Source organism: Triticum aestivum, chromosome 7A (assembly GCF_018294505.1).
Source record: "Triticum aestivum cultivar Chinese Spring chromosome 7A, IWGSC CS RefSeq v2.1, whole genome shotgun sequence".
Taxonomy (NCBI): Eukaryota; Viridiplantae; Streptophyta; class Magnoliopsida; order Poales; family Poaceae; genus Triticum; species Triticum aestivum.
In genome coordinates this window covers 743,678,932-743,823,110 of record NC_057812.1, presented here as the reverse complement: position 1 = coordinate 743,823,110, position 144,179 = coordinate 743,678,932, and the positions used below count along the sequence as shown (strand labels likewise).

Sequence of the window (144,179 nt, the reverse complement as noted above, 5' to 3'; positions counted from 1 at the left end):
CGGAAGAGACCTGCCGCCGCTCCAGCTGCTCCGGCGCGTCATAGTCCTTCTCCTCCGCCTCTTAAGAAAGTAAAGAAGACAACCGCTACGTCTGCTCGGTCGGCGTCTAGCAGTACAACCAGAGGCGGGAGGACATACAGATTCGGTCCTTCTCTGAAGACTCCAGAGAAGTTACCATACGAGAGGACCCAGGGGGAGAACACCGAGATCGCGCGAGAAGAAGTGAAGAAATTCTTTGAAGGGGTGAAAGCAAAGAAACATCCACCTCCGGAGGAGAAGGTAGATCGGGTGAAAGTGAAACGCACTCTGGCTGCCCTGACAAAACCACCGAAGTCTGATCCGCCGAAAGGAAACTATGACCGCATTATTGGAAAGGAATTTGCCGAAGCGGAGCGGTCGGGAAGTACTGTCAGTGATCAAAGGCTGAAAGAACGACGAGCTGGGAAACAAATTGCCCAGCTCGGCAAACAAGCGAAGCAATCGTGCCCCCCGCTCAAGGTGCCTAGCCACAACGTCGATAATGATCCGAGGATGGTGCCCGGTTATAGCAATCTTGCAGATTACCTGCCCGACGAAGTACATTATGAACCCATGGAGATGCAGATACAAAGATACGAGTACGGGAATCCTCTCGTCAAAGATGAAAGATCTCTATCAACGATGATGCGAAGATTGCATGATTGGTACTTGAAAATCTGCAGAGACTCTGGGGGGAGGAGTACTTTGTATGTGAAAGTTAAAAAGGAGCATGACCTCGTTGGAATTGATCTGTTGCCTGTTCCATTTGAGGAGTTCTATCAGTTTTTCAATCAATTGGCCCTCGATAAAACAACGGTCGCCTGCTACTGTCTGTAAGTAGTACTACTTCTGTCATTAAGTTTCTCTATATAGCTTAGCTCTTTCATTGCATGTATTTATAATCATCCTCACTATATTATGCAGATTGAAGACGTCGAATTGAAGAAAAGACAAGTCGGTGATATTGGGTTCATTAACACATATCTCATAGATGCAACTCAGGTTAAACTTCATGCCGCAGCTACCGAGGCCAACTTGCTACAATCGTTCGTAATAAATCAAAACAAAGATATAATACTCTTTCCTTACAACTTCAAGTGAGTGTTACTGTCTTGTGCGTATTCGGTTTCCCTTATATATTAGTCAAGGTTATAGTAATGTAATTCATGAGTTATGCATGCGTGTGCAGTTTCCACTATATTCTCCTAGAGATTAAGCTTGAGCAGGGACTAGTAACCGTCTTAGACTCAAAACGAAAAGATCCCCAGGACTATGCAGACATGACTGAAATCCTCAAGAAGTAAGTTAAATAGATCATTATCCACCATATCAGCAACTTTGTTCATTTCCTGATATCAAGTAATTGTTTTCTTTGTCCGCCAGGGTTTGGAGAAAATTCACCAAAAAAGTTCCGGGACTGCCGAAGGAGCTGGAATTTAGACACCCGATGGTCTGGAAGGAGAGGGTGAACAAGCTGGCTACGTTGACCTAATGCCGGTGCAAGAAGAAGAACATGAGGACGGCTCCGGTGACCCAATGCCGGTGCAAGAAGGAGACCGTGATGACGGCTCCGGTGACCGAACCGAGTCTGGCCAGGTATATATATTAGTTAAGCCTATGCTGACTAGATGATTGATGCATTCATTGTTTTGGTATGTACACATATTAATTAAGTCTTTGTTCTTTTTTCTAGCCCACCGGATCGAGCACAACTTCGGTAAAGAGACGAGGCCCGAAGAAAAAGTTGAGCTCGGATGAAAAGCTTGAGATCACAGCAATCGCGCCCGACGGCCAACCTATTGAACCCCTCCGGACAAAGAGCGCATTTGTTGCTCAGTGCGGGGTTCTGGTTAGGGACAAAATCCCGATAAGCATCCAGCAATGGTTTAAGCCGGCTACAGAAGACACTGAGGTGTCTTATGTCAATGTTATGCAAAAAAATGATCTTTGGACTGAGCTGAAGTCAAATTTCACCCAACCGCCAGAGGATAATCCAGAGAACCCAATTAAAGAGAAATTAATCAAGTCTTTTGCTCTGAAGAGGATGGCGGAACTATTCAGGAGGTGGAAGAAAGAGCTGAATAATAAGTTTGTCGAAAATAATGAGACACCAGAATTCAAGGGCAGATATGAGAAGATCAGAGATCACTGGCCCGCATTTGTGGCCCACAAGACATCGAAAAAGAGTCAGAAGATGTCGGCGACAAACAAGCAAAATGCTGCGAAGAAGAAGCTTCATCATCGCACGGGGTCAGGTGGCTACCTCGTAGCCCGGCCTAAGTGGTCCAAGGTTGAGAATGATCTGGTTCATAAAGGGATCGAACCAGAGACAAATAACTGGCCAGACCGTTGCCGGACTTGGTTCTTCGGGGCTCGCGGAACCTTGGACCCTGAAATAGGGAAGTGCATTTGGACGAACGAACAGATGGACATACCAGTCAGTAAGCTTAAGCAGTATATCAAAGTAGTGCAGGAAGGGACGTTCTTTCCAGACAGAGAGCACGGCGAGCTCACAATGGCCCTCGGGAATCCTGAGCACCCTAGACGGACACGAGGCACGCCAGGCTCCGTTCCGTGGAAGGTTGGGTTTCCGGACGCAGGCGGTTACAAATCCCATGAGAGGAGGAAAAAAGTGCAGCAGACCGAACTGCAGGCGCTGCACGCAAGGGTACAAGCGATAGAGGAACGAGAAGCAAATCGCAGCAAACGTACTGACGAAGCCTCCCCCGAAGCTACCCCGCCATCTCAGCGCAGAAGCAGCGTGGCTTCCACCGAGCTGCTTCAGCCGGAGCATGCCTTGACGGCTCCTGCCAGCTATCCTGTGGATGCTATAACGGAGTCTCAAAATTGCCACCTTATGACGCAATGGATGAATTTGAAGGTTAAGGCGGTTGTTGGCTCTGTTTATCCTACTGAACCCAGCGCAACTTTTCACTGCCGGCCGATTCCAGAAGGATATGCTAGGGTGATGGTGAATGAGATAACAGAGGGATTTGAGGACCTCCAGCTTGACCACCCTACCGGTGAAGGGGAGACTCGGCTGGGGTCTGCTCTGAAGACTCCATGCCTATGGCGGAAGGAGCTCATCAACCTTCCGAACTGTACGCCTCTGCCTCCTCCTCCTCCGGCGAGTCAGGGCACTCCGCCTCCTCCACCGCCTCCTCCTCCGGCGAGTGACAATCAGGGCCCTCGGCCGGCTCCTTCTCCGGCGCGTGGCGGCACTCCGCCTCCGTCTCCGCCTGCGCCGACGCGCCCGAGCAGCCAGCCTCCTCCTTCTCCGCCTAGTCAGCAAGGGCGGAAGAGACCTACCGCCGCTCCAGCTGCTCCGGCGCGTCGTAGTCCTTCTCCTCCGCCTCTTAAGCAAGTAAAGAAGACAACCGCTTCGTCTGCTCGGTCGGCGTCTAGCAGTACAACCAGAGGCGGGAGGACATACATAGTCGGTCCTTCTCTGAAGACTCCAGAGAAGTTACCATACGAGAGGACCCGGGAGGAGAACGCCGAGATCGCGCGAGAAGAAGTGAGGAAATTCTTTGAAGGGGTGAAAGCAAAGAAACATCCACCACCGGAGGAGAAGGTAGATCGGGTGAAAGTGAAGCGCACTCTGGCTGCGAAGATTGCATGATTGGTACTTGAAAATCTGCAGAGACTCTGGGGGGAGGAGTACTTTGTATGTGAAAGTTAAAAAGGAGCATGACCTCGTTGGAATTGATCTGTTGCATGTTCCATTTGAGGAGTTCTATCAGTTTTTCAATCAATTGGCCCTCGATAAAACAACGGTCGCCTGCTACTGTCTGTAAGTAGTACTACTTCTGTCATTAAGTTTCTCTATATAGCTTAGCTCTTTCATTGCATGTATTTATAATCGTCCTCACTATATTATGCAGATTGAAGATCGTCGAATTGAAGAAAAGACAAGTCGGTGATATTGGGTTCATTAACACATATCTCATAGATGCAACTCAGGTAAAATTTCATGCCGCAGAAACCGAGGCCAGCATGCTAGAATCGTTGATAATAAATCAAAACAAAGATATAATACTCTTTCCTTACAACTTCAAGTGAGTGTTACTGTCTTGTGCGTATTCGGTTTCCCTTATATATTAGTCAAGGTTATAGTAATAAAATTGATGAGTTATGCATGTGTGTGCAGTTTCCACTATATTCTCCTACATATTAAGCTTGAGCAGGGACTAGTAACCGTCTTAGACTCAAGACGAAAAGATCCCAAGGACTATGCAGGCATGACTCAGATACTCGAGAAGTAAGTTAAATCAATCATTATCCACCATATCGGCAACTTTGTTCATTTTCTGATATATCAAGTAATTGTTTTCTTTGTCCGGCAGGGTTTGGAGAAAATTCACCATAAAAGCTCTGGGACTGCCGAAGGAGCTGCAATTTAGACACCCGAAAGTAAGTACTAGCTATAGTAGCATTTTAAGCGCATCTACTAGTCATTCAAGCGCTAGTTTCATCAATACCATTTGGCATTCTTGCTTATCAGTTTGATTAACCTCTATTTCTTGTAAAGTGGTTGTGGCAGGAACAAGGGAATGATTTCTGTGGATACTATGTTTGCGAGTCCATCCGTCACACGACCTATGAGCGGGGCTACACTGACGAACAATATGAAGTACGTAAATAACAACATTCACAATTTTATTTTATTACCATCATTTGTGTTGAGTTTCATTCATTCATATATATTTGTAAGAGATAATTATTGTATATATGTAGCCGGTAGTGTCAGATAGATATACGAGAACTTGTTTTTCGACCAATCTCTCGGAGAAGGAGAGGTGGTCGATATCACTTCTCTCTGTATATATGCATATATGTTCATGACGATTTTCTGTTTCCTTCGTTTGCTTACTAGCTAGCTAGCGTGTCTAGTCCTCTCTATATACGTATGTATAGTACGTAGCGTCGACCAAGCACGGACATAACAGACGACACTTCTCTCTATTAATTATAACTAGCTAACACAATATATGAAACACCTAAATTAACCCCCCAAAACCCCACCCCCCCCCTTTCAAAAAAAACAAAAACCCCAGCCACAGAAGTGCTGACGCGTGGATGCCTATTGGTCCCGATTGGTGCCACCAAACGGGACCAAAGGGTCTCCTGACTGGGCTCTGCGCACTGCCCGCGTGGAGGGCCTTTAGTCCCGGTTCTGGATTGAACCGGGACTAAAGGGGGGAGGTATTAGTACCGACACTTTAGTCCCGGTTCCTGAACCGGGACTAAAGGCCCTTATGAACCGGGACTATAGGCCCTTTTTCTACCAATGGGTACATACAAATACATAAACTCATATAGAAACTGTCATCGTAACTTTAAGCGTGCGGACCCCACGGTTCAAGAACAATGTAGACATGACTGAGACACGTCTTCGGTCAATAACCAATAGCGGGACCTGGATGCCCATATTGGCTCCTACATATTCTACGACATACGTTGTTCCCTTTGTCATCGGTATGTTACTTGCCCGAGATTCAATCGTCGGTATCCAATACCTAGTTCAATCTCGTTACCGGAAAGTCTCTTTACTCGTTCCGTAATACATCATCTCACAACTAACACATTAGTTGTAATGCTTGCAAGGCTTATGTGATGTGCATTACCGAGAGGGCCCAGAGATACCTCTCCGACAATCGGAGTGACAAATCCTAATCTCGAAATACGCCAACCCAACATGTACCTTTGGAGACACCTGTAGAGCTCCTTTATAATCACCCAGTTACGTTGTGACATTTGGTAGCACACAAAGTGTTCCTCCGGTAAACGGGAGTTGCATAATCTCATAGTCATATGAACATGTATAAGTCATGAAGAAAGCAATAGCAACATACTAAACGATCGGGTGCTAAGCTAATGGAATGGGTCATGTCAATCAGATCATTCAACTAATGATGTGATCCCGTTAATCAAATAACAACTCTTTGTCTATGGTCAGGAAATATAACCATCTTTGATTAACGAGCTAGTCAAGTAGAGGCATACTAGTGACACTCTGTTTGTCTATGTATTCACACATGTATTATGTTTCCGGTTGATACAATTCTAGCATGAATAGTAGACATTTATCATGATATAGGGAAATAAATAATAACTTTATTATTGCCTCTAGGGCATATTTCCTTCAGTCTCCCACTTGCACTAGAGTCAATAATCTAGATTACACAGTAATGATTCTAACACCCATGGAGCCTTGGTGCTGATCATGTTTTGCTCGTGGAAGAGGCTTAGTCAACGGGTCTGCTACATTCAGATCCGTATGTATCTTGCAAATCTCTATGTCTCCCACCTGGACTAGATCCCGGATGGAATTGAAGCGTCTCTTGATGTGCTTGGTTCTTTTGTGAAATGTGGATTCCTTTGCCAAGGCAATTGCACCAGTATTGTCACAAAAGATTTTCATTGGACCCGATGCACTAGGTATGACACCAAGATCGGATATGAACTCCTTCATCCAGACTCCTTCGTTTGCTGCTTCCGAAGCAGCTATGTACTCCGCTTCACATGTAGATCCCGCCACGACGCTTTGTTTAGAACTGCACCAACTGACAGCTCCACCGTTTAATGTAAACACGTATCCGGTTTGCGATTTAGAATCATCCGGATCATTGTCAAAGCTTGCATCAACGTAACCGTTTACGATGAGCTCTTTGTCACCTCCATATACGAGAAACATATCCTTAGTCCTTTTCAGGTACTTCAAGATGTTCTTGACCGCTGTCCAGTGATCCACTCCTGGATTACTTTCGTACCTCCCTGCTAAACTTATAGCAAGGCACACATCAGGTCTGATACACAGCATTGCATACATGATAGAGCCTATGGCTGAAGCATAGGGAACATCTTTCATTTTCTCTCTATCTTCTGCAGTGGTCGGGCATTGAGTCTTACTCAACTTCACACCTTGTAACACAGGAAAGAACCCTTTCTTTGCTTGATCCATTTTGAACTTCTTCAAAACTTTGTCAAGGTATGTGCTTTGTGAAAGTCCTATTAAGCATTTTGATCTATCTCTATAGATCTTAATGCCCAATATGTAAGCAGCTTCACCGAGGTCTTTCATTGAAAAACTTTTATTCAAGTATCCCTCTATGCTATCCAGAAATTCTATATCATTTCCGATTAGTAATATGTCATCCACATATAATATCAGAAATGCTACAGAGCTCCCACTCACTTTCTTGTAAATACAGGCTTCTCCAAATGTCTGTACAAACCCAAATGCTTTGATCACACTATCAAAAGTTATTCCAACTCCGAGAGGCTCGCACCAGTCCATAAATGGATCGCTGGAGCTTGCACACTTTGTTAGCTCCCTTTGGATCGACAAAACCTTATGGTTGCATCATATACAACTCTTCTTCCAGAAATCCATTCAGGAATGCAGTTTTTACATCCATCTGCCAAATTTCATAATCATAAAATGCGGCAATTGCTAACATGATTCGGACAGACTTAAGCATCGCTACGGGTGAGAAGGTCTCATCGTAGTCAATCCCTTGAACTTGTCGAAAACCTTTTGCGACAAGTCGAGCTTTGTAGACAGTAATATTACCGTCAGCGTCAGTCTTCTTCTTGAAGATCCATTTATTCTCAATTGCTTGCCGATCATTGGGCAAGTCAACCAAAGTCCACACTTTGTTCTCATACATGGATCCCATCTCGGATTTCATGGCTTCAAGCCATTTTGTGAAATCTGGGCTCACCATCGCTTCTTCATAGTTCGTAGGTTCATCATGATCTAGTAGCATGACTTCCAAACAGGATTACCGTACCACTCTGGTGCGGATCTTACTCTGGTTGATATACGAGGCTCAGTAGTAACTTGATCTGAAATTTCATGATCATCATCATTAACTTCCTCACTAATTGGTGTAGGTGTCGCAGAAACCAGTTTCTGTGATGAACTACTTTCCAATAAGGGAGCAGGTACAGTTACCTCATCAAGTTCTACTTTCCTCCCACTCACTTCTTTCGAGAGAAAATCCTTCTCTAGAAAGTTACCGAATTTAGCAACAAAAGTCTTGCCTTCGGATCTGTGATAGAAGGTGTATCCAATAGTTTCCTTTGGATATCCTATGAAGACACATTTCTCCAATTTGGGTTCAAGCTTATCAGGTTGAAGCTTTTTCACATAAGCATTGCAGCCCCAAACTTTTAGAAACGACAACTTTGGTTTCTTGCCAAACCATAGTTCATAAGGCGTCGTCTCAACGGATTTCGATGGTTCCCTATTTAACGTGAATGCGGCCGTCTCTAAAGCATAACCCCAAAACGATAGTGGTAAATCTGTAAGAGACATCATAGATCGCACCATATCAAGTAAAGTACGATTACAACATTCGGACACACCATTACGTTGTGGTGTTCCAGGTGGCGTGAGCTGCGAAACTATTCCGCATTGTTTCAAATGTACACCAAACTCGTAACTCAAATATTCTCCTCCACGATCAGATCGTAGAAACTTTATTTTCTTGTTACGATGATTTTCAACTTCACTCTGAAATTCTTTGAACTTTTCAAATGTTTCAGACTTATGTTTCATTAAGTAGATATACCCATATCTGCTTAAATCATCTATGAAGGTGAGAAAATAACGATATCCGCCACGAGCCTCAACATTCATCGGACCACATACATCTGTACGTATGATTTCCAACAAATCTGTTGCTCTCTCCATAGTACCGGAGAATGGTGTTTTAGTCATCTTGCCCATGAGGCACGGTTCACAAGTACCAAGTGATTCATAATCAAGTGGTTCCAAAAGTCCATCAGTATGGAGTTTCTTCATGCGCTTTACACCGATATGACCTAAATGGCAGTGCCACAAATAAGTTGTTCTATCATTATCAACTCTGCATCTTTTGGCTTCAACATTATGAATATGTGTATCACTACTATCGAGATTCATCAAAAATAGACCACTCTTCAAGGGTGCATGACCATAAAAGATATTACTCATATAAATAGAACAATCATTATTCTCTGATTTAAATGAATAACCTTCTCGCATCAAACAAGATCTAGATATAAGGTTCATGCTCAACGCTGGCACCAAATAACAATTATTTAGGTCTAATACTAATCCCGAAGGTAGATGTAGAGGTAGCGTGCCGACCGCGATCACATCGACTTTGGAACCATTTCCCACGCGCATCGTCACCTCGTCCTTTGCCAGTGTTCGCTTAATCCGTAGTCCCTGTTTCGAGTTGCAAATATTAGCAACAGAACCAGTATCAAATACCCAGGTGCTACTGCGAGCTCTAGTAAGGTACACATCAATAACATGTATATCACATATACCTTTGTTCACCTTGCCATCCTTCTTATCTGCCAAATACTTGGGGCAGTTCCGCTTCCAGTGACCAGTCTGCTTGCAGTAGAAGCACTCAGTTTCAGGCTTAGGTCCAGACTTGGGTTTCTTCTCCTGAGCAGCAACTTGCTTGGTGTTCTTCTTGAAGTTCCCCTTCTTCTTCCCTTTGCCCTTTTTTCTTGAAACTAGTGGTCTTGTTGACCATCAACACTTGATGCTCCTTCTTGATTTCTACCTCCGCAGCCTTTAGCATTGTGAAGAGCTCGGGAATAGTCTTATCCATCCCTTGCATATTATAGTTCATCACGAAGCTCTTGTAGCTTGGTGGAAGTGATTGGAGAATTCTGTCAATGACGCTATCATCCGGAAGATTAACTCCCAGTTGAATCAAGTGATTACAATACCCAGACATCTTGAGTATATGCTCACTGACAGAACTATTCTCCTCCATCTTGCAGCTATAGAATTTATTGGAGACTTCATATCTCTCAATCCGGGCATTCTGTTGGAATATTAACTTCAAGTCCTGGAACATCTCATATGCCCCATGACGTTCAAAACATCGTTGAAGTCCCGGTTCTAAGCCGTAAAGCATGGCACATTGAACTATCGAGTAGTCATCATCTTTGCTCTGCCAGACGTTCTTAACGTCGTCAGTTGCATCAGCAGCAGGCCTGGCACCCAGTGGTGCTTCCAGGACGTAACTCTTCTGTGCAGCAATGAGGATAATCCTCAAGTTACGGACCCAGTCCGTGTAATTGCTACCATCATCTTTCAACTTTGCTTTCTCAAGGAACGCATTAAAATTCAACGGAACAACAGCACGGGCCATCTATCTACAATCAACATAAACAAGCAAGATACTATCAGGGACTAAGTTCATGATAAATTTAAGTTCAATTAATCACATTACTTAAGAACTCCCATTTAGATAGACATCCCTCCAATCATCTAAGTGATCACGTGATCCAAATCAACTAAACCATAACCGATCATCACGTGAAATGGATTAGTTTTCAATGGTGAACATCTTTATGTTGATCATATCTACTATATGATTCACGCTCGACCTTTCGGTCTCCGCGTTCCGAGGCCATATCTGTATATGCTTGGCTCGTCAAGTATAACCTGAGTATTCCACGTGTGCAACTGTTTTGCACCTGTTGTATTTGAACGTAGATCCTATCACACCCGATCATCACGTGGTGTCTCATCACGAAGAACTTTCGCAACGGTGCATACTCGGGGAGAACACTTCTTGATAATTAGTGAGAGATCATCTTATAATGCTACCGTCAATCAAAGCAAGATAAGATGCATAAAAAGATAAACATCACATGCAATCAATATAAGTGATATGATATGGCCATCATCATCTTGTGCTTGTGATCTCCATCTCCGAAGCACCGTCATGATCACCATCGTCACCGGCGCGACACCTTGATCTCCATCGTAGCATCATTGTCGTCTCGCCAATCTTATGCTTCTACGACTATCGCTACCGCTTAGTGATAAAGTAAAGCATTACAGGGCGATTGCATTGCATACAATAAAGCGACAACCATATGGCTCCTGCCAGTTGCCGATAACTTAGTTACAAAACATGATCATCTCATACAATAAAATTTAGCATCATGTCTTGACCATATCACATCACAACATGCCCTGCAAAAACAAGTTAGACGTCCTCTACTTTGATTGTTGCAAGTTTTACGTGGCTGCTACGGGCTTAAGCAAGAACCAATCTTACCTACGCATCAAAACCACAACGATAGTTTGTCAAGTTGATGCCATTTTAACCTTCGCAAGGACCGGGCGTAGCCACACTCGGTTCAACTAAAGTTGGAGAAACTCACACCCGCCAGCCACCTGTGTGCAAAGCACGGCGGTAGAACCAGTCTCGCATAAGCGTACGCGTAATGTCGGTCCGGGCCGCTTCATCCAACAATCGCCGAACCAAAGTATGACATGCTGGTAGGCAGTATGACTTATATCGCCCACAACTCACTTGTGTTCTACTCGTGCATATAACATCAAACCATAAAACCTAGGCTCGGATGCCACTGTTGGGGAACGTAGTAATTTCAAAAAAAAATCCTACGCACACGCAAGATCATGGTGATGCATAGCAACGAGAGGGGAGAGTGTTGTCTACGTACCCTCGTAGACCGAAGCGGAAGCGTTGACGCAATGTAGAGGAAGTAGTCGTACATCTTCCCGGTCCAACCGATCCAAGCACCGTTACTCCGGCACCTCCGAGTTCTTGACACACGTACAGCTCGATGACGCACCCCGGGCTCCGATCCAGCAAAGCTTCGGGGAGGAGTTCCGTCAGCACGACGGCGTGGTGACGATCTTGATGTTCAACTGTCGCAGGGCTTCGCCTAAGCACCGCTACAATATGACCGAGCTGTAATATCGTGGAGGGGGGCACCGCACACGGCTAAGGAACGATCACGAAGATCAACTTGTGTGTTCTAGGGTGCCCCCCTGCCCCCGTATATAAAGGAGGGAGGGGGAGGTGCGGCCGGCCCCTTTGGGGTGCGCCTGGAGGAGTCCTACTCCCACCGGGAGTAGGACTCCCCCCCCCCTCTTGCCTTGTTGGAGAAGGATAAGGGGGAAGGGGAAGAGGAAAGGGGGGCGCCGCCCCCCCCCTTCCTTGTCCTATTCGGACTAGGGGGGAGGGGGCACGCGGCCTGCCCTGGCCAGCCCTCCTCTTCTCCCTTATGGCCCATGAAGGTCCAATAACCCCCGGGGGGGTCCCGATAACCCCCCGGTACTCCGGTAAAATGCCGATTTCACCCGGAACGATTCTGATGTCCAAATATAGGCTTCCAATATATCGATCTTTATGTCTCGACCATTTCGAGACTCCTCGTTATGTCCGTGATCACATCCGGGACTCCGAACAACCTTCGGTACATCAAAATACATAAACTCATATAGAAACTGTCATCGTAATTTTAAGCGTGCGGACCCTACTATTCGAGAACAATGTAGACATGACCGAGACACGTCTCCGGTCAATAACCAATAGCGGGACCTAGATGCCCATATTGGCTCCTACATATTCTACGAAGATCTTTATCGGTCAGACCGCATAACAACATACGTTGTTCCCTTTGTCATCGGTATGTTACTTGCCCGAGATTCGATCATCGGTATCCAATACCTAGTTCAATCTCGTTACCGGAAAGTCTCTTTACTCGTTCCGTAATACATCATCTCACAACTAACATATTCGTTGTAATGCTTGCAGGGCTTATGTGATGTGCATTACCGAGAGGGCCCAGAGATACCTCTCCGACAATCGGAGTGACAAATCCTAATCTCGAAATACGCCAACCCAACATGTACCTTTGGAGACACCTGTAGAGCTCCTTTATAATCACCCAGTTACGTTGTGACGTTTTGTAGCACACAAAGTGTTCCTCCGGTAAACGGGAGTTGCATAATCTCATAGTCATAGGAACATGTATAAGTCATGAAGAAAGCAATAGCAACATACTAAACGATCGGGTGCTAAGCTAATGGAATGGGTCATGTCAATCAGATCATTCAACTAATGATGTGATCCCGTTAATCAAATAACAACTCTTTGTCTATGGTCAGGAAACATAACCATCTTTGATTAACGAGCTAGTCAAGTAGAGGCATACTAGTGACACTCTGTTTGTCTATGTATTCACACATGTATTATGTTTCCGGTTAATACAATTCTAGCATGAATAATAAACATTTATCATGATATAAGGAAATAAATAATAACTTTAGTATTGCCTCTAGGGCATATTTCCTTCATACAGCTCCTATCCCCAAGCTCCCAATGGCAAGTGGTAGAGCAGCCCTTATAAAGAGGTCTCACTCTTCTTACTGTTGCGGTATGGGACTAAACTTCCCACACTTCCCACCACTTGCCGTACACATGCATGGGCCTTAGAGATTAACTAGGGATTATTGTCTTATATGGGCCTAAGCCCATCCATAATCCATCAATCCCCCACCAGATCTCGAGGCACATAAGTTTGTCAACTGTTCCAAACAATGTTTGATATACCAGAATTTTCAGTGGAGACCGTTAAGTTGAACTTCCACCTAGAGCAATAGGATTAGATTTCTTCACAACTGAACAATGGACTATGCCTTGAATTGTCAGTTTGGCGTGTAGAAGTTTCGCCTATTGTCAGCTGATACGTGGCTGCCGAAGGCTAAACCCCACGGGTGGAGCTTATTAGTCATACTCCATACCTTCTCATGAGCTTCCTAGAGATCACCCAATCTCATAGACTGTGACCAGCAGTCGGGCTCACATAGGTGCGTTCCTCCAAAGAATGCTCTGTAGGTTAGCATCTTGCTTACATAAGCTTTGGAACACATTAAGACAAAAGTCAGCCTGCCTTACAGAATTGAGAGTATTGTGCATCTCCAACAGAGTGGGTTCATTAAGGATACTCTCCTCAGTTGACCGTTGGACTGTTTTCCCAGGTCCTAATTCACGGGATCTCCGATCACATAGGTTGGGTTACCCCCATGGCAACTTACGTGGGTCTCATACCCATCTCCCTCGATGCATTTTCTATCACAATCTGTGATAGCCCTTTCGTAAAAGGGTCTGCCAGATTCTTAGCCGTCTGGATATAATCCAACGCTATTACTCCGGAGTTTCTTGATTTTCTGACAGATTTCAATCTTCTTCTTATGTGCTTTGTGGATTTCATGTTGTCCTTTGAACTCTTAGCCTTGGCAATCACTGTTTGATTGTCACAGTTCATAAGGACAGCCGGCACTGGTTTATCAACCACCGGCAAATCCATCAAAAGCTCTCGAAGCCATTCTGCTTCGACGCATGATGTGTATAATGTTGTGAGTTCTGCTTCCATAGTCGATCTGGTTAAGATCGTCTGCTTGCAAGACTTCCAGGAAACAGCACCACCACCAAGTGTGAAGACATGTCCGCTTGTGGCTTTCATCTCATCAGCATCAGATATCCAATTCGAATCACTATACCCCTCAAGTACCGTCGGGTACCCAGAATAGTATATTCCATAGTTCGCAGTACCTTGCAAATAACGCATCACTCGCTCAACAGCATGCCAATGCACATATCCCGGATTGGAAACAAACCAGCTCAGTTTGCACACAGCAAATGAGATGTCAAGACGAGTAGCACATGCTAGGTACATCAGTGAACCAACCACTTGAGAATATCTCAATTGATCTACAGCCGTGCCTTCGAACTTTTGAGTCCGCACGCTAGGATCATATGGTGTTGCAGAAGGTTTGCAGTCCGAATATGCAAAACGGCTCAAAATTTTCTCAACATAGTGGGATTGCAAAAGTGTAATTCCACCCTCAGAATTTCTCAGTAGCTTGATGTTCAGGATAACATCAGCCACACCCAGGTCCTTCATCTCAAAGTTGTGAGATAGAAAGGACTTGACCTCCTCAATGACCTTGAGGTGGGTCCCAAATATCAGTATGTCATCGACATACAGACACAGTATAACTCCTTCGCCCCCACCATAGCGATAGTATACACATTTGTCAGCTTCGTTAACAACAAAGCCAGCAGATGTCAGAGTAGTATTGAACTTCTCATGCCATTGCTTAGGCGCTTGTTTCAGGCCATACAAAGATTTCACTAGCTTACACACCTTTCTTTCCTGACCATTTACTACAAAGCCATCCGGCTGTTGCATGTAAATTTCCTCGTCTAGCTCTCCGTTAAGGAAAGCCGTCTTAACGTCCATCTGATGAACGAGAAGATCATGCGAGGCAGCCAAAGCGAGTAACACTCGAATGGTTGTCAGTCTAGCCACAGGTGAGTAAGTGTCAAAGAAATCCTCTTCTTCTTTCTGGGTATAACCCTTGGCCATAAGCCTAGCCTTGTACTTCTCAACAGTACCATCGGGCCTAAGCTTCCTTTTGAACACCCACTTACATCCTAATGGTCGACAACCATAAGGACGATCAGTGATCTCCCATGTCCTGTTATCCATGATGGAATCCATCTCACTACGGACCGCATCCTTCCAGTAGTCAACATCCGGAGATGCATAAGCTTCTGAAATGGAGCTGGGAGTATCATCATCCACGAGGTACACGAGAAAATCATCACCAAAGGACTTTGCAGTCCTCTGTCTCTTGCTCCTAACAGGAGCTTCCTCGTCATCCTCCGTGGAACTCTTATCACTTTTATGTTCATAATATTCCATCGGAATAGCAGGTTCAGGAGTCTTATCAGATTCCAGTCTAGAATTGCTTTGCATATCTCTCATGGGGAAAATATCCTCAAAGAATGTAGCATCCCTAGACTCTATAATTGTACCGACCTTCTGGTCAGGTACCTCAGATTTCACTACTAGAAATCTATAGCCAACGCTATTCTTAGCGTAGCCCAAATTAACGCAGTCCACAGTCTTTGGTCCAAGCTTACGCTTTTTGGGGATCGGCACATTGACTTTCGCCAAACAGCCCCAAGTGCGCAAGTAAGAGAGTGTAGTCCTTTTCTTTTCCCATTGCTCATAGGGAGTAGTCTCATTATCCTTCGCGGGAACTTTATTCAGGACATGACATGATGTCAATACAGCCTCCCCCCACCATGCCTTGGATAAGCCCGATGTATCTAACATGGCGTTAGCCAAATCTGTTAGAGTACGGTTTTTCCGTTCGGCAACCCCGTTTGACTGGGGTGAATAGGGAGGCGTCCTCTCATGAATAATACCAAGTTCCGCACAGAATAAATCAAACTCACTAGAAAAGTACTCTCCACCACGATTAGATCGGACTCGTTTAATTTTCTTCTCAAGTTGGTTCTCAACTTCAGCCTTATAGATTTTAGAGTAGTGTAGAGCCTCATCCTTTGTGTTTAACATATACACATAACAAAATCTAGTGGAATCATCAATCAGAGTCATGAAGTATTTCTTTCCACCTTTAGTTAACACACCATTCATCTCACAGAGATCTGAATGTATGAGCTCTAGTGGTGCCAGGTGTCTCTCCTTCGCAGGCTTGTGAGGCTTATGAGGTTGCTTTGCTTGCACACACGCATGGCACTTAGAGACTTTGTCTAAGGTGAAACTCGGGATTAGATTCATCTTAGCTAGCCGCATCATACAACCAAAATTTATGTGAAAAAGACGTGAATGCCAAACCTCAGATTCGTTCACATTAGAATGAATTTGGTTCACGACTTTATTACAGAAATCCTCCAGGGAAAGGAGGAACAAACCACCACAATCATATCCTTTTCCAACAAATAGTCCATACCGAGATATGACTACTTTGTTAGACTCAAATACTAACTTAAACCCTTCTTTACATAGAAGGGAGCCACTAATGAGATTCTTCTTTATGGCGGGGACATGCTGCACGTTCTTCAGTTGCACGATCTTTCCCGAAGTAAACTTCAGATCTACCGTGCCAACACCATGAACAGAAGCATGCAAGCCATTCCCCATCAGGACGGAACAATCTCGTGCGACCTGGTAGGAAGAAAACAAAGACACATCAGCACACACATGAATATTGGCCCAAGTGTCAACCCACCAATCGGTGGACTGACAAACTGAAAGTATGGTAAACAGATTACCATACCCAGATGCCGCATCATTGTTGCTCAGAGTGACATTCACAGACTTGGAGTTCTGTGCTGGCTTCTTATACTTGTTTGGACACTTGTTTGCCCAATGTTCATCTGAACCGCAAGTAAAGCAGCCATCTCTCTTTTTGTCTTTCTTCTTACCCTTCTTCTTAAAGGTAGTATTCTGCTGGACAGAGTTCTTTCCCTTGAACTTGTGGAAGTTCTTCTGCACCACATTGGCACTAGAAGAACCCTCTGCCCCTTTCACGCGTGAGTCCTTTGCTCTCGAGATCTGCTCAACACTGAGATGACCGATGACATCATCAACAGAGAATTCATGTCTCAAGTGCTTGAGAGAAGTAGCAAAGTTCCTCCATACAGGAGGGAGTTTTGCAATAATGCAACCCGCGACAAACTTGTCCAGTAACTCACACTTCAGGAGCTCCAGCTCCTTAGCGATGCATTGTATCTCATGGGCCTGGTCCAATACAGAACGGTTATCAACCATTTTGTAATCATGGAATTGCTCCATAGCATACAACTCGCTTCCAGCATCGGTTGCGCCGAACTTAGCTTCGAGCGCATCCCACAAATTCTTGGCAATGCGCATATGGAGATATGCGTCCACAAGCTTGTCTCCGATCATAATAAGAACGACTCCCAGAAAGATGGTGGTTGCCTCCCTAAACGCATTCTCCTGTTCAGGAGCAATCGCTACCGTTGGAGACACACCACTAACCCAGAACACGTTCATTGCTGTGAGCCACAAGGTGGTCCTCGTCTGCCAACGCTTAAAATGCGTTTGAGTAAACTTTTCCGGTTTCAGAGTAGCGGCGAAGCCATGAGTCGAAAAGTGCCTAAAATAAGGTTTTTGGATTGTTGGAAATATTAGCACTTTTCCGACTAATCTAATCCATGAGTAAACAGTAAGCATGGCATAAAAGGTATGCATCTCATAGCAATACCTAAGCATACTAGCACGTACAGAACATAGAATCGAACCTTCTATGAGTAGCACATATACGGCTAGCATAAGTACGAGTAAACGAGGGATGAATAGATCATACCCTCCGGTTGGCCAGGCCAACGTGGCGGCGGCAGCAGCGGCCTCGGCGTCGTCCGTGGCCTTCTTCTTAGCGGCGGCGTCGTCGGCCATGGTGTCGATGCAGAGGAAGTAGTGGAAGTAGAGGCGAACGGAGTTGGGGACGGATCGGGAGCAGTCACGTCGAGACGCTCCCCAAAAACCTTATTGCCGTTCTCCCGGGCAGGATCTCGAACGACAGGGTTCCGGAGGCACCTGCTCTCCCGACCAACCGTGCACGCGGTCGTCGGGATGGGATCACCGGAAGCAGCACAGAGAGAGGAACAGTAGATGACGTCTAGGGTTGTACGAGAGGGAGTGAGTGAATTGAGTTAGGGTTCACTTCCACTGGCCAGCGCCTTCTTATATAGGCCGTCAGGTAGATGGGCCTGGCCTGGCCCACGACCGAGTCCGCGAACAGCCCACGGTCCAACGTCTGATATGAGATTAATTAACCATTCCTGAGCGGCAAAAATAAGCTTCGGCTCGTTCCCGCAACCGGCGGCGCGCGCGTCGTGACGAGGCGAAGCGAGGCGAGGCGAGGCGAGGCGGGCAGCGGAGGAGGAGGAGCGTGCGTGTACAGCTCCTATCCCCAAGCTCCCAATGGCAAGTGGTAGAGCAGCCCTTATAAAGAGGTCTCACTCTTCTTACTGTAGCAGTACGGGACTAAACTTCTCACACTTCCCACCACTTGCCGTACACATGCATGGGCCTTAGAGATTAACTAGGGATTATTGTCTTATATGGGCCTAAGCCCATCCATAATCCATCACTTTATGCCGATTAACTAGTCTGAAACGGTTGGACCTATCAGGAAACAAGTTCAAATCAGGAGATGTTATGCAATGCTTCAGGGAGTTTGGTGCAAACTCTGCAAATCAGTTTGGCTCCCAAATGCTCAGTCTAGCCTTGAACAACAATGATCTCTCCGGTGAATTTCCCAAAATTCTTCAAAGTGCATCACAATTAAAATTCCTTGATCTTTCATACAATAGTTTCTCTGGAGGATTACCAATGTGGTTACCCGAGAAAATGCCCTGCTACAAATATTGAGGTTGAGATCAAATATGTTCAGTGGCCATATTCCGGACAATCTCACTTCCCTTGCCCGTCTTCATTATTTGGACATATCAGGCAACAATTTAACAGGAAGCATACCATGGTCACTCTCAAACTTGAAGGCAATGATGACCATAATATCCAAGGACACTACAGAGGATTACAACTTTGAAGAGAGCATTCCAGTAATCACGAAAGACCAAAAGCGTGACTATAGCTTCCAAATCTACAAGCTATTGGTGAATCTTGATTTGTCCAGTAACAGTTTAACAGGACAAATCCCAGAGGAGATAAGTTTACTGATTGCCCTCACCAATTTGAATATATCGAGCAATCAGTTGATAGGAACAATCCCAAATCAGATTGGTGATTTAAAGCATTTGGAATCCGTGGACCTATCATACAACAAATTTTCTGGTGCAATCCCATCAGGTTTGTCGGCACTAACTTCTTTGAGCCTCATGAAGAACACTCAAGACGATGCACCATGAACAAGAAGTGCCCAGTTCCGCTGCAAGCAAATTGTTACCAAAAAAGGGTTTCCCCTCGCTTTGTATTCCAAAGCAACCAACACCGATACAGGATTGCTGGGGCGAACAGCACAACAAGCCCAAAAGAAAAAGAAGAAGAAGCAAATGCCAACAACGACAGCTCGACAGAGCACGGATGACCCGCCACCGCTACGCCCACCAAAGACAAACCACTACAACCCGAGGCTCCGGACCACCGCGTACAAAACAGCACCTCCAAGAAGGAAAGCGACGCCGACGACGCTGCTGCCCGGACATGTCCTAGGGTTTCCCTGGCACGCGGAGGGAGGTGGGGGATGGATATCACCGACACCCTCCAGGAAGGAATGGTGGCACCGCAGGTGTCACCGCATCGGGGCCGAAGACCGCTAAGGATTTCTCCCGTACTCCAATCCCCGCCGCCCAACGGACCGGAGCCGACCAGCCAGACCGCCGCCCACCACCATGCGTCATCGCGGTTGCGCCGTCACCCACGCCGCCTCACTGCAAACACCAACACGAGGCCAAGAGGACCGGAGAGAAGCGCCCCGCGGAGGGAGAAGCAGCACGGAAACCGAACGGGAGGGAACCACCTCCACCGCCGTCGTGCGGGAGGCCAGAGCCTCCGGCACCGTCGCGGTAGCCGTCCGGACGCAGCAGCAGGGCATGCCAGGCCACCCCTGGCCCGGCCAGGCCCGAAACGGGCCCGCTAAGCCCCGCCGCCACGCTGCAGCAAGCCGGCGATGGTGCCGCCAATACCCTGCCGCTCATCGCCTCTCCCCCGCCTCCCGGAAGCCACGAAGCAGACCCACACCGCCGCCGGCCCTCCCAGGCCCAGATGGGGCCCGAAGGGCCCAGATCTGGGCCGAGCGGGCGCCGCCAGATCGCGCCGCCGCGTCGCCCCGCCGCCAACGGCGACGCCGCCGTCCAGAAGCCCGCCCCCGCTCGCGCCAGGAGCCCCCGCCGCCGCGCTGGACCGCCGTCGCCTGGGAGCACCGCCCGGGGTTGCCCCGTCCTGCGCCGGCGGACACACGAGAGGGGAAAAGCCAGGGGGCCGCCGCCACCAGCGTCGCCCGGGCCAGGCCCGCAGCGGGCGCCGGCGCCGGCAGCAGAGAGGAAGAGGGAGGGAGAGGCGCGCGGGGGGAAGGCTGGGCGCGGCCGGCCGCCCGCAGGGGCGGCTCGGTCGCGAGAGAGGAAAAGTCCAAGTCGGACGCAAGCAAATTGTTTGGTACATGAATCTACATAAGTTTTCAGTTTTCTATATTTTTGTATTATATTTGTATTTGAAGCACTAAGTGGGTCTTTGCTGGACGTCAATGCTATAATGGTATTTATATATTTGTACTCGAAAAAAGTATAGATAACCCCCACAACTATCCAATTTGGATCACATAACCCCCCAATTTTTAAAACAGGGTACTTAACCCCCTAGACTATTATAAACCGGACAAATCACCGCCCAGCCTCCACTTTAGCGGTATGGGACGGTGGTTTTGCATACGTGGCGCATGGGTTGGGCCCATCGTCCGCCCACGTCGGACAGAGGCTGCTGGTGTGACTAAAACGATGCTCCCGAGCCTGTTCGACCCAAACCCATTGAAAACATTGTCAGTGATCTTACCCTATATATGGACACATAGGCTTAAGATCTGAGACACTTAAGGAGCATGCCAGTCTATGGTGTGACTTCCTATCTTCACACTCTTGGTGATCCTGTGAAGCTGTCAAACATTCACTATATTAGGGTGACCATTTGAAAATGTAATTCGTCAGATAATGCTCCAGGATTTTAGGCTTGACAGCATATCTTTCCAAGAACAACAGTCACCCTTTGTTAAAACGAAATACCAGTTTGTGTTTTTTCTCATCTTCTGTGAAGGTATCTGGCCACATAACTTAACTAGCATCTGCTGCGGCCAGGAATGCTGCTGGGCGTCTCTAGTGAAGGTTGTTCCGGCGGCATAGATGCAATAAAGCGAGGTGGATCGGGGGCAGGAGCTGTCACCGGCCAGTCTGGTAAGATATTTGTTGATTCAATTTTTTTGTCCACTGGATGCTGATTACTGAGGGCCTAGAATTTTTGTCTTACTAATTTTGATGATATCAATGGAGAGAGTAGGGTAGGGCACTCAAATTTGGCGCAATTAATCTTTTGACTTAGATATTTGTCGATTCCATGGAATCCCTCGATTCAATTTTTTTTGTCCATTGGATACCGATTACCAGGGTCTAGAATATTTTTTTTCTTAGTAATTTTGAGGATATCAACGCAGAGAGTAGGGTAGGGCTCTCAAATTGCACGCCATTGACCAGCTTGGTGCCGACAGATGGTCTTAGGTGCATAATGCTAGTTCCTGCAAATTCAATAGATGGATAAGAATTAGGAGCGCGCTTAGTCACCAGCAGGCCAGCCAAACAACTCACACTAGTAGAAAAAGGGCCTAATGTGAAGCTCATTAGTCCCGGTTTGTAATTGAACCGGCACTAATGTGATCATTAGTGCCGGTTCCAACGGCTAGGCGGGCGGCGCTCATTAGTACCGATTCGTGGCGAACCTTTAGTACCGGTTCGTGCCACGAACCGGTACTAAAGAGGTGGTGGCCTTTAGTACGGGTTGATGGCTCCAACCGGTACTAAAGACCCCCCCCCCCCTAGTACGGGTTCGTGCCACCAACCGGTATTAAAGGGGTGGTGGCTTTTAGTACGGGTTGGTGGCTCCAACCGATATAAAGACCCCCCCCCCTTTTAGTACGGGTTCGTGCCACCAACCGGTACTAAAGGGGTGCGCTGCCACCCGCAGTGCATAATATTTTGTCCCACCTCGCTTGTTGAGAGGAGCTCGCACCGGTTTATAAGCCCCGCCGCGGCTACCGTGTCGAGCTCCTCTCTAAGCAGAACTACGTGGGCCTATTGCAAGTCTTCTTCCCTGTGGGGCCTACTGGGCCGTACGGGCCTGCATCCTGGCCCAACTAGAGGTTGGGTTTCTAGTCTTCTTCCCTGTGGGGCCGGCCCAGTAAGTGGGCTGTTTTTGATTTATTTCAAAAAAAATAAAAAAATCCTTTAGTCCCAGTTGGTGTTACCGGGACTAAAGGTCCCACAGACCACGGCGCGACTCGTGCCACGTGGTGGCCCTTTAGTGACGGTTCGTGTTGAACCGGTACTAAAGGGGGGAGGGGGGCTTTAGTCCCCACACTAATGGCCTTACGAACCGGTGCTAAAGCCCGGTTCTGCACTAGTGTCAAAACACACTGGCCACTACAATTATGAGTCGTTTTGAGTTGAGTTGCTGCTATTATCCAACTGGATGCGAGTGTGATGGCGGATTATGAAATTAAGCTAGCATGCATCATCGAAGTAGACTTTGTTGAGTTAAGACTCTTGGGGGTTGAGTTGCTAGCTATCATCCGGCTCGATCTGAGTGTGATGGCAAGCACTAAAATTAAGCCAGGATGCATCATCAAAGTAGACTTTGTATCTCCCCACGGTCTCGATCTATGTATAAGAAGTAGTCTTGACAACGATCAGAGTCCATTGATTTGGTTAGCCGGTCGATGGAGCCCCTGTTCACGTTAACCGAATGTGAACCAATTCTCCAATTAGCTAAATCATGGATATACAACTGAAAGTCAGCTACGTAACTTACTGGATGGAACAACTAAGCACCCGTACCAACAGCTCATATAGACGAGTATTAATGAATTTGTACCAGCCAGCTATATTTGATTGTGATGGCTAATGCCCAACGCCATGATTACCTAACTAAGTTGGCTTTTGAGTATGTCTTCATTTTAGAAAAGCCTGATGTGCAACCATAGTTGTAAGTTGTAACAGACTCTAAGAGTTTGACGTCAATAGGAGATTTGAACATGGCATGCATCAACCAATAATTGATTTACACTATTAACATGGCTAGACATCGCTTGGGAACAGGCTTTGGTGTTTAGTGCTTTAAATGAAAAACGAGTGCTGCATTTCAAAGCTATTGTTTGAAGTTGATGGTTCTGTTAATTGGAGCATCATGGAATCAACCCATAATCTCAAGGAAAACACATCACAGATCGATGAATTAATCCTTGCCATTTCACTGAATCTGCAGTGCAAAGACCACGGTGCATGTGATTAGATGGATAAGAATGACGCACGCGATTAGTCACCAGCAGGCTGGCTGGCTTAAAGAACTCAAAACAGAATGGCCCACAGCGTACTCATATGAGGTTTTTTTAGTTGAGTTGCTGGCTTGATCCGATTGTGATTGTGAACTACTCACTCCGTTCTTGATATTAGTGTAGTGTCAAAAACGCTCTTATATTATGGAACGGAGGGAGTATAAATTAAAGTGACCCGCATCATCGATCAAAGTAGACTTTGATTGTGATTGCATCTAAGCTATGTAACTAGAGCCAGTTGACCTGAATGAATCACGCCAATCAGGGCAACAACTAATAACAAATAAAAAGTCAAACAAGATGAGCAACTTGACAGCTAGGCCATGTTGCATAAGTAATTGCTTAACTTCATTAGCCCCTTCCAACAAATGCAGCTGTCTGCCGCTGTTATTACTCCGTCCAATGCAGCCTCATTCCTGTCAAGTTTCACTCAGCTGCGCCGCCGTCGTTTACCTTCAGTGCCGCTACACCCAGCTACTCGTCCTGCGGCTGTTGTAGCTCCATGTGGAGGCGTGCCGGAGGAGCGGCCCAGCTGCTACTACAGGAGGCGACACGCTGAGCTTCCACTTGCTGAGGCTACACCCAGATCGACAACACATCTTCTCTGCCATTGGTCACATCCATCTATCTGAGAGGTTGGTGGCACATCCATCTATCTGAGAGGTTGGTGAGGCAGTTCAATTTGCCTCTCTCTTTACAATTTTACACCATCGCCGGAGGCAACGCCCAGGAGGAGGGTCTAAGCTTCCGCTCCTGGAGGAGATACATCTTCTCTGGTGTTGACCCCCACGTCTTCTCGGCCGTCGGTGTCGTCCATCCATCTCAGAGGTTGGTTAGGCAGTTCAAGTGTGATTTGTCTCTCTTTACACCTAGCAAGCTAAGAGCATCTCCAGCCGTTTGCTTCCCCAGGAGGCATTTTTTTCGCCTCCTCGGGGACTGCCGGCGAGAACTTGGCCTTGGGGGCCAAACCACTTCCACTGGTTGCCTCCCCACGAGCAGCGTTGGACTTCCACCAGTGCGCGGCGACCTTGACGGCCGCGTAGGGTGACCGAGGGCGTGGCCTCCTTTTACGGCGGCGGCGTGGACCCGAACATCTCCTAGGAGCCCGCGCATGGGCTTGGTCTTGGCGGAGAGGCGGACGGCCTCGAGCAGGCGGAGCGCGTCGGTGGAGAAGGTGCCCCACCCGGCTGCGTACACGGCGTAGAGCGGGACCCGACGTTGACGATGGCGCCCCTCCCCTTGCCCGCCGTCGCTGGCATGACGGCGCGCGAGATCCGCGTGGCCGCCTCCACGTTCACCCGCACCACGGCCTCCCACACCGGGGTCTCCACCCTCGCCGCGCCCAGGGACAGCTCCGTTGCGTCACCGGGGAGGTCGAACACCATGCTCTTGACTATGCAGGACGGCGCGCTTGGGGATGGAAACGGCTCGGACGGGTGGTGCCCGCCGCAAGCGCGAGCGCATCTCGCGCCGGCACCACCGCTCCTCCTTGGTTTCGGTGGGGAGCGAGCGCATGGCGGCGAGGGAGGAGGTGCGCACCAGCCGGAGCTTGGCATGGCGAGGGCGCGCGGCTGCGGGACGGCGGCGCGGTGGCTCGACGCAGCCCCGCGGCCGCAGAAGCGACGCTGCGGGCCGGGACGCGGGCGGAGCTGGCACGAGAGGCGACGCTGCGGGCCGGGACACTGGCGAAGCTGGCACGGGGAGGCATCAGCCGCGGGCGGCAACGCGGCGGGGAGGCACCGGGGCCACGGGCGGAACAGGGAGAGAGAAGAGGATGGGGAGAGAGAAGGTGGGGGCCGGGCTGAAAGCGACGGGGGAGGGGGGAGATGTGGCTGCAGGTGGGCCTTTGCATGCATAAACAAACCGCTGACGCTCTCAGATGCCTCCCTGGGGCTGGGTTTCGGGTGATACTGCCGACGCTAAAAAATTGCACGAAACCGGCGAAAAAAGCGATCCTGGGGGTGTGAGTGGAGACTTTTTTCACTGCCGGCGGTGAAAAAGTTAGAGAAAAGGGCCTCTTGGGGAGCCTAGTGGAGATGCTCTAAGCTTCCTACTTGAATTTGACATTACCTTGTTATTGCAGAAAAATTATCTGACAACAATGGCGATGGTGCTGGATGCATTTGTGTCCTACCTGGTGGACATGCTCACGCAGGCAGCAAGAGATGAGGTGAAGACTATGTTGGGCGTCTCCGGCGAGATCGACAAGATGGGAGACAAGCTTCGAGACCTCAAGAACTTCCTGGCCGATGCCGATAGGAGGAACCTCACCGACGAGACTGTTCAAGATTGGGTGGGGCAGCTCAAGCGTGCCATGTATGAAGCTACCGACATCCTTGACCTCTGCCAACTCAAGGCCATGAAGCATGGATCATCCTCGGTTAATGCAGGGTGTTTCAATCCCTTGCTCTTCTGCATGCGAAACCCTTTCCATGCTCATGAGATCGGCACCCGCATCAAGGCGCTCAACCAGAGGCTTGACGACATCAAGGAACGGAGCGTTGCTTTAAACTTCATCAATCATGGGTCCTATGAGGATCATAGCAGCAACACCCATGCCTCTCGCCATGGTAATCCAAGCCTCGGCCTCTGCATCTGGGCGATGCATACGGCCACTTTATTAATTATTGTCACAAGACCTAACAAAGTAATACAGCAGTAAGACTAAAGCCGCCGTCTAAACAACAAACTGTCGCTACACCTATCCAGCTGATAAAGGGGCGTAGATAGCCTGGGCCTAATACCAAACAGACATCGCAGTCAAACCTAACATCTAAGACCTGAGGTCCCATCTAGGACGCCTGCCGGGCATGGGTCTCACCGGTCCGGCGTGCTCTTAGAGGCCGCCGCCGCCAACTGCCACCGCTCCATCTTCAGAATTGTACTGATGCATCAACCTTGCTCAGTCCAGCTATCGTCAACGCCACCACGGCGCCCAACGGCACCTCCTCCCTGCGCGCAAACGGCTGAGCACGTCACGGTCGCCACTGATACACCTCAGCACCATGCTGCCAAGTACCACCAGCCAACACAGCTTGAAGTCTTTGGAAGATCTGTCGTGCGTAGTACCTGCTGACCAGGCATGACAAAGCGTAGCACCTATCGGTCAGGCATGACTTGACATCTCCACCGAAGCTCCGTGCAAGACGAAGCCGCTCCACCTCCTGCCTCTGACTTCCAGCGCTGCTCCATAAACGATGCTTCCAAGAGAGAAACGACACCGCAGTGCCGCCATGGTCCGATCTGGAACCCCAGATCCTAGGGTTTCCCCCGGAGCAGCACGAGTGGGTCGACAGTAGTTACACGACGATGCCTTCATCAAGGTAACGACGTAGAACACCGCCATCGCCTGCCGTCGGCTCGGTTTTCACCGGCAACCATGTCTCCCCAACTCGCAGTCGGGACTAGATGATGCATCTCGAGATCGAATCACCAAGCCTCTGGCCGGCCACCTCCGATGAAGAAGATGACCACCACCACTAGCTACACCGGCCAGCACAGATCTGCCAGGGGTGCCGCCAAGCAGCCCACCAGGCCCTCGACGCCGTCGCCGATCTAAAACCAGATGACATGCCGCCGAAGACCGCATCGCGCCGCCGCCCGATCCAGGCCAGCCGCCCGTGGCCCGAGGCGGGGCCGACCGCCACCGTCGTCGAAGCCATCGCCACCGCTTGTAGATCGGCCGCACCTCCACGCATGTTGGGGCCCCGCCACCCCTGAGACGCGGGAGGAAGGAAGAGCCCCTGCCACCGCCGTCGGCCTCCGGGCGCAAGCCGGCGGCGTCCTCCGACGGCGGCGGGAGGAAGGGAAGAAGATGGGCTAGGCCCCGGCGGCGGCTAGGGTTGGGGAGCACCCCGAGTCGCCCGAGCGGGGGGCGACGCGGGTTATGACGCACATGCGGCGGTACTTGGCGTAGCCTAAGAGTTGTGTATTTTTTGTTTTGATATCATCTTGTAACATAGGGTTAGTGGATCTTTGGTGGAGTTACTGTCGCGAGGCATGCGGCCTCGGGTTTTTTTTCGCTTTATGTTCGGGTCGATGTTGTTCAGCTGTTGGATTTTGTATTTTTAATAATTTATGGTTGCATGCATTGTTCTAATGCAGAGATATGGGGTTATCCACCTTTCTGAAGAAAAAAAAGCTACTACCTAGCTCCTTGGTTGTACCTGTACACATGGAAACGGGAAAATCTTGATCCTAGCTCCATCCCGAATGTTAATTATTGCATTCGTCCAGGAACCACTTGGACACCTTTTGTTTCAGCCAGTCTTTGTAAGTTGTCATATCTTTCGTTTAGTACGGCTGCACCGATTCTTCTTACATGCGCTGGTGTCCCCTTTACTCTCGTTTCTAGAACAGCAAATACTTTAATTATTCTCTCAGGATTCTTCTACAAGAGAGATGGGCTTTCTTCGATCACTACGATTTCTTCAACATTTCGTATCAAACAACCATTTAAAACGTCATCAAAAGTTGAGCACCAAAGCTGGAAAGTCTATGATATGATCACAACGTATGAACCAAATCTTCTCATTGCATATACGCCACTGTCTCCCATTTTTCAATGTCCAAGTCATCATTGTGGAGCACCAGCATCAAAGCTGGAAAGTCTATGATATGATCACAACGTATGAACCAAATCTTCATCATTGCATATACGCCACTGTCTTGTTACCATTTTCCAATGTCCAAGTCATCATTGTTGTAAAACTCGTGCTCATTTTCTTGTTCCCATGGGGATTTATTGTAACTTTCGGCATGCTAGTACGTATGTGGAGCACACATGGCACATGTTCATCACGGTAGCTTATGTCCTACTGATACGAAAACTTGCAAAAGAATCCAAGATTTTACAGCGTGCCATAAGTCCGCACAGACCAGATATAGTTAATGCGAGACGACTACAATGCCTAGGTTAATCTTGAAAAAATGAGACTCCGGTCTTCAGTACACCTTATGTGACTTTGTAGATATGGAACTGCGATGATTGACCCTCTTATGCAGTCAACTAAATAGATCCGGCCAGCTAGCACAGATGTTTGCCAGTGTCACTACGTTGTATTAAATTCATGCTTCAACAATTTATCCATCAGTCCGAACTGATAAAGTGAGGCGGACAATATATTTCAACACGTTCAAGTGTAGAGCTAATTATGAGATGTGATAGGGGTCACGGCAATAAGCTGCACCCACTCATACGATAGGCGTGCGATTTGTTTATCTCTGGAGAGTGTTCCGTGGAGAACCACATTGTGATACGATATAGAGTTAAAAACTTGTTAAGCATATTTGCTCTCCGACACCAAATCGTTCACTTTTGACAACAAATGTGCGGCATTGTCATGCTTTCCTTTTCACTTTGTTGGTGCACACCATGATTGAATTGCATGCCCTCCACGGACGAATGAGCAGAAGGACATTGTGTCCATCTCAATGGTTGGTGAAGTAATTCAAGTTTAATTTTACGAGAAGAAGGATACCATCTTGCATGTACATTTTTGGCTAATGATGCCATATGATGTATTGAATTTGTTTGGGAACCGGTTAGCCGGTGTTCATCTCAAATATCCGGGTGGAAATATCTGCCTCTCTGTGGGAAATTTGAAACTGCCGTAACGATTGTGTTTTTACAATGACAAGTATAACTAACTTTTCGAGGTTATTTTCAGAACTACATGATGGATTCACATGTGGCGCTCTATGCAACGTACCAGAGGATTAGCCGCCTATAGCCTTTGGATGCAACCATTGGAAGATGGTAGCATGGGATACATGCAGTCGGTTTGTATTGCTATGAAGTAATTGGTTATGTGTATGTGTCATGTAATCCTGTTGTCGGCCGGTTGTGGTTGGGCCAGCCAATTTTATTGTTGTTTCTTGTATATGATGACACCCTGTTTTAATAAAGATGATTGCATACATCACATGATGCCGAGGCAGGAGGTATTCCTCCTTTTCAAAAAGAATAAAATAGAAGCGGACGGACGTGATCATACCAGGAAATATCATGTGATACCGATGTTTAGGTGATACTGTGATACAGGCTCCTGGGAGCCATTGGATCTTAAAATTGCAAAAGAGTCATTCAAAGGTCTTGAAATTGCTCACAAGCATAATTTCAAATAGCGAAGATAGCGTCCGCAATAGCGTTCGCTATTGCTATAATTAAATGTTATTACTTTTTGTTAATGATCTAGAAATATACACAATAATCTACTATTTTTAAAAATTCGCTACACGGACATAGTGCCCGCAATATGGCGCACTATCCGCATTCTGCTACGCGAACTCAAGTCCGCTACCATCTAGCTATCCCCTATTTAAAACCATGTGCATAGGTACATGAGCTCTTTGGATGCCGTCAGATTTGAGATCCAACGGCCCAAAAACAAGTATCACTGTATCACCTGAAACTTTTCTGTGATCATACGTAGTGCCTCTAGTAAGGTCTCGGTGAAGTTGAACTGTGGGCGAACCCTTGTGTGCCTTTAGATTTACCGAGTTCTTCGTGCCGGCTCGCGGCAAAACTTTGTGCCATGTGGCCAGCACCGTATCCATCCGGCCTGTCAAGTGCCTTTTTTTCTTTGCGGAGAACCTTGGTTAGGTCTCGGCTAAGTGGCTGCATAGTCCCCGACGGCTGGTACTAGATAAAATGGTGTTTGCCTGAAGGATTCAGAACGTGTACCCTTAGCCAAGAGCTGGATTCGGAGAACTCTCTGCCGTGTTGGAATGAGCTTTCACCGAGTTTTACAGGCACTCGGGAAACCTGGAAAGTGCATTAGTGTAACAAGGTAACAACGCAAAAATACCTTCATTGCCAGGTATAATGAATTAGGGTGAGACCTAGAGTGCTCACCCTAGAGCTCGGAACCAGGTGCTTGAAAAGGACCCCTGGAGTTCTAAACTAGAGTTAGCTGACCCAAATAACTCGGGGCGATACGACACAAACTAACAATAGTTATTACAAGTTATATCCAAACTAACGAGGCGTCTGCAGTAACTTTGTTAATGCTGAAACTCCGAGACTCTATTCTTTAGTAGCGGATGTTGTGTGAATGTGCTTGTGCGCGCGGTGGTGTGACAACTGATTAGCTCAGGCAAGCGCAGCTGTTTGCCACTATCGCTAAGAAGTGACGAGATGTGGTGGTGGGGTCATGACAATAAGCTGCACCCATTCACACTATAAATTTGTAAATTTGTTTATCTCTAGAGAATATTGTGATAAGACAGAGTTAAAAACTTGTTAAGCAGATTTGCTCTCCACACCAGATCGTTCGCTTTTTTGTTTTTGCTTTCTTGGTGCACACCATGATTGAGTTGAATGTCCATCTCAGCTGCTTTGTCAATTTATTTACTCGAAAAGGAAAGAAAAAGAAGATGCTTTGCTTTGCTTTGCTTTGCTTGCTCCATCGATGAGAATGGGATGCTTTGCTTTGCTTGCTTCTCCCCGCCGGATGCTTTACCCAGCTCCGACTGCCAACGAGTAGCAGGTAGCATTACTTCCCAAATCCCAACCCCTCCAGGTCTTCCCCAGCACCGCCATCGCCCCTGCCGCCGCCGCCCGCTGGTATTTGCGTGGCCCCGTGCAGTGCATCCCATCAATCTCAAAGGTTGGTGACGTAGTGCTCTGCTTGAGGTAGTTAGTTAGTGTTCAAGTTTTATTTCCTTGTCTCTGTCTGCTACTTAAAACTCACCTCAATTGTTTCCTCTAATTGTAATCACAGCTAGCGGAAGGCCAGCAAGTTGACCAATGGCGATGGTGTTGGATGCTTTTGCATCCTACATCGGGGACTACCTCAAGCAGGTGGTACAGGATGAGCTTGGAACGATGCTGGGCGTCTCCGGCGAGATCGACAAGTTGGGCGACAAGCTCCTGGACCTAAAGAACTTCCTTGCGGATGCTGATAGGAGGAACATCACTGACAAGACCGTCCAGGTCTGGGTGGGGCAGCTCAAGCGCGCCATGTATGAAGCTGCTGATATCCTTGATCTCTGCCAGCTCAAGGCCATGGAGCGTGGGTCATCCTCCTCAGATGCATTGTGTTGCAATCCCTTGCTTTTCTGCATGAGGAATCCCTTCCATGCTCGTGAGATCGGCACCCGCATCAAGGCGCTCAACAAGAGGCTCGACTCCATCAAGGAGCGGAGCGCTACTTTCAATTTCATCAATCTTGGGTCCTATGCGGATTGTCATAGCAGCAATGTCAACATCTTTTCTCATGGCAATCCCCGTTGGGAGACATCTGGGGAGCTTGACTGGTCTAGTGTGGTTGGGGACAAGATCGAAGAAGACACAAGAGCATTGGTGGCCCAGATCACAAGCTGTGGAAATGACGTCAGCAACAACATTATGGTGGTCGCTATTGTAGGTGTTGGTGGGATTGGCAAGACCACCCTCGCCCAGAAGGTCTTCAATGACGAGGCCATCCAAGGTGACTTCAGCAAAAAGATATGGTTGAGTGTCAACCAAAACTTTAGTGAGGTTGAGCTGCGGAGAAGAGCCATCATTGAAGTCAGAGGAGATGCTCGGCCAGTTGGAAATGCAAAGGCCACGCTTCAACGAACCCTCAAGGAAGCTTTGATTGGCCACAAGACCTTCTTGATAATGGATGATGTTTGGAACTATAGAGCATGGGAGGATGTGCTCAAAACGCCGTTAGTCAATGCCGCTGCTGCAGGCAGCCACGTCCTCATCACCACTAGAGATGAAGGTGTAGCCCGAGGGGTGTCAGCTATATGGCCATACCACCACATTGACACATTAGCAACCGACGATGCTTGGTTATTGCTCAAGACGCAGGTCAGTATGCAATTAAACGTCAATATCTTTATCAAGCAAATAATCTATCTATATCTACTTACAAATAGTATAAAGTAGTTGTTTTAGGGAAACGTTAGGATGCTTCCAAATTAATCAGGTGTGGTTTGAGTGGCTTATGTGTACTACTACCTTAAGAGGCTGTCAATAATTTCACAGGGCTAATATTGCTTTGCTAGTGCCAACAAATCATTGTGCTAAACAAGGAATATATCACTACGTAATTTTGTCAACAATGTTTGATCTAGTACGTAATATGCATTTTTGGTGACGGGTAGATCGATAACTTCATGTGACCGTAAAATAAGGAAGATAAAAAATAATATGTGATTTTACTAAATCTGAGTGCAAGTTTCTATAACAATGATAACAGTACTGCAAAAATATATTTCTAGAAATACATTCATTTTTGTGAAATAGAGGAAAGGAAGAATTTTTTTTCTAGGTATGAAGTAAAGTTTTAAAAGCGCTAGGTGTTGATTATGTGTTTGGCCACCGCCTTACTCTTTTATGACCAAAGCACACGTATGTACGAGCCTGGCAAATATTCGTATGTACGAGCAAGATAGGTAAATGCATTTATGACATTTTTTGATATGTGTATTCTGTGATTTGAATATTTACATTGTCAAATCTACCTTGATAAATGGACAGATAAATCAATTAGTACTCTTGTCTGTTAGGAGGTAAATTTGAGTGCCTTAAAGGAGCTTGGTACATAGTTAATTAACTCTAGCGGTCCCTTGTATTGCATCGTTGCAGGTACTCTCAAGTGAGATAAATGAAAACCACATAGATACGCTAAAGGATATTGGACTCAAAATTATACAAAAATGTGGTTATTTACCACTTGCCGTCAAAGTAATGGGAGGACTCTTGCGTGAAAGAGGAGGGCTACGTCGCGACTGGCAGCATGTTTTGGATGATTCGAAATGGTCAAGAACTAAAATGCCTGATGAGCTTAACTATGCAGTTTACTTAAGCTATGAATATATGCCCTCTTACCTAAAGCAGTGCTTTCTGTACTACTGTCTTCTTCCTAAAAGTAGAATTTTTACTATGGATGAAGTTGTTGGAATGTGGCTTAGTGAAGGATTTATTCATGGAAATTCTAATGATTTAGAAGAATTGGGAGCACATTACTACAAGGAGTTGGTATCTAGAAACCTGATAGAGCCAGATAAATCATATGTTAATTTATGGGTTTGCAACATGCATGATGTTGTTCGCTCATTTGCTCAGTATATGACTAAAGATGAAGCACTCATAGCTCAAGACGGAGATAATGATATTCTTGCTAAACTTGGTTCACAAAAGTTTCTTCGGTTGTCCATAGAAACTAACCGATCACAATCAGATGAACTTGATTGGAAATCTCTACAAGCACAACAATCAGTGAGAACATTGATCTCAACTATCCAGATTAAGATGAAGCCTGGTGGTTCCTTGGTTAATTTTTCTAGTTTGCAGACTCTGCATATTGAATTTAAAAATATGGCTGTATTGGTTGAATCATTGCATCAACTCAAGCATCTGAGGTATCTAGCACTAGTAAATGCTGATATATATGTACTTCCAGGGAACATTGGCAAAATGAAACTGTTGCAATTCCTTGACCTTTATGGATGTACAAAATTGGTGAATCTTCCTGATAGCATTGTGAAGCTTTGCCAGTTGAGGTTACTTTCACTTCCCGAAGTAAGTATGGTACCTAGAGGTCTCAGTGGTCTGACAAATATGAGGAGACTAAATATGTTTCGAGCCCACATGGATGGTGATTGGAACAGTTTGGACGAGTTGGGGCCTCTTTTCCAACTCAGAGTTCTTGTATTAACTGAATTAGAGAATGTATCTGCTTCCTCGTTTGCTGCTAATGCTAGGCTCGACGAGAAGACGCATCTTATCAAGCTATTCCTGGGCTGCACCGGTAAACTGGGAGATGATGGGTTGGTCAAAGAGAAGGAAGGTGTCTCTGAGGAAGAGCAACAACGAATTGAGAAGGTTCTCGATAAGCTCTGCCCTCCACCTAGTGTAGAATATATTACAATCAATGGGTATTTTGGCCGGCAACTCCCGAGCTGGATGATGTCCACATCAACGGTGCCCCTCAACAACTTGAAGACTATATTGTTTTATGATCTTGCTTGTTGCACACAACTTCCCAATGGGTTGTGCCAGCTTCCCAATCTGCAGTTTCTACAGGTCTCTCGTGTTCCATGCATCAAACATGTGGGGACTGGATTCTTGCAGGTGGCAGCAGCTTCATTTCCAAGGTTAAACGAATTGATCTTGGATGAAATGGTTGAATGGGAGGAGTGGGAGTGGGAGGAGCAAGTACAAGCCATGCGGCATTTGGAGAAACTTGTGCTCAGTAAATGCAGACTGAGGCATGTTCCTCCAGGCCTTGCCTCCAATACAAGATCTTTGAAAATATTAGATCTAAATTATGTCGAGCACCTCAGCTACATTGAGAGCTTTCCTTCTGTTGTTGAGCTTATAGTGAATGATTCCCCCGACCTGGAGAGGATCACCAATATCCCCAATCTGCAGAAGCTTAACATCCAGAACTGCCAAAAGTTGAAGGTGTTGGAGCGTATCGCTTCACTCGAGAGGCTTCTCCTGGAGGATTACACCATGGAAAAACTGCCGGAATACATGAGAGACATAAAGCCAAGGTATTTGCAGTTATTTTGCAGGCTATGGTTGCTCTATGTGGTAGCCGCCAGACAATCTGGCACTGAGTGGGACAAGTTCAGCCGAGTGGAGCATGTCAAGGCGTATGCACCTGATGGAGACAACCAAAGAAAATGGTACATTTTGTACACGAGAGGTGACAACTACAAGCTGGATTCAAATATTAGCAGCTCTACCATATTTGAAGGTACAGAAAATCAAACAAACATACAAGCTTTGTCTTTATTTGTTTGAGCACTCTTTAGGCCAGTTTAGAAGTTCATTTGATTTTATCTCCTGCTTTTCGTCCGTATATATTGCATGATGACCGGATATATTCTACCTTCCTAGTGCATGTTGCCAAGTATTTGTCTTCTTACTTGTTCTTCTAGGTTTTCTTGAGTTTAACAGATATAGATTATCATGTAACCAGTTTTGTATTTTTCGTGCCATGCAAAAACCTTATCATCTTCTATGGTGGATGCACAAGGATTTGAATCTCTGTTCAAAATGAGAAGAAGCACCTTCATTTATGTCTGCAGCTTGGTGAAGATCCCATTTTTCGAAGATATGATGGCAAGGGAGCCCACCTTTGTCGATGGGGGAGTGTTGTCTTTACAAGACAGAGTGGTTGTCGCTCTGAGAATGTTGAACTCTGGTGACTCTCCGGTTACCATAGGATCCTCTCTTGGAGTGAACGAGTCAACTGTCTCGCTGGTAACTCAGGTGTTTGTTAAGGCTATGTGGGACCGAGCAATGCACCACTGCAGGTGGCCTGGCTCCACTAGAATGGAGAAGATCAAGCACAAGTTTGACAAGATCCACGGCCTGCCAAACTGCTGTGGTGTTGCACACACAACTCTGATCACCTTTGGATCACAAAACCGTGGCCATGGGGAGAATGGTACTGTGCTAACGAAATTTGTCATTGATCTGGATATGAGGTTCGTAGATATTTGGTTGGACTGTGATCTCTTGAAGTTCTTTGAGGAGGGTGCTTTGCTCAATGGTATTCATCGGTTGAACGGCAGTAAGTTGAAGTTACCAGATGGCTTGGAGGTTGGGGAATACATCATTGCTGATGCAGGATACCCTCTTCGTCCCTGGCTCCTCACACCTTACGAGTTGGAGAATGGCCTCTCACTCTCAGATGCCAAAGTTGAGTTCAACAGAAGACACTCTGCTTCTACAGCTGCTACGCTGAGGGCACTAACAAGGTTGAAAGACACATGGAAGTGCCTACAGGGAGAAGGGTGGCATCCAAATAATCAACGTGAGATGAACCGGACAATTGGCGTGTGCTGCATGTTGCATAACATAGTGATAGACATGGAGGAAGGTGGAGGCATGCCGAGCAATCAGGAGGAGAAATACATGGAGCAAGTACGGCAGTTAGCAAAAGAGGACGCCGTCAGGGTGAGGGATGCACTGTCCCAGTACTTGATCGATTCTGGAGGTAAAATAACATAGCTCTTAATGTATTTGTATCAATGTCGGTTCCTATGAAGATCATTACAACAATGCCCATGCCTCTCGCCACGGTAATCCAAGCCGGGAGACAGTAGGGGACTTTGACCGGTCGGCTATTGTTGGCAACAAGATTGAAGAAGACACAAGGGCACTGGTGGCCCAGATAATGCAGACGGGAAAGGATGTCAACAATGACATCACGGTGGTCGCTATCGTAGGTGTTGGCGGGATCGGCAAGACCACCCTCGCCCAGAAGGTCTTCAATGACGAGGCAATCCAAGGTGAATTTAGCAAAAAGATATGGTTGAGCGTTAACCAAAACTTCAGTCAGGTTGATCTGCTAACAAGGGCCGTCATCGAAGCCGGAGGAGATGCCCAACCACCCGAAAGTGCAAAGACCAGCCTTCATGAAACCCTCAAGAACACATTGATTGACCACAAGACCTTTCTGGTAATGGATGATGTGTGGAACCATAGAGCATGGGATGACGTGCTGAAAATACCCTTAGTCAACGTTGCTGCTTCAGGCAGCCGAGTCCTCGTCGCTACCAGAGATGAACGTGTTGCCCGGGGGGTGAAAGCTATATGGCCGTACCACCATGTCGACACATTAGCGCCTGAAGATGCTTGGTCATTGCTCAAGAAGCAGGTTTGTACTTAATTAAATACTAATCTTTCAGTGAAGTGAATAATCTATCTCCATCTACTTATTAACAGTATTATGTACTCCGTCCGTCCCAAAATTCTTGTCTTAGATTTGTCTCGATACGGATGTATCTAATACTAAAATGTGATTAGATAGATCCGTATCTAGAAAAATTTAAGACAAGAATTTTGGGACGGAGGGAGTAGTTAATTAACAGATATTAGGATGCTCCCAAATTAATGAGCCAATAATTACGTGTAATTTTGTTACTTCTATGTACTATTACCTCTTGGAGGTAAGAGGTTGTCAGTAATTTTGTAAGGCTAAAATTACTTTGCAAGTGCCAACAAAGCATGGTGGTAAACAAGCAAATATGCCACAACACTAATTGAGACACATTCAAAGACACCTAGATTTTGTTTAATCAAGCTTGAGAAAATAATTAGAAATTGTGATAATTATATATGTATCATTTCTACCAGTGAAGAGACATGGGTCGTATATTCATGTAGCAGTAACCTTTTGTGAATATCCAGTCTCGTTTTCCAACAGTGTCATAGGACATAATATAAGTTAAAAGTTATTTTAAGACAGAAAAATAACAATTTAGGTGAACCCCTGCCAATACAACAAAAGAATATAACACGAAAATAACTAGAATAGATGTTGGCAGTAATTTTGCTAGAGAATTTGCACACAAATTTAGTACTTAATGTTTGACGTAGTATTATGCATTATAGATGCTCGAGAGATTAGATAATTTCATGTTACCATAAAATATGAAAACAAATAAAACAATATACGATTCCTGCTAAATTTGGAGTTACTTCCTATAACAGTGATGAGAGAGTAGTGCTAAAGTATATTCTGCTTGCAGTATGTTCCATCTTGTAAAAAGAAATGGAAAGAAAAATTGTTTTCTAGGCATAAAGTATGTATGTTATACATAATTAATTAACTATATCGGTCCCTTTACTGTATGTTCGCAGGTACGCTCAAGTGAGATAGATGAAGGCCACATCAATACACTAAAGGATATCGGACTGAAAATTATACAGAAATGTGGTTGTTTACCAATTGCTGTTAAAGTAATGGGAGGACTCTTGCGTGAAAGAGGGGGGCTACAGCGTGACTGGCAGCAGGTTTTGGATGATTCTAAATGGTCAACAACTACAATGCCCGATGAGCTCAACCAAACAGTATTCTTAAGCTATGAATATATGCCTTCTTACCTGAAGCAGTGCTTTTTATACTATTCTTTTCTTCCTAAAAGTAGAATTTTTTATATGGATCAAGTCGTGGCAATGTGGATAAGCGAAGGATTAATTCATGGAAACTCCAATGATTTAGAAGAATTGGGAGAAAATTACTACAAGGATTTGGTTTCTAGGAACCGGATAGAGCCAGATAAATCGTATGTTGATATATGGGTTTGCAGCATGCATGATGTTGTTCGCTCATTTGCTCAGCATATGACTAAAGATGAAGCACTCGTAACTCAAGACGGAGACAACAATATTCTTGCTAAACTTGGTTCACAGAAGTTTCTTCGGTTGTCCACAGAAACGAACCGATCACAATCAGGTGAACTTGATTGGAAATCTCTACAGGGGCAGCAATCAGTGAGAACTTTGATCTCAACTGTCCAGATTAAGATGAAGCCTGGTGATTCATTGGTTACTTTTTCTAGTTTGCGGACTCTGCATATAGAATCTGCATATATGGCTGTATTGCTTGAATCGTTGCATGAACTCAAGCACCTGAGGTATCTAGCACTAGTAAATGTTGATATATCTCTACTTCCATGGAACATTGCCAAGATGAAACTGTTGCAATTCCTTGACCTTTGTGGATGTACAAAATTGATGAATCTTCCTGATAGCATTGTGAAGCTTGGCCAGTTGAGGTTACTTTCACTTCCCGAAGGATGTATGGTACGGAGAGGGTTTAGTGGTCTAACAGATATGAGGAGATTGTTGCGGTTTCGAGCCCACATGGATGGTGATTGGTGCAGTTTGGACGAGTTGGGTCCTCTTTCCCAACTCAGGTTTCTTGTATTAGTTCAACTGGAGAATGTATCTACTGCCTCGTTTGCTGCTAATGCTAGGCTCAGTGAGAAGTTGCTCAAGATGCTGGTATGGGAGGAGTGGGAGTGGGAGGAGCAAGTACAAGCCATGCGCCGTTTGGAGAACCTTTTGCTCTGTGATTGCAGACTGAGGCATTTTCCTCTAGGCCTTGCCTCTAATGCAAGCTCTTTGAAAATATTATTTCTAAAACATGTCAAGCAGCTCAGCTACATTGAGAGCTTTCCTTCTGTTGTTGAGCTTACAGTGAATGGATGTCCTGACCTGGAGAGGATCACCGATCTCCCCAATCTGCAGAAGCTTACCATCGACAACTGCCCAAAGTTGAAGGTGCTGGAGTGCATCGCTTCACTCGAGAGGCTGGTCCTGGAGGATTACATCATGGAAAACCTCCCAGAATACATGCGAGATATAAAGGCAAGGCATTTGCAGTTATTCTGCAGGCTATGGTTGCTCTCTGCGGTAGCCATGGGACAATCTGTCACTGAGTGGGACAAGTTCAGCCAAGTGGAGCATGTCAAGGCATATGCAGGTGATGGAGACAACCAAAGAAAATGGTACGTTTTGTACACGAGAGGAGACAACTGCAAGTTGGATTCAAATATTAGCAGCTCTACCAAATTTGAAGGTACAGAAAATCAAACATCAAGCTTTGTCTTAATTTGTTTGAGCACTCTGATTCTGCCAGTTATAAATTCTTTCGATTTTATCTCCTGCTTTTTGTCCATATATATTGTACCTTCCTAGTGATGTTGCTAAGTACTTGTTCTTATAGGTTTTGTCGAGTTTAACATACCTATAGTATCATGTAACTAGTTTCTTGTTTTTCTTTCCATGCAGAAACCTTATCATCATCTATGGTGGATGCACAAGGATTTGACTCTCTGTACAAAATGAGAAGAAGTACTTTCAGTTACATCTGCAGCTTGGTGAGGATCCCATTTTTCGAAGATATGATGGCAAGGGATCACACCACTGTTGATGGGAGATTGCTGTCTTTGCAAGACAAAGTAGCTGTCGCTCTAAGGGTACTGAACTCCGGTGACTCTCCCGTTACCGTAGGATCCTCTCTTGGTGTGAATGAGTCAACTGTATCGCTGGTAACTCAGGTGTTTGTTGAGGCTATGTGGGATCGAGCAATGCACCACTGTAGCTGGCCTGGCTCCGCTAAATTGGAGAAGATCAAGCACAAGTTTGACAAGATCCACGGCCTGCCCAACTGCTGTGGTGTTGCACACACAGCTCTGATCACCTTTGGATCACAAAAACGTGTCCATGAGGAGAATGGTAGCGTGCTAACGAAATTTGTCATTGATCTGGATATGAGGTTCGTAGATATTTGGTTGGACTGTGATCTCTTGAAGTTCTTTGAGGAGGGTGCTTTGCTCAATGGTATTCATCGGTTGAATGGCAGTAGCCTGAAGTTATCAGATGGCTTGGAGGTTGGAGAATACATCATTGGTGACGCAGGATACCCTCTTCGTCCCTGGCTCCTCACACCTTACGAGTTGGAGAATGGCCTCTCACTCTCAGACGCCAAAGTTGAGTTCAACAGAAGACACTCTGCTGCTACAGCTGCCACGCTGAGGGCACTAGTAAGGTTGAAAGACACGTGGAAGTGCCTGGAGGGAGAAGGGTGGCATCCAAATAATAAACGTGAGATGAATCGGACAATCGGCGCGTGCTGCATATTGCATAACATAGTGATAGACATGGAGGAAGGTGGAGGCATGCCGAGCAATCAGGAGGGGAAATACATGGAGCAAGTACGGCAGTTAGCAGAAGAGGACGCCGTCAGGGTTAGGGATGCACTGTCCCAGTACTTGATCGATTCTGGAGGTAAAATAACACAGCTCTTAATAATATATTTGTATGAATTTCTGCTTTATCTACTCATTTTATTGTTTCCATCTTTCCTCTGTTGTTGGTCAGTACATCCAATGGCAGCAGAGGAGGAACGAGAAGGAGAAGCAGCCGCATCCCGTTCGGAAGAGGAAAAGAAGGAACCACAAACAGCAGACCAGGGAAAGGAGAAGGTGCATGAGAGGTAGCTAGCGGATCAATTTGGTATTAATCCAACTGTTTCTGCTAATATATATATTAAATGTGCATCAAGTGGCAGTTGTGCTCTATATATGGCGCTACTTAATTAATATCAGTTGGAACCGTCAAATCCCTCCTTGATATGTACAAATGTACTTGGAAAGAAACTAAGCTGATCGATACTTGCACCTGTTATATTAGCAATGTGCTAGGCAGAACATTACGTTGTACGTGTTTACGACTGGTTCTTATGTATTTTTGCCCTCTATGTCTGTAGGCTTCTGGTAATGGAGGCAGAGTGATGCTGTCAGGGTGAAGGATATACTGTCCCAGCACTTGACCGGATCTGGAGGTAAATCCACACATCTCTTAATGTGTTCGTTTGAGCGCTAGCTTTGTCTATTAAATTTATTTGTAATTCACATGTAGTATTAATTACATCTTTCTTATGCTTGCTTAGTCCACACAACGGCTGCGGAGGAGGAAAAAGAAGCTGCAGTAGTAGTTTCATCAGAGTGAGGAAAGGAGAAGGCGCATGATAATGGATCCAAAGGCTGAAGTGATGCTGAAGCAGAACTGCACCAAATTATGTGTCATTGACAACTAGAGTGCTTGTAAGAACTGCACCAAAGGCCATAGCTATTTGTGATTTATATTCTTTCAGTTGATTGCTCTGCTCTACTCTGCTCTGCTCTGTGATACGGCTAGAATTGTGTACCTTGGCAAGTGGGTATAGTATAGTGGGTACAGTACAGGAATTCAGAATTGTGTACGACAGCTAAAGTGAAGCGATGCCGCAAAAACATGAATTAAAAGTTGGACTGACAATTTGTATTCGCTGCCATATATGTGGCCAAGACAATTGCTTGTGTATCTTATATATGTTCGACAGTAAACTTTTGTGATTGAGAAAACGATTAATAATGTAGCTTCATCAAGACGGGGTGCTTGTGATTTGTATTATTTCAGTTGCCTTTCTGTAACCTGAAGCTTTTTATGGGTTGATGAGTACACAATACCATAGCTGTATGAGGACTATTTGTGATGTCTATCCTTGACATTGAGTTGGCTGCTGTAACCTCAAGGAAAGATTTGCAAACATGCATGATCTGTATCATACAAGTCGTATGGTTTTGACAGGTGCCGTGTGTTCAGGATATGTCATGGTAATGTGGCTGTGACAGTTCAAATGACCAAGGTGATTGTCATGGAGGAGTAAGCTCAGGAAGAGAAATAGCAGATGAGAAGGGCGTCAGGGCTTGTTGGCCTGTAGATTGTTCAAGCCTGGAGCTGGAGGTAAGTTGGCTCAAGTGCTCCTTCCTACATTTTGATTCGTTCCGATTGTCCGAGCCTGATTATATATGTACTTGTGTCAAAAAATGACCTTTTACGTATGTGAAAAGCATGTTTTGTGTAATTCATACTATAGGCAGCAAGCTTTTATGCGGCGGAGAAACCGACTAATAATGCTGCTGCATGCTTATATCCTTAGTTGTTGTAAAACTGAAGATTATTAGTATCCTTGGTATGCTGCTGTACACTGAAGATTCTGCAAACATATATAATGGCTGCGAGTCCTGTATGTTTATGATATCACTAGTAGACAGTAGCAGCTGCCAGCGTTTACCGCATTATGGATAAGTCTCATCTTAATGTGTCCATTATTGCTAGTATTTTGGTAGATGTAGATTCCATCTTCCTTCTGGCTCACGGGACCAAGTCAAGGAACACCAAGGAAGAAATATCCCTGCTCGCAATCTGCAAATGTTAATGGCAGAGGGTCTTTAGTTTTTTTTTTTCTCTTTTTGTTTGCCCGTAAAAAAATGTTTTTTTTCTAGAAACGGGTCCGTGACAGATGCAGCAGCCTGATCCGTGATGATGCCCAAATACTGCTATAGCAAGCGTACGTGCGTGTAGATCATCATCCGCCTCCAACGCCAGGTCGATCGACGCCTCCGTCCCCACGTCCACGCCTACGCACGCCCTAAAGCGAGCAATGATCCGCCGCCGCGGCAGTTCCCCCGCGGCGGCGTTGGAAGATGACGACATGCTCGGGGAGATCCTGCTTCGTCTCCCTCCCAGGCCGTCCTCCCTCCCGCGCGCATCCGCCGTCTGCAAGCGCTGGCGAGGCCTCATCACCGACCATGGATTCCACCGTCGCTTCTACGCACACCACCATAAGCCGCCCCTCCTCGGCGTCTTCCAGTTCCATCACGGCGATCAGCTCGAGTTCACTCCCATCCTTGCTGCTCTGAACCGCATCCCTCCTAAGCGCTTCGACCTGCGAATCCGCGAGGTCGACAGACACGCCTACGTGGGGCCCCAAGCCCAACTTCTCGGGTGCCGCCATGTCCGCGTCCTTGTCTTACACCGGATGAATGCAGAGGTCCTTGTCTGTGACCCCATCACCGGCGACCGGCGTCATGTGCCGATTCCGCCAGAGTTTAGGGTTGGCTACGTCAAGGGGACGGTGCTCTGTGCTGCACACGACAAGGGCCACGTTCATGGCGCTTGCCACTCCACCCCTTTCAAGGTGGTCTTGCTGGTTATGTGCCATAATGATAGTCCACCTCTCGCCTCTGTTTATTCCTCCGAGTCCGATACATGGGGTGATATCTTCTCTGCAAAGGCTCCATGTCCGATCTATTCTGGTGGTCGTCTTAGCACTCTTGTTGGCAATGCCTTTTATTGGCCACTTATGCATGCAAACGATGGTATACTTGAATTTGATTTGGATAGGCAGAGCCTCGATGTGCTAGAGGGACCTCCCGGTACCGATATTCCCCTCGGCCATCAGATCATCCCAGCAAAGGATGGCACTATTGGTATTGCCATGTTGTCTCGCCATTACCATGATATTCAAATGTGGCCGAGGAAGGTCAATAGCCATGGTGTTGGCACATGGGTTATGTGGAAGACCATTGGAACACATAGCATTCCTGAGCTCCCACCACAGATTGAAGGAGAGAAGCCATGGGTGAAGTTTATACTAGGGTATGATGAGGATACTGATGGAATAATTTTATACGTGAAACACAACGTCTACATGGTTCAACTTAAGTCGATGCAATGTAGGAGACTTTTTGGAAGTTGGAATGTTACTCACTATCATTGTTTCAAGAGTTTCTATGCGCCAGGTGTGTCAATGTAGTATTTCCATCCTTGGGAGATAACAAATCAAGTATCAAATGAGTAGTAGTGGAAAATCAAATTTTCAAATGGTTAACTCATGCTTACTCATGAGACTACCCGTATCATTTAATCCCTTGGTGATTGTATTAGATTTCTTGGAATGAAACAAAGTGGATGGATATACCTATTAACAACATGCTGATATTCCCTATTGAGTATTGATCGAATGCCTCTGATGTAATTATTACTTTAGTGGTTCATTCATCCGATGGCATGTTTGATTTGGACAAGCTAGCTGCTCTACACAACTAATGTATGATTGATTATGTGGATACGTGGATGCTACGCAGGCCCTTCATGGCAATGAAATGGCCAACCAAATCTGCGTTGTCATATATATCAGATAAAGAAGAGTGTCGTGTATCTTATATTTTTGGCAGTAGTAGGCTTTTGTGATAGAGGAAGCAATTAGTATTGTCGCTGCATGGAGACTAGGAAACTATTTGTGGTTTATATCTGCGTGTTGTAACCTGAAGGAAGAATATATATGTGAACATAATCGCAATGAGGGACAGAGTGAGTCGTGTAGGGTCAGGTGTTTGGGCAGAGTGGATTCTTGCAGAGCAGTTGATTCTCGATTGTATCTATTGTTAGGATGTCTCGCTCAGAGTTTCGCCCCGGTAAGACATCTATCTCCCGCTCAGAGTTTCGCTCGCTGGCTGGCTTTTGATGCCCAAATGGGCGTCGCTGCAGAGTCGAATTCATATGCCGCATGTCTATATCGTATTCTGTTCCTATCAAAATTTCAAATTTTGCTCTGTCGTTATGTCCTAATAAGGTGGCAAGATTAATGGAGAGTGTAAATTCAGAAGCTCAATGTAGGCCTGTTTGAGTCAGGGGCCTGCCTGCCTGCCTGCCTGTAGTATCATCATTTCACCCTTCATAACTCAGGTGTTTCTTGAGGCTATGTGGGAGCAAGCACTCCACCATGTCAACTGGCAAGGCTCCACAAAAATGGAGAAGATAAAGTGCAAGTTTGACAAGATACACGGCTTGCCAAACTGCTGCGGTGTTGTTTATACAGCTCACATCACGTTTGGATGATCACATAAACATAACCAGGATGGGAATGATGCATGGCATGCTGATGCAAGCCCTTGTTGATACGGATATGAGGTTCGCAGACCTTTGGTTGGAGCCGTCAAGCAGCATGGTGAACCCATCGAGCACTTGGCACCACTCTATGCTCTTTGAGGATTACAAGGGAGGTACTTGGTTGGTTGTGACTAACAAAAAGTCTATGGCAGTAAGATTTACCTTTGGTAAACTGGGCCAAATGCTCCTACATTTGAATTTGTTCAACTAGTAGCATACACTTATATTTGGGAACGGAGGGAGTAGAAGGTAGTGAGGGCTTGAGACGCACTACATTCCGCTGGGTCAGTTTTATAGTCGTGCCCCTTCCCCTTCTCTGCTCTGCTCTGAACGACCACAAAAGAGGTCAGGTTGGATGGCGTCGGCAAGCCAAGCCAAGCCGAGCCACAATCTCACAGGAAAGAAGCTAGGGAGCAGAGTTGAAGATCCCTGTTGAGTGTTTGCAGCTACACCCATGTTGCTGTTCGTCTCTGAAATCAATTAGGGATTCGGATGAGAGGGGAGATAAGTGTTGATTAATCTACTATTGAAAAAACAAGTGTTGATTAATCTAACGGTTCACCGGTACAGCGACCAGACCGGTTAATTCAGCTAGCACAAAATCCATCCCAATCCTGATACTTTGTTGCATGCACAATCCATCTCAAGTAGTAGTGAATTGAGTTTTCATTTGGTCCCATTTGAATCCTGAAGCAGTGGAAGAGGGCCCGTGTGCAAGTTCCTCATCCCCAACGAGGACGGCGTCTCCATGTCAGTGCTGGCGCTCATGAACCAGTACAGGGTCCTCATGAAGAGATTGTGAGCTAGATCATCGTCCTCTCTTTCTTCTTACTCAATTAGCCCAACAGCCAGTCAGTAGCATCATAGTCTTTGGACAATTTGATGTGTGTGCTGACAATAATAATTAACTGAATTGACAATACGGTCCTGGATTTATACTCATAGGTTTGATCTGAACCTCTTGGCCAAAAAAAGTTTGATCTTCTGTTTGACTTTTTGCCTGGGAGTATTGCCCACTTCATGAGTTTTTTTAACTGCAAACTGACAATTGTAGTGGAATTAATGCTGAACCTTTAGTTGTTTGCTGAACACTGAACCTACTCCAATTTCAGTACTGAACTACGTACTGATGTTTGACCAGATTCACTACTGGTTGCTGCAGTACTGGTTGATCCAGTTTGTAAATGGACCAAGAATAAATTAACAGTTCAACAAATGGTCCAGTGTACATTAGTCACAAAAGCCATGTTCAAGAAAAAAGTAAGCTCTGGTTGAAGCAGGAAGAAATCATGTCTCTGCCTTGTGTTCCCAAGAGTAGTCACAAGTGCAATGTTTCCAAATTTGCATGTAGCTCTGCTAATCTGAATTTTGGCCGTTAACATGTCACTTTAAATAGGAGTACATGAACATGTCACTTCCATCTGTGCCCAAACTGTCAAGACTGAATTTTACTCCATCTGTCCCCAAACTGTCAAAACTGATTTTTTTTTTTTGCAAAGTGTTAACCATGATGTGGTATGTATTGTTGCTGCTATATGAAGTGAGCTGAATCTTATTTATGGAATCATTTGATCAAACAGTTTGCATAAATGCAATTCCAGGGACAGCATTCTTCAGTTTCTTGTTCAAATGATTGTCAAGTTCAAACACAGAATAGTGGCATTTTGTCAGTCTTGTGGGATGCAAGGTTTCAGCAAGGTGAGATTGTTAAGTATTCCAGTTTCTTGTGGGAAGCAAGGTGGCAGCAAGTTCAGTGTACAATTCAATTCAATTCAATTCAGTTCAAAACTAACACAGCCACACAGGCTGTAGCAAACCTGTCAAAATTGTCAATTCAGTTTCTTGTATAAATTCAGCTGGGGAAGCAGCAGCAGCAGCAGAGGCGGGGCCGCCGGCCGAAGCGGCCGAAGTTGTGGGTGGCACAGGTGAGCGGAGATAAACCCGATGGTGGCTACGGCAGGTGGATGCATGGGGACACGCGGGGATGGGGAGTGGATGAGAAAGGAGAAGGGGGTTTGTTTGCAATTGCTTGAAAGCAAGATGACTTTTTTGTAAAAACGTAATTGTCTTTTTCAGACGGAGGGTGTTGGGGATTTTGAGTTACTGGTAGCAAGGTTCAATTTTATAGTCAAAAAGGATTACTGGCAACAAGTTTTATGCGGTTGAGAGAACAACTGGTGTAATGTAATATGATCGGGCTGCTAAAGTGCACGCCTCGATTGATCTCATTGATTGGTATATATACAGGGTTACAAAACTTGTATCGCAAGTTCATCAAGTCGGTTTTAACCTTATATGGTAACCAACTATACAGGATCAATTACAACACGTGGTCGATCCGGTTGGGGATACGTAGAATCATCTAACACGCCCCCGCAATCTGAACGTGGAGACATGCCGTCGCCGATGTGAAGACTAGATCGAAACTCGAGGAACAATGGTGTCGGCAATCCTTTAGTAAATATGTCCGCAAACTGTGATGACGATGGAACATGTAGTACACGCAGGGCTCCAATAGCAACTTTCTCGCGAACAAAATGTATATCCACCTCAATGTGTTTAGTACGGCGATGTTGCACTGGGTTTGCGGACATGTATACTGCAGATATGTTGTCACAGTAGACGACGGTGGCACTGTCAAGCGGGCAATTTAGCTCAAGTAACAAATGACGCAGCCAACAAGTCTTGGCTACGGCTGTAGCAACTGCTCGATATTCAGCTTCGGCACTGCTGCGAGAAGCTGTCGGCTGTCGGCGAGAAGACCATGAGACTAGATTGTCTCCCAAAAATACACAGAAACCGGACGTAGAGCGGCGAGTATCCGGGCATCCAGCCCAATCAGCATCCGAATAGGCAATAAGAGTGTGTGAAGAGGAGGAATGAAGAATGAAACCAAGATCAAGTGTTCCTTTAAGATAACGAAGAATACGTCTGATTAGAAGAAGATGTGGTTCTCGAGGATCATGCATGTGAAGACATACTTGATGGACGGCATATGAAATTTCTGGTCGGGTAAGAGTGATATACTGGAGTGCCCCAGCAAAACTACGATACTGAGAAGGATCAGAGACCGGTGCACCGGCAGAAGCAGAAAGTTTGGATTTGGTGTCTATAGGTGTTGGAGAAGGATTACAGTCAATCATGCCAGCACGACGGAGAACATCGATGATGTACTGACGTTGAGATAAATGAATAGTGGAGGGAGTGCGGGTGACGGAGATGCCAAGAAAATGATGAAGAGGACCAAGATCTTTCATGAAGAATTCACGGCTAAGTTGAAAAATTATTTGATGAAGAGTGGTTTGTGAAGAAGCAGTAAGAATAATATCATCTACATAAAGGAGAAGATAGGCAGTGGCCGTGCCATGATGTAAGACAAAAAGAGATGCATCGGACTTAGATTCAATAAATCCAATGGAACGAGCATAGGTGGCAAAGCGTTGGAACCATGCGCGGGGAGCCTGTTTGAGATCATAGAGAGACTTTTGAAGACGACAGACATGTGTAGGAAAGCGAGCATCGATAAATCCAGATGGTTGCTGACTATAGACTTCTTCATTGAGATTTCCATGCAAGAAAGCATTTTTTACATCTAGTTGATGAATTGGCCAAGATTTAGAAAGCGCGAGAGAAAGAACAACACGTATGGTGGCAGGTTTGACAACAGGGATGAAGGTTTCGTCGTAGTCAACGCCGGGTTGTTGTGTAAATCCGCGCACTACCCAACGAGCCTTATGACGAGCAAGAGATCCATCGGAGTTATATTTTTGGCGAAATATCCATTTGCCACTAACAATGTTAGCACCCAAAGGGGGAGGAACAAGAGTCCAAGTGTCATTTGTCATGAGAGCATCATATTCGTCTTGCATGGCTTGACGCCATGAAGGATCACGAAGAGCAACAAGATAATTATGTGGAAGAGGGGAGCCAACCGTGACGGAAAGATTAAGACGATCGATGGGACCGGGTAGCTTACCGGTTGTGCGACGAGTGCGATGTATAGGAGGTGGTGGTGGCGGGGTAGGGATAGGAGAAGGGGTTGGTGAGTTGTTGGGAGTGTGTAATACGGAGGCGGTAGGAGAAATAGGAGAGGATGGTTCGGGTGGGGGCGCTGCCGCGGCAGGAATAGTGGAGGTGTTCTTTGCCACGGCAGATGGGTCGGCTGCTGCTGTAGGGAATGGAGGAGTTTTGGTTGTCGTGGTATGAATTGGGTCAATGATTAGAGGATCGAATATGTCACGGTGAGGTGGGTTGGGAGGGCTAGGTGTTGGAGCATATGGGAAGGTGTTCTCATCAAATGTAACGTGACGGGAGATGATGATTCGCCGGCTTTCAAGATCAAGACATCGGTAACCGCGATGCCGAGAAGGATAGCCGAGAAATAAGCAACGAGTGGCACGAGGAGCTAATTTATGTGGTGTGGTGGATGAGGTGTTGGGATAACAAAGGCATCCAAACACACCGAGATCATGATATCGAGGATGATGACCGTGGAGGAGAAAGAAGGGTGTACTAAGGTTAGATGAATTGGTTGGTCTAATGTTAATGAGATAGGTGGCAGTGTGTAGAGCTTCAGCCCAAAAAGAAGAAGGAAGAGAGGCTTGAAATAGTAAGGTACGAACAACATCATTGGTTGTACGAATAGCTCGCTCGGCCTTGCCGTTTTGTTGAGATGTGTAGGGGCAGGAAAAAGGAATAGAATGCCATGGCTACCGCAGAAAACATCTAATTTAGTATTGTCAAATTCTCTGCCATTATCACATTGGATGGATTGAATAGTGAGATTAAATTGTGTAGAGGCATAAGCATGAAAGGCGACAAATGTGTTATAAACATCGGATTTTTTTCGAAGAGGAAAGCTCCAAAAATATTGAGTGAAATCATCGACAATTATTAAGTAATAGCAATAGCCAGATGAGCTGGGTACAGGGGATGTCCAAAGATCACAATGTAGACGCTCAAACGGACGAATAGTATAGGACTGTGATGGAAAAAACGGTGACCTAACATGTTTTCCTAATTGACAAGCATGACATAAAGTAGAGCCGGCTTTATTGTAGGGGATGTGCTGAAGTTGATGAAGACGCGACATGGTGTGGGAGCCGGGGTGACCTAGGCGACGATGCCAAATATCTGAAGGAGATGTGGTGACATGGGCTTCATCGCTGGCTTGGCAGACTGGATAGAGGGGACCGGAGCTATTGCATCGAAGAATCACGATCCCGGTGAGAAGATCCTTCACAGAGAAACCATAAGGGTCAAATTCGACGGAACAAGAGTTGTCAGTGGTGAATTGACAAACAGAGACAAGATTTTTGATAATTTGTGGAACGGTGAGAATTTTGCATAAATAAAGAGGAATAGATGTGCTAGTTAGAGAGTAGGAACCAATATGTGTAATGGGTAGAGTAGCACCGTTACCAACAGTGACAGATTGAGAAGCAGATGGTATTAGAGAGTTGAAGTTACCATGATCGGATGCCATGTGGGAGGATGCACCAGAGTCCATATACCACTCATGTGTGCCAGGAATCTGCATGTTGTTGAGAGCCGCTAGAAGCGCAGGGTCGACCGCCGAGCTTGATGAAGGTGACTGCAGCATGTTGGAGTTGTTGTTGGCATGGCCGTACGCAGTGTAAGCTTGAGGAGCAGTGTTGGGGCGAGGACCAAGTAGACCTGGAGCAGGAGCCTGCCACGGACGTGACTGCCAGGAAGAGGAGGGCTGCTGCCATGGAGCCTGTGTGTGTTGTTGCTGAAGATATGCCCTCGTCGGAGCACCCGTCCATGGGTTGAACTGCCACGGATTGTCGCGGCCGCGGCCACGTCCACTGCGTCCGCCACGTCCACGGCCACTGCCGCGGTTGAAGGTGGAGCCCGTTCCGCGCCCTCCAGAGCCGACGCCCCCGGAGCTGATAGGGAGAGGAGCACGTTCACCGCCAGCGCTCGGGATGATGCTGTTCCTGCTAGCCCAAAGGGCAGTGGATGCCGCGTTCTTGGCATCAGTTTTCTTCTGGCTCTCTTCAAGGATCAACGCCGAGCGGGTCTGCAGGAACAAGGGGAAGGGCACCTGGAACGGAAGAAACGAGCGGAGGTGGGCGAAACTGTCGTTGAGGCCACGCAGGAGGGTGAGGACGAGTGTTTCGTCACTGACCGTCTGGCCAACATCCACGAGAGAATCAGCAAGGGACTTGATCTTTGTGCAGTAGTCACCGACGGTCATATCGCCTTGCGGGGTGTTCCTGAACTCCGCTTCCAGCTGGATTGCCCGGTGCTTTTTATTGTCGCGGAAGAGATTCTCGATGGCGTCCCAGATCGTGCGCGCGGTGGAGCCGGGGCGCATGACGATGCCGAAGAGGTCGATGGAGATAGAGCCATAGATCCGAGAGAGAACCATGTAGTCGTCGCGGCCCCAATCCGAAGCCGGCGAAGTGTCGGAGGGAGTAGCGCCGGCATCGCCGATGACATGAGCTGTAAGGCCATAGCGGCCAAGGGCGACGAGGAACAGCTCGCGCCAGTTGGTGTAGTTGGAGGCGGTCAGGTCGAGGGTGATGGGTACATGAAGTTTGATGGATGTGGCATAGGTGGAAGGGCTGGGCGTGGAGGCTGCTGGGGAGGTTGCGGGAGCTTTGCCCATCTCGGCGGCGCGACGATCAAGTTCTTCCTGGCGAGTCTGCAGGAGAGACTCGCGTTCCTTCAACTCGGCCTCGAGCTTCTTGAGATCGTCGGCTGTCATGGTGCAGGTAGAAGGCTAGGTTGGGATTCGATTGGAGAGGCTTGTGTGTATTAGGATTTCAAAAGGAGGGAGGATACGGCTGGTGTCTAATACCATGTAATGTAATATGATCGGGCTGCTAAAGTGCACGCCTAGATTGATCTCATTGATTGGTATATATACAGGGTTACAAAACTTGTATCGCAGGTTCATCAAGTCGGTTTTAACCTTATATGGTAACCAACTATACAGGATCAATTACAACACGTGGTCGATCCGGTTGGGAATACGTAGAATCATCTAACAACTGGTAGTTTTTTTTCTTTTTCTTTTTTAAACGGAGGCAACAGCTTTGCTTCGTCCATTAAATAAGAGAAAATAGAGTTTGTTACAAGTCACCCAATTACACGGCATGCGGACTAGACTACTCACGCGAGAAGATGACATTTCAACCACCGCGACGGTCATCAGAATTCAACCACATGGTGTTTGGATGCATGAGCACTAAACTCTTGTTTCGCTCTAGGCATTTCAACCACAGGACTCTTGCCCTTTAAGTCATCCTCTGAACTAATGCCTCCCATAAGACAGTTCCGGTAATTAGACAAGAAGATGACAGATTCGGCGATGGATGCAGTACCTTTATGATGCACAATGTCGTCGCATAAATACCAGGCTCTCCATAACAACAACAAAATCTTATCTCTGGAGATGCTGTCGTATTGGCTAAGTAACATCAAACATCCAATCGGGACCTGAGCAAGCGAAACAATCTTCTTTCAGCAAGGGCCAGACCCCCCTCATGGCTTCTCTGAGAGCTCTAGCTTTAATGCAGCGAACAGTAGCATGGTGAGCATCCTCAGGCTCCCTCCCACAAATATTGCAAATGATATCATGAGGTGCCTAGATATTACCGAAAAAGGCTTTCGCCCCGTTTTATATATAAAGCACCGATCATGAGGTGCCTAGGTATTTAGTCAAGCGAGACCAACCTGCACAAAAAATTGATGCCTCAGATGCTATTTATCCACGCCCAACCATCAAACCATGTTTAATCGCTTCATCCGTCACGTTGTTGATGTCGTTACCATTATGACGTCCTAAAAAAAATCTACAAGTGGAAACAAGGAATGTCACTGAACATATTGGTACTGGTCAATGTGGTGTCGTCTTCTAACATTTGAATATGGGTATTCGGTTTGTATGCCCCACCATGTACCAATCCTCTTGTGGTAATAAATGGTGCGAGTAGTAGAAAGATTAACATCATGCATTATCTACGATTAATTTGTGAAAAGAATATGCATGTACATAGATTTTCATGAACTGAAAATATGATTTCAATTCAGAGTTATACAATACACCATGGACTTGATACACACGTATTTAATTATACATTACTCTTACAAACTGACTGACTGTCACACTCTGACTCGTAACATAAGATCGAGTATTTATTTAGGCAATTTACATAAGTGGAGTGGTGGCCGACTGGAGGTGATGGAAGTGGAAGAAATAAAGGATGTTCACAACTGATGACACGTACTACTAACAAGCACCCACAAGCTCCTACGGGAGATGTGCACGTTATCAACATGCTCTTTTAATTTTCAGATGCACATGGTCGACAACGTCTTCAGATGTTTGGCAAAACTCAGGGTACCGGAGGCCGTGGTTGCCTAGAACATGGCGCAGCGTTTTGATTTTCCAGAAGGACTTGGGGAAAAAATTCACCTGTGTCCCTCGCACATCCATTGTCTGTAGCTTCTCGAGTTTGCCGATGGTGTCTGGCACCGTTGTCAAGTTGGAGCACCGGATACTGAGGTACTGCAGGTGCAGCATGTCCCCGATTCAATTTGGCAGCTTCTCGCCTATGTTGATGCCCTCGAGGCTGATGACACGAAGGAATGTAGATTCCTTGAGCAGCTGCCTGAAGCCTTGCTTGAAATCTTGTGACCCTGCAAAGTGCCACAAATACCGCACATTAGCCCATTTCAGGCTGGACGGAGCGAGCGGGCTTTTCGGCCCGCTCGTGGCCCATTCGGGACCGGACCGTTCGGTCCTGACCCGTTGAAGAAATTAGCCGGGCCCCCCGCAAAAAAAAAGAAATTAGCCGGTCCGGTTACAGAATTTGGGCCCGATATTTTGTCGGTCCGGTCCGGTCTTTGACCGAGCAGACCGAGCGGACCGAAGCGCGCTGCAGGCCGTTCCTCGTCATCGCGGCCACCACATGCTCTGGCCGACGAGATCCGCGGGCGGGGTGACCGACGACCCTCCTTGATTTGTTTCCGTTTATTGAGTCGAACAAAGAAGAAAACTCAAGTCGCGCGTGAGGTACAAGAGAAGAGAAAATAGAAAGAACATACCATCACACCCGTGATTATCTGAGAGTCACACAAGGGCAAGAGGCAGTCACGCCCTACCGTTTGGTTTTTCCTTTTAATCAGTCGACAGAAAATATATAGAGAGAATGAGATAAACATGATTCGATCCGATAATTTAGGCGCTTCTCACGAACAACTCCTCGCTGTTGTTCCTTTTATTTGCTACTCCCTCCGTAAACTAATATAAAAGCGTTTAGATCACTACTTTAATAATCTAAACACTTTTATATTAGTTTACAGAGGGAGTAGTAATGAGAGAAATAAGTTCGATCGGATAATCAGGCGCCATCCCATGACGCAGTTTTCTCTTATTCAGACCAACATGCAGAAAATACAAGGAAGAAGAGAGAGAGAGAGAAAAATGGTTGGATCCGACAATCACGGTGTCTGTCATCCCATGACTATCTTCACGTCAGAATTAATCCACCAATCACGGCAAGGCTCATACAAGGAAAATCATGGGCCCATGCACGCCCTAAATTACTTGCATGCAATGGAAAAAACTGCTAAAAATATACTTGCGGACGCTCGAGGCTAACCGTCGCGCCGCCCCCTCTCCCTCGCTTTCCTCTCCCCAGCGCCGCTGCTCCCTCGCGTGGTTGTTCCCCCTCTCCCCGCGCGGCCGCGCCGCTCCCTCCCTCTCTCTCTCTCTCTCTTGTGCCTCTCCCTCACGTCGCCGCGCCGTCAACAGGTGCGTCTTCTCCGGCTCCGGCCACCGTGCTGCTTCTCCGACATCCTAGGCCCACATGCAGTGACTGGACGTCGCCGGGACCGTGAGGACCGCCGGTCCGCACCGAGCTTCTCGTCCGCCGGTCCGATCCCTGAAATCTGGACCGCTGCCCTGCTCGATCCGGTCCGGCGGCCGGTCCAATCGACTGCTCAGACCGGAACAGGACCGGCCCGGACCGTGTCCACCCTGAAGCCCATTAGCTCGCCTAATATGTAAAGAGGTGGTATTTCTTGAGAAATGTGGACAGCACGGTTGGCACCTTCGATGAGCTTGGCATCATGAGCTCCACTGGGCAGCTTGGCACCTCCCATAATGCCTTGTGCACCATGGGACAACACGGTTCTCACCTTCCAAAGCACCTTTGTTTTGTACGGCATTTTGTTGTTGTTGAGAGCTAGGCGCTTCGCGCTGACTGTGGCAGGGGCATACCCACCACCATAGTGCGTTTCCATGAGGCCAATGCGCTGCGCCTCGGACCTGAGAATCTCATAGACCTGGTCATGAATAGCTACTGATTCCACGACGTCTGCTTTCTTCTTCACCAGCTGCATAAGGCCACGGAAGATAAACTCCTTGAGATAACGCTGGCCCAGCTCTTCTTGTTCCACCCCAGGCTGCTGAATTAGGAAGCCCTCCGCCGCCCAGAGGCGCACTAGTTGGCCAGCATCGATCGTGCTGCGCTCCGGGAAGCCTGCCGTGTAGAGCAAGCACGGCCTGTGTTCTTTGGGGAGGTCATCGATGCTCATGGACACTATGGTCATGAGCAGGTCGTCTTGGTTGTTCTCCTTGAGGTACTTGGATGCTGTCTCCCACTTGCTGTAGTCCATTGTCCTCATGAGCTTGGCAACAAGAACCACCGCGAGTGGTAGTCCCTTGGTTATCTTTTCAATGTCTTTACGGATCGTATCCATCATTTCTGTCTTGTAATTACTCTTCCGACGCCCCCGCAGGCCCAGGATCCTGTTGAACAACTTCTCGCTCTTATCTTTGAGCAGACAACGAAGCTCAACGATGTCAACGTTCTTGTCTTCATCACAGGGACTAGACGACGTCGCTGTCAGCACAATCTTGCTACCTTCTTTGCCGGACATGAGCCAATTATGTGCCTCAAGCATGGTGCCGCTCATTGGCCAATCTACCACAACCAAGTACTTCACTTGGTCTATATTCTTCCCTCCAGGTTGTAGCTTGGAGCACTCATCTTCCAACTTTCTTTTTACATGATCAGTGATGTTGCTGGTGCCTGGTGGAAAGCTCACCCACATACATACCTCGAAATTCTTCTTAATGGTTTCATTTTTGTATGCTTTCTGTGCCAGATACCTTTTCCCAATACCACTCTCTCCAACCACATAAATCACACAATCATGCAATTTGTTTTCTTCGTCATTGCGTATTGCCACAGCCTGTTGGTTCTCCTCCAAGTCTGTGCCGTCCCTGTTTCCGATTAATATTTATTAGCTGAAGTTAGTAAACAAAAATAATCTATGGCTTTATTTAAGCAGCCGAGATAATCCACATCATCTAAGTTATTTCGTACGTTAGAATTTTAATTTATTGTTGAGATGTGTGCTCCAGAATATATATTTATGTATGCTACGATCTAAGATCATGCTCGTAGTTAGGCCAACTCCACCGCGCGACCCTATCTTGTCCGGCCCCGTCCGTTTGGAGTAAAAGGGACAAAAAAGGCGGACCAGCGCGCGGGAGCAAACAGAATTTTGTCCGCTTTGTGACCGCTTTCGACCCATCCCCGGCCCAAACTTGCGCCGGTTTTGGGGTGAAACGGACAGTGCGCGGACAGGCGGGACGCGCGCGCTTGTCCTCCCCTGGCCCGCCGGTCGGTAGGAGAAACCAAAAAAACCCCGACGGCCATTTGGCGCCATTTCCCCCAAACCCTCCCACGTTCCTCCCCCCCCCCCTCTCCCCCGTCCATGGCCGACGCCCCGCCGAGTTCCGGCGGCCTGGCCGTCGACCCGACCGCAAAGGTGAAGAAGAAGACGATAAGGAAGCCGCGGTCGGAGTACACGCCGGAGGAGATCGCCAAGTTGGACGCGGAATCGGCGAAGAGGAGGGAACGGAGAGCGGCCGTCAAGATGAATGCCGACGCGGCCAAGTTCGCCGCCCCGCGCGAGGAGCTGGAGGCCGCGCGGCGCAAGGCCGCTACCGACGAGAAGGAGGACCTCGTCAACAAAGCGCACGCCATCCTCATGCTTGGCATGGGCCGTCCGGCAGGGTTCCATGCAGCGGCCGTCGGCCCGGCGAGCACGGGCTCGTCGGTCGCCCGGCCTACGCACTGCCAGTCACCGACGTCGCGCGCCGCACCCATGTCGCCCGGCTTTCCTCCACCCAGGCACGACGGCTAGACCCGTTTCTCGGCGTCGCCAGACGTGGGCTTGTTCGCGCCGTCCACACCACACCCTGCGGCCGTCATCGACCTCAACGTGACGCCTGGGTCCAGTAGCGGCGGGCGGCCTTCCGTCGAGATGCAAAGAAAGCAGGCGCGTGCACCGTTCACGGGCACCATGCCGGCCCCTCGCGTGTTGTTTGACGAAATGCCAACCTCAACGCCGACGGTGGACGACCCCTTCTACAACCAATACATGGAGGACGTGATCTTCCAGGGTGGGCATGGCCGTGCCTACGACCCCGATGAGACCCAAAGTCAGGATGGCCGCGCCCAGTACGTGCCCGATGAAGAGGCCGACGACCGTGCTGACTACGACCATGGTGATTCGTGGCATGAAGACGATGACATCTATGTCGAAGGTGAAGATGAAGATGAAGCCAATGATGTTGATATTAGTGGCGCTCCATTGTTCATAGACGAGCTCACCCAAAGAGCGGAAGCACAAAAAAAGCGGAAGAGCATTCGCACCGGTTCATATACACAAAATGAGGACAAGTTGATTTGCCAAAGTTGGATGGAGATAAGCCAAGATCCAAGGACCGGCGCGCAACAAAAGGGCATTATTTTTTGGACGAGAGTCCACAAAACATTCCATGAAAGGAAGATGTTTGAGCCCTACCAAATTACAAGCAACTGTGGCATCGGTTCGATTCAAAAAAGATGGTTGTTCATCCAACAAGAGTGCAACAAATATTGCGCCGCATTAGAGAGCGTTGAAGCACGGCCCGTGAGTGGTCTCGGCGTTGGAGACATGGTATGCTCTTCTCTTTCTAGCCCTTGCTACGGCCATGAGACTTCGGCCGTGTATATGTTTGCATGTTCACTTGTTGTTGATCATGTGGTGTAGGCATTTCAATCTTTGGAGGCATTCAAGGCCCGGCACAATGACAAGCCATTCACTCTTACGCATTGTTGGACGATCATCAACAATTGCCCTAAGTTCAAGGATCAATATCGTGAACTTCAAAGGAAGAGAGGCAAGAAGACGGTCAAGTTCGCCGGAGGTGGGGATGGCGAGCCGTTGAAGAGGCCGAGGGGCAAGACCAACTCCAAGGTGGACGACATACGTGACGCCTCATCCATGGCCTTGCATGAGACTTTGCATGGCATGATGTCACATAAGGATGTGAGGGACGAGAAGAACCGGCAAAGCAAGGACGAGCAAATGAAGCAATACCTAGACCTCCAACGACAGAAGCTTGAGATGGAGGAGGCGGCCAAGAAGAGGAAGATAGACATGGAGGAGGCGGCCCGGCAAAGGCAGCTCGACATGGAAGAGGCCGCCCGGCAAAGGCAGCTCGACATCGAGGCCGACAACGTCAAGGCCAGGCAGAGGCAGCTCGACATCGAGGCTACCATTGCCGCCACCAAAGCGAAGGAGGTGGCCCTTGCGATCATGAGCGTGGACTTGTCGAAGATGAGCGACAAGACGAGGGCCTGGTTCGAGGCCAGGCAGAAGGAGATGCTCGACGCCGAAGGCCTGAACTAGATCGTCCGATCGGCGTGGCCGTTCTTTTTGGAGGCTGGCACGCCGGTGCCGATTCGCACGTCGCCGCCTGCCCTTCTGCGCCCTTGACCGATCGGCTGCCCACCGGCATTGATCGCCGGCACCCCCGGCCCACCCACCACTACGCCCTATAAAAAGCACCTCGCGCCCTCCGTCGGCTCGCCACGCTGCCCTTGCCTCGCCTTCTCCCTTGTCATCAGCGTCCTCCTCTTGCGCCCTTCACCTCCTCGCGCGTCGTGCCTCTCCCTGTCGCCAACGATGGCCCGCCCCAACATGACGATGGAGGAGGCGGAGGAGCTCGCCCACTTTGGCATCCCCGCCGCGCCCGACGTGCGCCTGCTTGCGAGGTGGCGCCTGAGCGTCGACGGCGTCCCCGTTGCGCCGGTGCCCGAGGTCGGCACCCACCTCTTCGCCCGCGCCGTCGGCCTGTACAGGGCTCGCCTGTCGCTGGAGGAGCTCGCTGACCCCCAGTACACCCCCAACAACCCTGGCTGGGCGGACCGCCTCGCCGACGATCAGCTGCAGCGTCTTCACGCCAACGCCGGCCCGCGCCCGCCCACGAAGCACAACCGCGTGCGGCAGCATGAGCTCTGGGACGGCCGCACCTTCGAGGAGGTGGTTGCGCCGTACCGCGCACAGGCGGTCGCCGGCGTCGTGCCTGCTCCGCCAGGGGACGGCTTTCAGCTGTACCGCCGCGGCGAGGTGCGCTCGACCCGCGCCCGCGTCGACTTCGGCGCCATGCACCCGCCCCCGCCCCGCGGAGGCCCAGGCGGTGACCGCGGTGCTGTCCTCCTCGGCCCCGGCGATCGCCGTACGACGGGCAGGAACAGCGCCGGGTCCAGCCGTACCGCGGGCAGGGACGGCGCAGGGTCCAGCCGCGCCCCTCCGCCCGAGCCGCAGCAGCCAGAGCCGGCGTTGGTGGCGGAGTACAGGCGGCTGGCGGCGGAGGCCGGCGACCCGGACGACATGCCGGGCTACCTGACGGCGCTCCGGGAGTCAGAGAACATGCCGCAGCCGCCGCCGCTCGTTCAGGAGTACCTTCAGGTCGCCCCGGGAGCCGTCCACCCGGAGGACCCGGAGGACTTTCCCGGGTACCACGCCGTGCTCGAGGACTCGATGGCTGCGCGGGCTGTGCCTGTGGTGCCCCTCGACGACAGCAGCAGCAGCAGCGACGACAGCGATAACGGCGACGGCCTGTATGACGAGGCAGACTTCGGCGGCGTGGAGGACGAGTAGTTTAGGGTTTATTTGAAAATGTCATTTAGTAATGTTTAATTATTTTCGTAATGTTCTTTAGTTAAGTTTTATTTCTAGTACTATGTAAAATATCTATGAAAACTCTAATGAAATATCGAGTGTTTGAATGGATGGTTTTTAAATGTTGTTGAACTATCAAGTGTTGAAATCAATACTGTTATTTTTAGTTTTAAAAAGAGTTGTACTGTAAAAAAAATGAGAAAAGAATTAAACTAGAAAACTAAATATAAAACCAAACAATAAAAAATTGACATAATATTTGCAAAACAAGTTAGAAGATTTAAAAAAAACTATTTTATTGTAAAAAATAAAATTCAGAAAAAAAGTAAACTTGAATTGAAAAAAATCTATGTAAAATAGAAAAGTAAATATAAAACCAAAAAATAAAAAATTGACATAATATTTGCAATACAAGTTAGAAGATGTTTTTAAAAAAACTATTGTATTGTAAAAAAAATTCAGAAAAAAAATAAACTTGAATTGAAAAAAACCTATGTAAACTAGAAAAGTAAATATAAAACCAAAAATAAAAAATTGACATAATACTCGCAAAACAAATTAGAAGATATATTTTTTTTAAATTGTATTGTAAAAATAAAATATAAAATAAAAATTAAACTTGAATTGAAAAACCCCTATTAAAAAAACCTATTTAAGCTGGTCCGGGCGAGCTCCGGCAGGCGAGGTGCGAGCGGCCTGCCGCGGCGCTGCGCGTTGACTGGCGAGGTGGGCCGCTGTAAGGCGCGCGTGCGACCGGCCTGCCGCGGCGCTGCGCGTTGACTGGCAAGGTGGGCCGATTTCAGTAGTCCTAGTGGGCCGCTGGAAGGCGCGCGTGTGAGGGGTCGAGGGCGCAGGGGCGGGGTGGATGGTTTCGTTTAGTCCCACCTCGCCCGCCGAAGGACGCCCAAACCGGCTTATATAGGCGGATTCATGCACCCTATCAGATAAGATAGATAGTAATAATGTGATTTGAGTTTGCATTGCCCGGGCAGCTCTGCCGCAGCTGCCCGGACAGTGTTACACTGTTCGGGCAGCTGCGGTAGTGCTGCTAGTGCATTGTAATTCAGATCACATCATTATTTTGTATCTTATTTTTGATAGTTTAGCATTTTATGCAAAGTTTGTTTTATTAATACATAAAGTTTTGTAATATTTTTGTCCGGTCAGCGTCTTTGTTGTTTCAAATTCATGCATCATATTAAGAAGGTCAATTTTTTGATACGAAGAGCACGTTGCGTCACGTCCGGTCAGCATTTAAAGTGTTTCGACCGAAAAAATTATAGAAAAATCATAAAATAGAAAAAAGCCACGAGACTTGTCATGCATCCTATTCATGATGGTACAAGACTGTGGAAAAAAATTGGGTTCATTTGAAGGATGTCGAAAAATAACTCGTTTTCGGACAAGGCCTTTGCTCCTACCCGAACGGTCTACGGAGAATAAGGTCAATTTTTTGACATCTTCAGAATGGCCTGAAATTTTGCATGTGAGTTAGTATGCCCACTCCCACACATAATCCAAAAATTTATGGTATTTCGATATGAAGAGCACGTTGCGTCACGTCCGGTCAGCATTTAAAGTGTTTCGACCAAAAAAATTATAGAAAAATCATAAAATGGCAAAAAGCCACGAAACTTGCCATGCATCCTATTCATGATGGTACAAGACTGTGGAAAAAAATTGGGTTCATTTGAAGGATGTCGAAAAATAACTCGTTTTCGGACAAGCCTACCCGAACGGTCTATGGAGAAGAAGGTCAATTTTTTGACATCTTCAGAATGGCCTGAAATTTTGCATGTGAGTTAGTATACCCACTCCCACACATAATCCAAAAATTTATGGTATTTCGATACGAAGAGCACGTTGCGTCACGTTCGGTCAGCATTTAAAGTGTTTCGACCGAAAAAATTATAGAAAATTCATAAAATGGCAAAAAGCCATGAAACTTGCCATGCATCCTATTCATGATGGTACAAGACTGTGGAAAAAAATTGGGTTCATTTGAAGGATGTCGAAAAATAACTCGTTTTCGGACAAGGCCTTTGCTCCTCTACCCGAACGGTCTATGGAGAAGAAGGTCAATTTTTTGACATCTTCAGAATGTCCTGAAATTTTGCATGTGAGTTTGTATGCCCACTCCCACACATAATCCAAAAAATTATGGTATTTCGATACGAAGAGCACGTTGCGTCACGTCCGGTCAGCATTTAAAGTGTTTCGACCGAAAAATTATAGAAAATTCATAAAATGGCAAAAAGCCACGAAACTTGCCATGCATCCTATTCATGATGGTACAAGACTGTGGAAAAAAATTGGGTTCATTTGAAGGATGTCGAAAAATAACTCGTTTTCGGACAAGGCCTTTGCTCCTACCCGAACGGTCTACGGAGAAGAAGCCAAAAAAAATAAGCCCGCCTGTGCTGGTAGTACTCAAAGTGCGCCTAATCGGTCCGGCCCGATCGTCAAGCTGGGTGGCGAAAGGGCCGGCCTTTCGGCCCAGCAATGGCGGCCAGCACAGGCCAACGGGGCAGCGGCGGGACGGGGCGGGGATCAGAGGAGTTCTGAAAGGGCGGTGCGAGCTGGGCATATAAGGCGATCGCGGCGTGGTTCGGCGGGCGAGGTGGGACTAAACTTTAGTCCTCTCCGCCGACCCTGCCCCCGCACCGGGCGCACACTCTGGGCCGGTCCACGCGCGCCGTCGCCCACAGTCACTGGACCGGCCATCGCACGGCGTCTTTCGGCGGGCCATGTGGGATTATTTGTTTTATTTATTTATTGTTTAAAAATGTTCATTTTTATTTGTTATAAATGTTTTATAATTTATTTAATGTTCATTATTTATTTGTTGTTTGTTTTGCATTAATGGCTACAGTTGTTTTCATAATAGTAAAGTTTTATTTGTTATAATTTATAATTAATAATAATTTGGAAAATACTCATACATAAAATAAGTACTTGATATGAAATTTATTAAGTAGTTATGTTAAGAACAATACTTAATGTGGAATTTAGTATGTAATTACATTAAAAAACTACTTAATTTGAAACTAGTTAATATAGAAAATGGCACCTCAATTTTATTATTTACTTTATAAGTAAGAATAATAAGTTGTTTATTATAAATTATAAGTACTAATAATCAATTTTTTGAAAATAATTGATTATGACTTTCTGGTTACTACGGAATCGGAGTACGAACGGAAGTCGCGTCACGTCGGGAGACGTTTTTTGGGTATTTTCACCGAGAAAATCGTAGTAAATGCATCGAGTGTCGAAACACACCCAAATTTTGCAGGCGTGCTTGCGTGCCACACTGTAGCGCGTCAAAAAAATCCCGACGTTTCATGGCTTTGCGAAAGAGAACACATACTGAATCCATGTCACACCCCAAACAGACACCTCAGGTTTGTACTGTGAGTACATGTCAACATGGAAGAAACGCACCCAACTTTTGCATGCGCGTGTAAGTGACCCCCAGGTCTCGCACGTCAGATTACGACGGAATCGGAATACGAACGGAAGTCGCGTCACGTCGGGAGACATTTTCTGGGTATTTTCACGAAAAAAATCATAGTAAATGCATCGAGTGTCGAAACACACCCAAATTTTGCAGGCGTGCTTGCGTGCCACACTGTAGCGCGTCAAAAAAAATCCCGACGTTTCATAGCTTTGCGAAAGAGAACACATACTGAATGCATGTCACACCCCAAACCGACACCTCAGGTTTGTACTGTGAGTACATGTCAACATGGACGAAACGCACCCAACTTTTGCATGCGCGTGTGAGTGACCCCCACGGTCTCGCACGTCAGATTACGAAGGAATCGGAGTACGAACGGAAGTCGCGTCACGTCGGGAGACGTTTTTTGGGTATTTTCATGGAGAAAATCGTAGTAAATGCATCGAGTGTCGAAACACACCTAAATTTTGCAGGCGTGCTTGCGTGCCACACTGTAGCGCGTCAAAAAAAATCTCGATGTTTCATGGCTTTGCGAAAGAAAACACATACTGAATGCATGTCACACCCCAGACCGACACCTCAGGTTTGTACTGTGAGTACATGTCAACATGGACGAAACGCACCCAACTTTTGCATGCGCGTGTGAGTGACCCCCGCGGTCTCGCACGTCAGGTTACGACGGAATCAAAGTACGAACGGAAGTCGCGTCACGTCGGGAGACGTTTTCTGTGTACTTTCACGGAGAAAATCGTAGTAGATGCATCGAGTGTCGAAACACACCCAAATTTTGCAGGCGTGCTTGCGTGCCACACTGTAGCGTGTCAAAAAAAAATTCCGACGTTTCATGGCTTTGCGAAAGAGAATACATACTGAATGCATGTCACACCCCAGACCGACACCTTAGGTTTGTATTGTGAGTACATGTCAACATGGACGAAACGCAACCAACTTTTGCATGCGCGTGTGAGTGACCCCCACGGTCTCGCACGTCAGATTACGACGGAATCGGAGTATGAACGGAAGTCGCGTCATGTTGGGAGACGTTTTCTAGGTATTTTCACGGAGAAAATCGTAGTAAATGCATCGAGTGTCGAAACACACCCAAATTTTGCGGGCGTACTTGCGTGCCACACTGTAGCGCGTCAAAAAAAATCCCGACGTTTCATGGCTTTGCGAAAGAGAACACATACTGAATGCATGTCACACCCCAAACAGACACCTCAGGTTTGTACTGTGAGTACATGTCAACATGGACGAAACGCACCCAACTTTTGCATGTGCGTGTGAGTGACCCCCACGGTCTCGCACGTCAGATTACGACGGAATCGGAGTACGAACGGAAGTCGCGTCATGTCGGGAGACGTTTTCTGGGTATTTTCACGGAGAAAATCATAGTAAATGCATCGAGTGTCGAAACACACCCAAATTTTGCAGGCATGCTTGCGTGCCACACTGTAGCGCATCAAAAAAACCCCGACGTTTCATGGCTTTGCGAAAGAGAACACATACTGAATGCATGTCACACCCCAGACCGACACCTCAGGTTTGTACTGTGAGTACATGTCAACATGGACGAAACGCACCCAACTTTTGCATGCGCGTGTGAGTGACCCCCACGGTCTCGCATGTCAGATTACGACGGTATCGGAGTACGAACGGAAGTAGCATCACGTCGGGAGACGTTTTCTGGGTATTTTCACGAAAAAAATCGTAGTAAATGCATCGAGTGTCGAAACACACCCAAATTTTGCAGGCGTGCTTGTGTGCCACATTGTAGCGTGTCAAAAAAAATTGCGGCGTGTGGAAAAAATAATACAAAATAAACAAAAAAATAATAAAAAGTCCCATATTGCGGACGGACTCACTTAAGAAGATTAAAGTACATTATTGCTGTGACACTCCATGATTATGGAGTGCCAGAGCATAATTTACGTTAACCTCCTTAAATGATACCGCCACACTAGAGGACTTGACATTGCAAGCAGACTACGATATTTAAACAGGTGAATTAGCACGATGAGAAGCAATGTGGGACTAAACATTAGCATGTTCGGCGGTGGCCGACGTCGCTATAGGTTGGGCGCTATAGGTTCGGCGGTATCGGGCCTGGGCCCATAGGGCAAACGAATTTTTTTTACTTTTACAGCGCCGTATACCGCCACGCACGGCGGAACCCTATCCACACCATTCGCCCCCCCCCCCCCCGTACGCCGCCCCGTGCCCCAGTCGCCCCCACCACGATCGCCCTACCACGATCGCCCTCAGGCGCGCAACGATCTCACCGCACGTGCAGCGCCGTCCATCGTCGTCCATAGTTAACGGCGCTCGTTGGCACAGACTGCCCCACGCCTGCAGGCGCAGATCGTCGACGCTGGGCAGTCTGCTTTCGGCTCCGCCACAGCCGTTGTTCGGCGGCTGTCGCCCGGATTAAGGTCACGTTTCCCACCTCGAACAATTTCTGTCGATGCTATTGCGTAATCATATGTATTAATAGGAAAATATTAACAAGCAGTATGGATATCGATGGTGTGATTCCATGTTCCATAGAGAAGTGGATAAGTCTCGTTGAAAGATTTACCACCGCTCAGCGATTTAGGTTATACGAAACAGGCTTGGAAGAGATATTGATCATTCCGTCAGTACAAATGAGAGATTTTTTGCTGCACTTTATGTTGTTAGGTTATAACCCAAACAGCAAAAAATTCATGATACAAGAAAGTAGTGGCAGCAAAGGCCTAATTTCACTTAGACCGGACGATGTGTTTTCAATATTTGGGTTTAAGAATGAAGGTGAGGATGTTTTTGGCATTCTTGCGACGGAAGGAAAAGAGTTAATAAAGAAAATTCCTATTCAATACGTTCACAAAAAAATGGTCAGATAATGATAGATGACTTGATTCAAAAAATTGTGAGGAATAAATCCGCCAACGATGAATTTCTTTGGATGGCTGTTCTTGTTTTGCTTGGGACCATTATTGCACCCATGTCGGCTGTCTCCATACGAAAGGAATACTACGCGTTGGTGCATGACGTGAAGCGGATAAGCACGTTGAATTTTAATGTGTTCACTTTGCAAACTTGTTTGACGGAGATTGGTAAACTCAAGCAGGACGGTCGTGTGAGGCAATGGCCATGTGGCAACCTAGCCCTACTCCAGGTATGCTATTAATTAATGCTATTTCATATTCCTTTAATTTATGTGTTCGTAACTTATTTTGTCTTTTGTTTTGTAATACTTATATTGGGAGAAGGTGCAGCCAACCACCGGCCCGAAAAATGACCCGTTCTTGTTGCAAGTTCCCCTAATGAAAAATTGGACTGAATCTAAAGCGGAGAAACGAGACAAGTACGACTTGGAAAATGGTCGTGGCCATGGATTGGTAATATTATAATGCTTATTTACTTGTACATTGATTTTGCATTGAGAATGTTATGTACTCATGTTGTCGTTGCATACTCACTTTGCAAATTGATGACTGCATTACGAAGGAGTATAGAATGAAAAAACTTGCAGATGAACAAGCTGAAAGCAGTAAGAAACATAGTAGCCGAAAGTCACCCGTTACGGGAAAGAAAAAAGTGGACAACGTGTCCGAGGTCCCTGCTAATCTAATGCCTTTTATGGACCCGGTTATGAATGATATGAAGGAAATTTGTAAGGAATTGTTTCGTATGCCGGAGTTATGCGCACAGGTAAAAATGTAACAACTCTGCTATGCACTTTATTAAACTCGATAAATTAATAAAAAGATATAACATGTGAATGAGCTTACTTTTGTAGAGAGTGTTAGAGAAAATGAATAAAACAGGTGTACGGTACAAACCGGGCACAATGGCAGAGGAGGAAGAAAATATGTATGGACAGAATAGTGAGTCCAGGTATGAAAACAAGTATCCTCAAAAAGAATTTCAGTATGATGACAAACACGCACCTAATGGCCAAAATGGCAGTGGGCATTATGATTTGGATTCTGAAGAAGGGAATTCGTTCAAATTCAGTACTGGTCACTTGAGTAGCTTTAAAGATGAGAAGGAGGATCCTATAGAGGTCCCAGAGCAGTCAGAAAAAAAAGAAGCATCATCTCTAAAAACCGATGAAATAGAAGCTGCAAGATGGCAAGTCCCTCAAAATGAGCAAGAAGTGTCACAGGCCTTGTCAGATGGTAATAGCGAGGTAGAAGAGAAGAAGGTGGTGATTCCAGCGAAGCGAAAGCGGTGTGGGTCAAAGTACACGAAATCTCCTTATGTTAAAAAGACTCCGAGAAAACGTGCGAAACGTACCGCGAAAACGAGTAAGTTAAACATGCTATGAATATATTATTGGAAATTGTGTAGTATAAATTTGTACTTTAACTTTATTGACTTGTGTTGTAGAACTGTTTAATGAAACAACCCCTCAATTTGATCATTCTGTGGATGATATGGTGCGTGCCGCTGTGCAGTACGTGAAAGCGTACGAGCACTCACCAAAATATAAGAATCATGAAATATTCAACAACGGTAAAGATGAAGGACTTTCTGCGGACAGAGTTTGTCAGATACTTAACCATGCATGGATATCCGGTGATGTATGTATTTTTATTGTCATGCGTTAAGTATGTTGCATCCATCTTAAATTTACTCATTTATTTCAGGTAATTGACGCTTATGCGACGTACATATCGGATTCAAGTCTCGTCAAAGACAGGTATATTGTACCCACATATAGATCTTCCTGGTTATTGAACGCTCGGTCAAAGTCAGTAAGACGATGGAAATCAGTAGACAATCCAGAAGGTTTAGCACATGCAAATGAACCTCTCAACAGATGCATGACAGAATATTTTGCAAAACCGAAGTTACCGTTTGTATTGCAGAATTGTATTTTCATTAGTATCTTATGTGAAAGCCAAGCTTACTAACAATATTTAAGTTATGAAATAGGCTTATTTTGCGTTAAATAAGGATAAAAACCATTGGATTACATCTGTTTTGCACACTAGAAAGAAAGAGTTCCAAATTCTTGATTCTTTGAGGGGGGAAGTAAATATCTCTAAAGCTACCAGGATATTCGTTGAAAATTTTGTAAGTTGCGTATTCATGTGTGTATAATTAACCATATAATTTGTTTACCGTATGTAGTCAACGTGTTCATATTTTTTTGTCAGAGAGAGCAACTTGCAGGAGATATTGAAGATGCAAATGACAGTTCTATTATGTCGTTCCGGGATGTCTCCGCATGGCCTATAGTCCCCTACGACATGCCTCAACAAGAAGATAGGTGAGTTACATGTACCATGTGCTTTTGAAATATATTAATTGGTCAAATGCTATCTTACTTAACGTGCTTTCAAAATTGCACTTATGTTTTTTTAACATAGGAACTCATGTGGACTGTTCGTTCTTCGTTGTTTTCAATACTGGGACGGAGAAAAATTTATTACTCCTATTTCTCAGGTGGGTACATTTTAAGTAAGATAAATTAGTACATTATATCATATATAAGTGATGAAAATAATATTATTTTTATTACTTTTCAGGAATCTATTGATAGTTTGAGAGAAAGAATGATAGCTGGAATTATTATGTTCCCCGAAAATAAGCTTACAGAAGTGAAGAACAAAGTAATTCGACTTGCGAAGAAGAAACAAAAATAAAAGTATCATACGACAATTCGACGTGATTGTCGAAATATTATTTGTTCATGACTGAGAATTATGTGTGGATGCTTTATTTCTTTATGTGAGTTTCAAATATTTTTAGCATGTCAAGTTTATATTAGCTGGCAAATTTATTAAAAATATATTTTATCATTTCTTATTTTACTATTTTATTTATAATTTATGTTCAATGAGTGTTCTCGCGAATATACGATTTGTGGTTTTAAAATACTCCGACGATATATGACGACGATATCTCAGAGGCGAGTGCCGCCCGCACCGCACGTTTGGCGCTACATGGCGCACGTGGGCCGCGTCATCTGCGAGCGGGCGCGCGGCGCGCGTCGCTCCGGGGTTGGCCGTTGCTGGCACCGAGGATGATTCTATCTCGTCCCGCGTGTGCCCCTCTGCGCCCGAGGGCGGAGTCAGCCTCGGGATCGCCCCCGCGGCGCCTACCGGCGGCTGTGCAGCGCCTCGGGATCGCCGTCCGTGGGGCGCCTGTTAACGTAAATTTTTTTTAGGTTAAAGCAACCGGCGACTGTGCAGCGCCTCTGATCGCCAAACATGCATGATTTATATACAAAATTATATATTGATACGAATATATATATAATACATATCATGTTAAATTTATATAACGCATATCATATTATAACGTAAAATTTGTATGTCGCATATCATATTAAGAACAACGAGTATAGTGCCAACAAATATGACATAAGTAAACAGTGATTACAAGTCTTCCGTATCAATGTAACGAAACAAATATATAAATACTATTCTTTAAGACAATCAAATAAATCATCAACTGTAATCAAAAGTTGTTCTTTTTATTCAAACATTTCTTTGCTATGATCATCATGGCATGTTCTTGCATAGAAAGATTGTAATATACGTCAAAAATTTGTAAAGTATTAACTAAACAAGAAAATAAAGTTAATGAAATGGTGTGCTCATACTTTGGATTCTGAGGACAATTGTTTTTGAAATGACCATTTCCTCTGCATAAACCGCATAGACGTATAGGTTTCTCATCAAAACTTTTGGGTCTACCGTTTGTAGTCACGCCAGGTTCCTTACCACGGCCTTTGTTATTCTACCCTTTCGGTGCTCCTTTTGTATTGATTTTTTCTGGATCACCAACAAAAACATGATTTTGATTCGGCACAAAAGCATCATCATGTGCAACTGTATGCTGTCTCACGTAATCTTCCTCCTGAACATCCTTATTTGTTATCACATCCTCCAGAGCAGCCTTCAGTTTATCAAATAGAAATGGTTTATGACATGCCGCATGATTTGCTTCCGCAGACAAAATAGTCAACTCACTGTACTTAGTTCTCTCCTCAGTACCTGCCCATCCCCATGCGATGAGATCGCTAGTGCGTTTCACGGGCAGTCCACCTCTAGCATTCTTGCTGAATCTTCGCAGCACTAAGCACCTAGGTAAGTCCTGCACGTTCAACCTGGCTAAAACATAAAGAACATGCTTGCATGGAAGACCTTTACGTTTCATACTATCACAACTGCACTTCACTGTTTCTTCTGAATTACTAGGTGTATAGTCCACTTTGAATCTCAGTTGCCTGTTATTTTTCCATGCCACTATGAATCTCCTACTGACGGCTCCACTCAGTCTATCTATGATCTCAAGATCCGCTGCCTTCTTCATTTCTTTCTGCAAGAGGTAAAAGATCACCGCGGTGAAGTCACGGGCAGCGACTTTTTCAATGCATTTGAAATCGTCGAGTACTGCTACAGGGAGTGTCTGTGTGGACAGGCAGTCGTCGTGTGACTCGTTCTCACGGAGCCGAACAATGCAGTTCTCATAATGCACAACCATATCAACAATTGTCATGCCAGAGTCAAGATGCATATGAAGGCAAGAGTTCAGACTCTCGCTCCTCTGGTTACTCCGCATACCAAGGAAGAACCCACCGGTCAGATATGACACAGCCCATAGCCTTTTCTTCCGGTACATCCTACGCAACCATGTTTCAGTTTTCTCCGACTCCCATTTAGCTCTAAAAGCTGCCCATCTCGCCTCAAACTCATCATGTGTAGTGGCATAATAAATAAGAGCCCTGAACTCCTTAAGGGATGTAACACCCTCGATGCGACTATAGCTCCCACGTGTCGAGGCACGACTTAGAGACATAATCGCATTGAAGGCATATGTCGCAAGTGAGGTAATCTTCACACACACCCATGTAATACAATAGGGGAAAGATACATAGTTGGCTTACAGTCGCCACTTCACACAATTACATGAATAAAGCATTACATCATCCAAATACACTCAAGGTCCGACTACGGAACCAAAATAAAAGAAGAACCCCAAATGCGACAAAGGTCCCCGATCGACCCCAACTGGGCTCCACTACTGACCAACTAGAACGAAACAACATCAAGGACAAGATCTTCATCGAGCTCCTCCTGAGCTTGGTTGCGTCATTTGCACGAACTCATCGGCACCTGCAAGCTAGTTTTGGAAGTATCTGTGAGCCACAGGGACTCAGCAATCTCGCACCCTCGCGATCAAGACTATTTAAGCTTATGGGTAAGGTAAAGGTATGAGGTGAAGCTGCAGCACGCGACTAGCATATATGGTGGCTAACATACGCAAAAGAGAGCGAGAAGAGAAGGCAAAGCACGGTCGATAAAAGTATGATCAAGAAGTGATCCTATAACAACCTACGTCAAGCATAACTCAAACAACCATGTTCACTTCCCGGACTCCGCCGGAAAGAGACCATCACGGTTACACACGCTGTTGATTCATTTTAATTAAGGTCAAGTTTAGGTTTTCTACAACCGGACGTTAACAAATTCCCATCTGCCCATAACCGTGGGCACGGCTTTCGAAAGTTCAAATCCCTACAGGGGTGTCCCAACTTAGCCCATGACAAGCTCTCACGGTCAACGAAGGAATAGACCTCCACCCGAGACGTTTCGATCAGACTCGGTATCCCGGTACAACAAGACATTTTGACAGGGTAAAACTAAACCAGCAACACCGCCTGAATGTGCCGACAAATCCCGATAGGAGCTGCACATATCTCTTTCTCAGGGCACACTCAGATGAGCCAGACGTCGGGTAAGCCAGCCCAGAGTTGCCCCTGGTAGCCTCGGACATCGCTCAGTTGGACAAACACTTAGAGAAGCACTGGCCCGGGGGGTTAAAATAAGATGACCCTTGAGCCGGCTGATGAAGCTACGTACCTAGGGTAAGGGCACGGACCTGTCCAAAGAGCCCTACCCAAGGACGTCCCTAGAAGAGGTCACCTTTCAATCGACTTGAAGGTATCCCACTCGACGGATTCAAGACACTCGACCAAGAAGCTATCACTCGACCAAGAAGCTATCACTCGACTGCCAGAAGACCTAAAGTCACTCCGCAGGCAAACAGTCGGCTATTTAGTAGTCTTTATGGTCATTATAGCACTTTATTAGAGGCGTTACCGGTAACGCCCAACCTTAAATGTACCTTAAACCCTGTATTACTGAGGGCAGGAGGGGGGCGGCGAACTCTATATAAGCCACCCCCTCCTCAGTATGAAGGGTTCGCATCCCTGTTATCTACACACACATAATCCAATCGACTGCCTCCGGGCACCGAGACGTAGGGCTGTTACTTCCTCCGAGAAGGGCCTGAACTCATAAACCTTGTGTGCTTACAACTTCCCAATAGCTAAGATCTAGCCTCTCCATACACACACCCCTACATTACTGTCAGACTTAGAACCACGACAGTTGGCGCCCACCGTGGGGCTTCTTCTCATTCTAAATATGGGATCCTCACCAAGCTGCAGACATAAATGAAGGTGCTTCTTCTCATTCTATACAAAGACTCGAATCCTTGTGGGCCCATCATACAAGATGATAAGGGCTCTGCATGGCAAGAAAAATACAGAACTGGTTACAAGATACTCTAGACAAACACCTAGAAGAACAAGTAAGAAGACAAACACCTAGCAACATGCACTAGGAAGGTACAAAATATCCGTTCATCATGCAGTATATATGGACGAAAAGCAGGATATACTGGTGGAATCAGAGTGCTCAAACAAATTAAAACACAGCTTCTATGTTTGATTTTTTGTACCTTCAAATATGGTAGAGCTATTAATATTGGAATCCAGCTTGCAGTTGTCTCCTCTCGTGTACAAAACGTACCATTTTCTTTGGTTAGCTCCATCACGTGCATATGCCTTGACATGATCCACTTGGCTGAACTTGTCCCACTCAGTGCCAGATTGTCCCGAGGCTACCGCAGAGAGCAACCATATCCTGCCGGATAACTGCAGATGACTTGGCTTTATGTCTCGCATGTATTCTGGGAGTTTTTCCATGTTGTAATCCTCCAGGAGCAGCCTCTCGAGTGAAGCGATACACTCCAGCACCTTCAACTTCGGGCAGCTAATGATGTTAAGCTTCTGCAGATTTGGGAGATTGGTGATCCTCTCCAGGTCAGGGCAGCCAATCACTACAAGCTCAACAACAGAAGAAAAGCTCTCAATGTAGCTGAGCTGCTTGACATATAGTAGACGTAATATTTTCAAAGAGCTTGCATTGGAGGCAAGGCCTGGAGGAATATGCCTTAGTCTGCAATTAAAGAGCACAAGCTCCTCCAAACGGGGCATGGCTTTTACTTGCTCCTCCCATTCCCACTCCTCCCATTCCACCATGCCGTTCAACTTCAATACATTTAACCTTGGAAATGAAGCTGCTGCTGCCTGCACGAATCCAGTCCCAACATGTTTGATGCATGGAGCACGAGAGACCTGTAGAAATTGCAGATTGGGGAGCTGGCACAACCCATTGGGAAGTTGTGTGCAACAAGCCAGATCATGAAAAAATATAGTCTTCAAGTGTTTGAGGGACACCATTGATGTGGACATCATCCAGCTCGGGAGTTGCCGGCCAAAATACCCATTGACTGCAAGAAATTCTACACCATGTGGAGGACAGAGCTTATCGAGAACCTTCTCAATTCGTTGCTGCTCTTCCTCAGAGACACCTTCCTTCTCTTTGACCAACCCATCATCTCCAAGTTTGCTGGTGCAGTCCAGTAATAGCTTGATAAGATGCATCTTCTCACTGAGCCTAGCATTAGCAGCAAATGAGGCAGCAGATACATTCTCTAATTCAGTTAATTCAAGAACTCTGAGTTGGGAAAGAGGCCCCAACTCATCCAAACTGCACCAATCACCATCCATGTGGGCTCGAAATGTATGTAGTCTCCTCATATTTGTCAGACCACTGAACCCTCTAGGTACCATACTTGCTCCCGGAAGTGAAAGTAACCTCAGCTGGCCAAGCTTCACAATGCTATCAGGAAGATTCACCAATTTTATACATCCAACAAGGACAAGGAATTGCAACAGTTTCATCTTGCCAATGTTCTCTGGAAGTACAGATATATCAGCATTTACTAGTGCAAGATACCTCAGGTGCTTGAGTTGATACAATGATTCAACCAATACAGCCATATATGCAGATTCTATATGCAGAGTCCGCAAACTAGAAAAGGTAACCAATGAATCACCAGGCATCATCTTAATCTGGACAGTTGAGATCAATGTTCTCAATGATTGCTGCGCGTGTAGAGATTTCCAATCAAGTTCACCTGATTGTGATCGGTTAGTTTCTATGGACAACCGAAGAAACTTTTGTGAACCAAGTTTACCAAGAATATCATTATCTCCGTCTTGAGCTATGAGTGCTTCATCTTTAGTCATATACTGAGCAAATGAGCGAACAACATCATGCATGTTGCAAACACATAATTCAGCATACAATTTATCTGGCTCTATCATGTTCCTAGATACCAACTCCTTGTAGTAATTTATTCCCAATTCTTCTAAATCATTGGAGTTTCCATGAATTAATCCTTCGCTTTCCACATTGCCACGACTTGATCCATATCAAAAATTCTACTTTTAGGAAGAAAAGAATAGTATAAAAAGCACTGCTTCAGTTAAAAAGGCATATATTCATAGCTTAAGAATACTGTTTGGTTGAGATCAGCGGGCATTTTAGTTGTTGACCATTTAGAATCATCGAAAACCTGCTGCCACTCACGACGTAGCCCCCCTCTTTCACGCAAGAGTCCTCCCATTACTTTAACAGCAATTGGTAAACAACCACATTTCTGTATAATTTTCAGTCCGATATCCTTTAGAGTATTGATGTGGTCTTCATCTATCTCACTTGAGCATACCTGTGAACGTACAGTAAGGGACCGATCCTCTAAGGCACTCAGTTTTACTTTCTTTGTAAACTAATATAAAATGTTTTAGATCACTCAAGTTTATCAGTGTATGATTGACTATGTAATAAGTACTCAAAGTACAGGAAGTACATGCCAAAAAGATTTCTGCATACCACAGATTAATCTATTTACTTATCATACCACAGATTTCTGCATACCGAAGATTTCTGCAGTGGCTTCCACATGTGACTTACACACTTTATGCCTAGAAAACAATTTTTCTTTCCTTTTCTTTTTACAAGATGGAACATACTGCAAGAAGAATATACTGTTGTATTGGCAGGGGTTCACCGAAATTGTTATTTTTCTGTCTTAAAATAACTGCAAGATGGAACATTCTCTAGTAAAATTACTGCCAACTTCTATTCTAGTTATTTTCGTGTTATATTCTTTTGTTGTATTGGCAGGGGTTCACCGAAATTGTTATTTTTCTGTCTTAAAATAACTTTTCATTTATACTGTTGAGTAGCTGAGCACTTAGATTTTCATCCCATATGTTGGAAAACTAGACTGGATATCACAAAAGGTTACTCACTACATGAATATACGACCCATGTCTCTTCACTGGTAGAAATGATACATATATAATTATCCAAATTTCTAATTATTTCTCAAGCTTGATTAAACAAAATATAGGTGTCTTTGAACGTGTCTCAATTAGTGTTGTACCATATCTCCAAGAAGTCACTAAATTACATGTAATTAATGGCTCATTAATTTGGGAGCATCCTAACATTTCTCTTAATTACATAGTACTGTTAATAAGTAGATGGAGATAGATTATTCATTTCACTGAAAGATTAGTATTTAACTAAGAACATACCTGCTTCTTGAGCAATGACCAGGCATCTTCAGCCGCTAATGTGTCGACATGGTGGTACGGCCAGATAGCTTTCACCCCTCGGGCAACACCTTCATCTCTGGTAGTGACGAGGACTCGGCTGCCTGAAGCTGCAGCATTGACTAAGGGTAATTTCAGCACGTCATCCCATGCTCTATGGTTCCACACATCATCCATTACCAGAAAGGTCTTGTGGTCAATCAATGTGTTCTTGAGGGTCTCATGAAGGCTGGTCTTTGCACTTTCAGGTGGTTGGGCATCTCCTCCGGCTTCGATGATGGCCCTTCTCAGCAGATCAACATCACTGAAGTTTTGGTTGATGCTCAACCATATCTTTTTGCTGAATTCACCTTGGATTGCCTCGCCATTGAAGACCTTCTAGGCGAGGGTGGTCTTGCCGATCCCACCAACACCTACGATAGCGACCACCATTATGCCATTGTTGACATCCTTTCCCGTCTGCATGATTTGGGCCGCCAGTGCTCTTGTGTCTTCTTCAATCTTGTCTCCAACGATAGCCGACCGGTCAAAGTCCCCTACCGTCTCTTGGCTAGGATTACCATGGCGAAAGCCATGGACATTGTTGTTATGATCCTTGTAGGATCCGAGATTGACGAAGTTGAAAGCAGCACTTCGCTCCTTGATGTAGTCAAGCCTCTTGTTGAGCTTTTTGATGCGGGTGCCGATCTCATGAGCATGGGAGGGATTCCGCATGCAGAAGAGCAAGGGGTTGAAACACCCTGCGTCTAGAGTAGTACATGATCCACGCTCCATGGCCTTGAGCTGACAGAGGTCGAGGATGTCGGTAGCTTCATACATGGCACGCTTGAGCTGTCCCACCCACTCTTGAACGGTCTCATCGGTGATGTTCCTCCTATCCGCATCAGCCAAGAAGTTTTTGAGGTCCCGGAGCTTGTCGGCCATCTTGTCGATCTCGCGGGAGACGCCCAGCATCGTCCTCACACCATCTGCTGCTAGCTGCGCGAGCATGTGTCCCACCTAGGATGCAAATGCATCCAGCACCATCGCCATTGCACTTGACGGCTGTTGCTGCAATAGTAAAAGTGAGGTGAAATTTAAGTGGTAGCAGGAGAGACAATGGAAACAAGCTGGAAGCTTAATTAATAGCAGTTTATTGCAAACTAATCTTGAACTGCCTCAGCAACCAAAGAAATATATAGCAGTTTAATCTACAGTTAAATTTTACAATTGGACAGCTTTAGCATTTAACGGTTTAACCTTATCTACTGAATACGGACCCTCGCGCTTTAATCTTAACGCTCCCCTGAATTGCCCGTCTACTCATCTGCATATAGCTTAAGAATTTCAAACGGGAAGCGCACCAATAACAATACAACAAGTAGAATAATCAGCTAGCAGTCAATAATCTGCTTTCCAATTACTGAAGGGGGGACAAGAAAAAGGTAAAAAAAACAAAACAAATAAGAAGCTTAATTAGCTACTACAAGACTAACCCTTGAGATGGCTGGATGCCCTGTTTCATTCAGATCTGGAGAGAGAGCAGCTGAACCTTGAACTGCCTCACCAACTGAAGAAATATACATTTACTATTGAACTGTTGGAAACTTACCCTGACGTGTTAATCTTATTATCTACTGAACACTGACCCTCACTCTTTAATCTTATTATCTGCACATGTAAACATATAGCTTAAGAATTGAGACAAACAAAAAGGCTTCTGATGGCATACAGCAATCAGATTTTCAGCAGTTAGCTGCATAGCTACAAGACTTCCTACAAGAATCAGCTAGCAGACTTTCCAATTACTCAAGGAGGAACAAGAAAGAAAGAAAGAAAAAACAAACCTTTTGAGATGGACGGAACGGATGCACTGTTCACTCAGATCTGAACCCCTGCTCAATCTTGCAGATGCAGATGCACCCAGCAGCTTTGCCGCGGACGGCGACGGAGGAGCAGCTCGGCTCCTCCTCCCGTAGTCCGGGGCGTCGCCTACGGGAGCAGCATTTGAGCTCCTCCTCGCCTCCGCGCACAACAGCTGATCTCAGCTCCTCCTCTGTCGCGCCGCCGCAGCCCGCAGGAAATGGCAGGTCCGCGTCACCACCGCGCGTGCAGCAGATCCGCGTGGAGCCGCAGGAGGCAGAGCAGGTGTGTCTTCTCCGGCGGCGGCAGCTGGGGATCGTTGGTGAGTGAGTGAGGTCTTTGGATATTTTCTCTCTCTCTCTCTCTCTCTCTCTCTCTCGGAGTCTGAGGTCGTCGCCTCGTCGGTCTTTGTTTTCGACGCTCATTGTAGTAAATGGCATTTTTAGTCTTTTTTTTTTCTTTTGAGAATCTGACATTTTTAGGACATCTACAGTCAGGCTTTGCAAATCCTGCCCATCAAACGCCCGCGTAAGTGACCGGGTGCATCTTCGGACAGTGACCGGTCACGCCTTAAATTAGTCACTCTGCATTCGAGTCTCTTATATTTCAACCCCTAAATCCATACAAAGCATGCAAAACATATACTACGTACTGCCCTATCTAATATTCACCGACAGAGATGTCGGCAACGTCGGTGCCAGGCGCCGGCTAGACAGGCGCCGTAGGAGGGTTTTATTAATCATCCTGGGCAGAAAAACTACACTTCAACCTCTTGCTAATTCCGTTTCAAAAGGTTATGTATCGTCAACAAGATTCCACTTCTTGTGCAACAAGAGTTGACGGGTGTGTGCGTCTGCGTGTGGGTTGGGCAGTAGAGCCGTCAGGTGGGTCGATGATGTGGGAGAAAAGAGGTCGGTGATCGCGGCTTGCCGGGGGTGGCGGCTTGGGCAGGGCGGGGCAGCAGCACCGACCACGGGTGATGATCAGCTCTATTGCTAGGAAAAGGAGGTCGACGCATGCTAATTTTTTCAACAGGTTGAAGAATAATTGACGAATGGGTGTGCGATGCAAGTCATGCAACACGTAAATGTGGCTTGTGGGAGATATCAATTTAGGCTGTAACGCTTTCATCCAAATCAAACCAGACTGAACCTAAACAGTTTGCATAATAAGAAAAATAAATAACAGCGATCCTTTTCATTCAGGGAAACTAACAGTGATCCTAATAATTGGGGTTGCATGCCCACACACGTCAGGTCACATGGCCTGAGCGAGCAATAAGGGAGTAGGCCCCGCTACCAATTATCAATGCGGGGTTGTACGAGTGAGCAGAGGGCGTTGGGTCCGACGTGCTGACGCACATGTCGGGCGCTGTTGCGCGGCAACTTGTTCTCCTTTTTTTAACAAGAAAAGGGTCCAAAAAGGACCTGGCACTGCATTAATAAACGTGAAGAGCAGTAGTACACATACAATCAGGACCCTCAAAGAAACTGAAAATAGCAAACAAGTCTGGAGTATCTGAGCTCGGGCTCATTTGAGCCCACTTGAACAGTAAATTCGGGAAAGAAAAATCTGAATTTTTTTGTGATAAACTTTGACAAATTTTCTAACTGCTTGCAAATTTACATCATGAGATCACATCCGAGGAAGGCGTGACAAAAAAAGCGATATTCTAAAAATGCTACTTTCGAAAGCATTTTGGAACACTGATTTTGTTTTTTTTTCACGGCTTACACGAATGTGATCTCATGATGAAAATTTGCAAACACTTAGAACATTTGCCAAAGTATACCACAAAAAATTCAGATTTTTTAAACATTTTTGAATTTTTATGAATTTACTGTTCATCCGGGCTCAAATGAGCTCGAGCTCAAAAGGATACTTTTCAGAAGCCACTAAATCTTATAAAAAAGACCGCTAACAGAGAACAAGTGATCGGGTCCTCACAGCTGCTCCTTGAAGGATTCAATAATCGACGACGCCGGGGACGGACCACTTGGTCTCGGTGGCGGACCCAGGAAAAAAAATGAAGGGTGTGCACACTTTAAAAAAATCTGCCTAATCTAAGTGTCATATCATATATGGCAAAAGAATAACACAAATAGCTCAATCAATTAAAAAAAGCTCAATCAAGTTTCGCAATATTATGTTTTAGAAAAATAATTTCAAATTTGCGAAATTACAATACAAATAGTCGTACATGAAAGATACACAAGAATAACTTCGGTTTGCCCTTCAGCTGCAGCCTTCTTTATTTTGACCTCATGTTCTCAACAAAATGGACATAATATTACTAATCCTCTTTGTCTGTGAACGGATGCAGGAGAAAATTTGTGGGTCAGCGTTGAGAATATGACGTGGTAGATCGAAGTTGTCTCAAAAAATAACGTGATAGATAGAAGAGTTCTTTTTTCTTTTTCTGTTTGCAATCTACGCGAGTTGCCGCTAGAGTTTCCGTCGAGTTGATCGATGGAATTGGTCTAGCTAGCTTCTACCGGGCTCATGTATATACTGGAGTCTTGGCTGGACACACACGTAGTGCTGCTAGTAGAAAATTCAGTCAAGCTACTTCTATGGTTTGCTAGGTTTGCATGCACGTGTACAGCTTCAGGTGACTGAGTTCTAGTGCTGTAAAAACAACAAAATCAGAAGAAAATGACATGTAGTGAAAGAAATCTGCAAAATGCTGGGTGTGCCACGGCACACCCGGCACACCCTCTAGGTCCGCCAATGCTTGGTCTCACGAGATCAACGTGATGGCCACCATGGACTCCAACATGGAACAGTGCTGCCTCCCATCTGGCACGTTCACCGAGAGGATAGAAAATGACCGTCATTCGGCTAACCGATTTGAGGGTTCCTTGGAGGAGACCGGCGGGCCAACAAGGGCATCGTAGCTCCTTCAAGACCACCATCGAGATGTGCTCAGAATCCCCATTAGCTTCATTCGGATAGGAGCCAAAAGCCCTTTCCCAGATCAGGGACACCAGCACCTTTGTCAAAAATTTGGATCCGGCAAGGCACAACTCCAGGAGACAAGACCGAGTCAGGGCCTCTCATCCTGCCTCTCCCCTGATGGCTTGCAAATGCACAGGGTTTAATTCTAGTTTTTTTCGAAATAAGAGTATCGATCCCACAAGAAGCACGAAAAATGGATTTTGTCTCTTGTAGCTGCAAGTAATTGTAGACTCAAAGCAAAATGAGGGCGAAGATAAATTATAGTTTTGAGTAACATGCAAGAGTAAATTAATTGCATAAAAATAAATGAAAGTAGTCTAACAAGTAACACTTGGGAAATAACAGTGGAGTAAAGCATTCTCAAATTCCCGTTGATACGTGTCTATCGCGACTTATGCTACGACATAGTACTAACTGGATACTTGAGTCACTCTTGATGTTTGCGCTGGACGGATCCGGTACAGAATATGTTCTACCCTAGGCAAACTTCTACCACACACACCAGCATCGTAGTTTCCCCATGCAGGTTATCACTACGGTAATTTATGGTGTCTTGGACCGGGGGTGGTCACACATCTTCACACATATGGTGCAAGGGAGGAATGAATCCAAAGACTTGACACCCATTCCAAGATTTAGTAGTCCTCTACCCTATAGTTTTCTTAGATGCAACCGCCATATATGTAACCTAGACCCCTCGGTACCTATATAAACCAGGGGAAGGGCTTGTAGACGACACACAACAAGGATCTTGCGGTAGATCAACCTATAATCTATACTCCCTCGAAACAAAATACAATCAACGAAGGAGTAGGGCATTATCTTTTTGAGAGAGCATGAACCTAGGTAAACACCATGTCTCCTGTTACCATCGCACCAAGGCTACATACTTAGGACCCCCTGCTCGAGATTTTGTTCGATTTTGACTCCATCATTGTTGGTCAATGTAGGCCCCTCTGAGTAGTCACAATAGTTTGATTGCGCACCAGATCGACGACAAGGTCGACTCTGGCATGACTTTCCTGCTAGGGCAGATCTTCGTCTCTGCCACCATCTCCTTCCTGTTCAACTCGACCGGCCATCTCGGTTAGGTCGAGAATTTCGCCTAGGACGGAGCATCAGATTCCGAAACTTGGAATGCGCCGCGGATTCCTTGGCGAGCTCGTCTTTACAAACTGGGTGTCAGACCTGCTCGAGCTCTGGAATTAAACCCGATCCAGGATGCCAACGAAAGCCTCACCTCGGATCTGACCTCGTCACATCATGCCAGGATCCGGGCATCACGCCAGACAGCCAAACACTTAACCTTGCTGGCAACGAAGAGCCCAAGGCCATGTCAGATCGGATCTCGGGGAATATTTATGATGAATATTAAGTTTCGGATTGTAGTATAGACAATTAATTGCTTATATTGGTGAATTTTTATGATGGTCTCGTTTCTTCGTGTGCTATTGCAAAATTGGAGTAATTTGTGAGACAATATGTATGAGGGGTTGATTGACTTGGACATGTTGTTTATATAATTTTTAGATTCAAAGGGGATACCCACTATTTGAGGATTAGTGTAAATTCTTATTATGGTGATTTAGCTGAGGATTGGTATAATTTCGATGGTGGCATGGTTGTTTGGCGTAGTTTTGCACCGAGTTTTGCTGGCCCATCAGTGCTTCTATCGCCGAATTATTTCCTTTGCACCAATTCTGGAGACTCATTTTATCCTATTTTCCTTTTTCCTTCTCCCGTTTCCATTGTTTGTTTTCTTACTTCTTTCTTTTGCTCCTTTCCCCCCTTTATTACCTTTTTCATTAGTAAAAACACATTTTCTTTGTGTTTTATATCAGTATTTGTGAAAAAAGAACACAGAGGACATGTCTTAAGGCCTGGTGAATAATTTTAAAATACACATTGAATGAGTTTTTAAGCTGGTGAACGTTTATTTAATACACGCTGAACATTACTTTAATACAAGGTGAATATTTTTTTCAGCCCTGTGAACATGTTTAATTTTTTTTGAACAAAAAACATATTTTAATATATGGTGAATACTTTTTAAAACATCGTGGACATATTTAGTAGATGATGGACAATACATGCTGAGCAATTTTTACAACAGGGTGAACATTTATTTAATCCTGGTGAATATTTTCTAATACACGGTGAACGTTTTTTTAAACTCATTGGACTCTTTTGGTACACCATTAACATGGTTTCAGCCTACCAAGATTCATTAAAACATGGTGGACATTTTCTTAGTACATTATAATCATCTTGAAATACACGCTGAACATATTTTTACAAAAGTGTGCATGCATATTTATGTGAATATTCACATTTTAAAAAAAATATTCATATTTTTAAAACATTCACATATTTTTAGAAATGTTCATGTAGTGTAAAAAAATGTTTTCTGAACTATTATTATTTTTCAAATTTTATCTCTGAAAAGTCATGTTTTGTACGAGATATAAAAACCAAAGAAACATTTGCTCAAACAAAACCATAGGAACTCCCCGCAAAGAAAACAGGACGCTACATGGAATTGGCATCCGACCCATTAACGTGCACTGATCGTTGACCGCCCCATATACAACGCAATGAGCATCATATAAGAGCACTCACGAATTTATGGAGACCTGTGCGCATGGGCCGTCAGCATGTGACGATCCATGGCAAAAGCAAATGAGTAGGGCGTCAGGGTCAAGTACGTTTTTATGTGGGTTTTTTTTTCACAAAACTAACTGTGGGATTGAAAACCTACTCTCGCCGTTCATAAATATTGTAATATGGGCTTCATACGGACTGAAATGGGTCAACAAACACACTAAAACATGCCTATATACATTCGATTTAGGAAAAGTTAGAACATCTTATATTTTTGAATGGAGGGAGATTAGAAAAATAGTAAATAGATTGAAGAAATGTTTTATTATGGGTTTAAAATATTTTATTCTGTATTTTAAAAAAGAAATCATATATTATGAAAAGTTCACCGTACATTTAAAAAAGGTTAATCATATATGAAAAGCTTACCGTAAATTAATAAAAGCTCACTATGTATAAGAAATTTACTATATAACAAATAATTCTACAATGTGTATTTAAAAAATGTTCATCTTATATTAAAAAATGTTTATAGTATAAAACTATAAAAATAAAGAATGTAACAAAACAAAAAACTCATATCTAGAAAAAAAAGATAAATTGAAATAAAAAATAAGTAAAAAATAAAGAAAAGAAAAATAAAAACCTCAAAACCATGCACAAAAACCATAGAAAACGATTGTGATTTTTTAAAATAGTTTTGAACAAATATTCATGGATTTTGCAAAGACGTTTGTGAAATTTTATAAAAAATATTTTTTAAGAGAAAAGATACATAATATGTACTCCCTCCGTAAACTAATATAATGGAGTTTATAACTTTAGTGATCTAAAGGGTTTAGGGTTCTCTTATATTAGTTTACAGAGGGAGTAAAAATTAAAATAGAAAAAAGGAAGAAAAGAAAACATGAAAAAAGAAAGAAAAATGATGGGAAAACCTGTAGGAGGAAAAGAAACAGAATAAAAACCCACTGTAGGGTTGTCCGACGAGCACCAAGGGAGTGCCGCGTTTGCGCGGTATGCTGTGGAATAGGAAAAGCAGAACATAAAGGGAAAAAAAAGGAAAATCAGAACATAAAGAACATGTGACATTCTACTAGAACAAAGAACTTGCAAGTTGCGACGTCCACAAACAACTCCTATCACTGTCATCCCTCTTTTTCTATAAACTGCGACAACAAACATATATACTACAATGACATATCCACGACGCGCTTAACACTAGACATGCTATAGCCAAACGAATTATGACCAAACACATATCATCCAGGACTTCCTCACTGCTGAAGCTGGTTATGTTCGTGTCATCAAGTATGCCATCAAAAGAAATATGATAGTGTTTTTTGGGGCACCTTGTGTTGTGCAAGCAATACCCAAAAAGGCTTGCACCCCATTTTATATATAAATCAAATAGCCAAATCGATACAAGGTGACGAGGATACCCTCTTACTGTCTTACAGAGCAGATCAAAGAGAAAACAAGAATACATGAGAATCTACAACCCACTCCAAAGCGACCAGAACTATTAGCAGGAGACAAAGACCACACCTCCTTAGAAGAAATGTCATCCCTCATTGCATCGCTCCCCCCAAGGCGTCGCCGGGGAGGCCTCCCTGCCCTCCCGCTCCGGATCATGGAATGTCGATCCTGCATATATAGTAAACTAATGAGCGAGCGAGGTGCCAACAAGGACACGTGCATAAAGCAGGAGGAAGGCTGCTGTACGAGATCCAGACAGTTCGCTGTTCAAATCGGTTGAACTTGAACTGACACTAAACACTCTGCACCGTTGGTACTACTGTCATCTCCCCACTCTGCTCCGCTCTTCTCCAAGCACAAGCCCAGCAGGGACAGTCAGCACATTAATTACAGGACTCACACACTGCCATAATGCATGCATGTTTGCAAATTCTTCCTTCAGTTTATAGCACCCAACTCAGATAGTAGAAATCACAATTCACAAAGTTGAGCCCTAGCACAATGCTGACAGTTGTGTGGGATTAACTGCATTCTGAATAAGTTAACACTATGATTCTCAGTGACATCCCTGGCATATATAGAAGAGCAAACTTTTTCCCTTTTGAGAATGACAGAACAAACTTTGATATGTACTAGTGTGCAGGTAACTTAGTTAGGAATCACAACGTACACTGTAAGAAGATCAATCTGACTAGTACTAGTAGTAGCAGAAGAAAATGCCAACTACCGAAAATGAAACTGAACATGATTAATAGCAAAAAAAGGGAACGCCAAACCTGATCACTTAAACACCGTACCACTTGAACCAAGCAACCTGATCACTTGAATGAATTCAAATGTAGGAGCACTTAGCCCAGTTTACCTCCAGCCCCAGGCTCGGAAAATCTGCGCGCTTGCAGCTGCTTGGTAATTCTCCTCCTGATTGCAATCTACAGGCTAAGTATAATACGACTACAATTGAATGGTGGCTAAACACATGTCAAGCCTAAACTACAATTGAATGGATTCTCCGTCAAGGGGATGCTTCTGTAGTGTGTACCAATGAACTGAATCCCTGATTGACCATCGGCAACATAAGGCTCAGTATCTGGATTGTAATTTTCCTTTCTTAAGGCTCTGCCCATCTGGATTATCTGGGCACGGCCCATAAGCCCATGTGTCGTGAATCATCTGAAAATAACTAGCCAGAGCACGGTTCGGTAACTGAATCCCTGATTGAATTGTACCCTGAGCCGGTTCTGTGTATGGTGTAATGTGAGATCAGTGTCTCTGTCCTCTTGTTCTGAAGAATTACTACGAAATTCATGTTGTACGGCTGTTTAAGTTTGCAAAAAATGAGACCATGTAAATGTAAGTTCCTCCTCTGAATGGAGCTTCCAGATGCAAATTCTGTCTACGAAGGCGATCATCTTCACAAGTCAGCAGGAGAAGGACCGCAAACGTCAATGTGACTCCACAGAATCCAGTCAGCTGCCTGAAATTGGTGTCGTTCTAGTAGTTCACTAGTGGTTCAGGGTTTATATCTAACAACCACAGGACTGCAGATTTGGACGCATACAACTTTTATGGAAAACAAGGCACATACTCCCTCCGTCCGGAAATACTTGTCATCAAAATGAATAAAAGTGGATGTATCTAGATGTATTTTAGTTCTAGATACATCCCTTTTTGTCCATTTTGATGACGAGTGTTTTCGGACGGAGGGAGTAACTGAGAACACTTCAGATTTTCCCCATCTTTTGCTCATAGGTTCAGTCTATACAACTTCAGATTTTATCTTCACTGGATGTTGACCACAAGTTCAGGTATAGCCTAGCACTGCTGCTTACTAATGCTCGACTGCTGCTTACTGATGCTCAACTGCTTTTGAGAGTAGAATGCAAGGAGGAGAACGTGGGAGTCACAACTCTTTAAGAACGTCAATCCTGTTAGTACCAGTAGTAGCAGAGAAGAAAATGCTAACTACCGAAAAATGAAACTGAAAATGATTATTAGCTGAAAAAGGGAATGCCAAACCGAGTTGCTCCTAAGCAAAGTTGGAATCAGCATGAGGGAATTTATAAAGGCATACTACAACTTGGACAGAGCAACCTGAACACAAGAACAAATTCAAATGTAGGATCATTTCACCAGATTTATACCTCCAGCTCCAATCCAGGCTCGGACAATCTGCAAGCCAACAAGTGCCTGCCAGTTCTCCGCCTTGTCAACCACATCTGTCAGTCGAACTGTCAGATGAACACGCTTAACACTAACTAACATATGTTCCATCAGTGCATCTGCAGCGTCAAGATTGGCTGAAATAATCATTGCTTTTGAGATGAAGCTCAGGAACACTGATGCTACTGGCTCCACAGGGCTCAACAGGACTGGCCATGAGATTAATTGCTTTCTGGATAACTTTTTTTTTCGAGAATGAAAGAATCAAATTAGGTATGCCGTTTTGTTTAGAAACAAGCCCAAAGCCCCAAACACCTGCCATTTTGTTTGCAGATCTTCCTGCAGGTTACAGCAACCAACTCAAAGAATATGTAGAAATCACTACTAGTCTTTTGTCTCCTGACTCATAAAAGCTTACTGCCAACAATATACAATAAAGCAAAAACACTCGTATTCAGCAAAGATAAAGCTTACTGTCCTGGACTTGTAAAGTCGCAATTAACGTGGATCGTCTAAAAATAATTAGTGTTGTACAGACTACAGAGCAGAGCCAACGTAGACATGAAGTTGCTAATCTCGCATCACTGAATTAATTAAAAGTTGTGGTTGCAGGACTGATGTATCATTAGATTGATCGACACTTGTCTTCCCTCTCAACTGAATCCCTGATTAATTTTGCAAAGAACAGCAGTTTGAGTGTAAGTGTAGCTGCAAGTAAACATGCAACCAGTTCTTCTGAAAGTAAGTGTAAGTGTAGCTGCAAGTAAACTCTGCTCTCCTCTTTCTTGCGAGATCGTGGCAATGTCAGTTCTTCTGAATGGATGAAGTGTTTCGATGAGAATTCGATCGCAGGACCATGGTCAAAGGAACGGGGGCACTTCTGAATGCAGAGTCAGATCGAAGATGCCAAGGTCGACGCCATCTGGCTAGCCATATTAGCGACCAAGAGCTTGAGACAATGTACCACCTGCTTGTCTCTTGCACTTTCTCTAGGCAGGCGGTTTGGCATGACACACTCTCCTCTCCTGGTTAAGGATGACTTGCAGACCACCCGACCGCGACAACTCCCTCAACGAATGGTGGCTCGCTGCCAAGGAGACGACCCCCAAACCACTCCGCAAGGGACTCGCCACCGTAGCACTATTGACAGGACGGATGATCTGGAAGCAGCGCAACGGATGCGTCTTGGATGGAGATCGACCCTCTGTCCCCCTCTCGACAGAGAAAATTAGTGCAGAAGCCGCCCTCAGGCCTTCGGCTGCTACTCCCAGCCACCTGGGACGTCCATTAAATCCTTTGTAATGCTATCTGTAAACCATCTCCTAGGAGGCATGTAACTTTTTCCCACCTTTTCAATGAAAAGAAACGCAAAGTCTTTGCGTTTTTCTCAACAAAAAAAAATATCAATCTTGCTAGTACTAGTAGCAGCAGAAGAAAATGCAAACTGCCGAAAATGAAACTGAACACGTGATTAGTAGCAGAAAAAGGGAATGCCTAACCGAGTTGATCATCCGCATTACTCCAAGTTGCAATCAACACGAGGAAATATATAAAGGCATTTGAACAGTTAATCTTCAACTCTCACAAAACACTCTGCTCTGCTCTAAGTAGAATTGAGTAGGGTGAGCCAGCACATTGATTGCCATGACAAATAGTATGTCCTGACAACTGAATGAATCAAGCATGCTTACATATTCTTGTCTTACATATATCCTGACAACTTTGCATTCACGCAGACAATGTGATGTAACCAAGCTGATTTATACTAGGCCAGCTAGTCTCCCGTCAAGATTTATAAACTAGTAGATGAGACACTATATGAAGTGGGTTATTATGTGGCTTAACAATCAACAATGGCTATTCGAATTGTAATATATGTCTCTACACGCAAGTGCAATCTCTCAACTCCCTTCTCCTGATCACCAGTCCACTCTGATCAACTCTCAGCTCTTCTCTTGTCTAAATCTAAATACAGTAAACACATTAATTACCATGACGTATCCTAACAGCTGCTCCAACTGAATCAACCAGGCAGATCAATTCTTGCTTGAATTTGCAGGCAGAGACAAACCACAATTAAAATCTATTGTGGATGAACTGAAAATCTCGCATGCCTGCTCATTTGGCAAATGACTGAAAAAAAATAATGACTGAACCATTTGGCAAACTAACCTTAGAGCAGACGCAGCTACCAGCCTGAGATTTTGTTCTCATGATACTGAAACTTTCCTGTATTGAATTCATGCTCCAGCCAACTCATCCAAAAGTCCGAACTGATGGAGGGAGGCGGGCAATATATTTCAACACTCCCTCTGACGTCTAGGCTATTTTAGTCCTTAGACGTGTGATCGATATATCGATGTAGGCCGCAGAATCGTTTTATTTAATACTGCGTTGGCAGGGTTTTGAACTCAAGTCCTCTTGGCTCGGATACCATGTGAGAATTGTTGTAACGTCGTACCTATCCTGGTAGCGACGGTTCCATGTTACATAGCAGGGGCCGACTCCCTGATAAGGCATACAAACTTGGAGTACAAGGAAAGAAGAGATAGAGATAGATGATGCGGTTGGAAGAAGATAGACTAGATACTAACAACCTATTCAAACTAACTCTATCTACGTGTATTATGACTACACGTCTCTGTTACAATAATGTGCGCATATATGAGTTTAACAGTAGAATAAGATTATAGTATACACTAAACATTATCATTTTATCCGTTTATACTCGATACAAGTCCATGTCACCTTTGGACGGCTACTTCTGGATATTTCTTTTACATTTACGTTCTTCTCAGCAGTTGGTGGAGATTGTTCTCAGTTGGATAGACTAAACCTATGAACAAAATATGAGAGAGAAAAAAACAGTTCACGGGATCTTGAGCACAAGTTGAGGTACAGTCTAGCACTGGTGCTCAACTACTTTCTGAATAAGTCGACAGTATGATTCTCTCTCAGTGGCATCAGAATAGAACAAACTTTTGCCTTCTGTTCGAGAATGACAGAACAAACTACTTAACCTGAAACTGAACGTGTGTGCTGTATGGTAGAAACCCAGTTGCTCGTCTGCACTAAGCAAATTGAACAGGGCAATCTGACATTCAGTACTGCATGTGTGTGGTAAACTAAAGATACATTCAGTACACAACCATAAGGCTTTCTACAGCATACATGCAGTACTGAATGTCAGATTGCCACGATCAGTACAACCATAAGGCTTTCAAACAAGTAACATGCCAACTTCAACATGCCTACCGACTTGCTGACAGTTGTGTGGGATTAACTGCTTTCTGGATCAGTTAACACTATGATTCTCAGTGACATCACTGGATCATATGGATGGTAAGACGCCGGGAACTTAGTTAGGAATCACAACACTGTAAGAAGATCAATGTTGCTGGTACTAGTAGTAGCAGAAAAAAAATGCCAACTGAACATGATTAGTATCAGAAAAAAAGGGATGCTGTTGATCGTCGGTGTACTTCTTGTTCATTGCTTTTATCTCCTGAACTGGATGCAACTACTGCCGCTTGCTCTACAGCCATTGTGTGAACTAATAAAGCAGAGGAAAGATGGAATCAATTGGATAGGACGTAACCGATAAAATAGATACATAAAGCATAAATTCAAACAAATATACTAACAGGTATGTTCTTTTACCTCCAGATTCAATCAAGTGCTGGGACAGAGCATCCCTCGTCCTGACGGCGTCCTCATCTGCTAGTTGCCGCACTTGCGCGGTGTAACTCTCCTCCTGATCCTCATCCTCAGCTTCCTCCGGACCCCCCTCCATGTCTATCACTATGTTATGCAATGCGCAACATGTGCCGATTGTCCGGTGCATCTCAGATTGATTATTTGGATACCACCCTTCATTTCCATGTGTCTTTCAACCTTCCCAACGCCCTTACGACAACGGCTGTAGCTGCAGTGTGTCTCCTGTTGAACTCCACTTTGGAGTATGAGAGTGAGACGCCATTTTCCATCTGGTAAGGTGTCAGGAGCCATGGACGAAGTGTGTATCCAGCATCACCAATTATGTATTCGCCGACATCCAGGCCATCTGATAGCCTCAGCATACTGCCATTAAGCCAAGCACCATTCTCACACTTCTCAAGGAGCTCAGAGTCGAGCAAAAGGCTCGATTGGTTCATACTAGCTGACAAGTTCCACCAAATGTCTAGGAACCTCATATCTGGATTAACGACGGCTTGGATTAGCTCACTGTCATTCTCCACATCGTCACAGTTTGTTGATCCAAACGAGATGCGAGCAGTATGTACAACGCCACAACAGTTTGGCAGGCCGTGGATCTTGTCAAACTTGCGCTTGATCTTCTCCATTTTAGTGGAGCCAGGCCAGCTGCAGTGGTGCATTGCTTGGTCCCACATAGCCTTGACAAACACCTGAGTTACTGATATGTCTCCAACGTATCTATAATTTTTTATTGCTCCATGCTATATTATCTACTATTTTGGATCATATTGGGCTTTATTTTCCACTTTTATATTACTTTTGGGACTAACCTATTAACCGGAGGCCCAGCCCAGAATTGCTGTTTTTTGCCTATTTCAGTGTTTCGAAGAAACGGAATATCAAACGGAGTCCAAACGGAATGAAATCTTCGGGAACGTGATTTTCTCACCGAATATGATTCAGAAGACTTGGACCCAATGTCAAGAAAGCCACGAGGTGGGCACGAGGTAGGGGGCGCGCCCTACCCCCCAGGCGCGCCCCCATTCCTCGTGGGCCCCACCTTGCTCCACCGATGTACTTCTTCCTCCTATATATACCTACGTACCCCCAAACGATTAGATACGGAGCCAAAAACCTAATTCCACCGCCGCAACCTTCTGTACTCACGAGATCCCATCTTGGGGCCTGTTCCGGAGCTCCGCCGGAGGGGGCATCCACCACGGAGGGCTTCTACATCATCATAGCCCCTCCGATGAAATGTCAGTAGTTTACCTCAGACCTTCGGGTCCATAGTTAGTAGTTAGATGGCTTCTTCTCTCTTTTTGGATCTCAATACAATGTTCTCCCCCTCTCTCGTGGAGATCTATTCGATGTAATCTTCTTTTTGCGGTGTGTTTGTTGAGAGTGATGAATTGTGAGTTTATGATCAAGTCTATCTATGAACAATATTTAAATCTTCTCTGAATTATTTTATGTATGATTGGTTATCTTTGCAAGTCTCTTCGAATTATCAGTTTGGTTTGGCCTACTAGATTGGTTTTTCTTGCAATGGGAGAAGTGCTTAGCTTTGGGTTCAATCTTGCGGTGTCCTTTCCCAGTGACAGTAGGGGCAGCAAGGCACGTATTGTATTGTTGCCATCGAGGATAACAAGATGGGGTTTTTATCATATTGTATGAAACTATCCCTCTACATCATGTCATCTTGCTTAAGGCGTTACTCTGTTTTTAACTTAATACTCTAGATGCATGCCGGATAGCGGTCGATGAGTGGAGTAATAGTAGTAGATGCAGGCAGGAGTCGGTCTACTTGTCTCGAACGTGATGCCTATATACATGATCATACCTAGATATTCTCATAACTATGCGCAATTCTGTCAATTGCTCAACAGTAATTTGTTCACCCACCGTAGAAATACTTATGCTCTTGAGAGAAGCCACTAGTGAAATCTATGGCCCCCGGGTCTATCTTTATCATATTAATCTTCCATCACTTTATTATTGCTTTGCTTTTTTACTTTGCCTTTTATTTTACTTTGCATCTCTATACCAAAAATATTATCTATCATATCTATCAGATCTCACTCTCGTAAGTGACCGTGAAGGGATTGACAACCCCTATTTGCGTTGGTTGCGAGGAGTTATTTGCTTTGTGTAGGTACAAAGGACTCGCGCGTAGCCTCCTACTGGATTGATACCTTGGTTCTCAAAAACTGAGGGAAATACTTACGCTACTTTGCTGCATCATCCTTTCCTCTTCGGGGAAATCCAACGCAGTGCTCAAGAGGTAGCAGTTACCAGTGAGACAGTTGACTCATCCACACCAAGAGAGGATCCTACGATAACCGGACAGTCACCAGAGTTCAGCATTCTCAGAGCGACAACCACTCTGTCTTGTAAAGACAACACTCTCCCATCAACAAAGGTGGGCTCCCTTGCCATCATATCTTCCAAAAATGAGATCCTCACCAGGCTGTAGACATAAATGAAGGTGCTTCTTCTCATTTTGTACACAGATTCAAATCCTTGTGCGCCCACCATAGAAGATGATAAGGTTTCTGCATGGAAAGAAAAACACAGAACTGGTTATACACAATCTAGGAATCAATTTCAGCGATTGATAAAAAAATTGTCTAAAGATAGGAATCAATTAGACTGACGCCTGAGGCTTTGAGAATGAGAGAATAATTGCTATGTGCCTAGGAGTCTAGGACCTAGCAAGTGGCAAGAAACCGGCGAGTTAAGTGTCCTCCTTGCCACTGCACGTCAGAGCGGAGGCGCCCTAGCGTAGTGGATACATGTCTCTGCTGTGATGGCGATGGAACTTAGAGGGTGGGCTGTGCGACGAGCGAAAAATGTCTTGCCTCGTATGAGGGGACGCCCTTCGTGTTTATAGGCAGGGGCGCACCTCCCTGAAGATAGCGCATACATATCGTTGAGATTACAACTTGGAGGAGAAGGGATAGAGAGAGATCGAGGGATCGGTTACAGGAGATAGGAGTACATCGTGATCTACCTAGAGTCCTACCAAACCCAACTACCAGAATACATATCCCTATGTCACGTTACATTGTGTACGTTTAACACCCTCCCTTAATCACAACTTCATCAAGTTGAGATTATGCTTGAAGTCTTCAAAACTCCTTATGGGTAAAGCTTTGGTGAAGCCATCTGCAACCTGATCTCTGGAATGCACAAAACGAATATCAAACTGCTTATTAGCAACTCTCTCTCTGACAAAGTGAAAGTCGATCTCTATGTGCTTTGTCCTGGCATGGAACACAGGGTTAGCAGATAGATAGGTAGCACCAAGATTATCACACCACAAACATGGAGCTTGAGTGTTTTTCACACCAAGTTCCTTAAGAATGGATTGAACCCATATAATTTCTGTTGTTGCATTTGCCAATGCTTTGTACTCTGCCTCTGTACTAGATCTAGACACAGTTGCCTGTTTCCTTGCACTCCATGATATCAAGTTCGGACCAAAGAACACTGCAAATCCACTAGTGGAGCGCCTGTCATCCAGGCAGCCTGCCCAATCAGAATCAGAGAATGCACTAACCAAAGTAGATGGTGATTTGCTGAAATTATGACCAATGCTCAAAGTGTTTTTAACATATCTGACTATGCGTTTGGCAGCAGTCTAGTGAAAAGTGGTAGGTGCATAAAGAAATTGGCATACTTTGTTGACAGCAAAAGAGATATCAGGTCTTGTCAAAGTCAAGTACTGTAATGCACCTACTAGACTCCTATATTTTGTGCTGTCTTCTTTATTCAAAAGTGTACCTTCTGTAAGAGACAGTTTCTCAGAACTTGATAATGGAGTGGGTGAGGGTTTACAACCTTGCAAACCTGCCTTTTTTACCAAGTCAGCAGCATAGATTTCTTGGGAAAGATGAAGTCCATCATCATGTTTCTTCACTTCAATCCCTAGGAAATAGTGGAGGTTGCCAAGGTCCTTGAGAGCAAAATCTGTACTTAAGTCCTTCAAAAGTCCTGCTATTACCTCATCAGATGAACTTGTAACAATTATATCATCAACATATATAAGAACAAATATTGATGTATTTGACTTGTTATAAATGAACAATGAGGTGTCAGACTTAGAAGGAATGAAACCAAGTGCCTGCATCTTATGACAGAGACGTGAGTACCATGCCCTCGGAGCTTGCTTCAACCCATACAATGCTTTATCAAGTTTGCAAACATAAGAAGGTGTGTTTTCATTTTCAAACCCAGGAGGTTGCTTCATGTATACTTCCTCTTGCAGAACACCATGAAGGAACGCGTTTTGTACATCTAGCTGCCTGAGACTCCACCCCTAGAAACAACAATAGACAAGACAAGACGGATGGTGGCTGCTTTAACGACAGGACTGAAGGTGTCCTCATAATCTATTCCATACCGTTGTTTGAAGCCTTTTGCAACCAGTCTAGCCTTGTAGCGATCAATGGTGCCATCAGATTTTCTCTTGATTCTGAATACCCACTTGCAATCAATAAGATTTTTACCTTGCTGCGGAGGAACTAGATGCCATGTGTTATTTTTCTGTAATGCCATGTATTCTTCTTTCATTGCCTTTTTCAATTTTCGTCACCAAGTGCTTCCTCAAGATCATATGGTTCACCTAGTTCACCTGTAGAACAAACTAGGCCAAATTTGGTTAAGTGTTTGTAATTAACAGGTGGAATTACCCCTTGTTGTAGTCTCGTTCTTCGTGGAGGCGGTGCAGCAATTTCAGCCAGCGCAGAAGATCCTGAGACAGGCACAGGAGATCTGGTCGCTAGTGATCCCGAGGAGAATCCGTCAGGGACCAGCTCCTCCTGATCTTCTATGGCCATGTGGCGCGTTGCAGACGAGGGAGTGGCCGCAGAAGATCTCAGCCTTCATGCCGGCTCATCATGAGCCCGTGAGTGTGCAGGCCCACAAGGATCTACGCCGGATCCCACGCCAGACCCAGCACCCGTCGATCGATCGGGCCTGGTTGGAGCTGCCGCTTGTAGCAGCGCGATTCGGGAGGAAATCGCGTGCCGCCTGTAGTGCGACGCATGGCGGTGGGAGAATGGTGCGGGGCTGGGGACGTGTTTCCTCTAGCCGTGGGTTGCCGCGTGTCACGCGCGGATTCGGTGGCGCTCGCACGAGCGACCAAGTCTGGTGCTGTCGCGTCGGATGCGCCTGACGCGCCTGGATGTGCTGATCTCGGCGCAGATTGCCTGCGCTGATCGTGCGCCGATCCCAAGGAGGATTTGTCCCCTGGGGTGTGACACATGAAATATGGCACGTTGGGACTATGTTCTGAAGTGTTTTCTTTGCTGTTTTGGCTGTCGTCTTCGCCTGCAACATCACAGATCTCATGCAAAAATTATGAACAACTTGTGTAGGCTTGTGGGCAATTGTCTGATCCGCCCCCTATGAAACTTCTCATCACCCCCTATGCAACTTATCATCTGTCCCTACTTATGCAACCAGTCAACACCCATGACATTGCTAGCTAACACCCACGTGCTCGGTAGCGTTGGCCGATAGACTCCCCCAGAAAAGGAAAGAATAATGCTATCACACCATCTGTCTCCACATAGTTTCGAAATTTGAAATCATGATACAATTTATATCCCACAAAAACTTTTCAACATTGTAGGCAAGTTAGATCGTTTGATGGAAAACTTTCATACTATTTTAGGTAATTGGGGTGTGTAGGCAACTTCGTAGCAATATAAGCAACCTGGTTTCTGAGGCATGCAACTTAGAAGCCGTGTTAGACAACTTTCCACTCTGCGGTAAGCAACTTTCACATTATCGTAGGCAACTAAACTATCGACAACTTAGTTTTTGATGTATGCAACTCAACAACCATGATAATCATCCATTAGACTATTGCACACAACTATTAGTAGGCTAGTAGGTGAATCACTAACACACACAGTGCGCTTCATCTAGCATTAAAGTTGCTCCAGTTTAGCACTAGAGTTGCCTCATCTAGCATCAAAGTTGCTTTAGAAAAGCATCAAAACATATTCATATGGGATCTAGTTTTGAAGAGTTCATCACGAGGAACCCAATGATGAAAACGGGTCATAATTCCAACATGCAGTTTGAAAGTTATATTTTGGAAGTTTCTTGTACTGAAATTAATGCATGTTATGTCATCGTTGGGTTCATATGGTTGGTCAGACGAGTTCATGAAAGATCAACATACTATAGTAGATGAATCTTTTCATATATGGGCAACTTAGGATGATGTCAAGCTACTCGTTAGTCACGGCACGTAAATATTGTGCCCTTGCTTATTATTGTTTTCCTAAGTTGCCTACAAACACTCTGAAGTTGCCTAACAGTGATGCTTAGTTGCCTGACATTACTTTTTCAGTTGCCTACAATACATTGAAAAGTTGTCTATAAGTGTTACTAAGTTGCATATCTATGAAACCAAGTTGCTTAGCATACCAAAATGTATTTTATGCAACTAAGGATGATGTTAAACTATTCGCTAGTCATGGCAGGCAGCTTAGGATAAATATTAGCCTAGCTCGAAAACTAAGTTGCCTATAATACTATCAACTTAGAGGCAAAACTAAACTAGTTATGGTAGGAAACTTAGAGGTGAAGCTAGCTAACTTCAAAGGGATTTTCGATGATACACAGTCATCCTACGCAGACTGGCAGTAAGTTGCTTTCCTATAGCACTGAAGTTGCTTCCGTTTCACCCAAAGTTGCTCATAAAAAAAGTTAGTTAAAACATACTCATATGGGATCTAGTTTTGAAGAGCTCGTCGCGTGGAACCCAGCCGTGAAAACAAATTTGAGTTTCGATGATCGGTTCAAAAGTTATAGCTTTTTAAAATTTTAAAAACGCAAATTAAATGCATGCAACGTGGGATCTTGTTGGGAAATCACGACATGGATGGGCGCACTGAGACACGGTGGACCAGCTCCTTTTTCTGTGCGTTAATTCATTTCTGTGGGCTGTGTATTGGAACCACGTGTGAGAAAGAGGCGGGAGACAGGAGCATAGAATTTCTTGTCGTGTAGCGCATGCGCCCGCCATGACGAACGAGCGCAGCTGCGCGTTTAAGATTTCAGGTTGTTTTTAAGGCAAACTCTGAGGCTCTTTATTGCACATCGTCGCAATGTTTACACGGACGAAAGAGAGACCAACGGGCTGGCCTAACCAAACCTGGCGGCCAGTCCCTAGAAATAATGCATGCTTCACGAGTTTGCGGGCCTCGATATTCGAGCTCCTAAATCCATGAATCATATTACACAGGAAATTAAAGTAGCTTTCCTAAGTATGATTTCTTGTATGATCGCTCCATACTTCGCCGCACTCTTCTGCTTGATACCATCAACGATCACCAAAGCCTCTAATATCGCCGAATCTGATATGTTTGGAAAGGCTATTGTGGATGCACCTAGGAATTTTCCATCTTGATCTCTCCACAAGGCGCCCACGACACCAAATGCGCCTCGGCCAATAGCAGCGTCGACGTTTACTTTCACCAGATCGTCAGGAGGAGAAAACCATTCAGTTTGCACGATGAGCTGTCGAACGAGCAGCCAAAGGCCTCGGTGTCTCGGTCTCCCTTGTGTCCCTCAAAAAAAGATTGCGTGAAGCCATGTATAGCTGCCGGACTCTAATGATTAGCGTCGGGCTCCCCAAATTGCCCATAGGGTAACTGCCAGTGTGGTAAAATCCCTATATGTGATAATGCCTCATGCATTGAAAGCAGCCACAACCTGGCATTGCCGTCTCCCTTCGAGCTCATCTTCTCTACTATCTCCTCTCCCGACAACGCCCACATACTCCTCGCCATTGAGCATTCCAACAGTGCATGCCGGCCTCCAAGTGTCCCTTGGCACCACATAAGTGACATGAGCTTCTTGGTGACATATTGCGATGATGAAGGTGGCTCGCTGTGGGTATAAAGCTTTGAGCCAATCGCCATAGTATGTTCTTCAGCTTCGACGGAACCTTTAGACTCCACATATTCGTCCACCCCTTGTTATCAGCTTGTAAATCAGAGACACGTTGCTGCTCATTCAGCCACCCTTCCATGCTCATCTTAGTTCTTTGTATCATCTGATAAGCTGATCAGATGGTGAAGTTTCCGTTCAGCTCCTCATTCCAAGCCCAGAAGTTATCTATTGGCATGCACACTGATCGGACTAGTTGTTCATTCCATGTAGAAGAAGTATGATCAATCAACTCTGAGACTTTCTGAGGTGGTTGCAAAACTAAGCATGTGATCGGCCTCTTGAAACTTTCTCTTGGGATCCAATTTTCATCCATATACTTGTTGTTTCTCCATCCCCTATTCTCTTGATCAAACCCTAAACCATCATGCCTCTTCCATCCAAAATGGCACGCCAAATTTGTGAAGGGTGAGGCCCTAGTGTGGCTTCCAACAGAGAAGTGTTTCGGTCGTATACCGCTTTTAAGATTGACGAACTTAGAGCAGCTGGATGATGCAATAAACGCCATGATTGCCTAGCTAAGAGCTAGGTTAAAGATCGCCATGTCCTTAAATCCAAGACCTCCTAGATGCTTAGGCCTTGTGATAACATCCCAAGACACCCAGCAAGGCTTCCTCTTCCCATGTTTGCTGCCCCACCAAAACTGCCTAATCATAGAAGTGATGCTCTCACACAAACCACATGGTAGACGAAAACAAGCCATTGAATATACCGGACTAGCCCAAGCAACTGATTTTATTAGGACTTCCTTGCCACCCGCTGATAGTAGATTCTCCATCCATTCTCTGACCTTCTCCCATACTCGATCACGTAAATATTTGAATGTTCCATTTTTTGACTGGCCAACATCAGTAGGCATGCCTAGATATCTGTCACTCAAGGACTCATTATGCACATTCAAAACATTTTTGACACTAGCACGCACCAACTATGGGAATCCTCTGATAAAGAAAATAGAAGATTTGTCATGATTTATTCTCTGTCCAGATGCCATCAATAGTTCTGAAAGCGCATGTTTACTCTGATGAATTTGACGAAGGTAAGAGTGTAGAAATAGAAACAGAGGAGAGAATAAATTCATCAAACAAATGTAAAACAAGCATACAAGATACATTCTGAAGAACATGCGATCATACAAGCATTCAAGCATACACAAGATGAACTGAAGAAATGGAATGCAACATGATGAAATTAAATATCAACATTTGTTCATACAAGCATTCAAGCATGCACAAGTTGAAATTTAGGGTATTATAACAATATGAGAAATTAGCAACTAAAAATGAAATATGAAAAAAATCAAGAAAAGTTGACCTATCAGTTGTTGATGTGACTTCAAACCAACACGGCAAGATTCTTTTTTAAATATTCAAAATTGTCATTTAGGCATTGTTTGGATGTAGATCGATATTCAAGGGTCTGGCCCGGATAATATTACACGAGATTCCTAATCTTCCTACGCTGGTTCAATAGGTGAGATACATGCACCCCTCGCTTGAAGCTTATTCTTCTCCTCGCCTGATCGCTCGTTGTACTAGTTTTAGTCCAGTTGTCTTCTATTCTTTTTTTTCCTTTTTCACTAGTTTTCTTTGTTTCTTCGTGATATTTTTTTCTGTATTTTTGTCTTTCTTTATTTTCACTGGTTTTATTCGTTTCTTTCATGGTTTTTTTACTAGTTTTTTCTTTTCGTTCTTTGTTTGTCTTTACTTCTTTCTTCAAAAAATTTCTTTTTCTCTTTCTTTGTTTTTCTTGAATTTTCTTTGTTTCTTTTTTTTAACTCGGGTTTTTATATGTTTTCTCTGTTTTTCGGTTGTACATTTTCTCTCTACATCAGGAACCGTTCCATTTACATGTTTCACATTTTCCAAATACAGGATTACAATTTTGATACATCAGAAACAGTTATTATATACTTTTACCCATACTCATTGTACTTTTTTAATACATCAGAAACAGTTCTTATATACACGTTAACATTTAGGAAATACGTGATTAACATTTCTTAAAACATTTTCTCATCTACTTTTTCCATAAACATGGCACGGTTTTCATATAAACCATGATCATTTCATATATAATCATTGAAAATTTCTCAAATACATGATTAATATTTTCTAAGTCTACTTTTGCCATACACATTCCACATTTTTCGTATACGTCAGGAACATCAAAAAATATTCCTGATATATATATATATATATATGTGTGTGTGTGTGTGTGTGTGTGTGTGTGTGTGTGTGTGTGTGTGTGTGTGTGTGTGTGTATTTAAGATTTTCGTAAGACATAATTAAAATTTATTTAAACATATTTTTGATGAGTACTTTTTCCATACACAATGTACATTTTTTGTATATACCAGGAATATTCTTCATATAAAGTTTCAAATTTTCCAAATACACTTTTAACATTTTTTGTAAACCTATATTTTTTCCACACACACTGTTCATTTTTAATATATACATGAAAATAATTTTTATATAAACATTTAACATTTTTCAAATGCATAATTAAGATTTCTTCAAAACAATTGTGTAAAGTGCTTTTTCTAATATTTGTATTTATAATATTTGAAAGAATAAACAAAAGTGAAAAAATGAAGCAAATACTGAAATAAAAAATTAAAGACTGTGGCCACCCGCGCGCTGGGCCAGCCCAGTCTCGTACTCGCTTCAGGCGAGGTAGCCATATGTCTCGGTATAAGCGAAACATAGACACGCCCGGTTTGAAGGAAGGTGACCCAGATAATACACTTGCCTTTCTCTCTAAAAAAAAACCCCAGAGTTTATGCCTGGGCTGTCCCATGAGCACTACCATGGATCTCTCATAGAGTTCTCTCCCTATGCCTTTTACTCCCTTTGTCTCGATGCATAGGGTGTGCATGTAATTCTAGGTTACCGATTTGACTAACTAAAAGTGTGTATATGTCATCGTAAGCTTATTATTGGATTCAAATGAGAATGTAGTTCCTAAATATATCTATTTTAGTACATATAATACACACTTAGCTAGTTAAATTGATGACCTAGAACTACTCGCATGCTTTATGCACCGAGACGGAGGGAGATGGATCGTCATTCTGGATGCACGCGTTACGATAGGAGATGCGACCAACTTGAGGGAAAACACCTGGGTTTTTCCCTTTTTGTCTTTTCTTTGGCTTTCTTACCTCTTCTCTGGTTTTCTTTTTTTTTGTCCTTATAATTCAGGGTTTTCTTGTTCTTATTTTTGGTTTCTCTTTGCTTTTTTCATGGTTTTTTTCGTTTTTCTTTTCTTTCTTCGTTATCTTCATTTCATGTTTTATTCTTGGATTTTAATATTTGTTTTTCTTTGTTTCTTTATTGGTTTCCATTGTTTTCCAAATATTTATTTTTTGTAATATTTTTCTTTGGCTTCTTTTTTATTTTCATTTATTTTCATCTTTCTTTCTTTTTTCATTCTTCATTTTTCATATATGTAAAGTAAAGTTTTCTAATACACATGTATCAGTTTTTAAATACAATACCAACATGTTTTGAATACGTGGTCAACATTTTTTATTCACATTTATGATTTTTTTATCTTTTTAATTAATATTTTTCAAATACAAGATTAACATTTTTTAATACATGGTCATTATTTTTTCTTTCTTTAGCTTTTTGAATATTTCGTGGTTCTTTCTTTTTTCTCTAAAAGTCAACAGTTGACCGGCCAGTCAATAATTATCTGGTCAACTATTGACCAAGCTGCCCGTAAACATTCTAACGGCCCGCAGCCCACAAGCATTTTGTGCGGGAGCCAGTTCCGCGATCGGGCATCGCTATTTATCGCGTTCAGCGAGAATATTCCGACTTGCTGAAGCCAGCGGGCATATGAGCCGGCCCACGTGCGCGGGTATGCCTGCATGTTTCCTGTTTCATTTTTTTTCCTGTTTATTCTTTTTTGCTTTATTGTTTTATACATTGAAATATTCTAACTACATATATTACAAAAACACTCTCCCAAAAACACATTTGAGAAAATGTTGAACAACAATTTGAAAGATGTTGAATAAGTATTTAAAAATGTTGAATAAGTATCTGAAAGAAGTATTGAAAATGTATTTGTAAAATCTTGAATTAGTACTGAAAATATTGAACAAGAATTTAAAGTTTTTGAATGAGTATTTGAAAAATGTTGAACAAGTATTTGAAAAAATGCAGAACAAGTATTTGAAAAGATGTTGATCATGTATATAAAAAATATTGAATAATTATTTGAAAAATCTTGGACAAGTATTTGAAAAATGCAGCACGAGTATGTGAAAAGATGTTGAACAAAGTATTTGAAAAAAATGTTGAACAAGTTTCAAAAAAAATGTTGATCATGTATTTAAAAAATGCTGAACAAGTATTTAAAAAATATGGAAAATGTATTCGAAAAATGTTGACCATGTATATAAGAATGAATTATGAAAACAAAAATAAATAAAAGAAAAACCCAAAAAGAAACAAAAAACAAAAGAAAAAGAAAATTTTTAAAACTGAAAAACAAATGAAAAATCCCGGAGGAGAAGAAAGAAAAAGAGAAAAGAAAAGAAAAGAAAACGAAAAAGGAAAAAAATAAAAGAAAAAAGAAAAGAAAACGAAAAAAGGCGTGGGTTCGATCTCCCTGGGTTCTTTCTTTTGTTCCCAGTTTATAGGGAGGCCATAGCTCTATCGCTGAAGGAAATTTCATCTTACATAGAATTGGGCCGTCCCGGTAGTCTTCTTTCTTTTTGATCACTGGCACGTGACGGTCACTCATGAGTGATCGCTTCGCTGTTTGAATCCCTTTATTCTTTGTTATTTCTTTTTCTCTTCTTTTTTTCTATGTTTTTTTGCTTTTATCTTTCTTTTTTTATCTGTTTTATTCAATTTATTCATGTTTTTCATAGGTTTTTTCTGCTTCGTTGTTTTTTCATTCATTTTCTTCGTATCTTTCTCGGTTTTCCTATTTTTTATTTTTTTATTTCTTTCTATTTCAAGTTAGCTATTTTGTTTTTCTTTCTTTCTTTGTTTTTTTGGTTGTCATATTTTTTTTGGGTTTTTCCTTGTTACTTTCTCGGTTTCCTCGATTTCATACTTTCGTAATTGCTTCTTTGGTTAGTCAATCTTTTGTGTTTGCTTCTTTGTTATTTCTAATGGTTAATTTATTTTTCTTTCAGTAGGTTTGTTTGATCAACATGTGTTAACTATTTTACTACATATTAAACATTTTTTTCTTACAGTTTAACATTTTGCAAATAAATGATTAATATTTCATGAAAACTTAATTTTTATATGTTTACGTTTTCTCCATACACATTGCATATTTGGGGTGTATATCTAATACACAATTAACATCTTTCAAATACAAGTTTAATATATTTTAATACATGGTCAACATATTCAATACACATTTAATATGATTAACAATTTTAAGTACAAAGTTAACATTTTTTCGAATACATGGTCAACATTTTTCTACACACATTTAACATTTTTCCAAAGCTTGGTTAATATTTTTCAAATACAAGATTTACATTTTCTGAACACATGGTCAACATTTTTTCTATATACATATAACATTTTTTAAATTGTTGGTTAACATTTTTCAAATGCAAGATGTACATTTATTGATTACATGGTCAACATATTTTAACACACATTTAGCATTTTTCAAATACTCGTTTGCCAATTTTTTTAAATACTTGATTAATTTTTTATATATATACATGCTCAACATTTGGCCCATCTCCGTCATCAACGGGGACACACGGACTTCTCGGAACCCACCTCGCTCGTAGACATGGTGCATGGGGAAGTAGTGCATGGGATCAGTGTGGTTGGGGCGGTTGTTCCCTGGCCCACACTATCCTTGGCTCAGCTGATCCGGCTGATGCCATTCTTAGGGATTGCTCTTCCCTAGGTTGTTCTGCCTAACGTAGTATTACTCGGAGAGGGACTTCTCGGGGTAGTGTTTTCTAGGGATGTTCTTCCCAGGGTACTGGAGTACGTCGGGTGGTACACGAGAAAGGAGTTGCTCGCGGGGTGCCTTCCCCGTGCCTACTAGGACTAGCATGCATCTTCGTTGAAGATGACGTCGTGGGAGACGTGAACGTGCTTTGATATGGGGTCATACATCTTTTATGCCTTGGAGCTTGTCTCATAGCCGATGAACACCATCAGGTTCTCCTGTCGTGGAGCTTCTTCAGCCGCGGGCTCGTGAAGGAGTGGTTTCTTCACTGAACTCCCTTCCTGATACACTCGCTTGAGCTTGGGCATGGAAAGTGGATGTTGCTTGGGAGATGAGTAGCTCCTCGAATGAGGAGCACAAGCTCGGTGTCGCCGGGCATACTTTTTTTTCCTCAAGTTGTGGCTAGAAAGAATCTAACAATAAGGACTGGACAGTCAATGATGCAAGTGAAAAATGACCAAACACAAAATTAGGAGGAACAGACTTAATACAACTTTGGAGTTTTAATTTTGAACACAGCAGTTTGCGTGTGACAAATCTTCATATTTGGTTACCCCCATGCCGAGAGATTCCAAGAAGAGCAGAGAAGAGTAGGGACAGCCAACAAGCACATTAACTACCATATCCATGCAGCCACATTATTAACTACTAGTAATTGTTTTCTCAATCACAAAAGCTTACTGTGCCAGAAATAGTCTTTCGGCTCCATACAGTGTTCATCTTGGCAGGAGGCTAAACTCTCACAAAACACTCTACACGTAGTGTCATCTCTCTACTTCCTCTCTAAATAGTGGCAGCAAACATACTAGAATGACATATCCACGGCGCGCCCTCTTCTGCTACAGCCCAATGACATCAAAATGCACTACAATAACATCATTTAGTTAGCGCCATAGCAAAAGAATGAACTCAGAACACAACTGCGACTTGAAGCATGATGAGTAGCAGAGAAAATAAGAGTACCAAGTTGATCCAGTGGAGAGGACGATCTCTCATCTCACCTCCCTAGCTAGCTAGCAATCAAGCATTCTGTCCTTCCCTCGATTGCTTGTCTATCGTTGGTGAGCTTCCCGTTCCTTGTTTCCATAATTCCATCTCCTGAACCGGGTGCAACTACTACTGGTTCTTGTTCCTCCTCTGCAGCCATTGAATCGACTAACCAGACAGATGCAAGATGGAATCAATAGGAGGAACAAATAAAATAAATAGACAAGTGTTTCAACAAACACATTATGAGTTGTGTTAATTTAATTTAATTACCTCTAGTTTTGATCAAGTGTTGGGACAGTGCATCCCTCACCTTGACGGCGTCCTCCTCTGCTACCGGCCGCACTTGCTGGATGGAATTCTCCTCTTGATCGCTTGGCATGCCTCCACCCCCCCCCCCCCCCCCCATGTCGATGACTATGTTATGCAACAGGCATCACGCACCAACTATTGAATACAGATCACCTTGATTACTTGGATGCCAGCCTCCTCCATGCAGGCACTTCCATGTGTCTTTCAACCTTGCCAGCGCCCTCAGTGTGACTGTTGTGGCTGCAGAGTGCCTCCTATTGAACTCCACTTTGAAGTCTGAGAGTGGGAGGCCGTTCTCCAACTGGTAAGGTGTGAGAAGCCAGGGACGAACAGGGTTTCCTGCGTCACCAATGATGTACTCCCCAACATCCAAGCCATCTGATAACTTAAAGCTACTGCCATTCAGCCAACCACCCTTCTCATAGTACTTCAAGAGATCACAGTCCAACCAAAATTCTGTGAACCTCATATCTGAATCAACAAGGGCTTGCATTAGCACAACGCCGTTCTCCTCATGGTCACGGTTTTGTGATCCAAACGTGATGTGGGTCGTATGTACAACACCGCAGCAATTTGACAGGCCATGGACCTTGTCAAACTTGTGCTTGATCTTCTCCGTTATAATGGAGCCAGTCCAGCTGCAGTGGTGCATTGCTCGGTCCCACATAGCCTTAACAAATACCTGAGTTACCATCGGTACAGTTGACTCGCTCACACCAACAGAGGATCCTACAATAACCGGGGAGTCACCAGAGTTCAGCATTCTGAGAGTGACAACCACTCTGTCTTCTAAAGTCAACACCCCCCCATCAACAAACGTGTGATCCTTTGCCATCATATCTTCAAAAAATGGGATCCTCACCAAGCTGCAGACGTAACTGAAGGTGCTTCTTCTCATTTTGTACACAGACTCAAATGCTTGTGCATCCACCATACAAGATGATAAGGTTTCTGCATGTAAAGAAAAACACAAAAATGGTAACATGATACTTAGCAACAAGTAAGAACAAGTAAGAAGACAAATACTTAGCAACATGCACTAGGAAGGTACATAATATATCTTCTCATCATGCAATATATATGGATGAAAAGCAAGAGATAAAATCAAATGAACTTATAAACTGGCAAAAAGAGTGCTCAAACAAATTAAGACAAAGCTTGTATGTATGTCTGATTTTCTGTACCTTCAAATATGGGAGATCTGCTAATATTTGAATCCAACTTGCAGTTGTCTCCTCTCGTGTACAAAACGTACCATTTTCTTGGGTTGTCTCCATCACGTGCATATGCCTTGACATGATCCACATGGCTGAACTTGTCCCACTCAGTGCCAGATTGTCCCGCGGCTACCGCACAGAGCAACCATAGCCTGCAGAATAACTGCAAATGCCTTAGCTTGATGTCTCGCGTGTATTCTGGGAGTTTTTCCATGGTGTAATCCTCCAGGACCAGCCTCTCAAATGAAGTGATACGCTCCAGCAACTTAAAATTTGGGCAGTTCCTGATGGCAAGCTTCTGCATATTGGGGAGATTGGTGATCCTCTCCAGGTTGGGGCAATCATTCACTGTAAGCTCAACAACAGAAGGAAAGCTCTCAATGTAGCTGAGGTGCTCCACGTCTTGTAGACATAATATTTTCAAAGATCTTGCATTGGAGGCAAGGCCTGGAGGAACATGCCTCAGTCTGCATTTACCGAGCACAAGTTTCTCCAAACGACGCATGACTTTTACTTGCTCCACCCACTCCCACTCCTCCCATTCCACCATTCCCATGAAGATCATTTCATTTAACCTCAGAAATAAAGGTGCTGCCGCCTGCAAGAATCCAGTCCCCACTTGTTTGATGCATGGAGCACGAGAGACCTGTAGAAAGAGAGTGGATTTCCTGGTCCCGGATGCTGTACACCCCGCTATCTAGTCCGTCCACTTCAAATGTGCTACGATGGGATATGTGCCCCGGACAGCAAAAGCGTTTGGATTAGCAGGCCTATGTAAACAGTAAGGAGGGAGGCTGAAATGATTTGAAAATATGGACCTGGGCCTATTCGGTCAGGGGACAAGATTCGGCGGACACGTCCCCGTCCAGTCGCTGTCTACAGGTGTGCCGACCCGTGACTCGCGACTTGAAATCGAATCTAGAAGCATCCCGGTCGTCTTCATCCTTCCGCAAATCGCACACATCTCCTCTACCCACAGACCAGCTGATAGACGATACTGGATGACAACACCATCGATATGGTCCAGCTTCTGCCTCCTCCTCTCGACACACAACATAACAGAGACGATGTCATGGATCTAGATGCTGGAGTTGCAGATGGGAACATGCTCAACACGCTGGCATCATTGGTACCAGATCTCGAGCACGAGGTCAGCTCGAGGTATGTGGATTTCGTATCCCTCAATTCCCCACCTTCCCGTGAATTCCGCTACAGATTCAATTCTTTCTCACCCGCGCCCAATTTATTGACGGCACGCATCAGATCTGAAGTCCTGGACGGAGGAGCGCTCGTGGTGCACTAGTAGAAAACAGGGCTTAGGTCACAGGGCAGTTTTCACATTAGCCCCGGTTCAGTCACGAACCGGGACTAATGTGAGCATTGGTCCCGGTTCGTGCGGCCAGGGGCTTGCCGGGCCTCGTGAGGGCATTGGTCCCGGTTCGTCCGGCCCCTTTGGTCCCGGTTGGTGGGACAAACCGGGACCAAAGGTCCACGCTCCTGGCCCACCACCCTTTAGTCCTGGTTCATACCACAAACTGAGACTAAAGGGCTGGTCCTAGTTGCGGCCAGTGTTTAGTCCCACCTCGCCAACCGAAGGGCGCTCACACTAGTTTATAAGCCCGTCCCTCTATGCCTTGTTGAGCTTCTCTTAAAGTGAAAATAGATGCTCTTATACAGGGAATTTCACCTAAATTCACAGTAAATTGAAATTTACTGTGAATTTAGGTTTAATTTTCTCTATAAGCGCATCTATGTTCATTTTTTTTACAGGGAATTTCACCGCCGCCGCCCTCCGGTCCATTCAGTCGCAACCAGAGCCCCCCCCCCCCCCCCCCCGTCCGTATAGCACCACCATCCTCCTCCCCCAAACCCTCAGCTGCGTCGGGGAACCACCGTAGGCCAAAGCCCCAAACCTCCCGAAGCTGCCGTCCGCTGCGGAGCTCGCCGCCGGCGACTCCCTCCATCCCCGCCACCTCCTCGACCACCGGGAGGATCGCACCGGCCTGGCGGATCCATCCCCGCCCTCAGGACCCCGCGAGGAGCCGCCGTTCGCCGGCGTTGATCGCCGGAGCCCTGCCTCTGTTCGGCCAGAGGAGGAAGGAGGCAGGGGCGACTGGTCAAACCTGACCAGTGGGCCCAAGGGACCCACTGTCAGTGACCCACGAGCCGGTCCATGCGGGTTAAGTGGAGGATCTGACACAGGATCACCTTCAGGCAAGATGAATAGGTCTTCAGGGGCACGACGGCAGCGGCGGCGCCATGGCCGGGACTGGTGACGACGGCTGCGTGCGAGTGGGAGGATGGCGGCGGCTGCGTGCGAGTGGGAGGCCGGAGGATCACCACTCATTGTGCTCGACATATCACTACAAGAAACCTGTTAATCCATGACGGATTTCTAATGACATTTTTGGAAACTCTCATCGATGACCTGGTAAAACCCCACAAGCACGGTGAAAGCCCGCTAAAGCCCGTCTAACCGTTCCCGTATAAAAACCTAACCCTAAATTCCCTCCTCGGCCCCTGCATCATGTCCCACAGCACGTCGCCACCCCTCGTCCCTCCCACAGCTCGTAAACCTTAATAAAATAAAATAAAATAAACTATAGTAACTACAATAAATAAACCTTAATAAATTAAGTAAAAATAGCAGCAGTATAATAAATAAAAATAGCAGCAGTAAAATAAATAAAAAATAAAATAATTAAAGTAAAATACATAAGTAATTAGAAATAAAATAAATAAGTTTTTTGTTGTAAGTAGAAACAAAACAAAACAAATAAAGCAAAAGAGAAAAAAATTATGCCACCTACTGGGCCACCGCGGCCTGAATACGACTAGAAACCCATCCATGGGCCAGGATTCAGGCCCGCAGAAGGCCCTGTAGGCCCACAGGCAAATAGTGACAGAATAGGCCCGTAAGCCTGCATTTGAGAGGAGCTCGAAGTGGTCAGCGCAGCTGCGCTTATAAACCACTGTCGAAGCCTCTCGGCTAGCGAGGTGGGACTAAACATCCCACCGCACCGCGCCAGTTCCAGCACAAGGCCTTTGGTCCCGGTTGGTGCCACCAACCGGGACTAAAGGGGGCATTGGTCCCGGTTCGTGGCAACAACCGGGACCAAAGGCCTTTAGTCCCGGTTGGTGCCACCAACCGGGACCAATGAGTTCCCTATATATACCCCATCGCCATAGCAGAGCACTCCAGAGTGCTCTGTTTTTTCTGGCCGGCGAGGGGAGGGCATTTGGGTGCTCTAGCTCACCTCCTATGCACATGAGGTGTTCGATGAAATGTCTGAGCCGCACTAGTTAATCTTTGTCCTCTCGAAACTCGACCTCCGAGCTCCATTTTCCCCGAGATTTGTCTAGGTTTAGCGGTCCATCACGTCCCGTCCCCGTCTTCACCGCCGTCGATCGCCCGCGCCGATCTCATCGCCAGCACCACCGTGGTGAGCCTATTGTTCTTATCTTCTTTCTGAAAGGAAAAAATTCTTACTTTAGATAGTTACTTGTCTAATTTTGTTACTTTTATTATTCCTTCTTATTACATAGTGCGATGGTTTTGGTATCCGCCCCCGTCGGCCCTCGTCCTGTCTATGATTCGGATGTGGTATATATTATCTTTTTATAACTATTTGGTTCATTTATTGTTTATGACAAATATACCGACCAACGTGACATAGATTTTATTTATCTAGGAGGTGGTTGAACCGGAAATTCTAACCGACCCTATTGTCGAGAGGTTAAATTTAGTTGAAGAAGAAAACAATTGCTTGAAGGAAAAAAATTGAGGAGGAGAAGATGATATTGGAGTTGCATGTTGTGGATGTCGTCGATGATCACAAGATCAAGATGGATGCAATGCGCTTGAAGATTAGAAAGATTAGAAAATATGCCATTCATACCGAGGCTTGGTATCATTATGCCGTTGGATCAATTGTTACCTTGGTTGCAGAGAGTCTGATGGGATTGGTACTTTGACGTTGAGAGTTAAACCGGAGCATGACCTCGTTGGAATTGATCTGCTGAATGTTCCATTTGAGGATTTCTTCCAATTTTACAATCAAAAGGCCCTCGATAAAACAACGATCACTTGCTACTGTCTGTAAGTAGTACTACTTCTGTCATTAAGTCTCTCTATATAGGTCAGCTCTTTCATTGCATGTATTTATACTTATCCTCATTATATTATGCAGATTGAAGATCGTCGAATTGAAGAAAAAACAAATCGGTGATATTGGGTTCATTAACACAAATCTCATAGATGAATGGACGGTCAAACATGATCCCAAAGAAGCCGAGGCCAACTTGCTACAATCGTTGGTATTAAATCAAAACAAAGATATAATACTCTTTCCTTACAACTTCAAGTGAGTGTTACTGTCTTGTGCATATTCGGTTTCCCTTATTAGTCCAGGTTATGGTAATGTAATTGATGACTTATGCATGCATGCGCAGCTTCCACTTTATTCTCCTAGAGATTAAGCTTGAGCAGGGAGTAGTAACCGTCTTAGACTCGAGACGAAAAGATCCCCAGGACTATGCGAACATGACTCAAATGCTCGAGAAGTAAGTTAAATCCATCATTATCCACCATATCAGCAACTTTGTTCATTTCCTGATATCAAGTAATTGTTTTCTTTGTCTGGCAGGGTTTGGAGAAAATTCACCTCAAAAGCTCCGGGACTGCCGAAGAAGCTGCAATTTAATCACCCGAAAGTAAGTACTATAGTAGCATGTTCCGCGCATCTCCTAGTGATCCAAGCGCTAGTTTCATCAATACCATTTAGGATGCTTGCTTATCAGTTAGATTGACCTCTATTTCTTGTAAAGTGGTTGTGGCAGGAACCTGGGAATAATTACTGTGGATACTACGTTTGCGAGTCCATCCGCTACACGACCTGTGAGCGGGGCTACACTGAAAAACAATATGAAGTGTGTAAGCAATAATATTCACAATTTTATTTTATTACCATCATTTGTGTTGAGTTTCATTTATTCATATATATATGTATTGACCCCCTTCTTCAAATTAGATGTTTCGGAAGCGGGATGAACTCCTAGCAGAAGATCGTATGCGAGGAATTCAAGAGGAATTGGCGGCATTCTTCCTTGACCACGTGATCGCTGAAAACGGAGAATACTATGTGGACCCTGTGTTCCTACAATTTAATTAGGAGATTGTATTGTAAGAGATAATTATTGTATATATATAGCCGGTAGTGTCGGATAGATATACGAGAACTTGTTGATCGACCAATATCTCAGAGAAGGAGAGGTGGTCGATATCACTTCTCTCTGTATGCATATGTTCATGACGATCTTCTGTTTCCTTCATTTGATTACTAGCTAGCGTGTCTACTCCTCTCCATACGTATATAGTACGTAGTGTCGACCAAGCACGGAGATAAGACACTAGTGCAGAACCGGGCAATAGCACCGGTTCGTAAGGCCCTTTAGTGCCGGTTTAGGAACCGGCACTAAAGTTTCGGCACTAAAGCCCCCCCCCCTTTAGTACCGGTTCAGCACGAACTGGTGCTAAAGGGGATCCACGTGGCACGAGCCAGCTCCGGGGGCCGGGAGCCCTTTAGTACTGGTTGGTAACACCAACCGGTACTAAATGGTTGTGGGGTTTTTGGTTTTATGTTTTCTTTTTCATTTAATTTTGTGTTTTCCATTTTAATTCTTTTTCGTTTGCTGGTATTTTACGGTACTACACATTGTACACGTTATGCATATATATATATATATATATATATAGAATTTCTAGTAGAACCAATCATATATATATATCATCAATGTCTCACAAACCATCATATTAATTTACACATACACACATGTATAGCTATATACAATTTCTCCTACATATGCATGTTGCCTTCGGAGCCAGTGGCATTAGCCTAATTGGTGCCTTCGGAGCACGATGACAATTGGAAGTGGTTCATGGGGGCGGTAGCGGGTAATACTATTCTCCCTTCGGATTTATGACCTGGTCGAGCAAAAATCCCGCTATTTCCTCTTAAAGTGCTTCTACGCGCTCCGTTGGTAGGAGCTTGTCCCGCACCTCTTTGAACTGTTAAGAAGGAGATCAATATGCATGTGTATTAGTTGTGTGACTAGATATCGATAATGGTGTAAAAATTGTGAATAGTGTTCTGACAAGCGTACCCATTCCTGTCTTTGAGATCTGCTCCTTTCGGACGCCATCATGCGAATGTTCTCGCAAACGCAGAATGCACACAGATCAGTCCCCTGCGCCTGCTTCAGGGCCTTTATTACGAGAATGGAATTTAATTTGATCAGATAATAATTAATCAAGCATGATAATTAAAGAGATGGCAGCTAGCTAGCTAGCTAGTACTACTTAATTACTTACCTTGGATCGAAACCATTTCAGCTTTGGTTTCCATTCGCCTTCCGTGACGCTGATGAACCTTGCCCAAGCCCTGCCCGCCGACAAAGAAAATGAATAAAGGGGTTATTAAATAGTTCATATCATGAAATAATGACGAACTAAATAGGCCGAGATATATAGTTAATAATGATTGAAATTACCTGTTGACTATCCCAAACAAGATGTTATAGTCACTATTTGCTTTGAGTAGCGAGTCCAGTATTTCAACTGTTCCGGCGTCAACTTTAATGATACACAAGATCCAGTGAAATCTGCATGCACACACGTTTGCATGTCTTAATTAAGCGGGCATATGTAAGCAAAAACATGTAGCTAGCTAGTAGGCAAAAACAGAGAATTTGTAGTACAAGAAAGTGTGACTCACTGGAAGTTGTAAGGAAGTAGTATATCTTCATTGTATTTGAGGCGCTTCAAGAACTCTAGCATGCTGTCCTCTACCTCTTTTTCTTGATGCTTGTTCATTTTCCATGTGTATTCATTAACGGTGTTTGGGTCAATGAACCCAATGCCATAGCGTCCACCTTTTCTCATTTCATACATCTTCATCCTGCATAATACCACAGAAAAGAATATAGTGAGGATAATTACAGGTAATGATTGATCAAAAGGATCACTACAGCTAGCTTGAGACTTAAATTACAGAAAGAAATCACTTACAGACAATAGCAACTGACGATAGATTTGTCGAGTGCGTCTTGATTGTATAACTGAAACAGTTCAGGATACTCAACGGCCACAGCTTTCTCATGGTAGTAATCATCCTTCTTGACATTCACCATGAGGGACTCTCGATTGGATCTCTTGGTAATGTCCATGTACCATTGATGCAATTCATACATTCTCGTTGGGAGCTTGTTGACATCTTCTGGCTCGACCAAAGGTTGGCCCCGGACATATTTCCGTTTTATTTCCTCCTCTGTAATCCCAGGCATGTCCTCGATCTCGAGGAGTTGTCCAACAGTGATCTTGAGTTCTTCAGCCTGCATTATATGCTCCTGGGTTATTACCACATCGCCCACCTCGGGAACGTAAACTGTTTGGCCACAATAATATTGGGCGCGCGTACTGTCACGTGTTGTTGGCGGCACAACAAGCGGGGGGGGGGGTCGATTGTGCCGCCTGTTTTCCCAGCTGGGCAACGGTTTTCCTGCATTTTTTGACAGCTGCTTGTTGTTTGCTCGAGCTCGAGCTCGCCTCCTTCTGTAGACGTCGTCGATGTAACTTCCTGATGTGGCGCTCATAGTCTGAGTCAACAGGCTTAGGAGCTGGTGGTTGAGCCATACGAATGAAGTGGTCAACTACTTCCACAGGCACTTTCTCCCTTGGCGGCGGTGGCGGTTTTGGTCCAAAATGGGCGTCGACTTCTGCCTGCACTATGGCATTGGTTTGCTCCTTGGTCCTGTCGTAAGCCCTCACAGGAAGAGGAGTAGTGAGGTTTGGACCATATTTATATCGCTTGCCTCCGCCTGTACTTCCTGTACTATGACCTCGACTCGTACCGCTACGCACCATAGCTGCGGGGTGTCTCTTCTGCGACTGCTGAGGCGGCGGAGACGGCTGACGGGGCTGAGTTGGACGAGGAGGAGTGGCCTGAAGCTGTGCCGGACTTGCAGTGGCCTGAGGTTGTGCCGGACTTGGAGGAGGAGTGGACGTCTGACGCTGTGTCGGACTTGGAGGAGGAGTGGCCTGACACTTTGCCGGACTTGGAGGAGGAGGAGTGGCCTCACGCGTTGGTGGACTTGGAGGAGCGGGAGTCTGCTGACTCGGTGGCGGACTTCGACGAGGAGTCGGGTGACGCGGTGTCGGTGGCCTTCGAAAGATGATGCAATCCTTTCTCCATAGGATGACACGATGTATGGCCTCTCCCAATGTGTGCTCGTCGTCACCTCCAGGAATGTCAAGCTGTAGCTCCGAATATGGGTCCACCACCTCATCAACCAAGACACGAGCATAGCCCGCTGGAATCGGGTTGCAATGGAAGGTTGCCTCGGGGGAATTTGAAAAAGCAACGGCGTCCGCCACCTTCATGGATATGTTCTTCATTTTGAAGTGTAGCTCGCAGTTAGTGTTCTCCGTGATGTCATCCACGGGGTATCTATCCAGCACTACTGCGTCGCCCGGGGTGGAACCCACGCTGCTTCTCGGCATGGATGGGGCGGTGGTATCCAATGCTGGATCATCCGCTAGCTGCTGCAGATGCTGAGACCCCCTTTGCTGGCTAAGTGAGTCGATCTGCTCCTGCTGCCGCTGGAATTTAGCTGCCAATTCCGCTTGACTTGCTTCTAGGCCTTGAAGGCGTTCATAGTCCCGCTTCCTCTGCTCCTCCTCCATCTTCCTCTTCTTCTCCTCCGCAATCTTCTTTCTCGCACGGGTTCTGTAGTCGGCGTTCCAGTCCGAAAACCCCTCATACCACGGAAGAGCGCCCTTGCCTCGTGTTCTTCCCGGGTGTTCAGGATTTCCCAAGGCACGCGTAAGCTCGTCGTTCTCTCTGTTGGGCTGGAACACCCCCGATCGAGCCTCTTCTATTGCAACAAGTAGCGCATCGTCGGCTCCGTTCAGACATGCCTTCGTCGAAACATTGCCTGTCTTCGGGTCCAACTCCCCCCCATGCGCATAGAACCAAGTCCTGCACCTGGGGGGCCAGCTCTTAGTAACCGGAGTGACACCTGCATCCTCCATCTCTTTCTCAGACTTATCCCACTTAGGCATTGCCACCGCGTAGCCACCTGGCCCCAGCTTATGGAACTTATCCTTTTTTTCGGCATTCTTCTTGTTTATTCTCGACCGTTCCTTAGCTAATTCTGAATCCTTGAATTTCACGAAATCGTCCCAATGAGCACTTTGATTCTCTAGTATCCCCTCGAATACTGGAGTCTTCCTTCCTCCCTTGACGTACTTCTCCCACGTCATTCTCTTGTGGTTCTTGAATGCAACCGCCATCTTCCTAAAAGCAGCGTCCTTGACTTTCCGCACATCTGCTTCTGTGAAATTATCTGGTAGGGTGAAATGTTCCATGAGAGTATCCCAAAGCAGATTTTTTTGATTCTCGTCGACAAAAGTAACATCTGGACGTGGATTTGCTGGCTTTCGCCATTCTTGAAGGGAGATCGGGAGTTGGTCCTTCACAAGAACTCCGCACTGACGAACGAACTTGTCCGCAATCTTCTTAGGCGCTAATGGTTCGCCATTAGGTTTGAATGCCTCGATATTGTACTTTACGCCCTCCTTCAACTTTTTGTTCGGGCCTCGTTTCGTCCTTTTGCCTGAAGATTTGCTCGATCCGGATGGCTGAAAGAAGAAAGATCGATTCGTTAATATATCTTCAACTCATTTAAAACATGCGATGATCACCAGATTCCTGCTTATATAAATATATATACCTCGCCGGTGTTTGTTGTTTCAGGATCAACATGTTCTTCGTCGTAGTTCATGACTTCATCTTCTCGGTCGTCGCGATCGAATATCATATCACCCTCTCCGGTGTTGTTTAGAAATTCGGAGCCGTCAAAATCTTCTTCATTCTGATCATCATCTGGCCCGCGTATGATATCGAACATGGTCTGTTCTCTCTCTCTGTCGGTATTGTCCGCCATAGCTTTTATTTAACTATGCCAAAAGAAATATAAAACAATTTAGTATAATCTCGAATAATAGATATAATCTCGAATACATCGTCTCGAATAATAGATATAATCTCGAATACATCGTCTCGAATAATAGATTTAATCTCGAATACGTCGTCTCGAATAATAGATATAATCTCGAATACATCGTCTCAAATAATATATATAATCTCGAATAAATCATCTCAAATATTATATATCGAATACATCACTAGCTAGCTAGCTAGCTAATAAAGATCGAATACTAGAGAGTAATCTAGGCGGTGGACACCCAAAGAGAAGGAACCATCACTGGATCATAGCTCGGGTGATCTCCCCAAAGAACCTGCCAGGTATTGGAGAACCTGACGTCCATAGCAGCCATGTAGCGATGGACGTGCTCGTCCTCCTCCCTGACACGGCGACGTACCACCTCCGGCGGGGCCGGCTCCCTCCGCACCGAAAGTGGCCCACGTGAATGCCACCAAAGGAGATGAGGGTCGACGACGGGACCCGGGGCCGGGTTCCTCACCAAGCGTCGCGCCCCTGAAGGTAGCACCTCCCAGTGCCAGCCCGGCGGAGCCCAGTCCCAGACATGGGTCCTCTGAAGCAGGACGTCATCGCGGACGTGTCGACGGCGAGGATGCGGGCCGGGCATCGTCGACAACAAAATACTATATGCCGCAAAAGTAAAGTAACATTTTCTAAATGATGGATTGTGATGATTTCATATATGCAAATTCTAAATTTTATAACTAAAAATATAAGAAACTAAAAAAACATCGATCATCGTCTAACAATTTGAAATTAATCTAATTCATCTAGCTAGCTAAAACTAACATTTCCAAAATTTCTAACATTTCTATATAACTAACATTTCTATAACATTTGACATTATATATATTATAACTAACATTTCTACATACTATTTGACATTAATCTAATCTAATTAATTAATTCATCTAAAACTTTGTATGAAAAACAGAAAAACAGAAAAAACTAAAAGCTAAAAACAGAAAAATTGTGTGTGTGTGCGTGTCTAGTGTGTGTGTAGTGTGTGTGTGTGTGCGCGCATGTAGTGTGTGTGTGTGCGCGCGCGTGTGTGTGCGCTACGGTCGGCGTCGGCGCCGGTGTGCGCTACGATCGATTGGAGGGAGGAGAGGGGCCGGGGGAGGGGCTCACAGCGCGCGCGGGCAAGGTCGAGGCGACGGCGACGGCGAGGCGAGGTCGATCCAAAGGCAACGGCGACGGCGAAGCGAGGGGATCGGCGACCGGGACGGCAACGGGGGTGCCGCGGAGTCAACGGGGACGACGCGACGAGGACGGGGGCGACGCGGAGTCGACGGGGACGGCGCGACGGGGGCGGCGACGGCGCGGGACGAGGCGGCGGCAGAGAGAAGTGGGAGATGAGAAACTGAAAATTTTCGAAGTGTTTCTTATATAGGGGACACCTTTAGTACCGGTTGGAGCCACCAACCGGTACTAAAGGCCTGTTTTGGCCAGGCCAAGCGGCGGGAAGCACCCCCCTTTAGTACCGGTTCCTGGCTCCAACCGGTACTAAAGGCCCCCCTTTAGTACCGGTTGGTGCCACGACCCGGTACTAAAGGGTGTGCGCTTCCAGGCGAGGGGCGCAGAAGTTTAGTCCCACCTCGCTAGCCGAAGGGCGCTCACACCTTCTTATAAGCCCCGCCGCCGCTGCTGTCTCGAGCTCCTCTCTAAAGCAGGCCTTCTGGGCCTACCTCTGCTACTCTACCCTGTGGGGCCTATCGGGCTTGTGGGCCTGCATCCTGGCCCAACAACAGGTTGGGTTTCTAGTCGTATGCAGACCGCTGTGGCCCGGTAGGTGGGCTTTTTTCATTTAGTTTTTTCTTTTCTACTTTATTTATTTTGTTTTATTTATTTTTAGTTGTTTTTTGCTGTATTTAGAGTTTCTTTGTGAATATTTTTGATAGTTTTTAGAAAGTTTCAGTTAGTGCCGGTAGTTTTTAACTTTGAATAGTTTAAATTTTGAATTATTTGAAATTTGTGTGAATCACTAGTTTGTGAATAACTTAACTTTAAAAATACATTTTCCAGTGATTCTTTTTTCTTATGTTTAATATTAGTGTGTTTTATCATTATATTCAATTTGGTAATGCTTAAGTTATTTAAAAATGAAATGCCTTTGTAACGGATGAGTTTTCGTCCGAAACCCTGATACTTCGAAACAGATTGTCCATTTTGTACACGAAGTGCATCCAGTTTTTGCGGTAACCCTCTCTACTTTTTTGCACATGCTATGTGGGTGAAATTATGATACCATGCCAACTTTCATCCTTTTCTGAGTTCATTTGAAATGCTTTTCAATTTCAGGGTCATTTAGCTGAAAAAATCAATAAATGCATGAAAGAATTTGCTTGCACATAAAATTTCTTCGCGTTTCAAATGCCAAACACATAACTAGCTACCCTAACTATTACAGAGATTCCCTCCTGGGTGTGAAACACAGAAGAAAGTGATGATAGTTAAGCCGATCACATCCCAGATCTTTGGGTGTGAAACTTTTTCTTCGCGTGTGTCCCTTTGCGTCGTAGCCATGGAAAATCTTCATCATTTAACGGGATGCTCGGGTCAATATTCACTGTGAATGGAGCAATTTCATCAAACTTTTCATAATCTTCTGACTTGTCTGTCTTGTCATCCACTCCCACGATGTTTCTCTTCCCAGAAAGAACTATGTGCCGCTTTGACTCATCGTACGATGCATTCGCTTCCTTATCTTTTCTTTTTCTTGGCTTGGTAGACATGTCCTTCACATAGAAAACCTGTGCCACATCATTGGCTAGGACGAATGGTTCGTCTGCATACGCAAGATTGTTGAGATCCACTGTTGTCATTCCGTACTGCGGGTCTTCCGTTACCCCGCCTCGTGTCATATTGACCCATTTGCACCGAAACAAAGGGACCTTCAAACCACGTCGATAGTCAAGTTCCCATATGTCCTGTATATAACCATAATATGTTTCCTTTCCCGTCTTGGTTTCTGCATCAAAGCGGACACCACTGTTTTGGTTGGTGCTCTTCTTATCTTGGGCGATCGTGTAAAATGTATTACCATTTATCTCGTACCTTTGAAAGTCATTATATTCGAAGATGGTAACTGGGACAGCAAGTACAGGTCATCTTCAATAGAGGTGTCATGCATGGTACGTGCTTGCAACCAGCTGGCGAAACTCCTGGTTTGTTCACGTGTAATCCAGTCATCAGACCGCTCCGGGTGTTTGGAGCGTAGCAAATTCTTGTGTTCATCCATATACGGAGCCACCAAGGCGGAATTCTGTAGAACTGTGTAGTGTGCTTCAGTGAGAGAATGTCCGTCCATACATATTATTTGTTCCCCTCCTAGCGTGCCTTTTCCATCCAGTCTGCCCTTATGCCGCGATTCAGGAACACCAATCGGCTTAAGGTCAGGAATAAAGTCAATACAAAACTCAATGACCTCCTCATTTTGACGGCCCTTGGAGATGCTTCCTTCTGGCCTAGCACGGTTATGAACATATTTCTTTAAGACTCCCATGAACCTCTCAAAGGGGAACATATTGTGTAGAAATACAGGACCCAAAACGTTAATCTCTTCGCATAGGTGAACTAGGACGTGCGTCATGATGTTGAAGAAGGATGGTGGGAACACCAACTCGAAACTGACAAGACATTGCACCAAATCATTCTGTAACCTTGGTATGATTTCTGGATCGATTACCTTCTGAGAGATTGCATTGAGAAATGCACATAGCTTCACAATGGCTAATCGAACGTTTTCCGGTAGAAGCCCCCTCAATGCAACCGGAAGCAGTTGCGTCATAATCACGTGGCAGTCATGAGACTTTAGGTTCTGGAACTTTTTCTCTGCCATGTTTATTATTCCCTTTATATTCGACGAGAAGCCAGACGGTACCTTAATACTGAGCAGGCATTCAAAGAAGATTTCCTTCTCTTCTTTGGTAAGAGCGTAGCTTGCATGACCCTGATGTATGCCGTCTTTTCCGTGCATACGTTGCTGGTCCTCCCGTGCCTCAGGTGTATCTTTTGTCTTCCCATACACGCCCAAGAAGCCAAGCAGGGTCACACAAAGATTCTTCGTCACGTGCATCACGTCGATTGCGGAGCGGACCTCGAGGTCTTTCCAATAGGGCAGGTCCCAAAATATAGATTTCTTCTTCCACATGGGTGCGCGTCCGTCAGCGTCATTCGGAACAGGTTGTCCACCAGGACCCTTTCCAAAGACCACCTTCAAATCCTTGACCATATCATGTACATCAGCACCAGTACGGTGGCGAGGCTTCGTCCGGTGATCCGCCTCACCTTTGAAATGCTTGCCTTTCTTTCTTACGGGATGCCTGCTCGGAAGAAATCGACGATGTCCCAGGTACACATTCTTATTAGCCAAATATATACTGTCAGTACCGTCCAAACAGTGCGTGCATGCGCGGTATCCCTTGTTTGTCTGTCCTGAAAGGTTACTGAGAGCAGGCCAATCATTGATGGTCACGAACAGCAACGCCTTTAGGTCAAATTCTTCCCCCATGTGCTCATCCCACGCACGTACACCTGTTCCATTCCACAGTTGTAAGAGTTCTTCAACTAATGGCCTTAGGTACACATCAATGTCGTTGCCGGGTTGCTTAGGGCCTTGGATGAGCACTGGCATCATAATGAACTTCCGCTTCATGCACAACCAAGGAGGAAGGTTATACAAACATAGAGTCACAGGCCAGGTGCTATGGTTGCTGCTCTGCTCCCCAAAAGGATTAATGCCATCTGCGCTTAGACCAAACCATACGCTCCTTGCGTCATCTGCAAACTCCTTCCCGTACTTTCTTTCGATTTTTCTCCACTGCGACCCGTCAGCGGGTACTCTCAACTTTCCGTCTTTCTTACGGTCTTCTCTGTGCCATCGCATCGCCTTGGCATGCTCTTTGTTTTGGAACAAACGTTTCAACCGTGGTATTATAGGAGCATACCACATCACCTTGGCAGGAATCTTCTTCCTGGGGCGCCGGCCCTCGACATCACCAGGGTCATCGCGGCAGATCTTATAGCGCAATGCACCACATACCGGGCAAGCGTTCAAATCCTCGTACTCACCGCGGTAGAGGATGCAATCATTAGGGCATGCATGTATCTTCTGCACCTCTAACCCTAGAGGGCAGACAACCTTCTTTGCTTCGTACGTACTCTCGGGCAATTCGTTGTCCTTTGGAAGCATATCCTTTATCATTACCAGCAACTTTCCAAATCCCTTGTCAGATACACCATTCTCTGCCTTCCATTGCAGCAATTCCAGTGTGGTGCCCAGCTTTTTCTTGTCACCTACGCAATTCGGGTACAACAATTTTTTGTGATCCTCTAACATGCGCTGCAACTTCTTCTTCTCCAAATCACTTGCGCAGTTTCTCTTTGCATCGGCAATGGCCCGACCTAGATCATCAACGGGCTCATCTGATGCCTCTTCTTCAGCTTCTTCCCGCATTGCCGGCTCAGCTTCTTCCCGCATTACCGGCTCAGCTTCTTCCCCCATTGTTGTATCATCGTATTCAGGGAACCCATGGCCAGGATAGCTGTCGTCGTCCTCTTCTTCTTCATTGTCTTCCATCATAACCCCTCTTTCTCCGTGCTTGGTCCAAACATTATAATGGGGCATGAAACCGGTCTTAAACAGGTGGACGTGAATGGTTCTTGACGTAGAGTAATTGTGACCATTCTTACAGCGAGCACATGGACAAGGCATAAAACCATCCGCCCGCTTGTTTGCCTCAGCCGCAAGCAGAAAAGTACGCACGCCCTCAACGAACTGGGGAGAGCATCGGTCATCGTACATCCATTGCCGGCTCATCTTCATTACACAACACCGAATAGACCAAATTAATACAAGTTCATACATAAAGTTCATACAACACTTAAATGCAACAAACAAATAACTCTCTAGCTAAAGCATTTAAATGCAACAACAAATACGATCAAGATCGCAACTAAGGTAACAATGGATCCAACAGCATAATGATACCAAGCCTCACTATCGATGGCATATTTTCTAATCTTTCTAATCTTCAAGCGCATTTTCTCCATCTTGATCTTGTGATCATCGACGACATCGGCAACATGCAACTCCAATTCCATCTTCTCCCCCTCAATTCTTTTCAATTTTTCTTTCAAGTACTCGTTTTCTCTTTCAACTAAATTTAACCTCTCGGCAATAGGGTCGGTTGGAATTTCCGGTTCAGATACCTCCTAGAAAAAATTTCTATGTCAACTTGATGGGCATAATTTGTCATAAACACGAAATGCAACTAGTTTTAAAAGAGAATATACATACCACATCCGAATCATAACAAGGACTAGGGCCGACGGGGACGGATATCAAAACCATGGCACTATATGTATAACAAACAACGTACGGGTAAGATAATTATACGAGTAACTATATATCCAAATCACACAAACATCAATTTTTATATAAAATTTCATGAACAAGAGGCTCACCACAAGGTGGTGCCGGCGACGGGACGGTGCGGGCGATCGACGGTGGCTACGATGGAGATTTAGAAGGCACTAAGTAAACCACACCTACATATGCAAACTAAGTGTTATTTTTGACCTCAAATTGCATATAAATCAAATACTAGCACATATATATATATATATATATATATATCCTCCCAAATTAGTAAACTCACAAATTAATCACTATATAAACCAATGCAAGAGCTAATCTAGCAATGAGAGATGAAAGGACAAAGTTGCTAACCTTTGTGATCATTTGAATGGATGAGGGCCTTCAAATCTTGACAAATTTTGGGCAAATTTTGTGATGAACTCGAGAGGAAGAAGGAAAGAACAGAGGAGAGGGCCGGAGAGGGGAAAGGGGGAAGAACAGAGTGCTGATGGACGAAGGGTTTATATAGGACGACCTTTAGTACCGGTTCGTGGCACGAACCGGTACTAAAGGTGCTGGAGGGGCCCCACTCTGACAACATCCTGCCACCACTCTCATTAGTACCGGTTCGTGACACGAACCGGTGCTAAAGGTTCGCCACGAACCGGTACTAATGAAAGCGGTCCGGCTATCCATTGGAACCGGCACTAATGTATATATTAGTGCCGGCTCAAATACAAACCGGCACTAATGTGCTTCACGTTTGACCATTTTTCTACTAGTGAGAGAGGACACTTCTCTCTATTAATTAGCTAACTAACACAATATATGAAACACCTAAATTAACCCCCGATAACCCCTAAACCAGCCCCTTTCAAAAAAAACAAAAACCTCAGCTCCTGCCAGCTGCTGACGCGTGGATGCCTATTGGTCCCGGTTGATGACACCAACCGGGACAAAAGGCCCTGCCTATTGGTCCCGGTTGGTGGCACCAACCGGGACCAAAGGCCCTCCTGCCTGGGCTCCCCGCACCGGCCACGTGGACGGCCTTTAGTCCCGGTTCGTCTAAGAACCGGGACTAAAGGTCTAGGGCATTAGTAACGACCCTTTAGTCCCGGTTCCAGAACCGGGACTAAAGGCCCTTATGAACCGGGGTAAAAGCCCCTTTTCCTACTAGTGGTGGATGAACGCGGGCTCACTGATGTACAGGCGGAAGACGCAGCACAAGTGCATCCAGAGATCTGCCATACCCCGAATCCAGGAGGGTGGAAACGCAGGTGAGACCAGTGACATCATATCTCCGTATAGATTCAGTTATCGGACCGTGACCATACACCATAGACCAAGACAGACGAAATCATCTTTCCTTTTTAATTGCATATATTAGAGTTGGTATATAATAGCTCTCGATCATGCCTCCCTTTTTCATCATCCGAGAAAATATGTGTTCTGACTCGATCGTGAGTTCACTGACGACATATCATTATTTGCATGATTCAGGAACAGAAAAACATCAGGATCTGCTAAAAGAGCCACACCGAGTAAACATAGTGCGATTGAAACTTGTCTTCTAAATGCAAAAGACAAGCAAGGACCCGACACTTTCGCTCCTGTTGTTGGTATGACTTTTGATTCAGCACAAGAAGCTTATGAGCAGTATAATTTGTACTCGTGGGAGAATGGATTTGGTATTCGTCATGGGAAGTCAAGGTGGGGGGAAGCTGATTATCAGCTGATGCATGAGTTAGTGTGTCAGTGTCAGGTATGTTATGACATATCTCCTCCCTGCAAAATTTATTCACACTGACATGCATGTATCACAACTAGTACTACAGAACATTTTCATTTTGAATTTTAGTACTAAAACTGAGATGCAACCCATATGCAGGGTAAGCCTGAAAAGGAAAACTCTGCAACTTGTCGGACAGAATGTAAAGCAAGGATGCGTCTCCTTCGAACTGAAGATGACGGGTGGTACGTTAGCATATTCAGCAATGAGCATAACCATCCTCTCTCTGAGAGCCGTGAGGAAACAAGACAATGGCACTCGCACAGTGAGATAGATCCATTTCTCAAAGACTTTGTGAACAATCTTAGGGAAAATAATATGAGTCTCAGCAAGGTCTACGATATTCTCAATGCGACACATGGAGAATGCACTGGCGCTCCGTTCCGCAAGGAAAACTTGAGGTACCTATGCTCACGTCTTGCACAAGACTCAATTCAGAGGACATGAGAAAAACAGCCAGATTATTAGATGATATGAAAGCAGCAGACCCTTACTTGCCAGTACGTGTGGCTACTGATGATGAAGGATCGCCAAAGTTTATATTGTGGTGCACTGGGAAGAATAGGCAAGACTATGTATATTTCGGTGATGTAGTGACATTTGACACAACTTATAGGACTAACCTGTACAATATGCCATTTGGCATATTTGTTGGAGTCAATAACCATTACCAGTCAACCATCTTTGGAGGTGTTCTGATGCGTGAGGAGACAATAGTTGGTTTTGAGTGGGCTTTTAAAATTTTTGTGGAGGTAATGAATGGGAAACATCCTGTCACAGTGCTAACAGGTTGGCTCCTCAACGCTTATCTCTGCTCTCATATACTATTATCCAGTAAGTGTTGTTTATCTATTTATTAATCCACATGTTTCATTTGCAGACCAGTGTAAATCCATGGAGGGAGCTATCAAATCTACTCTTCCACACACAAGGCACAGATGGTGCAAGTGGCACGTGCTGAAATGTGCAAAGGAACATCTTGGTTACGCTTACAGCAAGAAGAGCGGATTCAAATACGAATTTCACAAGATTATAGATGAGATAATAGATGTTTCTGAGTTCGAAGAAAGTTGGTCAAAGCTCTTGGACAAGTATAATCTATCTCAAAACAAGTATCTGAATGCCCTTTATTCAAACTGTGAGAAGTGGGCCGAACCTTATTTCTCAAGTGTTTTTTGTGCTGGAATGACTAGTACACAGAGAAGCGAAAGCGCAAATCACCTCCTGAAGCAATACATACCGCGGTCGTCACCCATCCAGGCAAGGCCACGCTTTTCTCAGTCAAAATTTGATGTCCGATAAAGTTGTATTGTCACATCTGTCAATGGTAGCTATATAGCCTATAAACCGTAGCTGGCTGCGATTCTTTTCGGACGGTGATTCACGAGAGCCGCGCATGCATGATACGTGGCGCTTCAAACAATAGTCACGTCGCAAGGGTTTGATAAATTTGATGAGGACGTGTGGTTGTGTCTTTCTTAAGACCTCGATCATTCACATTTACATAATAACCATATCCTTATCATAAGGCATAATATGTTTACGTGAACGTATACTGTTCATGTGCCTGATACTGATAGTCGCTGCACACTACAACGGGTGTTTGAAGCAAATCATACTTAAAATTGACGCTCGATCTACTATCTTTGCCTGTGTTCGACTAAACCATTAATAATGCTACTGACACGGGCGTAGCGTTGAGACCATATTTTGTCAGTGTGCTGAGCGTCTATACTAGCATGGCCATGCGCGATGTCCAATCATGCCGAGTAAGATTAAAAGAAAACGAAAAGAAACAGGCGTACAGAAACAGGATGTCCACTTCGCGCGTGTTGGCATGCGTGAGCAATTGGCTGGTGTAGAACACGGGCCTCCCCGCCTGCCCGGGCTGTACCGGAACTGTTCGTTGCTGCATTGGCACATTAGAACATCGGCCGTGACATACGTACCTGGTACAGATCCCCCACAAAATGTACGTGGCAGAGGACTCGCGACGTGCCTGAAGCATGACAAACTCCTGTTCCTGGAACATGAACGTATCCGGAATAAGATTATATTTGCTACGGAAGTCCTTTTCTGAGCTCAGTACGAACTCGAGTGAATAGTAAAATTGATTTTTTAAATAAAAAATTAGACATTGACAAATGTTTTCGTTGCTTGCAAAACTTTATAGCAAAATGAAATTCGTGAAATACATGGCAAAAAAATTGATTCTTCAAAACATTTTTAAAAATAATATTTTTGGAGCATCGATTTTATTTTTTGCCAAATTTTTTATATAGTTTTTTTCTTTTCTGCATTATTTATTTTCTTCTATTTATTTTTGAGTAATTTTTTATATAGTTTTTATATTTTGTGTTTTATTTATTTTCTTCTATTTATTCTGAGTAGTTTTTTTACTGTATTTAGTTTCTTTGTGAATATTTTTGCTTCCTCATCCGAAACCCTAATACTCCGACATAGATGATGTCAGAACGTGTTGAAAATTGATGACGTCGCTTTGAATGCTGCATACTGAACAGAAAAATAGGCTGGAGCTCAAATAAGTTTAAAAACATTAATTATCATAAAAAATACATTGATTATCAATGATCTTTTTGTGTACAATCTGAATTGTCAATATGAGTCCTCAACGGTTTAGAAACCGGTGAAGACTTATATTGCGACCACAAATTCTACACATAGAGTTCAGTGAAGACCAAGTGCTTGTGATAGGTTGAGAATTAACATATTTAAGGTGATAGAAATCTTGCTAGGGGAGCGAGGTGGGACTAAAAACAGCCTGCCACAACCTCTTTACTACCGGTTCGTGCCACGAACCGGTACTAAAGGGGCTGGCCGGGCCCCAGCCTCTTTAGTGCCGGTTCGTGACATGAACCGGTACTATAGGTTCGCCCTGAACCGGTACTAAAGATCTCCTCCCGCCTAGTCGTTTGAACTGGCACTAATGGACACATTAGTACCGGCTCAAATGCAAACCAGCAGTAATGTGTCTCACATTTGATCCTTTTTCTACTAGTGCATTGTCGTTCTTATTCCGGCTACATAGAAGCCCGATGGTGTTCCGATTACACATTTGTGGCGAGTTCTGAACTTGTTTTGGGAACAACGGTTGTTCTTGTTCCATGTACATATAAACTTCGAAAGGTGTTCAGGTATATATTTGTGGTAAATTCTGAACTTGTTCCGAGAACAATAGTTGTTCTTCTTCCATGTACATATAATCCTCAGATACTGTTCTTGTTACACATTTGTGGTGAGATTCGATCTTGTTCCAGGAACACACAACCGTGCTTGTTCCAGGTACATATAATCCTCGGATGGTGTTCCGGATGCACATTTATGATGAGTTATGAACATCATCTGAGACTTATGTATACCCAGAACATCATGTGAGGGCTATGTATACCTGAAACATCATTTCAGACTTATATGTACCTGGAACAAGAATGAACGTGTGTTCAAGGAACAAGTTTAGACTCACCATAAATGTCTACTAGGAAAAACATCCAAGTCTTATATGTACCATATACCAGAACGACTGTTGTTCTCGGAATGTTGGCTAAATGTACCAGGGCGAAGTATGGCTTCATCGGCTGAATGTACCTGGTCTAAGTTCTCATGTATTAGTTTGTAGCTTACAATTGACCTATGCTTTGTGTGGTCAGCTGGTCCAAGTTCTCATGTATTAGTTTGTAGCTTACAATTGACCTATGCTTTGTGTGGTCAGTTTGTTGGGACAAACCCGGTCCGGCGAGATATTCTGGTTTGTTGATGCTTTAATAGTAAACCATCTTGTTATTCATATGCAAACCCCCATAACTTGCAAACCATTCGTTCTAACTTGACGACCGACTACCCATTTTGCTTCTTTATCATGTTTCATCTCTATATCCCCCTCTTTATCTGTCTATGTCTCCTACTCCATTCGTATATAAATTTCAGACCCTTTCCACATTTCTCCCACAAGCTCACAAAACACAAAATAGGCTGGTGCTGTCAAATGACGTTACAGATGGTACGCCAGCCATAACCAATGGTTGTACGAGACGGACTCGAGGTACCCTGTCGGAGAAGCGTTACCATAAATCTACCGTCACCGGTGGCGGCATTGATCGAACTTAGCGAGCACTCCTCGCCGAAGGAGGCAGTATAGTCGTACGCGATCGCTCCCTCTCGCGAAAGCCTTCCCTCCCACGCCGCCACCCGCGAGGCGGTCGGGGAGGGCGCCCAGATCCTCCCGCCGCCGGCCTCCCCTCCTCCTCCCTCCTCCCTCGCCGCCGCCAGGGGGCGCGGCCGAGCGAAAAAACCGTTTTTCGGTATAAGTCGCAGAGCGCCCACGTGAAGAAACCGTTTTCATTTTGTTTAATTCTGTTAGGTGGGGGAAATTATTTACTCCTTCCGTGTCAAATTACTTGTCTTAGACTTATCAAGATACAGATGTATTTAGACACATTTTAGTATTAGGCAAGTTTGTATCTAGACAAAGCTAAGACAAGTAATTTTGGATGGGCGCTGTATTTTGCTTGGTAGAAATCTTATTTTTGGGTGGTGTATGGTTGTGCTGTTGGATTATGGATGAGCTTAGGCCCATATAAGACACTAATCTCTGGTTAACCTTGAGGCCCATGTATGAGATGGCAGGTGGTGGGAAATTTAGTTTCACCTTGCTAGTTGAGGAGAGCTGAGACCCCTTATATAAGGGCTGCTCTACCACTTGCCATTGAGAGCTTGGGAAAAGGAGTGATACACGCGCGCTCCTCCTCCGTCGTCCGCCTCGCCACGCCTCACCTCGTCACTCACTCACTCCCTCTCGCGTGACCTAACCGTCATCTACTGTTCCTCACTCTGTGCTGTCTTCGGCGACCCCATCCCAATGACCGCGTGCACAGCTGGTCGGGAGAGCAGGTGCCTCCGGAACCCTGTCATTCGAGATACTGCCCGGGAGAACGGCAATAAGATTTTTGGGGAGCGTCTCGACGCGACTGCTCCCGATCCGTCCCCAACTCCGTCCGCATCTGCTTTCACTACTTCCCCTGCATCGACACCATGGCCGACGACGCCGCCACTAAGAAGAAGGCCACGGATGATGCCGAGGCTGCTGTTGCCGCCGCCGCGTTGGCCTGGCCAACCGGAGGGTATGATATGTTCATCCCTCGTTTATTCGTACTTGTACTAGCCGTATATGTGCTGCTCATAGATGGTTCGCTTTTCTGTTTTTTATGTGCTAGTATGCTTAGGTATAGCTATGAGATGCATACCTTTTATGCCATGCTTATTGTTTACTAGTGGATTAGTCTAATTGAAAAAGTGCTAATATTTCCAACATGTGCCGGATAAATGTACTAGGTCCAGGTTTGTACATGTATCCAAATATCTTTATGTTGACTAAATGTACATGTCCAACTATGATTGTGTTGGCTAGATGCGGGAATGACGTTGTATTATTAAAGATCTCACAATTTTTTTGGGTTTTACAGGGATTATTGAGGTGTTATTTTCTCAACTTTTTGTAAACAGTAATTATTTGATATTTACGGAAGCTATTGCTCTAACGCCTCACTCCTCCTCACTGTTTCCTTTCTCTCTGTTCCCAATATTCACGTCGCTCAGGTTAAAAAAGCATTCACGTCGCTCTCTCTCTCTCTCATGGTAAACAAATCTTTCTCTCTCTTCTCTTTCACACAACATGTCTCTCCTTCCTGACACTCTTTCTTTCTCCCACGACCGCAAAAGAGGCTCTCTCCTCACATTTATTCTCTCCCTCTCTCTCCACTCAGGTTGTTGCGTCGTTTTCAACTCGAAAATACCACTGTGGGTTAAACAGTGACCGATCTGTCATTCCTGTCAGGCCTGTACAGTGGCTGGCCTAGCCCCTGCTGCCTACACCAGGACCTGCAACCTACCCCTAGGATCTATCCACCGCTGTTAGTTCGGTCAAACACACTGGATAAGCACGCTACTGCTGGAAATCGTCTGGGGCTCTGGTCACTACTGCACGAATCTTCGCGTGAAGTCGACGGGGACGATAATGGGGCAGACTACTCCCGGGACCAACCACACCTTTCCGCTGTAGAAACTGCAGATTGGGGAGTTGGGACAACCCATTGAAAAGTTGTGTGCAACAAGTCAGATCAAAAAAATATATAGTCTTCAAGTTGTTTAGGGGCACCATTGATGTGGACAGCATCCAGCTCGGGAGTTGCCGGCCAAAATACCCATTGATTGTAAGATATTCTACACTAGGTGGAGGGCAAAGCTTATAGAGAACCTTCTCAATTCGCTCTTGCTCTCCCTCAGAGACACCTTCCTTCTCTTTGACCAACCCATCATCTCCCAGTTTACTTGTGCAGTACAGTTGTAGGTTGATAAAACACATCTTCTCGCCGAGCCTAGCATTAGCAGCAAACGAGGCAGCAGATACATTCTCTAATTCAGTTAATGCAAGAAACTTGAGTTGGGAAACTACACCAATCGCCATCCATGTGGGCTCGAAACATAATTAGTCTCCTCATATTTGTCAGACTACTAAACCCTCTAGGTACCATACTTGCATTGGGAAGTGAAAGTAACCTCAGCTGGCCAAACTTCACAATGCTATCGGGAAGATTCACCAATTTTGTACATCCAGAAATGTCAAGGAATTGCAACAGTTTCATCTTGCCAATGTTTCTCGGAAGTACAAATATATCAGCATTTACTAGTGCAAGATACCTCAGGTGCTTGAGTTGATGCAGTGATTCAACCAATACAGCCATATCTCCAAATTCCATATGCAGAGTCCGCAAACTAGAAAAAGTAGCCAATGAATCACCAGGCTTCATCTTAATCTGGACAGTTGAGATCAATGTTCTCACTGATTGCTGCACCTGTAGAGATTTCCAATCAAGTTCACTTGATACTGATCGGTCAGTTTCTATGGACAATCGAAGGAAGTTTTGTGAACTAAGTTTAGTAAGAATATCATTTTCTTCATCTTGAGCTATGAGTGCTTCATCTTTAGTCATATATTGAGCAAATGAGCGAACACCATCATGCATATTGCAAATCCATATTTCAGCATACGATTTATGTGGCTCTATCAGGTTCCTAGATACCAACTCCTTGTAGTAATTTATTCCTAATTCTTCCAAATCACTAGAGTTTCCATGAATAAGTCCTTCGCTCATCCACATTGCAACAACTTGATCCATAGTAAAATTATTTCTTTTAGAAAGAAGAGAGTAGTACAGAAAGCACTGCTTCAGGTAAGAAGGCATATATTCATAGCTTAAGTATACTATGTGGTTGAGCTCATTGGGCATTTTAGTTGTTGACCATTTAGAATCATCCAAAACCCGCTGCCAGTCACTATGTAGCCCCCCTCTTTCACGCAAGAGTCCTCCCATTACTTTAACAACAATTGGTAAACAACCGCATTTCTGTACAATTTTCAGTCCGATATCCTTTAGCGTATTGATGTGATCTTCATCGATCTCACTTGAGCATACATGCGAACATACAGTACAAGGGACCGATACAGTTAATTAACTATGTACCAAGATCCTCTAAGGCGCTCAGTTTTACCTCTTAAGAGGACTAGTTGATGTATTTGTCCATTTATCAAGGTATGATTGACTATTTTCATACTCAAAGTACAGAAAGTATATGTCAAAAAGAAATGTTATTACTTCCGCAAGAAAAGGTTAGTAAATGTACTGCTCAAAGTACAAAAAGTACATGACAAAAAGAAATGTTATTAATGTATTTACTTATCTTTCTCCTACATACCGAAGACTTGTGCAATGGCTTCCAAATATAACATAACATACATACTTTATATCTAGCCCTACAAAATTACTGACAACTTCTTACTTCCAAGAGGCAATAGTACATACAAGTCACAGAATTACACGTGATTAGTGGCACATATTAATTTGGCAGCATCCTAACATTTCTCTTAATTAACTACATAGTACTGCTAATAAGTAGATAGAGATAATGAAAGATATTCAACGTTTAATTAAGTACATACCTGCTGCTTGAGCAATGACCAAGTATCATCTGGTGCTACTGTGTCGACCTGGTGGTAGGGCTGTATAGCTATCACCCCTTGGGCAACGCGTCCTTCTCTAGTTGTGATGAGGACACAACTGCCTGAAGCAGCAACATTGGCTAAGGGTATTCTGAGCACACCCTCCCAAGCTCCTTTGTCCCACAGATCATCCATTACCAGCAAGGTCTTGTGGTCCTTCAAGGCCCGCATTAGGGCTCGGTGAAGCGTGTCCTTTGCATTTCCAGCTAGCTGGGCGTTTTCACCGGCACCTATGATGGCTCTTCTCAGTAGCTCAACCTCACTGAAGTTTTGGTTGACGCTCAACCATATCTTTTTGCTGAACCAGCCTTGGATGGCATCATCATTGAAGACCTTCTGGGCGAGGGTGGTCTTGCCGATCCCGCCAACACCTACGATAGCGACCACTGTGATGACATTGTTGACATCCTTTTCCGTTTGCATGATCTGGACCACCAGTGCTCTTGTGTCTTCTTCAATCTTGTGCCCAACAACAGCAGACCGGTCAAAGTCCCCCACCATCTCTCGGCTTAGATTACCATGGCGAGAGGCATGGGTATTGCTATAATGATCCCCATAGGACCAGAGATTGACAAATTGGAAAGCAACGCTCCGTTCCTTGATGTCGTCAAGCCTCTGGTTGAGCGCCTTGATGCGGGTGCCGATCTCACGAGCATGGAAGGGGTTCCTCATGCAGAAGAGCAAGGGATTGAAACTCCCTGCATTTACCGAGGATGGTCCACGCTCCATGGCCTTGAGCCGGCAGAGATCAAGGATGTCAATAGCTTCGTACATGGTACGCTTGAGCAGCCCCACCCACTCTCGAACAGTATCATCGGTGATGTTCCTCCTATCGGCATCGGCCAGGAAGTTTTTGAGGTCCCGAAGCTTGTCTCCCATCTTGTCGATGTCGCCGGAGACGCCCAACATCGTCTTCACCTCATTAGTTGCTACCTGCGTGAGCATGTCCACCAGGTAGGATGCAAATGCATCCAACACCATCGCCATTGTTGCTGGTTATTTTTTCTGCAATAATAAGGTAATGTCAAATTCAAGCAGGAAGCTTTCTTAGCCATGTGTAAACAGAGATAAATCACACTTGAACTGCCTCACCAACCTCTAAGATGGATGGACGATACTGATGTCGAGATCTTGGGGTCAGCGTGGCCGTGGCGGCGATGGTGAGGAGAAGATGCGTTGACGATCTAGCGCGTCACCTACAGGACCAGCAGCTCAGATCCTCGTCCGACGTGTCGCACCGGGAGCAGCAGCTCACCTCCTCCTCCGGAACTCAGCTACCGCGAGCAGCAGTTTTGCTCATCCGCCGGCACGCCGCCTCCGTGCGCAGCAGCTATGCTTCTCCTCCGGAGCGTCTCACCCGCATGGAGGTAGAGTAGCTGGTTGTAGCAGCAGGTGCAGGTGCTCTCCGGCGAAGGCAAAAGGCAGTGGCGCAGCTGGGTGGAAGTTGACGGGAACGAGGGCCATTGACGGGCCGGGCTAATTAAGTAATAATTACATAAGGTGGGGTTCTGTCAGGTCGCTGTTCCATCTTATTTAATCTTTTTAAGTTTAAATAACTTCCAATCACATCGTTAGTTGATCCATCCACATGCCCAGCACATGCACTTTGGAACCAAAGCAGAGCAGCACGAATAACCGGGTGTACCCTATGGCTTATACTTGTAGTATGACTTGATAACCGGGCTGAATAAGAAACAGGCACACTAAATTTACTTAAACTAACTTTAATAACCAGGCAGTGGTAGAATTATGCCATAATAACGTGGTCATAAGGATTCAATCGGAAAATTAGATCTGGCAGTTTTGAATAAGGTAATCGGGATGGAAGATACAAGTAGCAGAGGGGCGGATCGAGATTCAACTTGAACGTAATAATACCAGCAAACAGCTGCGCTTAATCAAATAAATGAGTTTCTGAATTAGGACCCCGATCAATGTCAAGATTTCTCATAGCTACTTCTTAGTTGATGGTGATTAGGTTTGTGAACTCTACACTGTAACAGTATCTCTCATAATTTCTTAGGATGACTGACCTATCTCACATACTATCATACAATCAAATGTTGATAACATTCCAATTAGGTGTTCGGTCGCATTCACATTCAACAGATTTTGGGTATTTTACTATCGTTGATGTTGAGTTTTATGTTAATAAATCTCAATGATTGAAAAAACCCTCTGCAGCGCAAGAGAGAATGCTTAAAGTATTGTTCAACTGCTCCATACAAAAAAGAATAGTATTAGTGTATTACTCAACTTGCTGCTCTAGAAAACATGATACAAAGGTAATACATGGAGGTTTGTGGCGTACGTTCACATGAGAGGCCGTGTTCCTACAAACAATAGGACAAAGCAGATATATAGTATACATTAAAGTTTCATGGAGGCCGGGTGTGTGTTCATTACGCTTGTATCACAATTTTTGAACTAAAGCATGGTTCCTTCATAAAAGGTGCCCTTTATTAAAAAAATGTATCTTTCAAGGACAACCATGCCAGCAGAAAGAACTAGCCAGCGGGCCTCCGTCTTGCTTTAATATATTTAGATCATCACACAACTTTTGAACTAGAGCATAGTTCCTTCATAACACGAGGAGAAGAAAGTAAAACCCATCACAAGTTGATGGAAATACTAGAACCTTGTAAATTGCATGAATACAATGATCAAAATTTGATGACGTTGTAGTTAGGTGTTCGATCACATACGCGCTCAACAACTTTGGGTGTTTTATTCTTCTTTCATGTCTTTTTAAGAAATCTCAATGATTTAGAAAGCCCTCTGCATCAAGGGAGATGATCTTAAAGTATTGTTCAACTGTCCCATTAAGAAACAGAGAGACAGATCCAATCTCGGAGGGGCTATCGCCCGTCCCACACCATGAAGACCATGGACCAGAGGGGAAACCCTTCTCCCATCTAGGGAGAAGGTCAAGGAAGAAGAAGAAGGAGGGAGGCTCTCTTCCCCTCGCTTCCGGTGGCGCCGGAGTGCCACCGGGGCCATCATCATCACCGCAATCTTCACCAACAACTTCACCGCCATCATCACCAACTCTCCCCTCCCTCTATGCAGCTGTGTAACCTCTCTCTTACCCGCTGTAATCTCTACTTAAACATGGTGCTCAACACTATGTATTATTTCCCAATGATGTATGGCTATCCTATGATGTTTGAGTAGATCCGTTTTGTCCTATGGATTTATTGATAATCAAGATTGGTTTGAGTTGCATGTTTTATTATTGGTGCTGTCCTATGATGCTCTCCGTGTCGCGCAAGCGTGAGGGATCCCCGTTGTAGGGTTTGCAATATGTTTATGATTTGCTTATGGTGGGTGGCGTGAGTGACAGAAGCACAGACCCGAGTAAGTAGGTTGTTTGCGTATGGGATAAAGAGGACTTGATACTTTAATGCTATGGTTGGGTTTTTGTTGGAAATATGCCCTAAAGGCAATAATAAATTAGTTATTATTATATTTCCTTGTTCATGATAATCGTTTATTATCCATGCTAGAATTGTATTGATTGGAAACTCAGATACATGTGTGGATACATAGACAACACAATGTCCCTAGTAAGCCTCTAGTTGACTAGCTCGTTGATCAATATATGGTTACGGTTTCCTGACCATGGACATTGGATGTCATTGATAACGGGATCACATCATTAGGAGAATGATGTGATGGACAAAGACCCAATCTGTGACGCCCCCGATTCAATCGTACACTAATCATGCACGCAAATGTGTACGATCAAGATCAGGGACTCACGGGAAGATATCACAACACAACTCTACAAATAAAATAAGTCATACAAGCATCATAATACAAGCCAGGGGCCTCGAGGGCTCGAATACAAGTGCTCGATCATAGACGAGTCAGCGGAAGCAAGTACAGACATAAGTTAAACAAGTTTGCCTTAAGAAGGCTAGCACAAACTGGGATACAGATCGAAAGAGGTGCAGGCCTCCTGCCTGGGATCCTCCTAAACTACTCCAGGTCGTCGTCAGCGGGCAGCACGTAGTAGTAGGCACCTCCGGTGTAGTAGGGGTCGTCGTCGACGGTGGCGTCTGGCTCCTAGACTCCAGCATCTGGTTGCGACAACCAGAAAGAAGGGAAAGGGGAAAAAGGGGGGAGAAAGCAACCGTGAGTACTCATCCAAAGTACTCGCAAGCAAGGAACTACACTACATATGCATGGGTATATGTGTAAGGAGGCCATATCAGTGGACTGAACTGCAGAATGCCAGAATAAGAGGGGGATAACTAATCATGTCGAAGACTACGCTTCTCGCCGCCACCGTCTTGCATCAAGTAGAAGAGAGTAAATTGAAGTCCTCCAAGTAGCATCTCCAAGTAGCATCTCATAGCATAATCCTACCCGGCGATCCCCTCCTCATATCCCTGAGGTAGAGCGACCACCGGTTGTATCTGGCACTTGGAAGGGTGTGTTTTATTAAGTATCCGGTTCTAGTTGTCATAAGGTCAAGGTACAACTCCAAGTCATCCTGTTACCGAAGATCACGGCTATTCGAATAGATTAACTTCCCTGCAGGGGTGCACCACATAACCCAACACGCTCGATCCCATTTGGCCGGACACACTTTCCTGGGTCATGCCCGGCCGCGGAAGATCAACACGTCGCAGCCCCACCTAGGCAAAACAGAGAGGCCAGCACGCCGGTCTAAACCTAAGCGCACAGGGGTCTGGGCCCATCGCCCATAGCACACCTGCACGTTGCGAGGGCGGCCGGAAGCAGAACTAGCCCCCTTAATACAAGAGCAGGCTTACGTTCCAATCCGGCGCGCGCCGCTCCGTCGCTGACGTCTGAAGTGCTTCGGCTGATACCACGACGTCGGGATACCCATAACTACTCCCACGTAGATGGTTAGTGCGTATAGGCTCGTAGCCAACTCAGATCAAATACCAAGATCTCGTTAAGCGTGTTAAGTGTCCGCGAACGCCGAACAGGGCCAGGCCCACCTCTCTCCTAGGCGGTCTCAACCTGCCCTGTCGCTCCGCCACAAAGATCCACACAGAGGGCCGTCGGGACAAAGGTCCTTTCAGCCCCCAATCCGTGAATCACTCGCGGGTACTCTTCGAGCTGACCCGACTTTAGTCACCATCTGTATAGTATGTATGTATGTATAGTATATACCCGTGATCACCTCCCGAGTGATCACGGCCCAATAGTATAGCAAGGCAGACTGACAAGAATGTAGGGCCAATGATGATAAACTAGCATCCTATACTAAGCATTTAGGATTGCAGGTAAGGTATCAACAGGTGTAGTAACAATGTCAGGCTATGCATCAGAATAGGATCAACGGAAAGCAGTAACATGCTACACTACTCTAATGCAAGCAGTATAGAGTAGAATAGGCGATATCTGGTGATCAAGGGGGGGGGGGGCTTGCCTGGTTGCTCTGGCAAGAGAGAGGGGTCGTCAACTCCGTAGTCGAACTGGGCAGCAGCAGCGTCGGTCTCGTAGTCTACCGGAGAGAAGAGGGGGAAGAAACAATGAATACCAAGTAAACAGATGCATATCGATGCATGACATGTCAAGAAGCGATGCTAGGCGTGCCCTAACGTGGTATGAGGTGGTACTGGTTAAGGGGGGAATCATCCGGGAAAGTATTCCCGGTGTTTCGTGTTTTCGGGCAGAGGAGCCGGAGGGGGAAAGTTGCATGTTTGGTATGTTAGAGGTGTGTGGTGGACGAACGGGTTGCGTATCCGGGTTCGCCTCGTCGTTCTAAGCAACTTTCATGTTGAAAATATTTTAATCCGAGTTACGGATTAAAAGATATGATTTTCTAAAAATTTTATTAATTTCTGAAATTTAATTAATTATTTAATTAATTCGAAAAATGGAATTATGACGTCAGCATGATGTCATGCTGACGTCAGCAGTCAGCGTTGACCGTTGACCTGGTCAACCTGACATGTGGGTCCCGTGGGACCCACCTGTCATACACTGTTAGTTTAATTAGGGTTTAGGTTAATTGATCAGGTTAATTAAACTTAACTAGTTAATTAAATTAATTAAACCAGATTAATTAACTTAATTAATTCATTAGATAATTAACTAATTAATAATTAATTTTATTAAATCATTTATTTATTTATTATTTTTATTTCTAATTCCTCTTTTTTTTAATAAAACGTTATGGGCATGGGGCCCATCTGTCATAGGCCCCAGGGGCCAAACGGGCAAACGGGCACGGGTGTGGACACCCGTCGAGGCTAACCCGGGTGCGGCGGACGGAGCCCAGGGGCGCCGGACCCGGGCGCCGACTGACCGAGGCCGCAGTTCGCGGCGGCGGCGAGCGCAGGGGACGGCGTCGCGCGGACGCGTGCCCAAGGCCACCAGGGGAGGCGGGCTCCGGTGAGCCGTGGAGCAGCGGTGGATGGGGCCGGCGCGGGCGCGCGGAAGCAGGCGCGGACTAGGCGGGCGGCCTACCGGCTAGCGGCAACGTGGCCACGCACGGGAGCGTGCACAGGCTGCAGTGAGCAGGCCGGGGGGGGCGCAGCGGGGCACCGTGGTGTATACCGGCGCACGCGCGCGACGCAAGGAAGGAGGGGAAGGAGGATAGGAGGGGGTGCTCACAGGGGAGCTGCAGGGGGAAGGCAATGGGCTCGAGGAGGTGGCGACAGTCCGGCGAGGGAGGGCGGGCTCCGGGCGGAGCGGTCTTCGGGAGGCGGCGGGCGCGGTCGACCCGGCGGTGGCGGGGTCGGGCGACGAAGATCCGGCGAGGAGGTCGAGGACGGAGCGGTTCGGCCGGGGGGCGGTCCGACGAGGTGGTGGGCGATCCGACGAACGGCTGCGAGGGGCGACGGGGGCAACGATGTGGGCGGGATCGGGCGCTGGGGCCCCGATCCAGACGGGATCGAGAGAGATGGGGGGGAGTGGGGATCGTGTGCCGGTTAGGGTTAGGTTTCGGTGGAGGTAGGGGTTAGTAGGGGAGGTGGACCGGGGTGGGCTGGCCCGTTCGAGCGGCTGAGGCCAGCTGGGCCAGTTGGCCCAGCGGGGGGGGGGGTGTCTGTTGTTTTTGTTTTATATATTTTTTTTCTTTCACTTGTTTCTTTTTTTTTAATTTATTTTCCTTTCTGTTTTATTCAATTTAAAATATTTATGCATTTTATAAAAATGTGTTTACTTCACCATAATTATCTTCGTAATATTTGACAACCCCCGAACATTTTAGATTTAATTTTTGAAAACTTTTATTGTTTGCCTATGTTTTCAATTGAATTTGAACCGGGTTCGAATCAACGTGAGTTTAATCACGGTAACCGAGGTGACATGGCATCATTAGCAGGGATTACTGTAGCTTAATTATCCGGGCGTTACAAATCTCCTCCACTACAAGAAATCTCGTCCCGAGATTTAGGAGGTAGAAGGAAACAGTGCGGGGTATTCATCACGAAGACGATCCTCGCGTTCCCAGGTGGCTTCGTCTTCAGAGTGATTCGACCACTGGACCTTCAGGAACTTGATCGCCTTCTGACGTGTGCGGCGTTCAGCTTGGTCGAGAATGCGGACCGGATGCTCTTTATAGGAGAGGTCCTGTTGCAATTCGAGCACTTCATGGTCCACTGCTCGGATTGGGTCCTTGAAGCAGCGTCGAAGTTGTGATACGTGGAACACATCGTGAACCTGAGAAAGGTTCGACGGAAGCTCCAGTTGATATGCCACCTTTCCACGCCTTTCCAGAATAGTGAATGGGCCAATATAGCGAGGAGCTAGCTTGCCCTTGATCCCGAAGCGGTGAGCACCCTTCATTGGTGTAACGCGAAGATAGGCCTTTTCGCCAGGTTGATAGACCATGTCTTTATGATGACGGTCATAATTACTCTTCTGGCGTGACTGAGCAGTCTTGAGATTCTCGCGAATAATGCGGACTTGCTCTCCGGCATGTTGGATAATATCCGGACCAAAGAGTGGACGTTCCCCCGTTTCTGACCAGTTCAGAGGGGTTCGGCACTTTCGTCCATATAACACTTCGAAGGGGGCCATCTTCAGACTAGCTTGATAGCTATTATTATAAGAGAACTCAGCATACGGAAGAGATTCCTCCCATTTCTTGCCGAAGGAAATAACACAAGCTCGAAGCATGTCTTCGAGAACTTGGTTGACACGTTCAACTTGCCCTTGTGACTGAGGATGAAAAGCAGTGCTGAAAGACAGATGAGTGCCCATAGCTTCTTGGAAACTTGCCCAGAATCTTGAAGTGAATAAGCTGCCACGGTCTGAACTGATAACCAGTGGAATACCGTGAAGCGAAACAATTCTGGACATGTAGAGAGTTGCAAGCTGACTAGCAGTGATCGTTTCTTTGACCGCCAGAAAATGTGCAACCTTAGAAAGTCGGTCAATGACGACAAGAATAGCATCATTACCCTTTTGCGATTTGGGAAATCCAGTAACGAAGTCCATCTCGACATGGTCCCATTTCCATTCAGGAATAGATATAGGTTGCAGAGTTCCAGCAGGCCTTTGATGTTCTGCTTTGATACGACGGCAAACGTCACATTCAGCAACATAACGAGCAATGTCTTGCTTCATGTTAGACCACCAGAATCTCTGGCGGATGTCTTGGTACATCTTTGTACTACCAGGGTGGATACATAGAGGCGTATCATGAGCTTCTTTCATAACCTTCCTGAGTCATATTCAGGTTTTCCTTCTTACACGGCACCACTAGGCGGCCTTTGAAGTACAAGGCGCCATCATCAGCAATAGTGAAGGATGAGGGACTTCCTTCTTTGAGGTCTTGCTTAATCTTGTAGACTTCAGAGTCAAATCCCTGCATTGTCTTTATGGTGCCCACGAGATCGGGTTCAACAGCCAGGGTATAGAGGGAACCCTGGGAAACAACACGGAGATTCATCTTGCGGAACTCCGGAGGAGGGGGAGCGAGTGCACCCGGAGGAACAATATGGAGGTTTAGCTTTCTGAATTCTTCAACAAGTGAGGACTGAACTTTGTGAACCTGGAGGTGGTTGCAGTAAGACTTGCGGCTCAAGGCATCAGCCATTACATTAGCCTTGCCTGGGGTATAGGAAATGCCCAAATCAAAGTCTGCAACCGTCTCCATCCATCTCTGCTGACGGAGGTTCAGGTCTGGCTGAGTAAACAGATACTTCAGACTTTGGTGGTCAGTGAAGATCTCGCAACGATTACCGAGTAGGTAATGTCGCCACTGTTTTAGCGCATGAATGACAGCAGCAAGTTCGAGGTCGTGAACTGGGTAGTTCTCTTCGTGAGGGCGCAATTGCCGAGAGGCATAAGCAACCACTTTGCGCTCTTGCATTAGGACACAGCCTAGTCCTTGATGGGAAGCGTCGGAGTAAATGATGAAGTCCTTCTTAGTATCAGGAGGAGCTAGTACTGGGGCAGAAGTCAACTTGTCCTTGAGTGCCTGGAAACTTTCCTGACATTTATCTGTCCATTGGAACTTGACGCCCTTATGCAATAGGTTAGTCAGAGGCCTGGCAATCTTGGAGAAGTTCTCGACGAATCGACGGCAGTAGCTGGCGAGACCGAGAAAACTTCTGACTTGCTTAACGTTCTTCGGAGGAGTCCAATCAAGAATAGCCTGGACTCGTTCAGGGTTGACGGCAATACCATCTTTAGAGATGACATGCCCGAGATAGGTTACTTCGGGAAGCCAGAATTCACACTTGGAGAACTTGGCATATAGCTGATGCTCTCGTAGCTTTTCCAGCACAAGACGAAGA

At 45.2% G+C, this 144,179-nt stretch overlaps 3 protein-coding genes and 2 pseudogenes across 4 annotated transcripts; 2 read left to right on the top strand and 3 right to left on the bottom strand.

The window, feature by feature from the left end:
• Window positions 1-24,151: 24,151 nt before the first annotated feature.
• LOC123149938 (putative disease resistance protein At1g50180) lies at window positions 24,152-26,437 on the top strand. Of its 2 annotated transcripts, none has more exons than XM_044569735.1 (2): window positions 24,152-24,387; window positions 25,836-26,437. In XM_044569735.1, exon 2 carries the CDS (start codon window positions 25,854-25,856, stop codon window positions 26,412-26,414), a length of 561 nt encoding a protein of 186 aa, XP_044425670.1. In that variant the 5' UTR covers window positions 24,152-24,387; window positions 25,836-25,853; the 3' UTR covers window positions 26,415-26,437. The 2 variants fall into 2 exon arrangements, with proteins under 2 accessions (XP_044425670.1, XP_044425669.1); XM_044569734.1 differs by having other exon boundaries at window positions 24,152-24,580.
• A 5,046-nt stretch (window positions 26,438-31,483) lies between these two features.
• LOC123149939 (putative disease resistance protein RGA3) lies at window positions 31,484-42,407 on the top strand. Its single transcript, XM_044569736.1, has 7 exons — window positions 31,484-32,552; window positions 33,333-35,451; window positions 35,701-36,699; window positions 40,284-41,282; window positions 41,376-41,490; window positions 41,764-41,838; window positions 41,947-42,407. The coding sequence occupies exons 1-6, from the start codon at window positions 31,503-31,505 to the stop codon at window positions 41,786-41,788; spliced, it is 5,307 nt and encodes a 1,768-aa protein (XP_044425671.1). The 5' UTR covers window positions 31,484-31,502; the 3' UTR covers window positions 41,789-41,838; window positions 41,947-42,407.
• An 11,929-nt stretch (window positions 42,408-54,336) lies between these two features.
• On the bottom strand, window positions 54,337-57,928 carry LOC123153992 (putative disease resistance RPP13-like protein 2). Its single transcript, XM_044572819.1, has 3 exons — window positions 57,825-57,928; window positions 55,766-57,036; window positions 54,337-54,443 (listed from the first exon to the last, which is right to left on the bottom strand). The coding sequence occupies exons 1-3, from the start codon at window positions 57,926-57,928 to the stop codon at window positions 54,337-54,339; spliced, it is 1,482 nt and encodes a 493-aa protein (XP_044428754.1).
• A 15,499-nt stretch (window positions 57,929-73,427) lies between these two features.
• On the bottom strand, window positions 73,428-79,213 carry LOC123149937 (putative disease resistance RPP13-like protein 1; annotated as a pseudogene).
• Window positions 79,214-87,893: 8,680 nt separating this feature from the next.
• LOC123153991 (putative disease resistance protein RGA3) lies at window positions 87,894-135,841 on the bottom strand (annotated as a pseudogene).
• Window positions 135,842-144,179: the final 8,338 nt, after the last annotated feature.

What these genes read in the sequence shown, in the direction of transcription:
- LOC123149938 (XM_044569735.1), top strand. Translation starts at nt 25,854, where the DNA reads ATGGCGATGGTGCTGGATGCATTTGTGTCCTACCTGGTGGACATGCTC.
- LOC123149939 (XM_044569736.1), top strand. Translation starts at nt 31,503, where the DNA reads ATGGCGATGGTGTTGGATGCTTTTGCATCCTACATCGGGGACTACCTC. An exon ending in GGTTATTGCTCAAGACGCAG is followed by an intron (nt 32,553 to 33,332) that starts GTCAGTATGCAA and finishes GCATCGTTGCAG; the next exon opens with GTACTCTCAAGTGAGATAAA. An exon ending in AAGGAGAAGGTGCATGAGAG is followed by an intron (nt 41,491 to 41,763) that starts GTAGCTAGCGGA and finishes CTATGTCTGTAG; the next exon opens with GCTTCTGGTAATGGAGGCAG.
- LOC123153992 (XM_044572819.1), bottom strand. Translation starts at nt 57,928, where the DNA reads ATGGGTGCGGCGCGCGACGTCGGTGACTGGCAGTGCGTAGGCCGGGCG. An exon ending in GCATGGAACCCTGCCGGACG is followed by an intron (nt 57,037 to 57,824) that starts GCCCATGCCAAG and finishes AATCGGAAACAG; the next exon opens with GGACGGCACAGACTTGGAGG. An exon ending in GGTGGACACGGTCCGGGCCG is followed by an intron (nt 54,444 to 55,765) that starts GTCCTGTTCCGG and finishes GGCACTTTGCAG; the next exon opens with GGTCACAAGATTTCAAGCAA.